Raw genomic sequence first — 144,179 nt, 5'->3', positions numbered from 1 at the left:
TATTTTTTTTCACCCCCTCTGAGGACACTAATTCAAAAATGAAGCCCCAGGCAAAGGGATTCATCAGGCAAGATGGAGCAAGATGCCCCTGGGTGGTGTGCGGGCTGCCTTCTTCACATCCAGCCAAGGTCACTGGGGGGAGCACGGCCCAGTGATCTGCTAAGAGGATGCATCCAGTCCTCAAGGAGTCCAGGGTTGAGGTGAGGACCCTGGGTTTGCATCCAGGACACCCTGGGAGTCTGGGAAGTACTGGCCACCCAGCGTGGGCAGTGTGGTGGCACCTGTCCCCAGAGATGGCAGTGTGGTGGCACCTGTCCCCAGAGATGGCAGTGTGGTGGCACCTGTCCCCAGAGATGGCAGTGTGGTGGCACCATCATGCAGGAGGCACAATGGATTTCTCAGGGCCAGCAGGGGAGTCATCACCAGGGGGCCTCACCTCTGGGCTGGGCTGAAAAGAAATTCAGCAGGCAGAGGAGACAGAAAGAGGCATTACGGTGGAGACCCCAAGATGCAGAAGAATCTAGCGTGTCTGGCAAGGGGGCGAGATGGGAGGGCTTGGAGGAAGGGAAGCTGGGAAGACAATCATTTATTCGCAGCCTCAACCACCAGGTAAAGGAGAAGAAAAACCCTCACCCTCATAAACGTTTCTCACAATTGCATATTTAGTTAATCCTAGTTACATGCTTGGCTAGAATGATAATTTTAGCTGACTGATGTCTTCCGTTGTAGAGAGTAATTATTCTACTCCTGATAGGCTTTTGAGGAAAAAAAAAATCTATGTTCTACAAAACTACACTGTGCAAGATAATTTGTATAGTTTCTAAAAGGATCATCTCTGGGGTACGGTTCACAGCCCTGCCATTCTGCCTCGGGTCACATCTTTCGTCACGCTTGTAAAACATCAAAATGAAATAACCTAGCTATGCCAAGTCTCCATTTTCTCAGAAGAGTGTAGCATGGAAAAGTCTCTTGCACTAAATAGTCTGGAAGATGAATACTAATAAGAATAATAACAGCTATCATTTTTCGAGACTGTGTCAGAAGCCAGGACTGCACTAAGTATGTTTTCTTCTACATATAAACACATCCCTTCACGTAGGAAGCATGCAGGTGACATCTCCCTTTTCACAATTGTCAAAGGGCAAGATATTGACCCTCCCCGAGCTCCAGGATCACAGCTCAGAAGTGGGAAGAATGAGATCCGAACTCACACCTGACCGGCTGCAGAGCTAGGATGCCCGTCTGTGGCTGGTGAGTGCACACTTGCACACCCATGCTGGAAATATATTTGTCAGAGCTTACTGACACTAAACACGCTCTTACCCGAGGCCCCAGGGATTCCAGTCCTAGGTAAACATCCAACAAAAATGAACACGTATTTGCCAAGTGATATCTACCAGAATGTTCATAGCACCTTTATCATAATAACAAAAAGCTGGAAATACCCAAACGTTCAACAGCAGCAGAATGGATAAACAAATCCCAGTACAGTCATCCAGTGGAATTTTGTACAACGGTGAGAAAGAATGAAGTATGCTATATGCAAAATCATGATGAATCTCACACACAAAATGTTGGGCAAAGAAACCAGGCAAAAGAGTCATACTCATGATTCATTTAAATGAAGTCCAAAAATAGGCAAAACTATCCCATAATGGTAGACGTCTAAATCAGGGCTACCAAATATAGCACAAGACTATGGGGAAAGGGCCAAGGAAGGGGAAGGGAGGGGGGAGGTTTTGGTGGAGGGAGGGTAATGGGTGGGGCCACATCTATGGTGCATCTTAGAATGGGTACAGGCGATTGCACTAATGTACACAGCTATGATTTAACAATAAAAAAATAAATAAAATAAAAATAAAAATAAATCAGGGCTACTTGGGGAGGAAATGAGGGTAGTGGGCATGAGTGAAGCTTCTGGAGTGAAGTAAATACTCCCACCTTGATCTTGGCAGGAGTTACACAGGAATATTCACTCTGTAAAAAGTCATCAGACCATACATTCAAGAGTTATACAATTCACTATATGTATGTTTTATCTTAATATAAAAATTTACAAACAAAATAATGCAAAATGTAAGCTAAAACATACACTGAAACATAACACTTTCTAAATACAGAAGGCTCACTGGGCTTCCACAGCATCATCACTGAATACACTGGTCCACACTCATCCTGCACTCAGCACAGGGTTAGCTGGGGCTGTGCTGTATTGGCTTCTACCATCATTGGCATTAACAGCCTAAAGGATGTACGTTAGAAGGCTTAAATCAGTGGTTCTCAACCTTCCTAATGCCGCAACCCTTTAATACAGTTCCTGTGGGTTGCAACACACAGGTTGAGAACCAGTAGCTTAAATGATAATCCTGCTGATTCCAGAACATGCCTGGTATGAATTTACCTACTTATTATGTAAATAATATGTAATTTTAAAATAGTTTCAGCTTAGTTTCAATAACTAAGAATTTATTCTATAGACACAGAAGCTCAATTGAAATACAAAATACACTTCAACACTTAAAAAAGAAATCATTGCCATCATCACCACCATATTGTTACCAGCACCCCTGTCATTATCATCATGTCCACCAATATCATTATCACCATCATCTTTATCATCATCACCACTACCATCGTCATCCTCTTCATTGTCATCATAATTTGCATCACCAATTACCTTCATCACTAACCTCCCCATCACCATCATCACTATCATTATCACCGTCATCATCATAATTACCATCATCATTATCATCACTATCATCATCATCATCACCATTATCACCATCACCACCGTCACCATCATCATCATAATCACATCCTCATTATCATCACTATCATCATCATCATCACCATTATCACCACCACTATTATCACCATCATCATCACCATCATGATTATCACCACTGTCACCATCATCATCATCACCATTATAATCATCATCACCATTATCACCATCATTATCACCATCACCATCATAACTATCATCACTATCATAATCATCATCACCATTACCATTATCATCACCATCATCATTATCACCATCACCATTATCACCATCATCACCATCACCACCACTATTATCACCATCATCATCACCATCATGATTATCACCATCACCATCATGATTATCCTCACCATCACCGTTATCACCATCATCACCATCACCATCATAATCACCATCACCATTATCATCATCCTTATCACCATCATTATCACCATCACCATTATAACCATCATCACCATCATAATCATCACCATTACCATTATTATCACCATCATCATTATCCTCACTATACCATCATCACCATCACCATCACCATTATCATCATCATTATCATCATCACCATTATCACCATCATTATTACCATCACCATCACCATCACCATTATCATCACCATCACTGTTATTGCCATCACCATCATCATATCATCACGATCACTATTATCATCACCACCATCATTATCACCATCACCATCACCATTATCATCACCATCACCATTATCACTATCACCATCATCATATTATCCATTACCATTATCACGATCATCATCACTAACATCACATCCATTATCATTGTCATCTCCATCATTCTCATCATAATTATCACCATTACCTTTATCACTATTCTTACCATCACCATCATCATCCTCACCACCATCATTATCATCTCCATCACACGAAATTAAAAAGTAAACAGGGGCATGTATTTGCACTATTTCTCTGGAGGTTCCCTATGGAATTAAACTCTAGACAACATCATGGCAGCTGGCTTGATAACATACTTTTTATCATACCTCCCTTTCCCTGTCAGTCCTCTATAACTCACCCAAATAAACAATTCACGCTTGAATAGTTACCTCAGGATCTGCTTTTGGAGGCAAGTTAAACAAAGAGAGTGAGTTTTCCTAGAGTTTGGGGCAGGATTAAGTGAGTTAATCTGAGTAAAGTCTGGCACACAGGAGGCATTTGGTAAATCTTAAGTGTCCTTGGTCTCAAGAAGTTGCTGAGTTCTTTACTTTGGGGAAACGAGTTGTTGCAAGCAGTGCTATAATCGATGGGGCCCCCACAAGCAGAGGGCTCAGAAATATTTCCTTATACAATATCTGACCTGTTTTCTCAGTGAATCCATTACTTCCTCAGCCAGGTTACACTCCCCCGGAAGGAGCCTAGATTATTGATTTTGTATCTCTGGAACAAAGAAGCTCATTAAGTGTAAGGAGAAATATTTGCCTTTTCTGCAGCAATTTCAGCATTCCCTTCTCCCAGGCCAGGATGAAAGAAGAGGCTCTAGGTGATTCATCTCTGACCCACCCTCCTGTGGGGCCTTGAGCACATCCCTTGACCTCTTTGCCCCCATCCCATTATTTCTCACCCCTAAAATGACAATAACAATAGCAATGACACCACGTGGCTGCTGTAGGGTAAAATAAGGTAATGCGCTTAACATGCTCAGCATGGCCAGTATGCACTTGCTGGACATTTACTTTTATTAGTTTTTATTCTATGACTTTCATTAATTTTTAGTCTAAGTCCCTTAATTCTGCAACAGCCACATCATTTGAACTTGAGTTTCCTGTCTCTAACCTTTAGACTCCAGGCAAGACCAGTAGGCATTACAGGAATGCAGACAGAGACCTCGTTATAAATGTACCCTGAGAGCAACAGCCACCCCCGACCTACAGGACTTATGTCACTCTGTTCCACGCACCCGTATCAGTGTTCAGAATGTTCCTTTTAATTGAAAATCCAAGTTAACTTTGTCCTGTCAACAATTGGCGTCCACGGTTCAGTAAGTTGCAGATGGATTAAACGTATACTGGTGCCTATTTCCTGAGACTGCTGGATTCCAGGGAATGCTCCAGAACACAGAAGGCCTGGGGTGGGGGCCAGAACAGTGTGAGGGCTGCCTCCCTCCAAAAGAGAGATCTCAGAAGGGAGGAGAGCCCCTCAGGTTGGAAAACCCTTCCGGGAAGGGCCTCTTCCTCATGGGATGTTGCCATAGACTGAGCTCAAGGCATATTTGTTGAATGAATGACCTGATGACTAGATGAGACTCTAGGCAGGAAGGGCCCCTCGTGCAGACCTGTCTACCTTCTTCAGGTCCAGGGCTATGGAGTAAGACGTTCATGCCCAGGGTTGCCACTCCCAATGCTGTGATCTTAGGCTTGTTACGTCACTTCTCTGAATTGTGACTTTCTCATCTGCAAATAGCTAATAATATCCAACCAATAGGGAGACTAGGAAGAATAACTGTGGAAGAATGTGAAAACTGCATTGAGTTTCAAATAACAGGACACCTTCCTACAGTGGCTGTAACTGGTAGGGTGCTTATTTAACTCACACAACAGGGGCGGGCAGTTCTGAGATAGTATGGTCAACCATGACTATCTGAGACCTCAGTTCATCCCCCTTTGCTCCACCACCTTACTATGGCTTTGATATTCATTACCTCCAGAAGGCTTCTGTGACTCTAGCCATCAGCTCCAGTTGTGAAGCAGGAAGAGTAAGGAAGGGTGAAGAGGTAAAGAGCCAAGAGCTTTCTCCAAGCAAGCTTTTGAATTTTTGTTTGAGAAGGGCTGCTGTCTCCAGTAATGTTCATTCAGATCTCATTGTCCAGAACTGAGTTGCATGGCAATCATCAGTCCAGGGGGGTGTCTAGAAGAGCTGCACACAGATTTAATAGTTCTTAATTTTTGTGTATCTCAAAACTTTTGTAATGACCACCATATAACATTCTAAAAATAGAAATGTCCTCCATAATGTGCTTGGACATCTCCTGGGTTGCTGCACCATAATAAGGAATTGTAATATTAGACCATTGTACCCAACACAGATTGTTCCTTTTTCTGAACTCCTATTTCAGTTTTAAGTCAACCAACGAATATTGATGTAACCCTTTGTGCATGAGATATTACACTTGGAGCTGCTGCAGCTCCTAAGAAGGGCAAGACAGAAATCCCAAGCACAAAGGATTTTCAGTCTACTTGAGAAGCTACTTATTAAAGTTAATAGAATCTCTGCAGGGAGTGGGCATCAGAGAAGCATTTCCATGCAGGAATCAAGAAAGCAAAGTTGCTTTGGGGCCATTTGTAAGGCTGGGTACACGAGTTACCTCCCAAAATGCTGTTAATTCTGTTGTTTGCATCTTTTTCTCTCAAGCACACAAAATTTAGACAGGGGAAGGAAAGGGAGAAAAAGAATATAAAAGCAAGAATGAGGAAAGTATGCTCCCTATAAAATACGCACGGCTGGTGAATTTAGCTTCTGAAAGTACAATTATCAACGGCTCGTGAAGGCAGCAGCTGCATGGAGCAAGGTGCTAAAAGCACTAGATTGGTCATTAAAACCATTTGGCTGTGTTTGTCATCCACAGAGCTTTCTGGTGGACCTTGTGCATGATTCCATGGATTCTAGAAGTCTTTCTTCATTGACTAGTCCTTCACATGGAACGTGCTACCTTGGCAAGCTCTCCGTTTTTCTTCTGCAGCTAATTCTGCACTTCCAGTTCCCTCCCTCCTAAGGCCTCATTGTCACAGGACTCAGGGAAGGACCTGGGAGTGGGGAAGTATCAGCCTGTTTTCATAAGTTATTTATGGCCCTAATTTCTTATAAGTAAAAGGAAAGGAAATATTAGGTTGTCACCTGGGAGAGTGGTTTGGAAGTTGAGAATGGTGGGGCTGTGGTCTCCAGTGCTTGGGATCCATGTCAGCATCCACCCTGGGGGTCCAAGAAGCAAACAGGGGACCCAGAAAGACAGAGGTTGTCATATGACAAGGGATAGATAGCAACTTGGCCCAGCCCAGACCAAGAGACAACCCAGAACTGGAGCCCAGCACATGAGCCAGTGATGATAGGCACAAAGCCAGACTCCACAGAGATAGCTGAGGCCAAGAAGAGGGGAGCTCTTCACCACCTGCCCCAACCCTGTACCCATATGCAGTACACACCCATCCCACACCCAACACAAACCCAGGAGTAAACTCAAGGTGGTCAGTGATGCCTGCTCTCCAGTTGGCATCAATGTATGGCTATAACTCAGCTCCTCTTCCAGCTGCCACCTCCCCACCATGGCCAAGCTTAGGGTGGTGGACCCTCAGATCCTTGGACCCCCCCACCCCCCAGCCAGGATGTCTGTGAACCCTTGGAGTATAGTTCTGTTTGTGCAAGACACAGGTTTCTAAGGACTCTCAACTCGACTCACAATACCTATGTGCCTACTCAATAGCACCTCCATAATAAGCCAGGATCCCAGGGTCCAATGACTGGGGCAGCCAGGGGTGCCAAAACCCAAGCTCTGTGCAGGACACAGGAGACATAGGAGCCATCTGAGCAAACACAAGGTATAGGCACGCCACAGAAGGCACTTAGTCATGATAACTACACACAAAAGCTGAGTGACAAGCCTGTGCTTGGGTCCAAATCTTACCCTGGCCACACAGGGTAAACTGGCAAATTGCATGACCTCACAGAAACCTCTTGAGCCCGATGCAGTGCCACTTGTCCATTATTAACATGTGACTTACAGTCATGCTCCATGGACTGCCCAGAAGACAGTGTGAGATGACATGTGTGCTGGGCCTAGGATGCTCACTGAGCACGCTGTCCTTTCCAGATGGTCATGAGCAGCAACATTCAGTTTGAGGTGGGCTTATTTGAGACCTGTGTGCAAGCCTTTGTCACCCTTGACTCCTGTGATGTGCCTACACTCCAGCTACCATGTGTGTCTATCAGCCAAAGAGGTTCTGTTGAGCTCTACTTCTGTAGCCAACAACTAAAGACATGAGAAGAGTTGGGGTTGGACTAACACTCAGTACTTGTCCACGCCAATGAGCAGACTCACCCTATTATTTTTATGATGCATGTTTCATGTGACAGAGCCAATGTGACCTTGCTCACAGGAGCTTTCTGCCTCTTTATTTGCTCACCAGGGACCATAGGATATTACCATGCAGGGGCTCTGGAATCAGTCGTTCTGGGTTTGAATCCTGGCTCAACAGGTTTCTATCTGGGTGACTTTAGACAAGCCATTTAGTCTTTGTGAGGCTGGGTTCACACACCAATAGAAGGAATAATGGAGAACAGCAACATACCAACCTGTGAACAGTTCACAGGGCTTGATAGGAATCAGTGATTATGGCAGGCCTGTCCTAGGGTGACCTCTTGGCTCCTGCTTCCCAATACCTACACCTCAGTGCAATCCCCTCCCCTTAACTGTGGGTGGAAACACGGACTTGCTCCTAACTCTAGAGTATGGCAAAGTGGGGGACTTGATGGACATAATGAAAGTTCCTAATCAGTTGACTTTGAGTTGATCAAAAAAGAGGTCATCCTGGGTAGGCCTAGCCAAATATAATAAGCCTTCTGAGAGAGGGAGAGGGACCCTTGCCAAAGTCAGAGGCTCCAAGGAACAGTAGCTCTCTTTCCTGATGACCATGAGGAAGAAAGTCATCATGCATTCTACAACTGCAAGGAAATAAATTCAGGCAATTTCCTGAAAAAACATATATACTGCCCCAGTTGGATCTCTGATGAGAACGCAGCCCAGCTAACTGACACTTTCATGCAGCCTTGGGAGATCCTGAACAGAGGCCACAGCTGAACCCTGTCTGGAGTCCTGAGCACAGCACCCATGAGATAATAAATGGGCATCATTAGTAACCCACATAGGATGCTGAACATCGTGCCTGCCAATAGTAAGGGTTGAAAATAACTGAGCTATTAAAATTCACCATCCCTTAATCAGGTGAGTAAAACAAGTAACCAACAAGTGTCATGTGACATGTCCACCTGGCCCAGGAGAACAAGCACTGTTTGGAGTGCTGTTTTTCCTCTCTCTCTGCCAGTGTTAGCTCACTCCTACACTAAGGGATAAAATTCTGGCTAAAGGAGTCTCCAAAGCTAAAACCGTAAAAGTTGATCTCTCTCCCACATGGGGTAACTAGCGGTTTTCTCACCTGGCCAGGCCTGAGTTTTCGTGGCAGTCCATCTTCAGTCTGCTCTGCCTCCTTCTCATGCACAGTTTATTTTAAGAAGGAATAATGAGCATTTTCAGCTATTTTATGTGTGTTGCTGGACACAGATGCATCAGCGTTTAATATCAGCCCATCCCTAAAACAGATGCTTGAGTTTTTTGGTCAATACCACAGGCACCTAAGTCTGAATTTCAGCTGCTAAAATATTCAGGACAGACCACCTGATAAAGCAACCTAGAGCTAATGAGCCCCCAACCCCCCCCAAAAAAAATCTGCTGCATATCAACAAAAGACACATTTGCCAACTTTTAAATTGTTTTCACATTAAAATGTCTTTAAAGCTATTAAGATGTGTGTTACAGATGCATGTTGCTCATAGTAATTGAAGAAATCAATGTGACTTCCTTATTCTAAGAGATTTTCGACATCGCTTCAGAAATTATTTTTTGTTCCTTTAGGATTTTACAGCTGCTTTGCTCATTATCTGCCACAAAAACTTTGTTCCAAGGAAGTTGCCTAGAGGAAAATTAGTCCAGGCAGAGTCTCTCCTTGTGTTCCATGATGACATGCAGCTTCAGAGGCAAACACAGAGAAGTCCAGCACAGGCCTGGCTTTGTCACTGTCACTGCAGGGTGGGTTGAGTCAGGTGGAAGAAAGTAGTCTGGGCCCCTCCAGGTGAACTTGTGTGCTCTGACTTCATGGCTATGATTTTGTGCCCTGAAATCTTTTCTCACCTATGGCCACACTAGTATCTCCAATCTCTCCTTGAAGATTTAAAAACCTTCTGTATAACCAGACTTTGAAAGAGTAATATCTATATTTCCACTATCACCATGAATTATTACAAATCATTATATCATTTGGTTGTCATTGCCCAGCAATCCTTTGTTTGGGCGGGAGAAAGGGTCTGAGAGAATCCATCAGAGTATGGACAGGTCTCCATGACCAGGCTGACAAGGGAGAGGCTCCGATGTGGCTGAGGGTAAATTAGCTGAGCAAGATCCTCTACCAACTGTGTCACTCCAGAGCATATGGAAAGGTCTGAGATCAGCTTCTCTCAGAGAAACCAAAGCTGCAGTCTGAGGTATGTGCATAGCCTCCAGGATGGCAAAAGCTGTAAAATTATGAATTTCTTCAGGGCCTAAAGCTGCCCTATAATTAATTCAGCATTCACTGAGCACTTTCTCTGTGCCCAACCCTGAGCCAAGACATGCAGGAGGATAAACAGCTGAGTGTGGCCAGGTCCCCCACCTCACCCACTCATGTAACCATTCAGTCATCCATCAACCACTTACTGAGTACCTGTGACGTCCTAGCCCCAGAGGAGCTCTGAAGCTTTGCAGCCCTTTCTGAGAGCCCCATGTCTCTGAGAGTCTGACTTCTCACCTTCCAGCTGCTTTTCCTTCCTTCTTGCTTCAGGGCCCTTGACTTGCCTCAGGCTCTGAGGACCTACTTGAGCCTCTTCCCTGGACCTCTGACCCCCAGACCCTCCACCGAGGCACAGACACCAGGCCTTGTCTCCGCAGTTGTAACAGTTGGGCATGCCAGTCGCTTTGAAGACGTCAAAAGTAACAAAGGGCCCAGTAAAAACAGATATCCCCACACACAGTCATGCACACACAGTTGCCAGGAGGCCGTGCAGAGCTCTAACTTTGCAAAGAGCACCTACTATCATGTGGTCTGCTCAAGAAACACGGACTGAGCTTGTTTACAACAAACAAATAAGCAAAAATAACTTGTCAAAAACGTTTGCTAATCAGACTATCTACCTCTCTGCTAAGAAGCTGCAGACTCTGGATCTCTGTGGGCAAAGGGGGGTTAACTCAGAGATGCTTGCCCAGGACCACTCTGGTCCCAGGTAACATTATTTTTCCATTACAGTTCACTTAGCAGCTTCTTGAAATCACCTCCTCCTGCCACAGGAGAAGGCCCAACTCGAGTCCCCTAAAAGACCTTGTCTCAGAGGATGGGGCGGGTTCCTCATTTACGACGTTAAGATTCCACGGAAAATAAAACTCATGAATTTGCACACATTCGCTCCCCAGCTTCCCACTGAAAGAAAACATTTGTGGTTCAGTTAATTTGGGTTGTGTCTCAATGACAGAAATAACTGGATCGTGCATCGGCCCGGGGGCTCTCACTACCTCAACAGCGTGATGCACAAGTTGCTTGATTGAAAATAATGAATCAGCCGCCAAAGAGGCAAAGCCACAGCCAATTTCCATGCAATCAATACAGACCTGTGATGGATGGAGCCACGGCCCTGCTCATCCTGAAACGAGCACTTTTAATTGAAGAAAATGTCTAATCAAGCCCACGTCCAGCCACAACTGAGCAAGTCACACCAAATCCCAGGACTGAGGAAGCAGCAGGCTCAAGTCTCAGCCAACAAAACCCTTTGTTTGTGGAGGGAGCAGCCGAGACCTGGGGCTCTTATTTATTTATTCATTGTGTTTGCTGGTGCTACTTCTCTTTTTGTCCCTTTCCCTCTTTTTTGAAGAAATCAGAGGGAAGAGAATTAAAAAGGGAAAGCCAAATCTTAGCTATGTCAGGTGGCACTTTATAAATTAATCTTCAAAGACAGAGGTAAAAAGCGGTTGTCGGCTGGGTATCCCTGGTAGAAAAATGAAGCAGAGATTCACTTAGCAAGAGATCAACCAGATAATAAAGCCGAGAGCCGGGCCGCGCTGCTTTCTCCTGCCCTTCTCAGTGTGGCATTTGGGAAATTATTGCTTCAAAGCTTCCGTGATGAAATTTTGCTACATTAATTCAGTTTTTAAATCTCGTTCTTGAGAAAAGAGCAGCACATAAAATAAACACAGACCCAAGCAAAGGAAGCTGCGATCTTGAGGACGAGCAGGAAAGGGAGGATGCCTCCATGGGAGGGTGCGGTGCAGATGTGGGACCGCAGGGCTGGACGGTGGCCAGGCCAGGGTGAGTTGCTACAACATTCTCTCAGCCTTGGAGAAAGCTCCAAGGCCATTTGGTCCATCGTACCTCTGGGAACTGCCTCACCTCTCCTGGATCCCCAGCCCCAGCATCCCTGCCCTGGCGTTCCCTCCTCCCACCGACCACCCAGAGAGTCTCTGTCCGCTGGGCACTGGCCACATCAGCTCCCTTGCTCTCCAGGCCGACAGAGGCCCTTAAAGACTGCAGCAAGATCTGCACGTCCATTCCTTGCATCCCAGCCATGTGTGCGGTGCCAGACAGACCTCACGAATCACGACACTAGTTCCCCTGCACGCAGTGAGCTGGAACTTCCATTCCCACGGGCTGGCTTCACTACTCGCCCGTGTGATAACCACATGTATCTCAGGCCTGAAGTCCCCACACTATAGAAGGCCCCAACAGGTCATTTTGGGGGTGGGGGTACAGGGGCAAATAGGCCAAAGCCAAACCAGCTGGGGACAGATCCAGAGCAAGCCCCAGCCGGGGACACCCCCAGCAACATTTGCAAATGTCAGTTTTCAGTTGGAGAAGGTGGCTGCACCACTAGGGTGGTTGTTGCACAGGGGAGAAAGCCAGCAACAGGACTTCTGAGGGAAGACGGATGGGCTCACAGCACTCCCTGCTTCTCCAAACCCTGCCTCTCTGCACCCCTCGACCCTCACCTCCCCGAGCTCCCAAGTCAAAAGCAGCATTTCAGAAGACACTGTTTTCCTCTTCACAGCTGAGGGGTGGAAGCAGCAGGTGGTGTCCCTAATTTCTACAGCTGGCCTTGGTTGAGAAGTCCTCTGTGCTGGGCACCTTGCTCCACCTGGTCACTGCAGACACCATGGTGGCAGGTGGAGCCGGCTGTGCCCAGCAGCCTCTAAGCTCATCTCTACCTTCCTGTGTCCTGCAGGCTGTCCCTGAGACCCACCACCCAGGCCGGTGAAAGGTGCCAGGAAGTCACAGAGCCTGGAGAGAAAGGTCAGGCTTTCCAATGCACTCCCCTCCCGGCCTGGCTGTGATTTCTGGGCAGCTGTTGTCCCTCCCCCAGGGTGCCTCTGTCCAGAGTGCCAGGAACACACTTCCCATCACCCCTCCAGCCCTGCCATGGCACCCTCTTCCTGTCCCCTGTGGCCCCTGGGTGCCTCCACCCCCAGCGCCCCTAGCTCACCCACCACTGGCTCACCCCTACTAGGTGGGGCAGTTCACAGGCCCCGGTATCCAGGTCACACCCTACTGGACCCTGGCTGCGAGAGGGGCTGTGATTCCTCCACATCCCTGATGAAAGAACAGGCTCAGAGGGACGGAGCCAGAATACTAACCCAGTGACCCCACTCACACCCACCACCTCCCTAGAAGTTGGTTGGATTCAGTAGCACCTGCTAGCATAATGAACGCCCGGTAACGGCCCACAGGCGCCGGCTCTCTGATCTCACTCATGTTCTCTCTGAAAGCTACAAGAGAAAGTGAGAGAAGCAGCTTCCTGGGAGGAGAACACACCCTGGAGTGAACACGGCAAACATCAAAGTCAAGGGCTGTGGCTGGCCTGGGGCTGGGTCCCCAGGGGGCCAGCCTGCTGGGCAGAGTGGGTCCCCTTGGTCTGTCCTGGCACCCACCATGCTGCCCCTGCCCAACAAGGAACCCCAGAGGCAGAAGGGAGGTGAATTTGTCAAAAATACCAAGTACAGGTTCCCAGACATCCTCCAAGAGGTGCCAGGAAGACGCTGCGGGGCTCTGCACAATTGTCTGAGGAAGATTCAAGCCCTCAGCAGCTGGGCTCAAGGCTCATGGCAAAGAAAAGGACCATTTAATTGTCCCCAGGCTGGGGGCCGTGGACCGGATGGCTTTATTGCTAATTGCCTGGCAGCCTGCTCTGCCCCTGGCTGTCCGGGTAAGTGTTTCCGACATCTTATTTCTAAGCATGTCCCCTTGGCTGGTTAATTATGCAAAAAAATTCTGTTTTTAAGCCTTCCCAGTTTGACAGTTTGTGTCGGATGAAATCCGTAAGCTGTGTACAAATAATTCATATTAAAATATAACTGCCATCTATTCGGTAGTCAACTGCTCAACACGGCTGGGCTCACGCCAGAAGCTGTCATCTTTGCCTGGATGGCAAGGTAATCATTTGATGAGAGTAAACCGTTGTAATTTCTATTAAACCCTGATTACTGTGTTTGCCTTTTGTGACACATGATGATTTGTATAATTGGTGGTGCATCTTGTAATGAGCAGAGACCCAGGAGGGGACAGAGGTCTGGGGTTTCAGGGTGACATCAGTTTACTCCTCTCAGTGTACAAACATGCGTGGGCCATTACAAAAGTTTGGAGACAGGCAAAAATCAAGAAATGTAAAATCCGTGTGGATTGAAACTGATGAAGCCCTCCCAGCAACACCAATAAGCCGGGCAAGCTGAACCTTGCACAGGTAAATTCGAAAGGATGCTGTCGACTGTTTCTTAGAAGTGAAATAATGGACTATAACACAGTCTGTCTCAGAACTTTTGCAGTGGCCCATGTCTAAGGAGTTGACCCAAATCTCTGGTCTTGATCTGTTTCATGCTGCTGTAACAGAACCCCTCAGACTGGGTGATAGACAAGCAACAGAAATAAATTTCCCTACTCTTCTGAAGGCTGGAAATTCCAAGATCAAGGTGACAGCGTTTGGTGGGGGGCTATCTTTCTGGACCATCCTCTGGAAGAAGGGCAAGGGGTGGGAAAGAGAGAGAAAGGGGGTCCGAGCTCATCCCTTCGTAAGGAACTCACTGCTGAGATAACAGCCTTTGTCCACCCTCTCCACCCTCCTGGCTACTCATCTCTTCCTGCTGTTACAAGGACGAGAAAATTGTAACTAGTGAGGGAGGGGACAGACATTCGAACTACAGCCTGTATCCTCAGACCTGTCATTGTGTATACACAGATCTGCAACATTCTCGCCTCTGGTCTACACCAGACTGCTCACCACTAGGAGGGTCCATCGGTCAGTGTCTGGAGACATTTTTGGTGCTGGGTGCTGGCACCTGGTGGGTAAAGTCCAGAGTGCAGCTAACCGCCCTGCAATGCCCAAGGCAGCCCCCAGAACAAAAGACCATCTTGTTCACCACGTCAGTGGTGCTGAGGTTGAGAGCCCTGGTTCAGACGAAGTGAACAAAGAACAAATTTCTGGGGCTCCCTATAAAAAAGGATATTTTTTCAAAGAACATGGGCACAGTCAATGTCCTACAGTGCACCCCAGCCCCTGCACCCCCTCAGAGTTACCCAATTCTGTCCAGAGCCCCAGGCAACGGGGGCAAATTCTCCAAACATTTCCATTGCTTTCTTCCCACACCAGCTTCTTTTAAAGAATAGTAGCTCCAAATGGAATTATAAATCAATACTGTCACTTTGGGGAGCATTTTGGTTGATACCTACCAAAACTGAAAATAAAGCTAAACAATTTGAAATGCTTCTGCCACAGCCCCTGAGAAGTCCTTGGTGAAACGCCCGATCTCAGCATTAAAGGCACAGCTGATCTCTCAAGAACATAACAGGGTCTCCCCGGAGCTGAAAAAAGAGGGGGGCCTTTAATTCAACATTTAGGCAATTCCATGTCTAGTATCCCCTCAACAGAAATGTGTGCCTCTAAGTGTTCGCATGCCCCAGGGCTCAGACCTCTCTGTTTCTGGTCCATTTCCTAGGTTTTCCCATAGCTTTTAACATGAATTTTATACTGTCAAACACCAAATTTATATCACTGGCCCATTTCTGTCTCCTGAACTCTGGGCTCACAAATCCAGCTCCCCACTGGACACTCGCTTGGTGGTCTAATCGGCATCTCTAACTGAATGTTACTAAAATAAAACAAATCTGACTTCCCCCTACTGTGGACTAAGTTACACCTCCCTAAATTCATATGTTGAAGCTTTAAACCACTTGGGGACTCTATTTGGAGATAGAGAGTTTGGAGAGGTAGTTAAGGTTAAATGTGGTCAGAAAGGTAAGGCCCTACTGTGATAGGACCAGCATCCTTACCAGAAGAAGAGGAAGCCCCTCGTTCTCTCTCAACTTGTGATGCCGGCCACTGTCATCTGAAACACCCATTACACACCGGGAGATGCTGGACAGGCCTGGTGGAGCCGGATGAGCCCATGGGCCACCATCTGGAGTTGTTTATTCATGTCCAAGGCCTTCTGTTGTAGATGAAGTTAAGAGACTGGACGCCCCAAGGACCATGGTGTGAGGCAGCCTACCAGGAGGCTGAGAGGCTGGGGCCAGGGCCTGTGACAACAACCCACAAGCCTCCTGTGTTCTGGGAGGATCACAGGGTGTTCTGCCAAGACGCACATCAGCTGCAGGGCGCCCGGCCTGCACGGCGTCTGTGGAGCAAACATACAACAGCTCCTCTGATGGCTCCAACACTGACATCGAGGCCCCAACTCCAGACCCCGAGTACTGACCATAAGTTTAGTTTATAGCAGGAATGCTTTGAAGCTATTACCACTTTCAGATGGGGGGCATCATGTAACCTTGTAACCTATGAGGAAAAATCTGTTTAATAGGATGACTGATAACACTGCGGATGCTGCTTTTCCTGTGAGAGCATAAAAGTAACAAAGGGAAACAGGAGAGTAGGGCAGCTCTTTTGAGGAGATACCCTGGATTTTCTGTAATTAAAAGTGGAATTGTTGATCTCTCATCCACTTCTCCACTGATTGGCTTGGGTGACAGGTGAACGGACACATTGGTTCAGCAACGCTCTTAAAGAAAAAAGGGCCATGTGAAGACACAGCTAGAAGGAGCCGGGAAGAGAGCCCTTGCCAAGAACACAGTCTGCCAGCACCTTGACCTCGGGCGTCCAGTCTGATGACCTAATGCGTGAGAACTGCATTTCTGTTGGGGGGCCCCTGCCCCAGCCGGTGGTATCTGGTCATGGCGGCCACAGCAGACTAACACACCCCTAACCCTACTTCCCACTTCCTTCCCCACCTCATCAAACTGCACCGCCACACTGTCTGGTCCTGCACGCCTCTCACTCTTTTTTTCTCTGAAAGGTATTACTTACGTGTCTGTCTGTCTAGCTGTTCATCTATCTGTTATTAACCCATCCATCATCTATCACCTATGTATCCACCCATCCACTGTGCATCTATTTCTCCATCTATACATTTATGCACTATCTATCCATCCATACATCCCTATCTTACCAACCATCTATGCATCCAGCTGTCCATCTGTCCATCATCCACCCACCCATCCATCTATGCTTCTATCCACCTGTCCATTCATCTGTCCATCATTCACCCATCCGTGTATCTATCCACCCATCCATTCATCTATAAATCTAACTGTTCAACTATCCATCTGTCCATCATCCACCCACCCATCCATTCGTCCATCCTTCTGTTCATCTATCTATCCATCTATCTATCTAACACACATGAACACCCACACCCCTAATCTCTCAGTAAATTCTGATGGCTCCACCTTAAAAATGATCCCAAATTCAATCACTTTTCATCGGCTTCTACTCATCATTTCTGGTCCAGGATGTTGGCATACAAGGTGTGACAATTAAGCTCATGAACTCATCCTCGATTGCTGAATATCAGTGTAGTCACCTTTGAGGCACTGTGTGCACATGTGTATCTGTGCATGTGTCTGTGTGTGTCCGTGTGTGTGTACACAGGTGGCACACGCATGCTGGAGCACATCTTGGTCTCTGTAACCAACACAGAGATAGGAGAGGAGGTCATGGACTCCAAATGAGGTAGGGACTTAGAAGTGAGAGCCCATCTAGAGGGGTCTCAGAAAGCAGGCAGGCTAAATAAAAAACAGCTCTCTAACCCAAGGTGAGGAGAAGCTCGTGTCAGCCCGCCCCGAGCTGGGGAGGAAGAACTTCTCTGCAGAGTCCCTAACCAAAGTCCCCGCAATGACACGGAGGTGGAGCCTGACATAACTCATGCTCCAGCAATGTCCACGCTCAGAAAGCAACACAAAAGACAAACACCTGAAGAAAGCAGAGGCTCAACCACACCATGGGGTACCTCCTCTCTCAGAGCCACACAAGAGTCCTACCGAGAAGTAGGTGCAGAAAATGATAGTGAGTGTACACTCCATCCCTGAGAAGTGACGGTGCCGGTGGTGGTAGTGAGCGTGCATTCCATTCCAAGCATTACTTGAAGAGCCTTCCACAGACACAATGACTCTCCACAACCGCCACCACCATTCTTGTTGTTTAACAGATGAGCTGATTGGGCCAGGGACAGGATAAATACTTAGCCCAGTGTCACACAGCTCAGTGGCAGAGCTCAATCTGAACGCCACACTCTGGCTCCAATACCGTGCTCTATCCCACCTTCCTCACCTGGAGCACATCAAAGAGGAACTCAGGATCTGAGACTGCAAAACGCACAAGGGAATGAGCCACCATGAGAGACATTCCCCGGGGAAAGCAGGCCTAGACTATAAGACCCACAGGGATAGACGCATCATACAGAGATTATAACCTGGGGATGCTTTAATTCAGTCATTCAGGTGCCTCCTTAGACAGTTATTAAATCCTAGAGCTATCACAGTGAGTAAAACAAGTCCCTGGTTTCCCAGAGCATTTGGTCCTAGTGAAGAGAAGCAGGCGATCTATAATCTGTAGGCTGTCTGGTCAATACACCCTGTGATATCAGATGCTGAGAATAAAACAAGGAAGGACAGGAGGGTAGAGGGCTGCTCAGGGAATGGTGCTGATTCAGAAAGCTAAAGCAAGAAAAGCTCCCTGATGGAAAGGCTTTGTCCAGAGACTAAAGTTATTTAGGGAGAGAATCCCAGGGAATAAGGTATCATGACAGTAACGAAAGCATAAAAGAAAGTACGTAAAATATGGGGTCAACGTACCGCGCCACGCCAAAGCAACAGATGTGTTTCCAAATGAACCAAATCCAATCACTGAAATGTCAGGTCAGTGAGTGAGTTAAAAAGCTGAAGGAAGGAAGGAATGAGCAACAGGAAGAGACCCTCCGGGGGAAGAGAGGCGCGCCTGTTTGGGGGACTTGAGAAGGTGTCATTTGGCTGAGCCCCCGAGATACATCTTCTGGGTGAGCCACCAACAGGAATGAAGGGGCTCTCTTGACCTCAATTCTTACGCTGCTTTTATTCCGGAAATTTTTCAGAGCCTGAGTGGGGAAGAAAAATGCTATACATCAGGAGGACCCTTGGAGACCCGTGTAGGGAGAATCTTAGGGGCTTATAAAAATCAGGTCAGGCAAAAGTATTGGGCAACTGCCCCGTGTGAGGCAAGAAGGAATAGCCAGAGAAGGAACCTGGGCACGTCCATGGTGGGCAGAGATTCTGACCAACCCAGACTTTACAAGCCAGTTGCTAAGTACAGTGACGTTTATCCCCTGTCCAAATGTCACCTTCTCGGGGACATTCACCTCTACGCACCATCATAATAGACCATTCCCCCCAGGACTTCCTCCACGCCTTGCTCTATGTTATTCAAAACTTTCTGAACTACCTTCCTCTGCTACATAATTCACTTATTATTATGCCCATCGTTTCTATCCTCTGCTAGAATATAAGCACAACAGAGATGGGATCTTTATTTTGTGCACTAGTGGATCCCATATCCCCAGAACGGGAACTTAACAAACGCAACACATGGTTGTTGGAGAAATGAATGAAGAGAAATGGCATGCTTAAATGCAAACCAATGGGGGGAGGGAGAGAATTCGATACATTTCATTCTATCAAAGCTGTAAAACATCAAAGACAAAGTTCTTAAAAGCAAAACAAAAAAAAAAAAACGACTTATCTAAAAGGAACAACAGACTTCTCGACAGCAAAGGAGGAAACCAAAAGACAGTGGAGAGCTTCAGGCGAGAGAGGAGCCGGCCCCAGAACGTGATGAGAGGAGGACGCTTTCAAACACGCACAAGTGGAGGAGCTGTTTCACAAAAAGACCCTCGGCACAGGAACGTCAAAAGAACGTGCTTCAGGGATCAAGTAAATGATCTCAGAAGGAACGTCTGGAACACAAGTGGCTCTTTTTTTTTTTTTTTTTTTTTTCTTAATTAACAGAATGAGTTCCCATATCCCTAGTACAAAAATTCAGCGGATTCTTTTAACCAACTCCCAGCTCCTCCCAAGACTGGTGCAATTTCTGGCGATCTTACCTTTTTTAAAGCGTCTTTGTCCCCTGGCTCCCACTCTGTTTTTTCTATACCACGACATTTTTAAAACCCATTTTGCTTGCTCAAACAATATTCACTGTGAGAGTGTGATAGGCGTGTGCCATCATGAAAACGACGTGATGGTTATATAAATATAAAAGTGCTGCACACGCTGTAGTCCCTGCACCATTTAATCCTACATCTGTTATAGGAGAAAACAGAGCTTTAAAAAAAAATGAAATCACTTGTTCAAGTCTGCACAGTTCCTAACTGCAGGGACCAGAACATAAAGTCAGTCCTGTGTGGCAACAATGTGGGATTTGACCAGGAAGGTCTGTTACCAACCAATCCATTTCCAGTTGCAAGGAACGCCCCAGGCGGCCTCCCTGACAGCACATTCCCAGCTGTTTAATCTATAATAGGAATCACAGGCATCATCCCAGCAAAGACGATCCAGGCATTTTTCTCTGCTGAAAACAAACTCGGAAGGTCACTGTGAGCTTTATCGAACGCCATCTCACAAACTCTTAGCTGACAAGCTGGAGTTGCCAATGAGAAATCAGTTTGTTTACACACTTACTCACAAAACCTGCTCAGCCCCCCCACCACCACCACCCATCTCACACAATGGCCCCGGCGGCAGTGAGAAGTGACTCCAAGGCACCTGTGGTTCCCTTCACCTGCAGCCCTGCTCTGCAATTCCCAGCCTTCTGGACGCTTTCCTGGCACCACTTAGCTTTCCCTCCAACTTGTGAGTCTAAGAACCTGCTGGGTACAATGTCAAATGTTTGTACTTACCTTGTTCCCTTGGCCTTGACTGCTCCAACACTGGGCCACCCCAGGGAAACCCTCCCAAACACAGCCCCAGTCCCAGGGGCTCATACCGCTGGCCATCTTAGCTGGAAGCCCTGTGGAGTGAGCCTCAGTCCTAACTATGTAACCCCTCTCCTTGAGGCCCCAAGAGCTTATAAAAATTCCTAAAAATATCTGGGCATAGCAGTGCACACTCGCAGTCCCAGCTACTCAGAGGCTGTGGTGGGAAGATCTCTTGAGTCCCAGAGTTCCAGGCTGTTGCACCCTTTGATGACGGCTGTGAATAGCCACTGCACTCCAGCCTAGACAATGTAGCAATACCCTATCTCGAAAAGAAAAATATAGATTTTAGCCATTTTGGCTGTCCCTTGGGTCATTCATTCCCGTTGTTCATCCAATATCATTGTCTCACACCTGCAAGGAAAAGTAACACCCGGTCTCCCCCGCCCACCCCAAGAACCTGACATCTAAATATTAAGATCATGTGCACAGTTATGCCAAACGGCAACCATAGGTAAATGGCAACAAGGAATGAAGCTACTGGGCTCACTCCCCATCTCAGCATCAAAGTCAGCTCATGGTTGACAGGTCAGAATGTCCAGGTCCCTGGAAGGAGGATGGCCAGGAGATCCTCTAGGGGAACGCAGGACCTGAGACGGGCCGGGATGGGAAGAGCAGGTGGGGAAGATTCAAGCAGCAGATGGCAGGTACGGAGGAACTCCAGCAAGAGAGGACTGCGCGACTCTCCCCAGAGGGCAGCTGGAGGCTACCTTAGTTGAGAGTTTTCCAAACTGTGGCCGCAGTATAAACCCTGAGACGTATCTCTGGAGTAAAATGCATTTGGGGGAATCCACGCTGTCCCTCCGCATGGCATGAGGGAGGAGCCTTGTGGCCTCCTGAACAAAGTATCCCAGGCAGAGGGGCCCCAAGAGGGTGGGAGGCAGAAGGGATGGTCCACGCTGGGGGCAGGAGCTGGGGAGAGCATCACGAGGTCAGACCAGGACGCAGCCGGGCCTGGAGTGGCAGAGCCTTTGGCTTTGCTGGGGAGCTCTCATTCACTCCACAGACCCACTGAGCAGACCGTCCCTGTGAAAGCCATCAGGACCTGGCACCAGGGAACCCACTGGGGAGCCTTTGGTGAGCAAAACAAGCAGAAACCCCTGTGCTGCTGGAACCTTCCTGCTGCAGATGGCATGTGCTTGTTCTGGAACCCCAAGGCCCTTCTACTGGGGTTTGCCATGAACTCCCTGTGGCATACTTTCCACCACAGTCACCTCTACTACCCCATAGGGCCTGCCAGGCCGGGGACCTGGGTGGCTGTGACACTCCGTCTGCACCTGCTGCAGGGCCCTTTCCTGCCCCAGGCCCCATTAGAAGCCAGCAGCCCTCCGTGTCACTTGCTAAAAGTCCTGCCTCGGGGGACCATGCTGCCTGTGTCATCCCCGAGGCCCACCCGAACCTTCTCACTGGAGAGAGCCATGAGCTGCAAGCACTCGCCTTTTGTTCTGGAGGGACTAAAGCCACTGGAGCCTGAGGCATCACTGACGTGGGGCCCCCCAAACTCTGCAATATCCTCCCCATCCTCTAGAGCACAAGGCCGCAAACACATTTGCCACTAACTGTTTACCCAGCTCCAGCTGGCAAGACTCCACTGCCGTGTTGGGCTGGTGCAATGTCTGCAGAGAGCACAGATGGCCCAGGGCCCTTTGGGCTGTATCTCGTAGGGGCAGGAGACACAACAGACCTGAAACAAGACCAAAACTGTGCCCAGTGGTCCACTTGCGGGAAGGCAAAGTACTTCTAGTTATCTTCCTGATGAGGAGGGAAAAAGCCATATGCATGTCACGCCCCGTCCACGTGGGGCCATATAACCTCCTCTAGCAGAGATGCCAACCCTGGTACAGCTGCCACCAGGTCCCTGAGGGGTCAAGTGAGTAGTTTCCCATGACACGATCCAGTATCATCTGATTTGGGGACCGCCCCATACCCTTTCCATTTTTAAGGAGGGCCTCCATTCCCACCAGAACTGTTTTGATTCCTTGTCCTGGCCAGAGAGGGCCAGCATTCCAGAAACTTCCACTGGGTCATGGAGCAAAATGAGGGTTTAACCAATCCAAATACATCCATTCCAGTGACAAGCGGCGGGCTCAGGTACATAATTACGAGGAGGCCCTAGATCATCTGTGGGACTATTACTGGAGTGAGAGAAACAGGACCACGCCATGCAGGTGCAACATTAACCAGCCCCCGCCCATGCCTTTCTGATTGAAACGTCCTATTTTTAGCTACTTTAATAAGATAGTTGGGTGGCAGTCAAGACTGGCTGACCTGGAATAATGCCATCACTTAGGTGACCGTGCACATCTCTGCCGTAACGACCTGAGTTGTAATGTGTACGTAGATGACCTCTCAGATAACAGCCTCATTTCCACTCCTTCCAAGTTTTAGGGGTCACCTTACCGGAACTTCACAGTCATCTTTATGTGCTGATACTGGACGAAAAGGAAAGGAAGGGCATTCCAGGAGAGCAAGCCCCATCAATAATGCGGGTGACTGGCATGAACAGCACAGAGACCGGACTCCTTCCCCGCGATTGTCAGACCAAACCCCAGCCCTCCTTCAGAATTTTCCTTGCAGTCCATCTGTTTGTTCTCTGGCATTCTCCAGCTGCCAGCAACTACCTCGGCCAAATTCAAATCAAAGCTATTAGCTGGATAATTGCTCTAATGAGAGCACAGAATGAATCACCAGGACAATTCTCGCCCTGGAAAAATTAAATGGATAAAGTGCCTGTCGACTGCTCTTTGGGACTCTGCCGGCTTTCTTCGTATTCTCCATGGGTCTTCTCGGCAAGATTTGTTCCTCCAACACCAGAAGGACAGAAAATTACAGGGACTGGATGTTATTACATGGTTCTGCGTTTGGGGAGTGGCAATCATCAAGACCACACTGGGAAGTGAATGGAGGTGTGCGGCCTTCGGAGCACAAATCTCAGTGTCACGTGGCCCCAGATAGACTCTCACGTGCACCACTCAATATTGGAAATACGAGCACATGACTAGCCTTTTTGACCAGTAATAGTGTCTATCCCACGATGATGTCTTCAGGATTAAATGAGATTATACAGGAAAAAGAACTTTGAAAAGTTCCTACCACGTGGGTATGTCCAATAAGTGTCACCTTAAATAGACATTAATTTATTCTTTTGTTCATCAATGTAGTGATTCATTTATAAGGTAAACATCTAGCACATGCTTAAAATCAAAAACAATGCTAGGATCTTGGAGATAATTAGCCATGATTTCCCCTGAGGGTGGTTCAGTCTGTGATGAGAACAGACAGCGGCCGGCATCAGTGATCACCTTGGGAATAACGTTTGCAGAGGGAGGCATTGGGTCCGGGAGAGCACAGGAACGGGGAACTGTGCCAGGAAAGGGGCCTGATCTTCATGCCCAGCAGGAAATACCAAAGTCTTAAAAGATTTATAGAAGGGAACTTGCAAGATTAGGTTTATGGCAAAAGCCTCTTATCACATGTCTTTGCTTCAAATCATCTAATCTCACCTCACTCTGCCTAACGCTCTGTCCTCCTCCCGGAAGCCCAGGGATGGCAGCCACTCCCAGTCCACGCTCTTCTTTCCAGGGGCTCATTGCCCTGCACAAGGCCTCTGAGCAGGCCGTGTTCATCCAGAATATGCCAGTGATAAAAATTTATTTATTTCCACCTTGAGCATCTCCCAGTCACGGAAAGGGCACTGTCCATTTTAAAAGAACCAAGATAAAACAGACACAAATTACTACTGTCATAAATGACAGAGAAGATGTAAATCCTAATACCACGGACATTATAAGGATAATAAAGGAATATGATGAATAACTCATTGCTCAGAAATTCAATAACGTAGATGTAATGGATGGATTCCTTCCAAGACGCAACCTACCAAAACCCAGACCAAGAAAAGTAAATAATCTGAATAGGCCCACACCCATTAAAGAAATTGAACTGATACCTAATACCCTTCCAGAAAGAAACCACTGGGCCTAGATGATTTCTATAGCAGTTCTCTACCATCTCCTCCAGAAAATAAAAGCAGAGGGAACACTTCCTAACTCTTTCTTTGAAATTAGCATTATCCCAGTATCAAAACCAGAAAAAGATATTTAAAAAAAAGAAAAACTATAGACCAGTATCTTTCATGAACAGATGCTCCTTGACTTACCATGGGGTTACTTCCACGTTCAACCCATAAGTTGAAAATACAATAAATTGAAAATGGATTTAGTATGTAAAACTACCTAACTTCACAGGTTGGCCTGCCCTACCTTAAATTTACTCAGGACATTTACATTAGCCTACAGTTGGGCAAAATCATCTAACACAAAATCTATTGCATAATAAAACATTGAACATCTCATGTAATTTATTTAAAACTGTACTGAAAGTGGAAAACAGACAGGTTATATGGGTATTCAAAGTATGGTTTCTAGGAAATGCACATTGCTTTTACACCATCGCAAAGTCAAAACATCATAAGTTGAACCATCCTATGTCAAGGACCATCTGTATATGCAGAGATCTTCATCAAAATATTAGCAAATTCAATAACAATGTATGAAAAAGTATAAATCCCACAGCCAAGTGGGATTTATTCCAGGTCTTCAAGGCTAGTTCAGCACTCAAAAATCAATTAATGTAATCTATCAGCTCAACAGCTAAAACTGAAAAACCATATGGTTGTCTCAAAAGATGCAGAAAATAATTTTGACAAAATTTTGTTTTAGAGCATTTGTGATTAAAAAAAAAAAACGCTTAGCAAACAATAAATACAGGGGAACTTTCTCAACAATTGGTAAAGAGTATCTACCACATACCCACAATTAACATCTTACTTAATGAGGAGAAACCAGATGCTTTCCCCCCAAGATGAGAGACAAGGTGAGGGGAGGGGGCTCCCTTTCACCCTCCTACTCAACACTGAGCCACTAGTCCTAGCTAACAAAATAAGACAAGAAAATGCAACAAAAGGCATACAGATTGGGAAGGAAGAAATGAATCTACCTTTGTTTACAGATGGCATGATAGTCTGTGTAGAAAATCCCCCGAGAACTGCCACATACTCACATACACCTGCACAGACATTTTAGGGACTAATAAACAATTATAGCAATGTTTCAGGATACAATGTTAACATGCAAAAGTCAGTTGCTTTCCTAGGTAACATCAATAAGCAATTAAAATGTGAAATTAAAAAGCATACTATTTACAGTAGAACCCGATAAATTAAATATCTAAGTAAAAATCTAATGAAATATGTACAGGATCTATACAAAGAAAACTATAAAACTCTAACAAATCAAAGAAGTTCTGGGTAAACAAAGAGATATTCTATGTTCATGGATAGGAAGACTCGGTGTTATTAAAATGTCAATTCTTTTAAATCCTTTCCAGTTTGATCTATAGATTTAATCGATCCCAATCAAAATCCAAGCAAGTTACTTTATGGATATTGACAAACTGATTCTAAAGTTTATTTGGAAAGGCAAAGATCAGAGTTGCCAGTACAACATTGAAGAATAAGAACAAATTTGGAGGACCAGGACTACCCAACTTCAAGTCCTACCTTAAAGCCACAGTTTTCAGGACAGCACGATATTTTCAAAAGAATATACACATATATCAGTGGAAAAGAATAAAGAGCTTAGAAATATTCCTACACAAATACAGCCATCTGTTCTTTAACCAAGAAGCAACAGTAATTCAAAGTAGAAAAGTAGTCTTTTCAATAAATGGTACTGAAACAACTGGACCTTCACATATCAAAAAAAAAAATCTAGGCACATGGAACTTATGCCTTTCCTAATACTAATTTTAAATGGAATATATGCCTAAATATAAACTAAATTAAAACTATAAACATCTAGAAAATGACATAGGAGAAAATCTAGGTTATCTTGTTGGAGATGAGTTGGTTTTTTTTTTTTTAGATACAACACCAAAAGGACAACCCATGCCAGAAAAAGTTGATATCATTAAAATTACAAATGTCTACTGTGAAAATGACACGCTACAGAATTTAAAAAAAATAAATAACCCACAGGTAGAAGAAAGTATTTGCAAAAAGTTACCTGATAAAGAACTGTTAGTCAAAATACAAAAACAATTTTTATAGTTCAACAAGAAAACGAACAGCCCGATTAAAAAATGAGCCAAATTCTAAACAGACGCATCACCAGAAAAGACCTACAGATGGAAAGTAAACCTATGAAAAGATATTCACCAGATGTTATTAGGGAATTGCAATTAGAGCAATAATGAGGTCTAGGACACCCTGCGTAGGCTTGCTAAAGTCTGAAGAACTGACCATCTCAAATATGGTGTGAATGTGAATTGATATGGTTCCAAAACTCAATGGAAAACAAACTCATAAAACTTTTAGAACATAGGAGAAAATCTTCATTAACTTGGAGTAGGCAAAGATTTCTGATGTAAGATGTAAAAAACATAAACCATAGAAGATAAAAAGTGGTATATGGAACTTATTCCGATTCGAATTTCTGCTCCTCATAAGACATTATTAAGAAAATTAAAATGCAAGAAGTCGTTCGGAGGGAAAACCACAATAATCTATCTGACGAAGGGGTTGAATTGTGTGTGTGTTTATTTCACAACTTAATATGAAAAAACAACCCAATTTTTAAAAACTGGGTAAAAATTTGAGCAGAAACGACTTAGTCCAGTGAGGCTAATATTAAAAAAAAAAATGTATTAACTGGGTAGTTTATAAACAACAGAAATTCATTGCTCTCAATTCTGGAGGCTGGGAAATCTAAGGTCAGGACACAAGCAGATTCTGTGTCTGGTGAAGGCCCAGGCCTTACACAGGATATCTTCCAGCTTTGTCCTTACATGGCAGAGGGTGGGGATAAGTCCTCTGGGACTCTTTCATAAGGACAATCATTCCCTTGTGACCCTAATTACCTCCCACAGGCTATTAATAACATCACATTGGGGATAAGGCTTCAGCATATAAATTTGGGAGAACACAGACATTCAGACCATAGCAACACGCTTCGTGAAACATCTACGGATGTCGCGCAAGTACATAAAATATATCGGTCGTCAGGGAAATGCACGGATTAAAACCACAGCATCAACACGTCCACATATTCACAGCGGCTGAACTGAAAAAGACTTTTAATACCAGGTCTCAGCAAGGATGTAAAGGAGCTCAGATCCTCATCTGTGCTAACAGGATGCTAAGTAATGCAACCTCACTGGAGCGTTGCTCGGCAGGTGCTTAAAAAATTGAACATCTACTTACAAAACGACCCCAAAAATTCACCACAGATATGTAGCCAAGATAAATAAAAATGTATGGCCACCAACGGACTTGGCATCCACATCATAACATTTATGTTCACAATAGCTCAAAGCTGAAAACAACCCAGGTATCTATTGACTGGCAAATGGATCCACAAATAGTGTGATGTTCGCACAGTGGAATACTACTCAACAATAAAACGAAACAAACAACAGGCATACACAACATGGAAGAATCTCAAAATGTGGCCCAGAGTAAAAGCAAACAAAACTGAACAAGAAACACTACAAACTGTTGGAATCCACTCCTAGGCAGGGCCAGAGCAGGTGATGCGAATCTCCATGTTGTAAGCAAGGTCGTGTTGCCCAGGCCCAGAGGCGGTGGGTTGATCTCACAGAGCACAGAGACTTTCAGAAGGATGGAAATGTTCTGTGTCCTCCCTGCAATTGCCTACACATATACATTTGTCAAAACTCATCTCAATATACCCTTAAAATGAGGTGATTATATCGTTTGTAGATGACACTTCAGTGAAGTTAATTTTTACAAAATGAATCCTTTCCACACAGCATATTCAAGCCCCAACAGGATTACTGATAAATAATCACAACACTTAAGTAAGTAGTAATACCCAGAAGAAAAAAATCATTTTACCCCAAGGACAACTGCACCAGACTGTTTATCGCAGCTCAATTCACAATCTCCATGATATGGAAGCAACACGAGTGCCCATCAACACATGAATGGATTAACCAACAGTGGCGTGTGTATACCATGGAGTACTATTAAGCCATAAGAAGATATTTTGTGTTTACTTGGACAAAGTTAGAACACATTCTTCTTGGTAAAGTATGGCAAGAATGTAAAAACAAGTATTCAAGGTACTCAATGTGAATATGAAAACAATATATAAACAACTACACAAAAGAAAAACACAAGTATATTCTAATGAAGAAAGGGGAAGAGGGAGGATGATTGGCGGGATCTCACCTAATGGGCACAATGGGAAGGTATTCAGCACATCCCCTGGGTGAGGGGCTAAACAACAACTTGAACTTTACCTTAGGAATGAAAACAGGCTCGGCACCTGTGGCTCAAGCGGCTAAGGTGCCAGCCACATACACATGAGCTGGTGGGTTCAAATCCAGCCAAGGTCCCCCAAACAACAATGATGGCTGCAAGCAAAAAATCGCCAGACATTGTGGGAGGCGGAGGCAGGAAAATCACTTGAGCCCAGGAGTAGCAGGTTGCTGTGAGCTGTGATGTCATGGCACTCTACCCAGGGCGACAGCTTGAGGCTCTGTCTCAAAAACAAAGACAATAAAAGAAAAAAGGAATGAAAACAATGTAATCTAAAATATTTATACCCTCATATTAACCTGAAATTTAAAAAAAAAATACCAATTTTACTAATGCTCATGGAAAATTTAGGAAAAACGCTTCCCACCTTTTTTTCTTTTAAGGCTGGCATAAAAGTTGCACCTCACATTGAGTGTACAAAAAAGAGAAAATGTTGATCAACTTTCTCATAACCTTAGATGTAAAAATCTTCATCACAGTGTTAGTGAAATAAATCTAGAAACACATAAATAAGATAAAACTCCATGACCAAGCAGGGTCAATCCCAAGGGTGCAAAAAGCACTAAAATTCAAAAACCACTGTGTAATTCTCCACATGAACAGAATAAACCAAACCCACATGATTAAGTCAATAGATACGAAAAAAGTTTAGTAAAATTTAAACTCTTAGAAAATTGGAAATGAAAGGAGTTTCCTTTATCTGATGAATATTGCTCATAATAAAACATGATAGCAAAATCACATTTAATACAAAATACTGAAAGCTTTTCTCTTGATATTGGAAATGAGACTACCAATGCAATGCTCAGGGCCACCATTTGTACTCAGGATTGTACTAAAGGTCTTAGCCATTGCAATCAGTCAAGAAAATTAAATAACAGATAAAAGGATTGGAAAGGAGAAAATAAGACTGTCATTAGTCACGGGTGACATAATTGTCTCTGCAGCAAATCCAGGAGATGACACAAACCAACCATTGGAATTAAAAGTGAGGTTAGCAAGCTCCATACCTGAAACCAATGTTTTAAAACTCAGAAATAGGGCTACATAAAAGCAAGAAAAAAAAAATAAGATAACAAAATTGTAAATTACATGATTTACAATAGGGCCGAAAATATTTTGGGAATTAACCAAACGAAAAAATGTGCAGACATTTTATCATAAGTAAAATTCTACTGAGGGGAAATCAAATTAGTGCCTCCGTCCATTGTGTGCTGCCGTAACAGAGCTGGGTGATTTAGAAAGCGAGGACCTTTCCTTGGCTCATGGTTGTGGTGGCTGGGAAGTCCAAGCTCCGGCAGCTGCATCTGGGAGGGACTCAGGTGCCTTCCCTCATGGAGGAAAGCAGAGGGAATGGTGCAAAGAGGTCACAGGTGAAAGAAAAAAGAGAGAGAAGCTGAGGAAGCCAGACCCTGTCAAGCAATCTGCTGTTACAGGAGCAAACCCGTGTGTGTAAGACTCCCGAGCCCAGGGAGGGCACTGCCCTCCTGACACCTGCCCCCAGGCCCCACCTCCCACCACTACACCGGAGATCAAATCTCAGCAACAAACTACATCCAAACCATACCAGCAGATCTAAATGAATAGATGTATATACCAGATTGATAATTAAGAAGGCTGAATGTTGTACAATGATGTTTAGTCTGTATGTTTGCTACAATCCTAACCAGAATGCCAGATATCTTTGTGGAAATTAATAAGCTCGTTCTAAAACTTATATGAAAGTGAAGATGAGCAAGAATAGCCAAGGTAATCTTGAAGAAAAATAAAATCGGAATACTTCCTTAGCAGATTTTGGGGTTTATTCTAAACCTACAGGAAGTAAAACAACGGGACACAGGGGCAGAGAAAGACAAATGGACCGAGGGGACACACAGACCAGAGAATCCAGAAAATTACCCCAAGCCCTCACCCTCACACTCCAGAGTCATCAGCCCCTCTGATTATAGCTCCAAATAGCAAAGTCAGTGGTAGTGCCTCTGAACGGGAACATGGGACAGATGAAGATTTCTTAAAACAAAACCATAAAAGGCCGGGTGCAGTAGCTGAGACCTGTAAAACCAGCACTTTGGGAGGTCAAGGTGGATGGATTGCTTAAGGTCAGGAGTTTGAGACCAGCCTGGGAAAGAGCAAGACCCCAGCTCTAAAAAAAAAAGTAGCAGGGCATTGTGGCAGGCACCTGTAGTCCCAGAGGCTGAGGCAAGAGGGTCACTGAAGGCCGAGAGTTTGAGGTTGCTGTGAGCCATGACACCACAGCACTCTACACAGGGTGACAAAGTGAGACTGTCGAAAGAAAGAAAAGAAAAGAACTATTAAGAGATTAGAAACCCAGGCCTCAGGGTAGTAGGGGCAGATACTCTGTGCATATCTAACAACAGAATCATTTACCCTACACATGAGAAAAAGGCCCTGCCACAGATAAGTAGACAAAACTTTGAATAGACATTTCGAAATACACATTTGCCAAACAAATACAATAAAGGTGCTCAAATTCGGGCAGTGCCTATGGCTCAGTGGGTAGGGCACCGGCCCCATACACCGAGGGTGGCGGGTTCAAACCCAGCCCCGGCCAAACCGCAACAACAAAAATATAGCTGGGCGTTGTGGCGGGTGCCTGTAGTCCCAGCTACTTGAGAGGCTGAGGCAAGAGAATCGCCTAAGCCCAGGAGTTGGAGGTTGCTGTGAGCTGTGTGATGTCAAGGCACTCTACCAAGGGCGAAAAAAATGAGACTCTGTCTCTACAAAAAAAAAGTGCTCAAATTCATTAGCCATCAGAGAAATATAAAATAAAACCTCACTGAGATCAACTGTCCATCCCTCAGAATGACAAAAATAAAATGAAATCCAACAGAGTATGCCCAACGGGGCCGAGGATGGGGAGTATCTGGACTCACGCAGCTGCAGTGAACAGGGGCAGCATTTGGAAAAGGGGCTTGGTGTCTGCTGCACCAGTGTCAGGAGCCCCTCACTCCTGCCCAGTGTGGTCATCTCCCACGCCTCCCGGCTGCCTTCCCTGGAACTTACGGTCTACAGGGCTCCATGTGGCCAGTTTTGAAAGGCCAGGCCTGAAAGCAGCTTCCCCAGCTCTGCTCGCCTTCCAGCACCCGGCCTCAGTCACTGGCCTACACCCACATTCCCGAGAGAATGTGGTCTGTGGACAATAGGCAGCCCTATGCAAAAAAAAAAAACCCACATATTCACTGAGGTAAATTCAGACAAATCAAAGATGTGTTTTAAAAGTTAGAATGGAAAACAATAACTTTTTATGATTTTACAGCAGAAAAGACTTTATCTTTTATAGAAAGATATTTCACATACCGTATCTGTACATCATAAGGCCCAGAGGCCAGACAGTAAAGATTAACATTTAGTGGTGTAAAAAATAGGGCATAAAAGTCAAAAGACAAATGTCAAACTGCAAATATTGAAAAAAGAAACCAGGCAAAAAAGAGGATGGGAGGGAGGGAGGAAAGCGATGTGACTCGTGCCACAGATAAGGGCTGGATTCTTTAACGCATCTAACATCAGTAACAAAGAAAAGGACATAATGTTTCACAGAAAATGAAGCATAAGTGATCATTAAACAGAGGTCAAGATTTTCGTCTTCATGCAGAGAAATGCAGAATTAAAATTCCAAAGAGATGCACTTCCCCTATCAGATGGCACATGGGGGCAGCTCCGGCCCTGGTGTGCTGGACAGGGCCAGTGCACACACTGTTTTAACCAGAAACTCACTTCTCACTGTCTATGCTTTAGATTTTACTCCTAGAATAAAAATGCTTTGAAGATAGAACCACTTTAAGATAGGAGGATATCGTGTAACTTTGTAATCTGTGAGGAGGAATCTGTTTAACCTATGATGAGTAATAATGTTGCTATTGCCACTTTTACTGTGAGAACAAAAGTAAGGAAGGGAAAAAGGAGGGTAGAGCAGTTCTTTGGAGATGTATCCCCTCTGCTCTCCGGAATTGCCGGCTTTGTTGTAAGTGAAAGTGAAGCTGTTCACCTCTCAGTTGCTTCTCCAGTGACTAGCTGGGGTAACAGGTGGACAGGCTCCTAGGTCCAGCAAAGCAGCACCCACTTATCTGGAAGCAACTGGGCCTGGCAGCCACTACTGGCCCTGTCCTGCCCCGGAGGGATCTGGAAGCCCGAGCACCACTCTTTATTAAATTTCTATGTTACCCTCCCTCCAAAGACCCAAAGGCCCTTCTCCAAGTCCCTCACATTTTTAAATACAGCCAGAGAACTGCTTTTAGTCCCCAGGAGACAGGCCCAGGGGGACGTCGTAATAGGGGGCCAGTCGGTCTGACCTCTGCCCTCGTCGCTCTAACCTCCCCGGTTCCTGGTTCATTTTTTCTGTGCTCTTCCCAGAGAACACAACTGAGGTGGGAAACAGCCTCCTCCTTTCCTGCTGCTGTTTTCAAATAAACAAACAGAAGCTCTGAAACACAAGAAACCCTCTCTGTATTCAAAGAACCCCAGTAAACACAGTCTGGTACTGTGATACCACGACTTGAGATCATGATGTGACTGAAAGCAACAGAGGCGGCGGGCTGGAAGAAGGCTGAGTTTCTAGCGGAAGGGCATTTTTTCACAGGATTGCTCATCTCCACAAGGATCATTTGGAAGCAAGATTGTCTGTTTTTACTCCAAGAGACATTCGAAAATAATATCACAATTCCGTAGCTCTTGGCGACATCTTAGGAGAGCCATAGTACATGACTGCCGTGCTAAGTTTCGATAATAATACACTCAAGTGTTAATATTTTGGAAGCTTCGAGGAAAGTTGTGCAATTACAGCGAAAACAATCACACGATTTCCACAGACAGCACAGCTGTCAGGCGCAGGAGAACATTTCAAAACATCTCCTCCAACACCTGTGTTTGTTTTTAAATGCATATATGTTTTCACCAGGGAAGAGAGGGAAACACGTCTGACTCGCAGGGAATTTGAATCAAACTGTTTGACAGCTGCCCACCATACCGAAAACTGAAAACAAATACCAATTAGAAACGAGTTATTTACCAGACCCAAACCTGATCGTGAACAGAAGCAAGACTGCGGAGCCATACATCACAAGACGTACCCGTGAGGAGCTCACCACGGGTCCAGAGAACGAAGTACAGTGTAATTGGTGCCATGCAGCTGGCCCACCCTGGCACAAGGACGAGAGGACACTGGGCAAACCGTGGCAGATGTGGACCCATCTGGCCGTGGGCGGGATAGTCCAGCAGGGTGGCCGATTTCTTCCTCCTCTCCAGGTCAGCACATGGCCTCTTCCAGACTGTCTCCGGCGTCATCACTGGCATGGTGCACGGCTAGGCTCTGCCTGCAGAGTTTGCCTGACCTTGTCACTGCCCACCCTCCTCATCAGGCGTTACTTTTTAATTTGAGTTAATTAGGGGGAAAATCTATTCTAAAATCCCTTCGGTCAACTTAGGGAGGGCACCAGAGAACACAGGACTGGGCATCTCTACGTCCATCGGAGGGAGAGGCCCCGGGATCCCGCCCAGATCATGGGCATCCCGGGGTCCCCCAGGGGATTCAGAGCAGGAGAGATGGGGCCGTTCCACACATTCTCACATGGGCACCTTCTGCCTTTCCTTTTCTGTCTTAATTTGGGCTCTTTCTTGAGCACAGGCAGTGAAGCCGGCAGACTCAGGCTCAGATCCCAACCCTGCCAGATCTCCAGACTTCACTGAGCTTTTGTTTGCTCGTTTGTTTAAAAAAAAAAAGAGAGAGGGGGAATAATATCTTTGCTTTCATTCTTGGCTTTTATGCCAAACACACAGAGGAGTATCATACAGGGTGGCTGTAAATTCACGTGCAACTTAAAATCGATGCCCTTTATCTATACAGCCTGAACAACAGGAATGAAACAGACTCTGTCCACCAACCACTCTAAGGAAACAGCACCAGGGTTTGTGTGGGTCCCTCCCTGTGGCATCACTCTGCCCCCGCCACAGCCTGCGTCATCCGGCCTTCTGTGCCCTGCGTTCTTCTCCTGACAGTGTAATGCGTTTGGACAAGTGTTTTAATCTTACATTAATGGACTCATATTCCTTCCTATTCCTCTAACTTGTTTTGCTAAACATAATGAGGATTTTTTTTATTTTGAAATTGTCACAAACTTACCAACTAATTGTAAGAATGATACCAATAAATCCGACTGGCCCTTTACCCACATTCACTAATTTTTAACATTTTGCCTCACTTTGTCTCAGGCCCCGTGTGCATATTTTTTTTTTTTTCGAGAACATGTAGCACACAATGCCCCATTACGTGCTTTTCCTGAGGACGCGGAGACCCTCCCACACAACCCCAGCACAGACAGTTTGATGTCAACACGACACTTTCATCGCACTTGCAGCCCGGTCCCAGTTCTGGCATCTCACGGGTGACGTCCTTCATGGCACATCCTCTCCTGGTGCTCAGTCCAGGGCAGGGTCACTGCACGTTGAGCTTCTCTGTCTTCTCAGTTTCCCGTTGTCCGAAGACAGTCCAGTGACTCTAGAGGATGGTCCTCGGCCTGGGCTCATCTGGTGTGTCCATGTCTTCAGACACAGCTGGTGCCTGGGGACACACCTTCTGCTGTGCCTGCAGGGGCACCCAGGGCCCACCTGACTCCCTTGGTGCTGCCACCTGTCCCAGTGTCATCCAGCTGCTCCTCTGGAGACCACATGGTCAACCCTGCCCCTCACCAACCCCACTACCTCCACCATCCCAATTCCACTTTCACTGGTGATTCCTGCCCAACCAACCTTTTTAGTGATGATTACAAAACTGTGATTTCCCCCCAACTCCCTTCTTACTTTTCATTCAGCATTTTACTCTAAGAAAGAGCCATCCCTGCTCCCTCCCTGATCATGAGTCTATTATTTATTTATGTATCTATCACCCTTATGGATTCATTGCCCGCTGCTGATCTTATTTATTCTGACGTCCCCTTGACCTTCATCTGGCCAGTGGGAGCCTCGGCTGTGTCCTTGGAACTCCAGGCCTGGGTGGTATCCTGACATAATTCCTGCCAGTTTATGCTGAAAACCAATTCCCACCAACACCCCTGGGTGTTCTGTGCCCGCCCTCCGCCTGCCTCAAGCGTGTTTGCCTGGAGCCACAGGGAAAACCTGTCTCCCACCAGCCCAGCCCGGCTGCTCATCTGCCCCGTCCTGCAGTGCAAGTGACATGATTTCTAAACCCCTGTACCTGACCTCCCAGAAACCACGCCTCCAGAAACCACGCCCCCCACAAACCACGCCTCCCAGAAGCCACGCCTCCCAGAACCAGGTCGAGGTTGGTTGGCTGTTCTTTCCCTGGAATGCTGGTCCACAGTCCACGCCCTGTCTACTTTTGGGTTTTTTCCCTTCGGTGTGGTTACATTTCCTCTAAAGGCAGGTGGACTCAATTGAAATTTTTTGCATTTAGTTTTAGGGTCTTTTCCCAATTGCTCTTGATTTTTTTTAAATTTTGACTTACTTATTTTTTAGACACAGGGTCTCACCATGTTGCCCAGCCTGGTGTGTTAGTGGCTACTCACAGGCAGGATCATAGCTCACTACGGCCTTGAACGCCTGGCCACAAGCAATCCTTCCACTTCAGCTTCCTGTTTAGCTGGGACTACAGGTGCATGCGTGCCCAGCATGCTGCGTTTTGACTTCTTTTTTAATGCTAATTTCATATCCTTCCACCCTCTTGCTGTGGGCTGAATTATGCTCCACAAACATGCATGCTGGGAGCCCTCACCCTCAGTATCTCCAAAGGTGACCTTATTTTAGAAGTGGGTCATTACAGATGTAATCACTTAAATTGCAGCCCTGCTGGAGTAAGGTAAGCCCCTACCCCAGTGTGACTGGTGTTCCTGAACTCAGGTGAGCCCTGAGGGGAAGGTCCTGTATGAAGAACGCAGAGGTTGGCCTGATGCTTCTACAAGCCAAAGAGGACAATTGCCACTGAGAACCAGGCAGAAGGCAAACTGCCCCTCACCCCTTGATCTTAGGCTCACGGCCCCCAGCGCTGTGAGACAGGACCTTTCTGGGGAGGCCGCCCAGTTCGTGGCGCTTGGTCGTGGCAGCCCCAGGAAACTGATTCACTTCCTGAATTCTTTCATGGGGCTGTTACTTTAATCACCTAATCTCTGAGGTTTGGCAGGGACGGCCTTGTGTCACCTGTAAGTGGAGAGTCTTCCTCCCAACTCTCCCCGTCGTCTCTCTGCCCTCTCTCACCTGGCCCTAACACCCCAGGGAAATGTGAGAGGTGGGGGTGCGAATGCTCCTCCCGAAAGTGGTGCTTTGAAATACGTGTATTTCTATAGCCAGTGGTGCCATCAGTGTGCGGGTGACACCGCTGATTTCCCTTCTCCTGTGGCGGGCGGTGCTGCTGCTGGTGTCCAGGTACGGGACCCTCGACCCCTCTTCTGGCAAGCTGGTGCATGAGCTGGTCTCAGCTCCTTCCTGGGGGAATTTCAGGTCCTGGGATATTAGCAGAGTCCCTTCTCATGGACCAGGAGATGCCAGTTGTCACAGCGGCTCTGAGATGGGCAATGCTTCCCAGTGCCCTTCTCCTTGCTCCACATCCTCATGAACTCACAGCATTGCCAAGTGGAAGGTTCATCTCTCCATTGTTTGAATTTGTGTATTCCTAATTCACTTCAGAAGAGAATGCTGTGCCCGCCCTCCGCCTGCCCCAAACGTGTTGGCCTGGAGCCACAGCCACAGCCATATGTAAAAAAATTTAACATAACTGATAGTAAACCTCGATAAACCAGTGCTAATAAGAAGGATGTACCTGCTGAGCCAGAGAGTGCTGGCTCAGATCTTTGTTTCTGATGGCTTTTTAGGAGCTCTTCGTATATTCTAAATATATTTATCCATTAAGATTTACTTAACTACAAATATCTTCTACGGACACAGACCTCTCAGCCGTGATTTTTCACTTCATGGTGTCTTCTGATAAAGAGACACTCTTAATTTTAATGTAGCCAAATTTATCAATATTCCCCTTTATTACTAACATTAACTTTTATATCTTACTTAAGAAATTCTTCCCTACCCTAAGGTCATAAAGGAATTTTCTCTTGTTTTCTAAAAGTTCCATTGGTTTTCTAATACATTTGGAGAAAAACAGAATTTAATAAAAAAATTTAACATAACTGATAGTAAACCTCGATAAACCAGTGTTAATAAGAATGATGTACCTGCTGGCCTTCAGGCAAGAAAGCCTAATTAACTCACCTTCCCCATACACCATCATCCTGTGTGTGTCTCTCTGTTTGAAGTCCCCCCCACACCCTTCTCGACCTGTCGCCTGCAGCTAGAGCACCAGCCACATACACCGGGGCTGGCGGGTTCGAACCCAGCCCGGGCATGCTGAACAACAATGACAACTACAACAAAAATATAGCCGGGCGTTGTGGCGGGCGCCTGTAGCCCCAGCTACATGGGAGACTGAGGCAAGAGAATCGCTTAAGCCCAAGAGTTTGAGGTTGGTGTGAGCTGTGACACCACGGCACTCTACCAAGGGCAACCTAGACTCTGTCTCAACAAAAAAATAAAATAAAATAAAGTCCCCCCCACTTCTATAAGGACAGGAGTCACATTGTATCAGGCCTCACCTTACTGACCTTTATTTAACTTGATTACCTCTGTAATTGCCTTATTTTCCAACCTGCTACCACTCTGAACTACTGATGGTTAGGACTTGGACCTGTGTTTTATGGGAAAATATTCTACCCATGACAATTTTGATTGGATTCAAGATCCACCCTCATAATCCAGAAAGATTTTATCTCCAGGCTTTTAATTATATCTGCAAAGACACTTTCTCCAAACAAGGTCTCCGTCCTAGGTTCTGGGGGTTGGGAGATGGAGCCTTTGCCCAGGCCCCTCCAGGTCCTCAGGGTCCAGCTTCAGTGTCTCTCCCAGCCCCACCCCAGGCCTTCTGCAGGAGAAGAAGGGGCCCTGAGCGGCAGCACCCTGTCTGCCTGTGGCTGAGGTGTTTGTAGCCACAGTCCCCAGCCTCGGCAGCTCGCTGGAATGCCCTGGGTTCTTCCAAACAACCTTGCTGGCAGTTTCAAGTTTACTGGGTCTGGGCAAGACTTGAAAGTGGGAACATTTCGATGCTCAGAGCTTCTAACATCCACCCGGGATTGAGAATTCTGGCTTAGAGGGTCAGGCGGACCTCTACCATTCTATCTTTAGATTTTCAGAGCAATCCTGAAAGACCAAAGTCACAAGAATCTCTTCCCAAATAAGGAAACTGAGGCAAGAGGAAGCCTCTGTAGCATCACATGCTGGCAAGTGGCAGGTGTGGACATAGGACCCAGCCTCTGAACCTCCCTGGGAAGGAGGTTCCCAGGTTATGGGTAGAATATTTTCCCAGGTCATGGATAGAATATTTTCCCATAACCCCCTCCTGCTGCCTCCTCCCCCACTCCCCACCCTCCTAGGTTTTCACCTTCATCCCAAAGTGGCCCTGGGGGGAGGCACAAAAGACTTTTGCTGTGAGAGGTGGAGGTGGGGCTGAAGCTGGTGCCTAAAAGAACAGCCCAGCCCCAGAGCTGGTCCACAGCTGGTCGCCAGCAGCGTGTCGCCGGGGTGGACCGTCTTCGGGCCTCAGCTCAGGTGTACAGGTGCATGCACACCCCGTGCCCATTTCGACTGAGGGCAGCAGCCTGGTCTCTCTTCAGGGACCCCGCTGCCATGGCTGCCAGCCAGGATAGTGGGGACAGGGCTCTCCACAGAGCCAGGAGAGAGCACAGTGCTGCCGGCTCTGGGCTGTAGACCCACACCCTCCATAGCAGTGAGAAAGGAGCTTCTGCGGTCTGAAGCCACCAGCCTGGGGTAGTGTGTCACAGGGTCTGCAGGGCACACATGTGAGCAGAGCAGGGCTCTGGCTCGTTTGTCCCCAGGGCATGTCACGCTGTCTTCTCAAGCTGCTGGGCCCTGGGCTGCTCGGCTCTGAGCACCGTCTCCTGGTCTCCATGGAGAGGACAGTTCTGGAACCGTGAGGCCATCCTGCTGCTGTTTCCAACTCTTGATTCTTCTAAGGCTGATTTTCCAGATTGGTCATCTAGTCCCTGAGATTCTTCCTCCCTCGTTAACAAAAGCAAAAGCTATTTTCCAGCCATGAAGGAGCTACCGTGTGAGTTTTCTGTGGTCTTGTCAGGTCCCAGTGGAGCAGCCCAGGACCAGGTTACCCTTGACATGTCTGACGAGTCCAGGCTCCAGCTGGCCATACCTGTCCATAAGTCTGACCGTCCACAAGATGGACCTGGAAGGAGAATTTAGAACTTGAAAGAAATCCAAGGGCCATTTTCCTTGAGTGGCACTCAAAGGGCAGCCTCCACACCAAACAAGCAAGCAGTCACCAGTGAGAGGTGTGTCCAGCATGGTCTAACCAGATCCAGAGAAATACCCGAGGGGGTGCAGACGGTGGGAACCTGGGGTATCCGAGCCAGGGCTGCCCAGGCCTTTTCTGTGAAGTTGACCAGAACGCAAAGTAATTTCTGTGGACACTGAATTCTGCCCTGACCCCCACACCCACAAGTCCCTTTACCATTTTAAGCCTCATGGAGTGACAGAAACGGGCGTGAACTTTAGATGGCATTCATCGGCAACCAGCTCTCCTGAATTACATTATCGCATCCCAAGAAATATGCAAATGATGTTATTTTCTCTGCCGAACGTTCTCATTATGCTCTCTGAGCACTCTTAACCCAGCGACGTGTCTAGAAAATCCTCCCTACACAGGCTGTAGGCAAACATGCTGGGTCACAGCCAGCATGAGGACGCGGCCCTGCAGTTTCTTGCCTTTGACGGGGCGTTTCCAAACCACGGCTAGGAGGAAAACGCCCAGCACTGGCTGACAGGATTAAGCCCCTCACCTCTGGAAGGCGACCAGCTGGGCAGCTCAGAGGGTGGTGAGGCATGGATGGTCTCCGACTGGACACCTGCCCTGGCCCGTCCCAAATAGCAGGTCCAGACTCAGCTGGAATCTGTGAGAAGAACAGCCGTCAGAGGCATCACTGTCCGAGATGCTAAATCAGGAGCCAACACAGGACAGTCGAGGTGCCCTGGAACGAGCTCTGCGGTGCAGCCCACCTGCTGGGGACACTGGAGATGCTTCCAGACACACAGGATGAAGACACCGTGTCCCCTCACTGAGCACAACAAGACAGACAGGGCTGGGAGGAGTTAAACAGCATAAGTGAACATTCCCATAGTTCTGGGAACCAAAAACCCGAAATCAAGGTGCCAGCCGGGCAACCCCCACCCCCCTGCAAGTCCTGGGGACACCCAGGCTCCAGGCCTGTCCTAACCACTGGCGGCTGTCACTCCAGTTTTCACGCAGTTGGGATTAGGGCCTTTACTCCAGCAGGGCCTGAACGAATCAAACCTACAGCAACCTCAGGTCTGAGATCATATGTGAACTTACGGGGCAGGAGGAACACAACTCAATCCAAACCCCTGGGGAGTGGATAAATCGCACCCTCTATCCTACACAGTCCCCCAGGGGAAAGCTCCTTCTCCCCACCGGCCCCCAGTCATGTGATGTTCCAAGGGTCAGGGTTGGGCTGGATTAGCCAGTTAGTCAAACTCCTTTATCCATCCCAAAGCTCCCACCTGCAATTGTTTGGCCCAAAGGCCTGGCCTATTGTCAATTCAGCCAGAGGAACTGGGGACAGGACAGGAGGAGGGCCGGTGAGGGGCCCGTCACTCTTAGGAGGCTCCATCTATCTCAGGGCTATGTGAGCAGGGGGTTAGCGCTGGCTCAGGCTGAGCGTGGATGCCTCCCTAAATCTGCCCCCCTGCAAGCTGCACCTGCCTCTCCCCAGTCCTGTCTGACCGGTCATTCCCCAAACCGGAGCTGTCTCAGGCCCTTTCCCAGATCCGCCCTGGACCCAAACCTGAATCTCAGTCAGCAATAAACAGATGAAGCCTGTGATTCTCTTCTGAAAGGTAACTCAAACGGCCCTGCAATATGGGAATATGAAAACATAATTATTAATGCGGAAGACGAAATAAAGGCATGCGAACATGGTAAGACTATCTCATTTCTTTCTAATTTGTTGCAAGCCACCCTCAGCAAGAAGATCACACAGCTTTTGTTCTCTCTTGTTCAGCCTTTGATTTAAACCAGCCCTAAAAAGACCTGAGGCGGAGAAGAAAACGATGGAGCGAGCGGAAGTTGCTTTCCATGTATAATTGGAGAAAATTGAATGGGTCTTGTTCTTCCGGACCTTTATTAAAAAGTTTTCCCCAGAAACTTCTTGCAAATAAGTTTGCTAGATGCATGTGTCCCTGGAGGTCAGCTTAACGTGACCAATAAAAATGTTTGCAAGGCCGTTATGTTTTTCCTCCTTCGGTTTTATATAAAGCAGCAACATTGATCTAGAGAGAGAACAATAAAGCTTCCTTTACTTTCCAGCAAACTCTCCTTTTAATCATGGCTAAGAAAACAAGAAGGAGCGCCCTGCCTGGCCTTAACGAGGAATAATCAGCTGCAGATTTGTGCTTTAGATGCTTTGTCTGTGACCAGCCCTAATGGCAACCTCACTGTGCTTGCGAGGTGGCTCCAAGGCAATTACTGGTGCCCTGGGGACGCTTGTGGACAGCCACCTCCGCCAAAAAGGCCCAGCAGAAGTCAGGGCCAGGCAGAAAACTGAAATCATGGCCAGCTCAATGGCATGATGTGCCCAGATGTAAACGCCTCCACCCCAGCCCCTGTGAGGCCTGGTCACACAAATAGTCAGTGGGGTACCAAGCCCATGTGCAAGCTAAGGTCATTCGCTAACTGAACAGCACCCCCAAAACTGCAAGGGCCCCTGCAGAGTCTCAAAAATCACAGAGCAGGGAGGGGCCCAGAGACCTGTGAGTCCAGCCATGCCTTGGACAGCAGAGCAGAGACAGTGGTGCTGGGGGAAACAGCAGGTGGCCGAGGTTGCAGAACAAGGACCAGCAGAGCCTGGTGGGGGGCGTGGTGGGGGTACCATGCTCGCCTGAGCCCCGTGGCCTCTCCCAGCGCAGCTGTCCTGTCCAGCACCAGGCTGCACATGTCACAACATAAGGAAGTGGAGGACCTTGTCCCTACCCGTGAAGAATTTTCAGTTAAGGAGGAGAAATCCCTGCACGTGATTATCTACAATGACAGACAAATCTGTGACATTTGAAAATACCTCAGAAAACAGTGTAGGGAAGAAGGGGTTTGTGGCAGCTTCAGAAAAGACAGAAAGGCAGAGAGTTCTGGGGAGGCAGGGCCACGGTTTGCAGAGGATGGGGCCTCCATTCCTGCCCCTGGAGTTCATAGAGAAACTATTGTAGCTGGGAGAGCATAGAGGTAAAGTGCCCCGAGCCCTGAATCCCAGCGCTGCTGGGGGACACAGTCAAATAAGCCCTCACCTGAACCCCAGTGTCTGAGACAGGGGACTCATGTCCATGGGGCTCTGAGTACTTATGGAATGACAGACAGTCCCGTGACGAGGCCTCTGAGAACTGCTGAGGGCACAGCAGATTCGGGCTCTGCCTTGACAAACAAGTGGAATTTCATTGGGCAGAACCTGCTCTGTGGCCAGATAGTGAACATTGTGGATTCGAAGGGAGGAGGGGCCTGGCAGCCACCTGGTCGGGGTCAGCAAGTGCTTGATGGAGGCAAATGGACGGGCGGAGGGAGGCAGAAAGAGGCAGGGAGATCCCTGAAACCGTGCAGGGCCTGGAGAGAAAGCAGGAAGCCTGTTAGGTAGAAGCAGAGAGCCTCTAACCAGGTCCCAAGGTGGGACGTTCCCTCAGGAAGTTCCGATTTCAGAAAGTGGTGCGCCTAGGCCAGCTGGCCCCAGCTAAAGTCTGTGTTTCCCCCACCTCCCTGGGGAACGTTTTTTGGTTCTCACGGGGTGGGGGAGGGGAGGGCCGAGGAATGCTACTCACCCCACCACAGTGATGCGCCCCGTGCTGGGAGGCCCGCTCGGAATCACACGTGTGGCCCTGGCAGCTCCCAAGGCCACACCCACCCAACCCCGAGTCCCCAGTCCAGATACGTCCCCAGCAGCAGGAAAGGTTCCCACCTGGCTGGTTCCTTTACTCTCCAGATGTAATCCCTGCCCTGCCCACAAAATAGGGCCACCACTTGTCACCACAAAGCCACCTCCCACAGCCCCTGCCAGCTCACTCCACTCACACACTGCATTGGTCCTGTCTGCCCAGTGTGTGGTGGTACATGTTCAATCATCTCCAAATATTTAGGCATGTCTCCTCCATCCACGTGACGGGCGGGGCGGAGAAGGGGGCAGGGCACTCTCCCCCAAAACAAACTGCCCGCAATAGACCAGGCACGAGTTATCAGAGGGTCTGTCGGCTGACCATCTCCCTCCCAGCCTTGTCCTCTAGCTCTGACACCTCTTCACTATTTTATTTATTTATTTGAGTTGTTCTCCCCTGGGTCTCTTTAAAAAATGTAAATTTCTGGGAAGTATGAACAGTTAAGTAGAAGCTTGCCTTCTGAGAGAAGGGGCTGTGTCACTGAGGACCCCCGACATGTGCTGGTGTTGGGGAGGTGTGTCAGCGATGCCTGGGTGTGAGTGGTACTGAAGTCATCCACAGTCAGGGCTGCTGGTGACAGCCCACCGTGGACCCTAAAGGACAAGTGTGCCCCTCCTGTGCACCCTGTGCCCCTGAGGATGGGCAGCTGATGGTTCAGGACACAGAGCCCAGCACAGTGGACTCATCCCTGGACTGGCCCCCTCCCTGGCTGGGGGCCAATTCTCACCGTACAAGATGACCCAGGGTCCCTCCTGACTCTGACACTGTTACCAGTTGCTGCACTTTGCTCAGACTTTCAGTGACTCAAAAAGGTGTCATCCACAGCCTGCAAAGTGGCAATAACAAAGTTCCCAATAGCAAAGCACAGCTAATTAAAGCCCGGCAATGTCAAGATGTTTTGCAAACCGCAGTCACGTGTACATGCACGCGTGCACACACACACACAGAGAAGTTTAAAGATTCCATCTCTTGTGACTCCAGGAAGCTCCCCTCCAGCATGTCACAACCACGCACCCTGAAGCTGCACAGCAGGCAAGGCCCCCCCACATCGCCCATTTGTCCCTCCCAGCCACGTCCCAGGAGTGAGCAAGCTTCAGAGACAGAGGCACCTCCCCACACAAGAGGTGGCATCTCACACTCCGAGACTCACGGGCGTGTCCATGACCCTCCATAGCTCGGCGATATTTCCTTCTGATTTCACAGTGGCCACTCCAAGAGCCACAGGAGCACCTTGGGGACCAGGCAGGGAGACTGAGGCAGGGCACACCCGCTGCCTGTGGGTATTTCAGTGAAGGCTTCGATTGTCACAAATGAAAAAAAAATCAAAGCCACTTTCATGTCATCATGGTGCACGGAAAGGGACTTTCCATCAGCTGCATCTGTCTGCTTGTTTCATTTATATTCCACAGGTGCCACCCAATGGAAGAATCACGCCGGTCAGCTGACTCTCTTCACAGGGCCGCAGAACTGACCCTGCTCTCATTTGTCATGAAATAAAGTCTTTGACTGGGACTATTTGTTGCATCCGGGATCACTCCATTTCATAGTGGCAACCTTCATTGATTATGCCTCCATCCTCCCCACTGTTCCATCAGACGGTACCATAGGCTCACAGCTCACCCCACCAGAGACCACAAAGTCCACAGGTCCCAGATCCCCAGGGGGTGACACTCTGAGAGCATTGTGTGACATCAGCTTCCACCTCAGCAGAATCCGAGACACCAGTGAGCACACACAGCCTATGAACGGACATGTGCTGCCCATTCCACTCTGAATGGGGCCCAAAGTGACGGGGATTGTATGTCAGAGGCCACACGGAGGCCATGGCTCATCACACCTGGGGACCTGCGGGCCATACCCTGACAAATGTCCAGGGTCCACTAGGCCGGGGCACAGCCTTGTCCCAGACAAAGGAGGAGAGATTTTCCCCTCAGAGCCAGATCCTGGGGGACCAGAGCCACCAGTGCTCAACAAAATAGGCTCAGTCACCATGGCGTCCTGGGAAGGTGGTATCAGGGCCCCAGTTGACCTCATTTTGTGTTATTTTTAATGGTTGTGTGACAGCTGCACATGGTCACAGGTGTAATGCATGTAATAATCGAATGCGTATAACTGGCTTGCCGAGTACCAGGCCCCTCTTCTGGATGCTGAGACTCAGCGGTGCACAGCCAAGAGGTGACCTTGGGGGAGCCACCTGGCTGGGACCCCAGCTCAACCTTTCATCTGTGTTTTCAACACAGTTATAGAGTTTTTTGTGTGGCTGGAGACCGACCAGCTGCCACAGATCCAGCAGCTTTGCCACCCAGCCCTGGCGTCCAAGGGCCTTAGCTGGACAATGGGCTACTCAGGGCTGAAAAGAGAAGGGATTAGGGAGGATTTCCCAGCTCACCAGGGTTACGATGAAGAGCACATGTGTTTATCCGTATAAACACTCACCGTGCAAACTCACACACACTAAGGCCCCTCAAATGTTAGCTGGCATTGCCATCGTGACGACCATGATTTCCCACCTGGGGAGACCCCAACATAAACGTGATCTGTGATCAAATATTTCCAGCATCTCCTTTTTGGAAGTTCCTAGCACATATTTGCACATTAAAGGTTCTGAGAAGTCCTGCAGTGAAGAAAGTTACTAAAATCCAGAGTCTCGAAAACAAGCTTTTTTTAGTTCAAGTGCAACTGGAGCCTTTGATGTACTAATGTCTATTGCAAATCTCCAAGAAGAGCAGGCACAGAGAGCTACCTTGGGTAGCTTGCCCCAGGTCACACCGTGGCAAGTCTCAGTGAGCTGGGGAGTCAGGCCGTCTCGAGCCTACGCTTTGCTGCAGCTATGGTGACAGAAACCATTACAAGTAAGCGTGCCTCCTGGGAAGGACCCCACTCTCCTGAGTGGGGCAGGGCAAAGCCATGCAGCGGGCAGTGCTGACGGAGTATCCCATCCAATCTCATTCCCCTGGGCTCTGTTCCTCCGTGACTAACAAGTGACCCCATCTCTGGTACAATGAAGGAGATGTTATTTTTGGCTTAGGGGGACACTGGCCACTAAGCAGCCACTCTGGGATTGCAGGAGTCACATTCTGCCCTGTGTCCCTGGATGCTCCCCTAAGTGTGAGTGCTCTCGCTCGCTTGCTCTCTGAACTTCCCTGTGCACTCACACCTGCTGGAAGCAGTGCTGGGTGCTGTGGGAGGGACAGAGGCCAGAACAAAATCCTGCTGCAAAGTCCTTGCCAAGCAGCGAGGGCCTTGTGGCGGGTGGAGACAGGACGAGGTTGGACTCAGAGAGTGGCCACAGCCGCAGCCCTGCCTGGTGGGAGGCACCAAGGCTCTGCCTCCCAGTGAGTGGGGGTTTGTCAAGCAAGGATAGAGTGGGGACCTGGGTCCAGGTGGAGGGGGCATTGTGGAGAAGAACCCAGTGGGCTGATAGCTCCATGGAGAGGAGCCCCAGCTCTGGAGGCCCTTGGGGGTCGGTCCTAGTGGGGCGGGTGAAGCCAGGAGGTTGACAAGGCTGATCCCAGCCAGTCATGGGACTTCCAGGTGGCACATCCCTACGGGACTGCAGAAGCTGTTCGGAGAAGAAGATCCCTTGTGATTTATCTGACAGGGAGGACCTCGTGTGTGCAAGCCTGGGCCAGAACAGACACCGAGGAGCCATGTGACAGGTGACCTGAAGCAAAGGCTTCACTTCCAGAGGGGTCCACGCTTGCTCTCTGTGGAGTGAGTGCCACCACACTGACCCCCCCCAGAGTTGTCACGATTTTAAAAGGTAGAGGTTGAGCTCAGGGCCTCACACCTGTAATCCCAGTGCTCTGGAGTGCTGAAGTTTGAGGCCAGGAGTTTGAGAGCAGCCTGAGCAACACAGTGAGACCCCGTCTCTAAGAAAAATTAGCCAGGCACAGTGGGGAAGGTGCCTGGTCCAGCAGGGGTTAGAGAGAGTGATGACCATGCCAGCAGCAGCAGCAACCTGGCTATTTACACCCTAGAAAGGTGAGGTGGAAACTGGAGAGACTAGCACCTTCTTCATCCATCCCCCCACCAGCTGCTCCAGTGTAATGTGGGCCAGTGCCAGGTGCTGAGACCCATGCAGGGGAAACAGTGACAAACACTAACAGTGACAAACACCTGTAGCCCTGACTGCTGCCACAGAGCTTACGGCCTGGGGGTGGGGGGAGATGTTAACCCAGCCCACATGCCAACAGCCTGTGAAGGGTGAAGTCCCACGTGGGCAGCAAAGGCAGGAGGCTCCCGCAGTGAGGCAGTGGTGCTGGACAAGGGCAGGGGGCTGGGGACAGTGGGAGGGCCTGGAAACCTCCCACTGGGGAGGGACACGGGGAAGAGGGTGTGCATGAGTGTGTGTCTAAGAGCACTTGGGCAGCAGGGGTGGGGACAGCGGGGAAGTAGGTGCAGAGAGGACGTAACTAGCACTGTGGACAGACTGAGTTCACGGGGCCCCGGGGGGTCCGTAGAAAGACACACGCCACTTGAGGAAGAGAAAACCCTCTCCACCACTGTGCTGTCAGCCCTGCAGCAGATCCACCTGTGCGCACACGGTGGCAGGTGCTGGGCAGCACTTACGAATGTCGGGCTGTTGCTCTGAGCCAATTTCTCCGTGGAGTCCAAGGATATGAGAGTAAGGGTTGCAATTCCTGAGAACACAGGGGTTGGGGTGAAGGCACCAGCCGTGCCGCTGACATCTCTCTCGAGGAACCTGCTACCAGCTTAGAAGCCTCATGGTGAGTAGAAACGGTTGCTCAGAGCAGCTTGAAGCCTCTGTTTCTGTCCACAGCTAGGAAACTTCCAGCAGATAAGTTATCGATAAAAGACAAGGCAGGGGAGGGAGAGAGGGACAGGCAGGGGTAAGGCAGCTGGGCTTCCCTCCCAGTGCTGTTCTCAGCTTTGGTGGCATGCGAGGTGGACCATCAGAGTGCGCAACTCCTCTCTGCAGGAGAACAGGCCTGGGCTGCTGGAGCATCACTAACCATTCACTTGTGGGTCACCCAGCAATTCACCCCAAACCCAAGTCCTCATGCTACTGCTCCTGGGGCCCCCGACTCTTGGGGCTCAATACCATCAGCACCCCCTGCCCCAAATCAAGCCCTCTGCCTCTCAGCTTTGCAGGCAGCCTCCCTGTGTCCCGACCTCTGCTGTCTATGACCCTGCCCACTGTAGCTCCCCACGGGCACATGACGAAAAATTGGGCCAAATTATCACCGATATTATGTGCATCAAGAAAACAAATTAAGTCTAACATTTGTGCAGTGACAGCTGACCTTTGCATGATTAAAATGAATGGCTGCGAAATGAGCCAGATTAAAGATGTTTAACTTAATGGAGCAATTTTGGAAGCCCAAGACGGTTCTGGGCAAGCCCAAAGGAGAGAAAAACGGTGCCTGCGGCCTACTCGCCACCTGCTGGTGTGAAGAGGGGCTGCTGTCCCCTTCCAGGAACAAGGGCCAGGGCGTGGCCTTCCAGACCAGCCCCTCCCAGGCTGTGCCCTGAACCCAGTTCAGCCACACGGCCTCCTCCTCCTGCCCCAGCGGGTCCAGTCGCCGCTATCGCCTCTTCGCCCTCCCGTTGGCTAGAGCCTCATTTGTCGCTGGGGCTGGCAGGGTGGAGGCTCCATAAATGTGGAAGGAGTGAGCTGCTGCTCCTCACAGGACCTAGCCCGCGCTGCACAAAGGCGACCCCTGAGCTCTGCAGAATCTGTCCCTCACTCTCCTGTATGTCTGGCGGCAGGTGGGTAGATGTTTGCTCCTTCGGAAGAACGTGGGCCTTTTGGACACAGAGACCGAGTCTAAGTAATCTATCATTTTTCTTTCCTGTAATGCACCGCCCAGCGTCAAGCCTCTGGTTTTGTTATGTGGGTGGATATAATCGACATCGGTGTCTTCCTTCTCTGATTCTGGCTCAGTGAATTGGACACTTGCAGGACGGTGAGGAAGGCACAGACCGGGCCCTGGGAACAGAGGCCTTGTGAGGCCTCCGGAGCTGGGCTGCACAGAGCTTGGCGGCCCCTCCACAGCAGCACCTCCCCAGGGTCCCTCCCAGCAAAGTCTTCTTTGCTTCTCGCATCTGCAGAAATTCCTCAATGATTCGGATAATAGTAACAACGATGGATTATCGGCAGTGATGGCTGACGCGTGTAGACAGTACTGAGACCCACGCAGGTCCCCTGACACGCCCCCAGCACCCCAGGAACCAGGGCTTGTGAGGGCAGAATTGTGTACCCCAAAAAAGATATGTATCATCCCCAGTAAGGGTGACCTATGAATGTGTGGAGCTTGGGTCTTTGCAGATGACACCAAGTTAGGATAAGTTTGGGGCAGGCCTTAAGACTGGTGTCCTTATGCGAAGGGGAGACAGACCCAGGGGGAAGATAGACGTGGGACCGCAGAGGCAGAGACAGGGATGATGCCAGCACACACCGAGGAACACCTGGAGCCCCTACAATCTGGACGAAGGGAGGAAGGATCCCCTTCTTGAAGCTGCTTGGTGATCACAGCCCTGAGTACACCTTGGTTTCTGCGTTCTGTGAGAGCAAAAATTCCTGCTATTTTAAGCCACCCAGTTTGTGGAGCTTCACTACAATGGCCCAGGGAACTAACAGGGGGCTGTAAGTATCTCAAGTTTACTGAAGAAGAAATCTGGGCCCAGAGAGGTTAAGCAAGTTACCCGGGACCACAGAGCCTTAGGTTAAAGGGGAGCGGCGGAGGCCAGCAGTACGTACACACCCTACAAGGTAATCAGCCAAACATCGTCAGTCCTGTGTGGACAAAAACCATTCTGAAACAGGGGACCGGCTTCCCTGCCTCTCCAACCCCAGGAAATCATGAGCCTGTTGAGAAGTGAGGGTGTCCTCTCTGCACATAGCTGGGGGCTGCTATTACATCATTTCTGTCTTCTGCAGAGTCAGGCTGTCAGCTGTCATGTCTCACAGCCTCCATCACAGACAGGCTCTTTAATGTCAAGTTTTCTCAGGACTGAAAAGCAGCTCATGGAGCTTTCTGGTAATAGAGTGTTTATAAAAACATTGTAAAAGAAGTAACTGCAGCTAACATTTGTATGACACGTACTGCCTCGGTTAATCCTCTGATGCCTGCACAGTACACATCTTTGCCCATGGTTTGACAGGGATGAGATGATGAGATTCTGGAAAGTGGTTTTCCCAAATCCAGTGGGTGGTAGGGCAGGGCTCTAATCCCAAAGACCTCAAAGTTTTCTCACCAAAAGGACAGGGCCAGTGTGGCCACTGCACGCAGCAGTCCCTGAAAATCTCAGGAGGGGCCAGAATGATGGCTTTGTGCACTGCAAGGATATGACAGAAACAAGATCTCCAAAAAGAGACCTGGGTGGGGTCCAGGAGATGTCACCAGGCCCCTGGCTCAGTCCCCAGCAGGCTCCTGCCCCTGAGCCCCTCCAAGTCTGGTTTCTCCATCTCAATGGTGGGAAGTGTTGCTGCCCCCCGCCATTGTTCACCCTGCTGTACTGAATCTTGACTACAAACCCCAATGAGTGCAGCCCGGACACCAGAAGCTCCTTGAATACTCTTCATGTGACAGCTTCAGTCCACAGGCTGGCAGCCTGGGTACAACTTGTTTAATTTTCAGGCTGTGATTTACATGCAGAAAGTAGTGGTTTCTGGGGACTCAGGGGTAAGGAGAGGGGGGTGAGGCAAAAGCCAGCAGGGCAGCCTTCCATGAGGGCTCCCAGGTAGAATGGAAGGAAGAGCCCAGGGAGGTGGAACCTCGGGAAGAGGGAGGGAGCCCAGAGGGATCACCAGGATGGGGCAGGGAGCAGGGAGTCTTATAGAGAACGGGAACCCAAGTAGGAAGGAGAAAATGCAGCCAGGCCCAGACCACAGGGGCAGAGAATGACCACCAAGAGAGCTGCAAAGACAAACGCCTGGGCAGAGGAGCAGAGCTGGCGGGAGCTTCACACCAGCCACCACCCAGCTGGGCACCTTGGGTGGTGTGGGCGGGGTACTAGTGGGCAGTCCATAGGGTGCCTCTGTACCACTTAGAAAAGAGCCGGCAGATGAGCAAGGGCAGTGGGGCTAGAATCAGCCAGGCAACGTGGTGCGGTGCCTAAGCAACCTATGCAACCGTCCTGAGCTGGGAACACTCACCGGGCACAGACAAGGTCTTTAAAGGACCAGGAGGAGAAGGAAAGAGTCCGGTACAAGGGTAGACAGCACCGGCTAGGCCTTCCTGTGCAGCTGCTCTGCTCTCAGAAAGAGGTCTTGGCCAATGAATCGTTCAACCAAATTATCCCAGAGTAAAGACAGGCTTTCGTTGGTTCTTCCTTGACTAGTGCCGATCTGTCTTGAAATGCATTAAAGATAAAAAGCAGGAACATGGAGGGTTCCTGATGTTGTGACTGGGAAGTGACTGGGGGTATGGCACCCGGGGCAGTGTCTCCCACCTCCGAGAGATCTCTCCTCTGGGACAGTGCAATGAGGAAGCAAGGCCCGTTTGACCTCACTAAAGAGCCAGTTAGTCAGGAATATGGGACTTAACCATGAGTAATCTGCCGGGAAGACCTCCTAATCCAGGCATGAGAAGAGGGAAGTGCTGTGTCTGTCCCCATGACATCTGGAAGGGTTGGGTTTGTTTGTTTTCAAGGAACTGGACTTACAGAATCAGCCTGGGTTGAATCTGGTGCACAAACTTTTAGATCAAGTTTCTAGACTGTGGAGATTTATGTAAAGGAATCTCTGATTCAGGGAGGGCAGCCTGGGAGCTGCCACAGGTCTTAGGTGCCATTTCCAGCAGGGTGGGCTGTGCTCACAAAGCCCAGTGCCCCCCACCAGGATGACCCATAGACACAAGGACACCGTGGCCAGAGGATACAGAGGCAGCCTGCTAGGGGCAGGAGCCTGAGGGAGCAGTCAGGGCAGGAAAGCCATTCTGCCCACAGAGCTCGCAGGATGGCATCTTCTGAAACTTGGGGGTAAGGGAGGAGACCCAACGGGGTCACAGACAGAAGCAGGGTCTGCAGACTTGGGTTTGGGGGACAGGGAGGAGAGGGTATTCCACAGTGAGCCGGCCTATACAAACCCACCCAAGGGCCCAGGGAGCTGAGAGGCTGATGAAAGAGGCTGACCAAGCCAGTCTGTCACAAAGGAACATTCAGCAGGGGAACAGAAGCCATGTCTCAGGCAGTGGCAAGACAGTGGGTCCCCACAGTTACCCGCAGGCACAGGGGTTACATACCACAGAAAAAGGGCTCCAGCTTCAGCGAATGACACGGAGGCTGCCTTGGCCTAAGGGCAGGACTATGGCAAAAGCAGATAAAGTGGAAACCCCAGAGGTGTCCCAGGACTGGGGCTAACCAGAAATCAGTGTGCTGGACTGGCATCCAGGACAGGGATGCCTTAGCCTCACAGGGGAGCAAAAGGCAACCGAGGTGCAGACCCCGAGGAGGAGGGAAGTACAGTATTTGCAGAACTGGGCTCAGGGCTGGAGGCCTGTGGGTGTGGTCTAAAGTCCTGTGGGTGTGGTCTAAAGGCCTGTGGGGCGGGGCCTGGAGGCCTGCACTGCACTGCGCTATAGGCTTGGCACACTGCCCTGTGGAGGGCAGCGCTGTGAAGGGTTGGGCAGCATGGGCAGGGCCATAAAGGGGGTGGGGCAGTGTGGCCACGGTCCTGAAGAGTGGGGTGATGGGCTGAGTGTGAAGGAGTGTGAGGGTGTGGGCGGGGCCATGGGGGGTGTGGCAGTGTGGGCGGGGCCATGGGAGGTGTAGCGGTGTGGGTGGGGCCATGGAGGAGTGGCAGTGTGGGCAGGGGCATAGGAGGAGTAGCAGTGTGGGCGGGACCATGGGAGGTGTGGCAGTGTGGGCGGGGCCATGGGAGGTGTAGCGTAGCGGTGTGGGCGGGGCCATGGAGGAGTGGCAGTGTGGGCAGGGCCATGGGAGGTGTAGCGGTGTGGGCGGGGCCATGAGAGGTGTAGCCGTGTGGGCGGGGTCATGAAGGAGTGGCAGTGTGGGCAGGGGCATAGGAGGTGTGGCAGTGTGGGCGGGGCCATGGAAGTGTGGCGGTGTGGGCGGGGCCATGGGAGGTGTGGTGGTGTGGGTAGGGCTGTGAGGGGTGGAGCAGCATGGGCAGGTGTGGTGGGGAGGGCCCGCAGGAGATCCTGGCTTTGCACGGTGGATTTTGACCATTGCCTACAATCAACGGGGTTCACTAAAAGGGAGTTAAGGGGGGGAGGTGACATAATAAAATGTGTCCTTTTGAAAGATGTCTATGGCTTCAAAGTAAAGGGTGGCTTGGAGGGGAAGCAGGGGCAGCAGAGCCAGGATCTCACTTCAGCAGTGCAGAGGTGGTGAGTGGGTGTGTAGTGAGGACAGTGGGGTGGAGGTGAAAAGAAGGGAATGCCCTTAATGCACTGGAAATGTGTTGAAGAAGCAGACTTGCCCAATCCACAGTGAAGGGCTGGACTCAAGGGAGCCTCAATGTGAAGCTTAATTAAACTCATGGGGTCAGTGAGCCCCGTCCCAAGCTGGCCAACCACAAAGAGGCACAGGTGCAGGAGGGAAAACGCTGTCTGACTAGGGCCACCTGCTAGGGAAGTCTGAGCAGAGGTGACCGGCAGATGAGCACCTGGCTTCCAAACCTCAGCAGTGGGCAGAGAAAGCAGGCAAGTGGCAATGCTAGGGGAGGGCCCTCTTTCCTCTGTTGTTTCTGAGAAGCAGCCAGCAGGTAGAGGCAGGATGCCAGAGCTCTAACACTGGTGTCCGCCTTCTTAGACACACCAGGAAGCCCGGGAAGATGCTCTCTGCACACAGGGCAAGGAAAGTCAGGCAAGACTTCGACATGCCAGAGGCCAGCAGGATGCTGAAGGCCATTTATTTTCCTAGAGAAGCTAGTGACTGCCCTACATGTGTGAGTGTTCTCTGTAGAAATTTCGGAACGTGTCTGTACACTCCAGGCATGCACACTCTCTGCCTATCTGAAGCTGCCAGGAGAAAACAGTGAAAATAGAAAGACAGGCCACGGTTATCTGTCTCTCTCACTTCCAAACAGGCGACAGGCGGAGCACTGCTCAGTTACACTCAGTTACACAGCTGTTCCCATTTCCACCTGCAGCACCCGCAGACACCGCCACCACTCCAAGGGAGACCTTTTGGTCTTGTCTTTTTGTATGTGATGCATTTTCTTCATAATTTAGCCCCTCCCCACCCCACAACCAGGACCACAGAGCAGGTCCCACAACTCTTAGGGAGAACCTTGCAAGGAGGTCATCCCCACAGGCTGCTCTGGAGCCCAGTCCCATTCCACAGGTTAAGGCCCTGATACCTTTGGACACCAGGGCCTGGGGGACAAGAATGCTGGGTCAGGCTGGGAATTTCTGACATCACTGCCATGTGTAAAAAGACCACATTCTCGTCAGGGATGGTCTGGGCCCTGAGACTGCAGCAGCCCACATGGAGAGGAGGCTGAGACTTCAGAGCACCCACCACTGGCCAGGCCCCATGGGGACCCTCCAGCACAGCAACTCGACTGCACTTGTGAACTATGCAGCATATCCCTGGCATTCAGTGGTGAGCCCCATCCTTCAATCCTCAGGAAAATCTCTGTGCAGAGTTAGGTGCCAGGTCCCCTTTCATGCTGAGCCCACAGAGCTAGCCATGAGTTCAGGCCCCCACGTGCCCCTGCTCCCTGGGCAGTCTCTGCCTCAGAGCTCCCAGCCAGACTTTCAGTAGAATGCATGGGGCTGGGTCTGAGGGTCTGACCAGGTGCTGCTAGGAATTGGAGCCAGGGCCATCAGGCCTCAGTGAAGGTGTTTCTGAAACCAAGTATTATAAAGGGATGTGTAAACAGAACCCAGTCTTCTCTGTTTTTTAAAGGAGAGTCCAGGCCTTAAAGTGTTAAGGAATGAATGAGTCCAGGGTCTCTTCTGGGTGATGAAAGGTTGAAACTAAAGAGATCTGACAGCTGCACAGCAGCACAAATGAACTAAATGCCACTGAGCAGTGATGGGTGTGTTAACACATGTGGCTTAGGAGTCCCAGTGTGGGCAGATACTGACATTGAACATTATAAATATGTACAAGTTTTATTTTTCAATGAATAATAATTAGAAAATGAAACTTTTAAATAATATGGTTAATTATATGCTATATGAATTTTACTTCCATTTTAAAAAAAAAAGAAAAGAAGAGTTAAGGAGAAAAATGTTGAGGGCCTGCCCCAACCCTCTGGAGATTAACTGTGGTGATCTCCACAGAGAGGACCTCATGCTCCCAAGCACCAGACACCTGGCTTGGTGCAAACACCCATGAATGGTCCAGGTGAGCATGGGTGGTCCCTGCTGCTCCAGGCTGGTCTCTGAGCTCCCGCTCCTGGTGCCTGGAAGGGGGAAGGTACATGCTGAGTAGCTTATCGGGGACCACAGCCAATAGCAAGAGGTCCAGGTGAGAGGAGGCCAGCCACCACCCTTCATCCCTAGGCCCAAACCCCTCCCAGGGCCTCCTCCCTGCTCATACTTCAGAAAAACAGGTAAGGGACAGTCAGAGCCAAGAATCTGGGGATATGGAGGGGACAATTTGCTGAAAAGAGCCTCTCCACTCAGGGTGCCAGAATGTCACCTGGCCCCAGCTGTGAGGACAGAGGATGTGTGGGGGTTCCTCTGCTGGTGGGGTTTCAGAGGAGACACCCCTCTGCCCATGGGGTGTCAGCAGAGGTTCCTCTGCCTGTGGAGTGTCAGGAGAGATGCTGCCTCTTGCCATCTCTGCAGGCTGAGCTCTGCTCTGACATCCCTCTCAGGCCACGACCATGTCTAAGGGTTCACTTCTCTCCCCAGGGAGTATAATTATGAAATTAAAAAAGGAGATTCAAAACAAAACACCTGTGATTATGCCCAGTTGACCTTTCTGGGCAGCCAGTGGCCCAGAAGCTCCTCTCTATCCTCTTCTCTGTCAGCTCCACACATCTGCGGGTGAAGTTCTGTCCCGTCAGCCCCTTGTGAAATACCTGATCCCTCGGAGCTGGTGTCTGCGGACGGCAGCTCAGACCTGTGTGCAGCTTTCAGGATAAACGCACACATCTCATACACACAGAGACCCACAGAAATGCACATCCCACACTCACACACACGTTCCTATGGTCACACACATCACACAGGAATCACACACCACAGCCTCAAACAGGCATCACATACATGATCACACATCACACAGGCATCACATACATGATCACACAGAGCACACAGGCATCACACACCACAGTCTCACACAGGCATCACATACATGATCACACACCACAGTCTCACACAGGCATCACATACATGATCATACACATCACATAGGCATCACATACACGATCACACAGAGCACACAGGCATCACACACCACAGCCTCACACAGGCATCACATACATGATCACACATCACACAGGCATCACATACATGATCACACAGAGCACACAGGCATCACACACCACAGCCTCACACAGGCATCACATACATGATCACACACCACAGTCTCACACAGGCATCACATACATGATCACAGGCATCACATACATGGTCGCACACACCACCCACTCACATATCACAAATACCACATGCAACTCACACTCATCATGCACACGCACCACCCATACTCCTACACATATCACGCACATGCTCCCACATGCATTTTCTGATCCTTCAAAGGCCACTTCCTGCTACTGCTGTGGCTGTCACCCCATAATATTTCATGAAAAGCAAACAAATTGCATCTCCTTGATTACATTTCCTGATTTCTTAGAAAGCAAAATTGTAGTAATTGGTTTACATTAAGCATCGTGCTATTTGGGAGAGGGAAATTAAATGGAATACCGTTAGATTTGATTCGTAGGCAAACACAGCTAAATAAAAACCCTCCCAAACAACAATCTTTGCCGTTGAAGTCACTGCTGCAGCAAAGAGCTGTCACAGTGTCTTAGCGTTGAGAATGGTGCTGGGGGTCTGGGTCCCAGCGATCTCTGAGGCCCTCCCACCCACCCTGTGAAGCCTCTGGCTGGGCAAGGCCAGCACACCCACGGCTTCATGAGGGTTCTATCAGAGGATGCGGGGCCTGGCTGGACACATGCTCTGGAATGTGGGTCATGCTGGATTATCTGATGTTCCTTGGCACCTACCACCAGCACCGGGACCCAGGCTCAGGGGCTGCACCCCTGGGACCACTGAGGAGACCCCCAATGAAAGGGGCAACCCCAATTCTGATCTTCACCCAGTGGCCCCACACCATCCCTTCCCACCACCGCGCCTGCAGGCCAGAGCAACAGGGAGCCATCTCCTGTGCATGGCAGCTGCTCCCTCCACACCCCGCTCCAGTGCCCTGTGCAAATTGGGAGCTAATGAGGTTTGAGAAAACAAGCATCCATGTGGGACAGACAGGCCCCCTGAGAGGGCATCTGACAGGGAGGCTCCTTGGCTGTCCAGGCCTCCACCTGCAGCTGCCCTGGGCTGGTCAGCTCTGGTGATAAGGGAAACATGAGGACAGGCATGGGCGAGGCAGGAAGTGGTGCTCCTCCCACACACCTGGAAGGTCGCTGCTCTTGGAACCTCACCGGACATGCAGGCAGGCGCCCTCCCAGGTAGGAGGGGCTCGGTGTCGCCCATCTAGGCCTTCACAAACGACTCTCCACATGGGTACCTCACACGATTCTCCCAGCCTAGGCTGCTTCCAAGACAGGTGGCCACTTCTATCCCTCAGAGCCGGGGACAGCAGATGCCGGCTCTGCCCCTTCTAGGTGATGACCTTGAGCACAGCCCCAGTCCTCTCTCAGGATCTACATGGGGCACCTGATTTCCAGATTTGCTGATGTCTGGTGTAGTCTCGATCTTTTCAAGTTCAAGTTGAGTGGGCAGAGATCACTGAGTGCTCACCTGGGCCAAGAGGGGCCATGCTGCCTCCAAGGTGGACAGGTCAGTGCAGCCGGGAAAGATGGAAGCAAAGGTCGTAACAGATCCCGTCCTGGGCAGCTTTGTGTGTTAGAGGTCATCTGGTGCCCACTGGCAGGCTTCTATGGTGCTGGGACACTTCTCTGAGTGCAGACACAGCTTCTAGGTGACACGAGGCTGTGTAAGATTGAACTGGCCCCAGTACGAGGCTCTGTAAATGCTAGTATCTCCCTAGCACCTGCCCTCATCACCATACTGGTCTCACATGACCCATGTGACCCCCATGTGGCCCCGCGTAACCCCAGACTGTTCACTGCAGTCACTGCTACAGTGACCAGCTCATCTCAGAGTGCCCAGGATTTTCCCAGTTTTAACACAAAAAGCTTGTGTCCCTGTTTGGGGCTCTGTTCCCCACCTGGTAGAGGCAGCAGAACCATACCAGGACAGGGCTGAGGTCCTTTCAGAGATGTCAGGTGGAGGGCAGAGCCAGTCGGTAGTTTGCACCTGAGCATGAGTCTCTGTCCTGCCTGGTGGGGTGCTCACTCCACTGGCCAACAGGTCTTTGCTTGTCTCTTCTCTCTGGAGCACCCTGGTCTCTATCAGATTTGGTACATAGCCACCTGAGTCCCTGGACATGGAAAATAAGAAGGGGATTAAGAGGGGACCGTTGGGGTGCATTCCAAGGCCCAGGCAGTGAGTGTCTCCTCACACTCACTGTGGCCAGCACAAAGCTGCAGACAGAGCTCTGTCCCATCCTGCCATTTGGTAGCAGTGAGGCCTGGGGCGAGCAGCCAGACACCCCTGGGCACCTGGGTTTTCTTACTCTCTGCACTAGTCAGATGAGGAATGTTGGCTGTGCCTGACACCTGGTGTCCAGAGGAGTGAGGGAGAATGCTACTCAGCAGAATAAACCACTTTCTAGGAAAAGGATAGGCAGTGGTGGAGATTCCACACTGGCTGCTCCCCACCCGTCCTCCCTGGCTGCTGTGCAGTGGCAGGTGAGGGTCAGGCAGGGCGGCTCCCCGTGGAGACCGTGTGACACTCTGGAGGCCAAACCCACCCCCTCTCTCCTCCTCCTCTCCCTCCTTCCTCTCAAGTCTTGCTCTATTATCTTCTTGCCCATGGTTCTAATTATCTCTTTGTATCTCATGTGAAACTAGAGCTTTAGAAACCCGGAACCACCTCTCTTTCCCTGTGGTGGGGCTGACAGTTGGAACAGAAGCCCTTGGAATGATGAATCTTCTTTATTAAGAGTGCTTTGTTTAAGAGCAACAGCCCCACCTCCCATGTCAGGACGTGGCAGACACAGAGGAGGAGGAGGAGGCAGGTGCCTGGTACGCGGGGAAAATGTCTTCAAACAGCTATTAATGTTTTCTAAAAAAAATTGCAAGGGATGAAAGGTGTTCTCGGCTGCGTTTCTTTTCTCAAGTTGTTTTAATTCGCTGAAAGGGAGTTTCTGTTTAAACCTTGGGACAGAATCCCAGGAGTGAGATCAGGGGCTCACAGAACCACAGAGATTCCATGACTCAGCAGCTGCCACCCGACACCTGGTTCGGGGATGCGAGACGGCCCCGCCCTCACAGGAAGCTGAATTTACTGGGGGTGGGGGGGGGGCGGGGGGGTGTGGTGTGAAGGGAGGACCCTTGAAGGCAGCCAGTAAATCTCAAGCTAAGACACGGGTCCCAAGTGAGTGATACTCCTCAACTCCAGACAGAACCAGATGCTCTGAAAAAAGAACAAAAAACAAAACTCTACAGGAAAACTTCCATAATTTGGAGTTCATGAGATTCACATGGAATATAGGGTTTCTGCTATAGATACATTTATAATTTTTTTTAAAAATGAAGGCTCACTTTGGCAGTATAAATTTGGACTTCAAATTCACAAGGGAAACAAGTTTTGGGTACCTCACTCCACCCCCCAATTCCCACACCAGCTGGGCCCAGGCCTCACCCTAGTCTATGGATAAGCATCACAACCCCAAGCCTGGCTTCTGAGCCCGCCTTCCCAAACACGTCCTGTCCCTTGTTAATTTCTGGTCCTAGAGCATCCTTTTGGGTGTGCGTGCATGCACACACACACGCATGTGCCACTGTATGTTTTCCGAAGTGTTACAGTTCACCTGGCGCCTCTGTGCATTTTTGGTTAAGACACTCCATGTCACCTCAGTCCAGACACTTGGCTGTCTAATTCCAAATGTCTTTACAAAATGGGTGCATTTTTTCAATTATAAAAATAATGTTTTTATCATGTTTGGAGAATGTAAAACTCTAAAATGAAGGGAAGAGGGGTGACTAGAAATGAAGCTTTAGACACAGAATGCATGGCTGTCCCTGGGAACAAGGTTTCTGGCATAGTGATAAGGATTTGGTGAGAAAATCACCACAGTGGGTCAGAGGACATGAAAGAAGCTGCACCCTTCCAGCTGCGGGATGAGCATGGAGTGCCAGTCGTTGGGGGGGGGGGGCATGGGGGCGGGGGCAGAGCTGTAGCTGATCACACTCCCAAGGGCAAAGGGCAGACAAGCTACAAAGTCCTCAACCAGTTCCTTGGTCCCCACCACAGGCTTTAAAATCACCTGTGTGTGCCTTTGTGTGCACTGACTTGAGATCTAGACCAGACAGAAAAGAAAATCCACCTGTCAAAAATATCTCTGAAGCTTTACCCAAGTGATAACTTCAAAACATTCCCTTCTGTCTTCCCTAGAAAAGGACATCTGAATGTCAGAGCAAGATTTGTTATCTGAAGACGTCTCTGATCTGTGAAGACCTCAGTCCCTGGTGAAGGGACCAAAGATTATGATACATGGTGGTTTTGAGCTACAAAATTATTATTAGCAAGATGGTTGGCTTCCGTTGAAATAGGAGTTTTTACTTTAATTTATATTGTAATGAAAGCTTGTAACAGTTCTGTACCATAAACACAAACGGCACCACCTTATAAAAACTTCATCTTTATCTATTTTGAGGAAAAATAGTCCTGTCTGCCTAATTGAAGCATCTGTCATTCTGACATTAAATAGTGCAGCCTTGGTCCTTTTATTGTATTGTGGCGAGTTTCTCATATGCTGCTAAATTGAAATAACGCTGCTTACTCGGAGATAAAGGGAGATAATAGATATTTTCTAATGAGAGGGAGGAAGATTCATCTGGAATTGGGGCTGAGAAGTGCTTTATCTTTTTCCTGGGGTTTGCTGCCCTAAAGGGAGCTTCAGCTCGTCACCGCTCTCAATGCTCCAATAAGAGAAGGATCAAATGAGAAACATTTAGACGAGCGCTGGAAATGTGATTGCCCGCAGTCAGTCATCTGTGTGCTCTGGGGACCACTTTGCGGTTGGCTCAGATGGGCGGAGTGTTGGCCCAGCCACCCACAGCATCTCAGTGTTGAAAATTAAATACCATTTACTATTTTTTAATAGTCAAATTTCTCTGCCACAGCATACTAGCCTTTGTTTGCTAATCTACAAATGTGTTTCAAAAATATTTGACCCAACTCACTCTCTATTTTGGAAGCAGTTTCCTGAACAAGCAGCATCGATGTGGAAGTGATGTAAAGTCACTTACCTGAGGGATCACAGGAGGTTTGAGACCTCTGTTCTGGCCCTACAAAGCCATCCTCCTTCTGGGAATTAAACATCTCCAGGGTTTGTAGCTTGATTAGATTTCCAAACTTTGACTCTTCTGTGTGATGCTGGACAGGTGATACTGCCTCTCTGTGCTTCAGCTTCTTCACTGTCTATAAAATCAGGATGGTCATAGCATTGAGTAACAATATCTTCCTTATTATTTCCCAGAACATCCATTCTGTCTTTCATTTCTGGTAATCATAGTTCATCAAACCTCCATATGCTACCACCAAGCCTTGTGGTAACAAAAATTATGATGATGATAGTGGTGGTGATGATGATGATGGTGATGATGGTGAGAATAGAGGTGATACCTAGTGATGATGATGATGATACCTGGTGGTGATGATGGAGACGATGGTGAGAATGGTGGTGATACCTGGTGATGAAGATGATGGAGATGATGGTGAGAATGGTGGTGATACCTGGTGATGATAATGATTGTTAGAATGGTGGTGATACCTGGTGATGAAGATGAAGATGATGGTGAGAATGGTGGTGATGAAGATGATGGAGATGATGGTGAGAATGGTGGTGATACCTGGTGATGAAGATGAAGATGATGGTGAGAATGGTGGTGACGATGATGATGGAGACAATAGTGAGAATGGTGGTGATACCTGGTGACGATGATGATGGAGATGATGGTGACAATGGTGGTGATACCTGGTGATGGTGATGATTGTTAGAATGGTGGTGATACCTTGTGATGATGATGATGGTGGTGGTGGTAATAATGAGATAACAGCAAACCAACATTTACAGGGCATTTGCTAAGTGTCTGCACTGTTTTTATTACTTTAAATGTATTTACTCATTTTATTCCAATGACAATCCTATGACACAGGGACATTTACTGGGATTGAGACATAGGCAGCTGCTCTCCAAATGAGCCACACATGTCTTCTCCATGGAATGCTGAGACTGACAAGCCCCCTCCTCTCCTCGGTGCCTGGGGGCAGAGGCTGGAGTCTCTTCTGGGACCCCATGGAGCAGAGACCAGGCAGCTCTAACTCAGTAAACTCAAGTCCAAGGACAGCATGACTGCCAACTCTCTCTCTCAACATGAGTTAGAGAGTACCAAAACCAGTGACCATGAATTCCCGACCTATGCCCAACAGAAAAAGGTTTGTTTTGAAGGGAATGCACCCATAAAAGGTGAATTTTATTATACTATTGATACTGAATCCTGAGTGAATGGTGCCTCATCTCAAGTTAACCACAGACACTTGAGAAAAGGAATTGTTCACATAGCCACTTATTTGCAGAGTATTAACTGCCAGCTCACAGATGGGCCCTTCTGTTGACAGGTTCTACTATGCCGTTTCCAACATTTCTGTCCAACCCCGTCTACTGGCCTGTGAGTCTGCAGTTAGATGCTATAAGCCCTAAGTATTCTGTTTAAGTCTTAAAGTTATAGTTCTAAATGTTTAAATTACATGAACATTTATTTTACCCTACACCCTGTTAGTAATAGCTGCTTTTATGTTCTTTAAAAGGAATCAAGTGTAAACTTCTCTGAACCATGAACCATGAGCACAGCATCGATGCCTCTCAGGTCTGATGGACATCGGAAGATGGATTTGGCTTATTTTTCCAGTAACCTGTGGGTCGCAGGGATCTTCTGAAGATAAGTCATCCACTCAGGGTTTCAGAATAATCTCATTAAGTATCTGACCCTGAAGATTCTTTGGCTGGGGGTAAGGACTCTGAAATAGAGTAACAGTGACAGCTTTCACCCTGTGCCATGGCCAATAGAAACCAGGCCCAGATGATATACCCAGGAGGTCTGAACATCCAGAGAGCAAAATTCCACCTTGGAACGGTCTGTGAAGGCCAGAAGCCAATGACAGTTTTCCCACCTCCCCACCCCCAAAACATCAAACACACACACGCATGCACTCGCACTCCCTCCCCTGCACACATGTGCACACACTTGTCAATGTATACATATACACACGTGCACACATGCACAGATAGTATTGGTGTACACGCACACATACATGTCACACGTGCGCACACGGGCACAGCTCTCCTGCTCTGCTGTCTGCACCAGCCCTCAGCCCCAGGAGGTGTGGCTGCCTTTTCCTTCTCGTTTAAACCTGAGCCAGAAGATCTGTTGTCCCAGGGACACAAAGTCCTGTTGGAAAATGCAAGGGCAAGGGTGCTCTTTGTGAAGACCCACACTGTCCTTATGTCTCATCACACCAGAGCATCTCGAAAACATGCTGGGAAGATCAGTGTGCAGAGGGGTCACTGAATCCAGTCACTCATGGGAAATGGGAAGGATTCTGTCGGGCAGAGCTGAGGGCCACCAGGAAGGTGGGAAGTGCTCACTGTCCCCTGCTAGGGGACCTGGAGGCCCCGGGAAAGTGGATGCCCCACCCAGAACTCCCTCCCCGAGGAAGGGAGGGTCTGGCAGCCCAGTTTCCCCACCCCCTGCCCAGGGCCCAGAGCCCAGAATCAACTCAGAGGGACAGCAGGAAGCCAGCCTTCTGGAGCTTCTTCCTGAATTTCTGATCTCAGCTGTACTCATCACCAGTGGCTGCTATGACCAATCACTATGATGCTGGTGACTTAAAACAACACAAATGTGCCCTCTGCAGCTCTGCCTGTCTGCAGTGAGCTACTCGAGGCTGCCCAGTATGGGCGGGCAGCCTCCTTACCTTGCTCTGGAGAGCCTGCTTCTTTGTCCACACTTGGTCACCAGTGGCCCTTCCCTTCGCCTCCAGGGTGTGTGGCCCCAGCCTCTGATCTGCCTCTCTCCCCCTTTTCACAAGGGGCCTACCAGGTGGGACAGGATAATCTCTCATCTTGAATCCCTAATTTAGTCACATCTCCAAAATCACCTTAGCCAAGAAAGTAACCTATCTTCAGGCTCTGGGGACTAGTATGTAGACGCCTTTGTGGTCCACTGCTCTGCTGGCTACACTGGCCTTGAGAGTGTCTCCAGGGTGCAGGGTGGGCCTGAGGGATGGGGGGCTAACCAGGAAGACTTTGGTGGTGAGGATGCCGCAGCCCAGCCACACAGATGGAGCTGAGGCCAAGTGACCCCAGAGCAGTTCTTAAGGACTCCCTCCTCAAGCCTCTCAACCCACAAGGCTGTGGCAGCCCCCTTCTCCAAGAAGACAGCTTTCTGCCAAGGGGTCATCCAGCTGCTGACCGGGGCACTGGGGTCCTGTGCCCTACCCAGACCCTGGGTCCTATCTTCCTAGGATGGGAGATCCCTTCTCCCAAAAAGAAGCCTATAAAAAAGGTCTTAGACAGCCCAGTTAGGGGCAGTGAGTCCCATGCAGGGGTAGAGCCCAGCTCAGAAGGCATAGCCAGGGACCTCAGGGACTGAGCTGCCCCTGACTCCTTGGCCCTACTCCGTTGAGCCACAGGCACCGCCCTCAGACTACAGTAATTTTTAACCAGCCTAGTTTGTTTTCAGGGCATGGGGTATATATAAGAGGGTGGTGAGGCTGGCCAAGCCCCCAGGAGCCCTCTGGGAGGCTTCCTGGGAGAAAGTTACATTCGGGATGAATCTGACACCTCTACAAAGCTGTCGAGGCACTGATGAGAAAAATTTCTTCCAAATATAAACTCCTGGCTGCCTCAAAGAGTGGGACCTTCTGAATTTCTCAAATGGGAGTGGGAGGAATGGTGAGGAAGGGTTTGGTGGGGGACAGGGATTTTCAAGAAAGAAAAAGCCACCGACCAAACCAGAGCATGATGGATTGAAAGTCGCATCAGGAGGTGGCGTCACATCTGCCCTGCAGGGAGAACCGGGAGGTTAGTCCAGGTTAGTAACTGGCAGCTTTCTGAATTTTTATTCTCACCTCCAGCTCAGGACCAAGCAGAGAATCAGATAGGCCCCACCCAGTCCCCCGGGACACCAAATGCAGGTGACAGTCTGACTCCTTGCTACAGTGAGTCCTGAATACACAGCCTCCGCCCTCCTCATTAGGGGGGTGGTTTCCTTTCTGTCCACACACTGAACACATCAGCTGAGTCCCAGAGGCAGCAGCTGCCCCTTAGCGCTCCCTTCTGCAAAGTGGACCAACTGGTGGGAGCAGGAAGACCATGGGTGGAACCTTCCAGAGCAGACAAAGGAGCTCCCTGCTGGCTCTCGAGTTCCCCCTCTGACTCCCAGAACCACCAGGTCTGCTGAAAGCAGAGAGGCCCAAGCGCCGTGTTCACCAGCACTTCAGCCGTGAGTTTACTCACTTGAAGCGTTAATTTGTTATTCAAACCGCAGTCTGGTTCATCATCTCTGCAGAGTTCCTTGTGAGCAGAATTCCCACTCCCCACATCGCTGGCCAGAGTCAGCCCCCAAGGGGATCTCTGGGTGCAGAAGATTCCAAGGCTCAGTAACAAGGGGAGGCTCAGCATGGAGATGAGGGGTGCCTGGCTGCTCTGTGGTCATTTCTCAGGGAGGAGCTCCCAGACAGCAGGAAGGAGAGGTGTGGGGGGTGCTGGCCAATGTGGGGGTGTAACTCTAGGGTCAGAACCTCTGGGACTGGGGGAGTCTGGAACGGGGTGTGACCCACAGCCAGCCTGGAGCTGAGTCAGGGCTGGGCTCAGGAGACCTGTTCAGGAGCTTTGGGAAATGCCAGTGGGAAAGAGACAGCTGAGCATGGGACACTGCGTGGGCAATGGGGCAGCCAGCAAGCAGGACAGGTCACAGAGTCCAGAGCCATGGTCAGCAGCCATATGTGAGAGGCTGGAGGAGGCCACCACTGGAGCTGGCAGGTGCAGGAAGGTTTCTGGAAGGAGTGTTAGCAGAGCCAGGGCGGGAAGGAGGGCAGGGTGTGGGGCGGCTGCAGCGGGTCAGGACCAGGAGGAGCTGAGGGGCCCTCTGGGAGCTGGGGCTCCTCAGGTTCTTCTTGCTTCTGTAAGACAGAAAGCCGGTTACCCCATCTTCTCCACAGTGACCCGCAGACACAGCCTGCTTTGCTCTGCACCACCGTGACCCGCAGACACACCCTGCTTCGCTCTGCACCACCCCATCCTCTCCCTGCAGACACAGCCTGCTTCACTCTGCACTGGGCTCTGACGTGAGAACCGAGCTAGGGCCTGGCTCAGCACGCGGCTGCCCACTTAGCAACCAACTCCACTCACAGCAGCAGAGAGATCTCCGGGAGTCAGGATTGTTTAGGTCATCTCCCAGGATGCAAAACCAGGCAGCGAAGTTAAAGTTAAATTGAGTCAGAAGAAAGGTCTCAAACTCAAACTGCAGTCAGCCCCCAGCTGAGCAGACAGCATCCACAGCACCCTGATAAAACATGCTGATCGCACAGAACAGGCTGGGCACCCACTGCACCCACGCACACTGCGCAGGTACATTCAGGGGCCCCTCAAGTGGGAGTTAAGTTACAGCCTCTCACTGCCTCAGCCCATTTGGGGCCGCTACCACAGACTACCTGATGCTGGGTAATTTATAAGGAGCATGGAGTTATTTCTTACAGTTCTGGAGGAAGCTCAGTGTCAGGGAGCCACATCTTATGAGGCCACTCTTCTGTGTCATACCAGGGCAGGAGGTGGGAGGGGGAGAGAAGGGACCCAACTCATCTTCTAACCAGGAGCCCCCTCCCAGACACCCCACCATCTATCCCCTAAAGGGTGCAGACCCCCATGACCTGCTCACCTCTTAAAGTTCCCAGCCCTCAACACTGTCACATCGGGGGTAAGCTTCTAACCCATGAACTCTGGGGGACCAACTCAAACTATAACATGACCCACTTTGATGTTATAAGACTTGGCTGCAAATAAATGTCCGTGGACCCAAGTCAAACCCCCGCAGAGGACACTGGGTCTTCGGCCACTCACTTGCTGTCTGTAGGAAGGACAGGCAGGAAGGTAGCCGCCACCTTGGTACTTTGGGGATGAAAGAGCTTGTTTATTCACTTTTCATCCCTTCACAGTACTTACAGAATGACCACTGTGTCCTGGAGGACGCCTGGTGGACCCTGAGACTTAGGGGCACAAGGCGGGTCTCATGGAGGACCAGAGCTGGCAACAGCACCGTGGCCCTGATGTGAAGTGGCCACAGGAAAGGAGCTCGCTGGCAAGGACCAAGCAGATATTGGCCACAGTGGTCACCTGGCCGCAGTGTCCCTTCTTGGTACTACAAGGCTGAGGAGGCAGAGAAGGGGCAGGGGAAGCCGAGTGTCCAGAGTTCAACAGACCCCGAGCTTCTAGGCTGCACCTGTCCCACGTGTCCACGCTGTGAGGAGAAGTTCTCAGAAGGTCACCTGCTACTGCAGTTGCTGCATGTACAGCTCTGAGGAGCACTCTGGATAAACAGGAACCATGGTCAGCAGCTTGGGGAGCTGCAGCTCCTCACAGGTGATGGATTTCACACGACAGATGTGTGTGTGACAATGGTGGCCATAGATCTCAGATTTTCAGGGACAAGTCCTGACTGCCAGTCTCTTTGTTCTTTAAAATTGATGTATCACATGGATGCCTCAAACGTGGACCCTTGTAAGACCATCTGTATAAACTCATTTAAACGTCAAGGAACATGTCGCTGAACACCGTCTTTGATACTTCACTTGAAAGGGATCATTTCTGCATTACCCGAACAGACACCACTTGCCTGGGAAATAAACACGGTTTGGATAATTTCACAGTCTCTGGACATGCCTGGAGACTTCCAGTGGTGGCAAACAGGCGCAGAGTCCCTGCTCTGAAGAACAGCAAGCTTCCCAGTGATCTCAACTGAGCCTTGGTGGAGAGTGAGCGACCTTGTCCGTGGGGTGCTTCATCTCAAGGCACACGCAAAGAGGAAATGTTCCGAAAACGGGCGAAATAGGCCTCTCCATCTCATGCTCACAACAAAACCTGATGGATGTTTCCCTTCAGAATCAACGGGAAAGTTTATTTAGAGATTTGGGATGGAGTTCAGGGGGTGAGGGGGCCGTGCGAACAAATATTCCCCCAGCTGGTTCCCTTACATCGAGATCTGTAAATAATATTCTGCAATAACAAAAGTTATGAACCAACAGTTCTTACGGAGAGGAGAAAATATTGGCAAATAAAAACGCTCGTGCCCAGAATATAAACCACCGTCCCCCAAAGACTGACAAATGGAAACACTTCCACCGTCCACCAAGGAGAGCAGCAAGTGGCCAGCGGGGCTGCAGCAGGACCCTGGGAGCCCACTCTGCCCTGCCGGGTTGTCAATCCTTTGTCAGCCCAGCCCACCGGGTACACACACTGCAGGGCACCTAATTGCTCATAAAAATGATTTGCTAGCTGTTTAGTTTTTTTAATAAACTATGGGGGTGGAGGGAAACATCAAGTTCCAAGAGCGCTGGCTGTTTACCTTTCAAATTAATAAAGAGAAGCTGGTGGGAAGGAGTGGGAAGGGAGGTTGAACTGGACAAGGACAGCGGAGCCTGTTTTATGAGAGTATTTTTCTCCAGGTGGGAGACAAGAAGGCCCTGCTGGGGTTCTCCAGGACCGCCCACCCCAGATGACCGAGCTTCTGTTTCCTTTTGTTCTGAAATCCACCTCACCCCCGTGCCCACCTCTGGGCTACTTATCCCTAGATGAAGCCTGTCCATGTGGGCCCCTTCCAGGTTTATGATAAGGAGATCACCCAAGGGCCCTGATGAGAGGGTGGGCTGGGAGCTGCAGATGTCTCTGGGGCCCTCTCTCCTGTAACCTGCCCTCGACACACCCAGAGGCCACAAGACACAGGCTCAGGTGGGGGGAGGATTCTACAGGCTGGAGCCCCACCTGGTTTTCACATGATTTCCTTCCCCAGGACACAGGCACAACCCTAGCACACAGCACGTGCTCAATAAATAATGTCCCTGGGCGATGGACACCCATGAAGCAGCCTATCCCCTTCAAGGGAAATCACACTGAGAATTTAATAAACTGCAGAATTCTGGACATCCCCCAGCCTTTGGGTAGGGGTGCAGCTGATCCACCCTCTCCCCTCAACATGCACCAAGCCCCCCCAGGCCCCTCGTGCCTCCCCGGATGCAGGAAAGACCAGCCGCCCAGCACGACCATCACAAATTGGCACCTCCCTGCCCTGCCCCCTCTCAGGCTGCAGAGCCCACGCTGAGCAACTACTGGGCAGAAATGTCAGCTCCTAAATCAAAGACATACATCACTGGCTGCCCAAATTAACACATTTTATGGAGCCGTAAATGATTTTATGATAAATAGGCATGGAGGGTTATGAATCTGGTTATGCAACTGCGCCTCTCCCCTTGGCCCGATCCCCGTGGCTTCCAATTGAGCAGCAATACGTGGGGGGGTGTGGAATGATATTTAGTCACATTAAGCCATGAGCGCACCTTTCTCCCTCACTGTTTCTTCACATAAAATGAGGATTAATGCCCCTGCGGCAGCTCCGAGGCCTTGCTCAGCCAAGGTAAAGGACTCGACGCCCCAGGTCGTGTGAGTTAATTCGTGGGGCTCTGGCCGTGGCAGAGCCGTGAAGGCAGTGTCGGGACTGGGATGGGCTCCGCGGGCTGCTCGGCAGCCAAACCACAACAGCAAAAGGGGAAAATGGTGCCCAGGAAACGTGGGCACCTAAGGTGGGCTGAGAGCGCTGGGAGGGTCCATCAGCTCTGCGGAGAGTATCTCCTCTCAAGACCAGGCTCCATTACAGGCACCGTTTTCTCAGAAGGCACCGTCAGCTCAAGGATAGAGCTTCCTTCATTCCAGAGGCAGGGCAGGACAGGTGGCAGCCACACGGGGGAACAGACTCTACAAAGGACATTTGTCCTGGAAAGAGAGAGAAGGGGGAAACTGAGGAGACCGGAGACCCCTGCCTAGCACCATCAGCCCTTCCCCTCTAAAAGGGGTCTCTCTGGAGACACCCAGAAAACCCAGGCGCACCAGACACTCCACTGGCCCTGAGACCTGAGAGCACTCTCACCTCCCCCAGCTAGAGTATGAACTTGTAATTCAGGGAGTGAGGGAAGGAACACTTTTTAAAGATTTATAAAAATTAAATGAAATTTAAGGCTTTTAATGATTGTCTGAGATGCTGAGGACGGAGGAGGTGGGAAGAGAAGTTATGCTGCTAAAATGAAAAGGAGAGAAAACGCCTCCCCCATCCGTGAATTTTCCTATTAAATAAAAATACGGTTTCCACCTGTGCAAAGAACTCAGGAAAGGGCCGGTCTTTTCCTATCCTGCTGCTTCCAGAAGAGTAAACCAAGTCCGATGTCTTCCCTCGCTCTCCCTGGTTCTTGTCTTCCCCCCCAAACGTGCCTGAAAACATATCTGCTTGGCGGAGCAACCTTAAGGAACAATCAGTTCTTTTGCTGAAAGTCTAATCTTTGCTAATGAAACCCACATGCGTTGGCCATGGGTGAGGGCGCACATTAGCAGGGAAGAGGCCCATGCGGCAGGAAAGGGCTGGCCGATGAGAACCAGGAGGAGAGGGTGAGGCCAGGGTGATCCCAGGACACCCAGCACTCAGGTGACAAGCACCCGGTTTAGCCTCCCAAAGTCCACAGAGTATTTCAGAAACACACATGATAAATGGAGACTGTGAAAATAACAGAGCAGCCCTTAGGCTCAAAAACAAAAATAAATCCACCTTTTTGGAAATGAACTAAGACCTGGGGTCTCCACTCGAAAGTTGTTCCTGGCCTTGAGCCCTGAATAGCAGAAAAAACCCAGGCTTGGCTTCACACAGCTCAGAAATAAATTAAAGGGACAACAGTGATAAATGTGGGCAGTACTAGATCAAGCTGATGTTGGTGATAAGGGACCCGACGGAGAGGCCCTCGCAGCCTTGCGCTCCCTCATCACCACTGGCCCCTTGTGGATGTCCAGCACCTGTGTAGCAAGGTGCGTAACTGAAGGTGTGGGCAGTTTCTTCATCACCCACAATGTTCACTTCACGGTTATGACGCGCTCACCTTCTCAGTGACAGAGGAGAGAGAGACAAGGTGCGAGAGATCTGAACTTTGAGGTCCCCTGGAGGCCCCGGTCAGGTGCAGGCACCTGCTCTCACTGATGGCCCTTGGCAGAGGAAACTTGAGGCAAATCAATACACCCGTATTCAAGAGAACCCTCCACTCCGTTTCTGCCTTGCTCTAGCACAGCAGGAAAAAATAAAAACAAAACATCAAAAAGAGTTCATTGCCACAGCACATTCTCCAGCTCCTCAACCACAAAGCAGGCCACAGGAAGTCAGAAGGTGCAGGAAACTGGGAGAGTCACCACTGCCCGGGCCGGCCTTTGCCCAGCATGGCCCAACTCACCTGCTTCTGAGCCAGCTGGACCACCCATCAAAACAGAAACTCTCCTGGACTTCATCCAGCCCTCAGGAACCAGGATCACTACAGATGGGTCCTAGAAACGAGTGATTCCAGGTTCCCAAATGAAGCTCCTGCACACTCGAGTGTGACAAACCATCTCTCATTGCTGTGGCTTCCGTAGAATCCACATTGCAGTAAATACAAATGCCCTGCACCAAGAGAATCCACACCTCCTCTGCTCACGTCGCCTGGGCGTCCTGGAAAATTGGATCTGGGAAGGGAGGATGGGGGACCTTTGGCTACTGGCCTCCCTGTAGTACTTGGCACAGGTGGCTCCCTGGCACTCTGGCCTCCCGTTCTTGTCATCCATCCCCATGTCACTCACCTGGGGCTGTTGCCCCATCTGATGGAGAGCTCCGTGCAGGCAGGGCCCTTTTACACACCACCAAGTGGTCTGTGTCTGGGAAAGTGCCTGGCAGCCAATAAGATAAATAAGACGGGTGGAAGGTCAGTTGAATGAATGGAAGCCCAACAATCTCATAAAATTCACCATCTTCTGCCCCTAGTACTTGGCCTACAGTAATAATAAGTGTGTCTCGACATCTGTGACGGGCTTTGCAGGTGATGAACGTCCCCGGTGAATGTGTCCTCACAGCCTGCAACAGCAGAGGGCAACCATCCATGAGAACTCGAGGAAAGGGGGCTGAGAGCACCCTGGCCCTGGGGTAGCGGGGCTCAGGTGGCCCAGTGAACACAGGGGCCTTGACTCAGTCCTCTCAACACCATCAAACACTCAGACTCCACAAGGACCGAAACGTCCAGACACTGATTCCTGAGCAACTTCCCACTCCTGGTACCCACTATCTCTCAGTCTGTTTGTGTTGCTATAAGGGAACACCTGGGGCCAGGTAATTTATGAAGTAAAGAGGGGTATTTGGCTCACAGCTCTGCAGCTATCTAAGAAGGATGGTGGTGTCATCTGCTTCTGGGGAGGGCCTCAGGCTGCTCCCACCACAGTGGAAGGTGAAAGGTTTGTAGAGGGAGGCAAGAGGGAGGGGGAGGGAGGAGAGAGGGGCCAGACTCTTTCTAACACCCAGCTGTCATGGGAACTAACAGAGTGAGAACCCCTCCCCCAAGGAGGGCATTTCTCATTATCCATGCAGAGTCCACCCCCATGGCCCAAACACCTCCTGTTAGACCCCACTTCCAACATCAGAGATCAAATCTCAACATGAGGGTTGGAGGGACAAACACCCGAATTACAGCACCTCCCTAGCCTGAACTCTCTCCCCTGGGAGTTCAGGCTTAGAAAGGAAAAGTTGGAGGAAGAAAGGCTGATGGTGTACAGCTGGGCTGGAGCCCTCCATGAGCACTGGGAAGACGGCACAGCCAGGGCTAGCGCAAGCCTGTCCTCAGCAGAATAAAGTGTGTCTTATTTTGAATCGCCACAGGAAGCATCTTTAAGACACTCAAAGGATGCGCCTCCCTCTCTGGGTATGCAGTCCAGGTCTGCAGGCACCCCTTCTCTGAGAGACAGTGCAACCCCATTACAGCCTCACAGCAGGACAGGAGGAGAAGGGTGCAGAAGGGTCTGCTCCCGTGGCCTCCAAGGAGAATGATGACCAAGTCCAGACATGGTACCCTGCTGCAAGGCTGACCCGTCCAGACACGGTACACTGCTGTGAGGCTGACCCATCCAGACATAGTACCCTACTGCGAGGCTGACCCGTCCAGACATGGTACCCTGCTGTGAGGCTGACCCGTCCAGACATGGTACCCTGCTGTGAGGCTGACCCATCCAGACATGGTACCCTGCTGTGAGGCTGACCCGTCCAGACATGGTACCCTGCTGTGAGGCTGACCCATCCAGACACGGTACTCCGCTGTGAGGCTGACCTGTCCAGACATGGTACCCCACTGCGAGGCTGACCCATCCAGACATGGTACCCTGCTGTGAGGCTGACCCGTCCAGACATGGTACCCTACTGCAAGGCTGACCCATCCAGACTCGGTACCCTGCTACGAGGCTGACCCATCACGGTTCTCACAGAACTTGTGCCTCACAGAAAGGAGGTGGAGGAGGGACACAAGTCCTGACTCGGACCTCTGACAAGCCCCTGAAAGGACCCCACAGGGCACAGTGGGCTGGTCACTCTGGACACTGCTAAACAACCGGCCTCTGGCCTTGGTGCTGAACCAGCCCAGTGGGGCCTGGCAGAAAGGATGCCAGGCAAGACACAGATGCCCAGGCCAGGAGCACCTGGACAAAGTCACCCCAGATACCAGGACACAGGGTCAGAGAAGGGAGGGGACAGGCTCTGGCTCCATGCCACCACTGCAGATGGGTTCACAGAGCTTCATTCTAATTATAGGCCTTGCAACACAGTAGCCCAGTGCCACCAGCATTCAGGTGGAAGAGCATCTGCAGAGCGTAATGATAAATAAATAAATGTATATACAAAGAGAGAGAGAGAATCAGAGAGGGACAGAGACAGAGAGGGACAGAGATGCCTCCCAGAGCCAGGTCACGAGGCTATTTTGGTGGAAACTCATGCACTACACCAAATGCAAAATCCTGGTGTGTGGCTGACCAGACAGATCTGGTCCAGACAGCTTCACGGGGAGGGGAGTGCCGCACCCACGGCATATAGCCGTAGTGAGGCAGTGCTGTCCGCGTTACAGAACGACGGGAAGGTGGTTTGTGCTCCCCGGAGCTTTGCCCCCAGCTGCCCCCAGTATGCACAGCATCAGAAATGTTGCCTAGCATACTCAGTTACCCGCTTAAGTTTAAAGATTGTGGCGTCTACTCATGTGTTTGTCATCCTGTACCAGAAGTTTGTTTGTTCTAATAAATTGTCAATATGTGCTTTCCTAAGAATGAGCACAATACACTACTAATCCAGATAGAGCACAGCCTTGTGAGCTGCTAAACTCAGTGGCACCAACAATGAGCACATAAAGATGTTTTCCCACCAGTAAGCTAAGACGATAAGCTCAAGGACATGAAATACAAATTATCTACATAAGTTACAAAGTCACTGAAACACATCCACCCACCATAAAGTCCTGTTCAGAACATCTTGTTTCACCAATTGTCACGCATAATAAAAATCAATAGGAAAAATAATACTTGTCAAGGAATTTACTCTAAATCAAAATTATAATTATCAATAACAATAAGATCAAATAGTAAATGTAGAATTAGTCAAGCATTAACGTAAAGAAGATGTCAAGCTGTTCTAAAAAGATAATAAGAAACTGAGATAGGAGGAAGCGGGCAGAGTTGACTAATAACCGCCACCCTCCGGAAGCGGAACGTTAAAACATAACAATGCATGATAAATCACACTTGTAAACGCAAAGATAACCCGCACACGTAAGCAAAAAGATTGCATTATGTAAGCTCTGTAAAAATGTATAAATACCAACATGTGTACCCAATAAATTCACAGCTGCTTCCTTCATCACATGCTGTGTGGCAGTCTGTCATTTTTCCTGCGCCGACCTCTCAACTTTCCTCGTTCCTTCTCCCTGCACCCCCTCGGACTGAAGACCACCGACAGGGCCAACCCATTGCAGGTGGCGCCTCGAACAGGGACCTGAAGGACAGGCCACCGACTGAGCGGTCCGTTGCAGGTGGCGCCCGAACAGGGACCTGAAGGACAGTTATTCCAGGAGTAGTTAACTCAGATTCAGAAAAAACAACGCAGAAGGAGACGCCAGCGGCTGCTGCAAGATCTCACCCACCGCTTGAAGAAAATGAAAGTACACTCGCCGATAGCGAACAAAACCACCGGACGCATTTCCACTGGCTCCAAGACGGCTAAAAAGACCCAGCGGGGAAGGAAGCTGAGGGCCCCCCTGCCCTTCGTGGGGCGGGCCTGCCTCCCAAGTGTTACAGCCCCCAGACAGCAGCACTGGCAGAATCCCAAGGGTGAGATTTAGAACCTTTATTATTGGCCCTTTGCCACTAGTAATTTGTATAAATAAGAAAAATATTTTTACAAACTGAATCTTTGTCAACGGATAAAATTCTTGCCTTTTAAACCTTCTAATTATCAGTTTAGCTGAGTGAATAAGTGACTTCATAGTAAACTAGGATCCTGTTTGGTGGAAAGTGAGTTTTTGAGAGTAAGAGAAATTAAACAGAAAGGAGAATGACATTGTGTAAAGAAAGAATCTTGTGTGATAAATTTTGTCCTGAAACAGAATAGTTATGTAAAAAAGTAAAAGGCAGGGCAAAAGTTCAAGAAAGTTTAGAATGTTTGTAGATGGTCTGTGCAGGTTAAATGAAACTCATAAAAGAGAATTTATGAAAGAATTTACATGTGATCCAGTTAACTATGTATTTCCTTTAAAATCTTTTAACTTGTAAAAATAACTAATTGTATTGCGTCCTTTAATATGCAACATGATAAACAAGTAAATGTTATGTTAACTATAAAAAAACCTTCTTATGTGATATTACCTGTAAATCTACAAAGCAATCCATAGTATGATAATACAGCATTACAAGTGTTAGAAACACTTAATGAATTAATTAGACCTAAGAAATTTGTAACAGCTTTAATTTTAGACATTGCAGCTTTAATTTCTATAATCACTACTTTTGCTATAACTACTACAGCTTTAGTGCAACAAATACATACAACATACTATGTCAATACTCTTGGCAATAATATAACTTTAACATTAATGACACAAGCTAATATGGATAATAAGCTTAAAACTAAATTAAATGTGTTAAAAAGGGTAGTCTTAACTTTAGGTCAAAACATTAAGTACATACAACAAAAACTACAAACAAAATGTCACTCAGCATTTCAAGCCATTTACATTACACCTTTACCATATAATGTATCTAACTCATGGAACAAAGTACAAGCACATCTTCAAGGTGTCTAGAGAGACAATAATATAACACATAATTTACACAGCTTACAACAAGATATTACAGCCATGAGTCAAGCTCATTTACCAATAACTTCTCTTAACACGTTGGCTCAATCTTTAACTAATGGGTTTAAAGCACTCAATCCTCTTAACTGGATCCAGTATATTGTACTCATAACCATTATTGGTTATTTGTCATTTTGTGTTGTGTTGTTGTTACCATGTCTCATACAGTGTCTGTTTTCCTCTATTATCTCTATACGCCAAGAAGTCTTTAAACTGCGGTTTAAAAACAAAAAAGGGGGAAATGCCGCACCCACGGCATATAGCCGTAGTGAGGCAGTGCTGTCCGCGTTACAGAACGACGGGAAGGTGGTTTGTGCTCCCCGGAGCTTTGCCCCCAGCTGCCCCCAGTATGCACAGCATCAGAAATGTTGCCTAGCATACTCAGTTACCCGCTTAAGTTTAAAGATTGTGGCGTCTACTCATGTGTTTGTCATCCTGTACCAGAAGTCTGTTTGTTCTAATAAATTGTCAATATGTGCTTTCCTAAGAATGAGCACAATACACTACTAATCCAGATAGAGCACAGCCTTGTGAGCTGCTAAACTCAGTGGCACCAACAATGAGCACATAAAGATGTTTTCCCACCAGTAAGCTAAGACGATAAGCTCAAGGACATGAAATACAAATTATCTACATAAGTTACAAAGTCACTGAAACACATCCACCCACCATAAAGTCCTGTTCAGAACATCTTGTTTCACCAATTGTCACGCATAATAAAAATCAATAGGAAAAATAATACTTGTCAAGGAATTTACTCTAAATCAAAATTATAATTATCAATAACAATAAGATCAAATAGTAAATGTAGAATTAGTCAAGCATTAACGTAAAGAAGATGTCAAGCTGTTCTAAAAAGATAATAAGAAACTGAGATAGGAGGAAGCGGGCAGAGTTGACTAATAACCGCCACCCTCCGGAAGCGGAACGTTAAAACATAACAATGCATGATAAATCACACTTGTAAACGCAAAGATAACCCGCACACGTAAGCAAAAAGATTGCATTATGTAAGCTCTGTAAAAATGTATAAATACCAACATGTGTACCCAATAAATTCACAGCTGCTTCCTTCATCACATGCTGTGTGGCAGTCTGTCATTTTTCCTGCGCCGACCTCTCAACTTTCCTCGTTCCTTCTCCCTGCACCCCCTCGGACTGAAGACCACCGACAGGGCCAACCCATTGCAGGTGGCGCCTCGAACAGGGACCTGAAGGACAGGCCACCGACTGAGCGGTCCGTTGCAGGGGAGGGGTCCAGAAGACAAGCCAGCCCCTCCCTCACAAAGGGGGTAAACTGAGGCCCAGGGAGGAGGGGTCACCACAGCCCGCTCTCTGTGGTGGAGCCAGGGCTGCGAGGCAGGTCCCATCACTCACTCATCTCACCCCACACCCACGTTAGATCAGCTGGAGCCATTCCTGGGGAAGCCCCCATTGTGGTTGCAGCATGTCGTATCCCCAGGGGGGAGCCCAGGAGGAGCCAGAATGGGGCTAAACACAGGAGGATCCAGGCGTCAGGAACCCAAACCTGCCTGTATGTTCCCACATCTGCCCATGAGCATGGAAAGCTTGGGAAGGAGCAGCTCCCCACACGGAGATGAAAGGATTGAAGACAGTTGGTCACAGGCAGGTTATAGGCAGTGAGACTCGGGGGCAGGTGCAGAGTTACAGAGAGTCCAGCCACAGTGGGCAGGTGACTCAAACTGGGAGCAGGCAGGCAGGTGGGCAGGTGGATGGGTGTGGCAGACTGGCCATGCTCTCACTAACGCCTCTCTTCCCAGGTGCCTGCGCAGTCCTCACACCTAGGCAGGCCAGCAGCTCACTCTGGCCGGCAGGCTGTGAGCAGAAGTGACATGTGCCTCTTCTGGAAGGAGAGTCTAATTCCTATATGAAACCCTTCAGCACTCTCTTCCCAGGCCAACTGCCAAGAAGGCCACTTGTCCCGGGGAGGAAACCCAGAGCTGGAGGAGCTACCGTGGGCCTGGATCCTGAGTGACCCGGGAAGCAGAGCCCCTGCAACCTACTATGTGCACATGGGGATAGCAGTGAGCTCGCCGTGCAGTGACTGAGAGGGACTGGGCCCTGGTGGTGCAGCCTGGCCCTGAGGGAGCAGTGAAACTTACTATTCTTATTAGAACTGAATCCCGAGGTTACATATGTAACGTTCCACCTGATCCAGGGGGAAGCTCTCCTAAATCCTGGAGCAAACCGAAATAAACAACCGCTGGACTTGATAGCTGAATGATCCACTTTTTTATGAAACACCACTTTTGCTTGGAAAAGAATATTTAGACTTGGGTATTTGGTAGACATTTTCTCAAAATATATAAAAGGAGCCTGTCACCTCGCGGAAAACAACTCACAATATTTGTTGCCAATAATAGAGTTCTGCCTTTCAAGCAAAAATTAGAATTTGGGAAAACTTGTATCCACCACCATAAGCTTGACAGCTTCCCAATATTTAAAGACTTTTCTGATGAAGAGGGTGGTGATTTGAACAAATGCAATTTCCCCATACGGAATAAAGAAAAATTGTGTTGACATTCGGGAGACCTGCAAAACGCAGCAAAATGCTATTTTCCAAACCACCAATGTGTGATGTCCATGGGTTTAAAATCCATTCAAAGAATGGATTTTTATGTCACAGAAAAAGGAAAGGCTAGTGATATGGACTTTGATTCCACATCGCAGCAACCCTTTATAAAACCACCACTCACTGACTTAGACCACAGGAAGTGTGACACTGGGTGTCTTGGCTACATCACACACTGGGCTGCACCGGGGGACAGAGCCTCTGCTTCCTACACCCTGGCATCTGTGGGTGGCCAGAGCCAGGGTCAGGGTCAGGACTGTGGCAGGTGCCACACCAGTGAACAAATGAACAGGGAAATGGAGGCCTTCCTTCTCCCAGGTCTTCCCTTTGTGTGGACAGTCCCAGATCCTCAAGTCACAGCAGCTGAGAGGCAGTTGGGGACTCTGCAATTTTCCTTCTGAACCGAGCTGGAGAAGAAGCTGCCCCCTCACAGCTCTGGCACACCTGGGGATACCCCGAGGGTCTCCCACAAACGGTTGGAAGACAGATGACCTAGTGGCCCATCTGCCTCTCCAAATCCGGGCATCTCATGGAGATTTAATCAGAAATCGTCAATGTGCCTTTTTAATTTTTAAACAGTAATTAAAGAGTATTGGACTAAATGGCTCCACTAAAGTACAGGCGACATTTAATTGGTCTGGAATAAGCACTGTGGTTGTGGCTGACAGAACCCTAAGTAGCAGACGACAGATTTCCCAGCCTGGGCTGGTACAGATACAGCAGTCCTGAGTCCTGGGGATGGAGGCCCCCAACCCATGCCTGGAGTTCCAGGAGCTGACACTGGACCCAGCACTCGGGAGGTTGGTTATGGCCCATGAAACCAGTGGGCCCTCACTGGGCCCCTCAGCTCTCCATCCACAAACTGCTACTTTCCTAAAGGAATTGGGGGCCTTTATAAAGGATTTGGGGGCTCTTTATATTTTCCTCTTTGCATTTTTCTATTAATTTCTTTTAGACTAACTCAATAAACAAGAGAGATATCCCATTCCTTTACTTGAGGAAACTGAGGCTCAGAGAAGCTGTGACCTGTTTAAAATATTCAAGAACCACAGCTGACCCCAGTCCCTCCCCAGCCCATGAGCACCATGTTGCCAGGGCCTCCCAGCCACTCGGGGTGCTGAGACTGGACATGCATCATCTTGGACGCCTTGTTTCTGATAGCTGGGGTATGGGGAGCTGCCTCCATCAGGGTGACACACACCAGCTGCTGTAACCAGCACAGTCACAGTCATTTCCTGGCCACTGGAGTGCACCTGAGAACGGGCGATGACCGGACAGCCGTCCCCGAGAGCAATGCCTGCAGCTGGGCTCTGAGACCTGGGCCTCTGCCAGCTCAGAATCTCCCTCTTCCACACCTACCCACCTTGGCCTCCCCATGGCCACACCCAGCCACGTGGTCCCACACTTACTACAGGTGAGGCTGGGAAACGTGTCCTGCTGTAGAGACGGTGGCCCTCAGTCCCTGGCCTTCATCTGGTTCTTATCCCAGAGACCACACTGAGCACTGCCCTTGGCTCAAGCCCAGGCTCTCTGGGAGGTCTGGATGGTGACCTGTGGAAGACAAGGACACATCACCTAACATGTCCCATGAGGAACAGGGTCGAGGCTGAATGTGGAGGAGACAGCCATGTGGAACACAGCAGAGCCTCTGCCCGCAGGCCCCTGAGCAGCCCACATCACCCCCATGCCACGTCAGGGCCTGTGTCTTCATCTGTCGCCTCCATCGAAAGAGGACAGGAGGCACGTCCTTTACACCCATGTCCCTAGAACACAACTGATCCCGATGGATCCTCCCTGGCTGTTTGTTGAATGAATAAATGAAAAACCAAAGGGAGCTCCACTGGACTAGCCCTTTCCAGACCTGTCGGACATCTCGGCATCTCCAAAAGTAGATTCTGCAGTCTCGCAGGTAGAGGGAACACTGCAGCTGGGTCCGGCCGGTAGGAAAACTCTGGAAACTTCTGCAGGAAGGAAAAGGGCTTATCTTTCTACTATCCTGTGTTTCCAAGTTTATTTGAGCATGCCACGTTTTTAATTTTGTGGCTATTTAACACATGCAGTCCATTCTGGGGACACAAAACAAGCTCACAAACAGTGAGCTTCCTTCACCGTTAACCTCTCCTGAGTGCCAGGCAGGGTGTGAAACTGCGTGGTGGACCCCGCCCTGCCTCCTCTTTGGGGTCCACAGACTGAAGGACACACTCTTAGCCAGGAATCCCATTATCCCTAGCAGAGTGCAGGGCCTGTATTTTCGATTTTGTGGAGGCTTGGAGAGAGTCACACAAGATATTCTTGTTCCCCCACTGTTACCATGGAGTGGGCACCCACAGCCTGCACCAAGCCTGGTCCTGTTGCTGTGGGCCATGGCCACCACACAGACACAGCAGGGACAGGCACACACAGGGTCCTCCTCCAAAATCATCTTCACAGGGTACCCAGCCACAGCTCAAGCAATAGCCGCACAGCAAGGACCTGCTGGGCCACAGCTGACCCGCAGTATCAGAACAAGCTGGGCAGAGCCGCCTCAGACCCTGTTTCAGCCCCTACAGCAGCTGCCCCTTCTCCCACCTCCCCAGGTGGCCCATGGCTGCAGCAGCAGCTTCAATTGCCTATTCAGCCCAGACGGCCAGCACCCAGGGCCGGAGGTTGTCCGTGGCCACAGCCAAAGCAGCAGCCTTGGGCTTTCCTCTTCCTACACAGCCTGTAAGCTTCTCAGCTCAGGGGGGCTCCAGCTCACACCAACCCCACCCTTCTTGCTTATCACAGGAGGGCGGCCTCCTCCCAGGCCCCTTCTGCAAGTGCAAATATGATCCTTCAGCACCTTGGTTCCAACCAGGGGTAACTGACACTCTCCCCTCTGACTAAAACGAGGACAGCTGAGTGGTACTACTTGGGCACTAAAGCCCAAAGGGGGTCACTCTGCTGGGCACAAAGTAAGCCCCTTACCCACGTGCACAGTCCAGCCCAGCAGGTCAGGCCTTCCGAGATGCCCCATCATGCCCACCCGCCCACCCCTCCTGGCACCTTCAGCAAACCAAGGCCCAGGCTGGGGCTGCCTACACTCCCCGCATGCCGCCTTCCTGCAGCCCAGCCTTCGCTGTCATCTGCAGCTCCTATGCTCGCCCCCATCATCACGGAACAACTGATGTTTCCTCTGCCACATGGGCCATTTGTCAGGAAGGAGACGCAGAAACCAGAGAGCACGCACCTGAGGCCTCACGATCCGCCAGCTGCTCTGACCCAGCTCCCCATTTGCAGGGCTGTGGGACCCCCTGAGGGGAGAGCAACTGGCGTCACAGTGCCGTTTTACAGATGTTGAAGGAAAGTTAGTGGCTTTCTCAAGGTCACCAGCGAATTAGGGAGGGCACAGCTGGGTCCTGGGGCCGGGTCCTCGCACCCGGTTCTTTCTCATCCCCCCTCCTGGGGCTCCTAGGAGGTTGATTCCAAGTTCTCTGAGTCATTCTCAGCATGAGAAGCCAGAGTCATCTTCCAAAACATTCCTGGGGAAGCGGGGGGTCACCAGCTCCGAGAACATAATTTACTCGCTCAGACTTGGAACAGTATGGAAGGGCTGCCTCTCACACAGGGGCCAAGGGGACTCAAAATGCTGAGGGGGCTGAGGGTGGCTGCTCTGCGTGGTGCACAGCCCACCCATTTCCACTTTCCCAGCCCTTCCACACTCCTGCCACCCATGATTGTACAAGGCAGTGCTGGGCTCCCTCTCCCATGAGCCTGACACCTGGCCTGTGCTCCTCCCTGCCCACAGCTCTAGACGACCTCCCTGCCATCACTGACACCAAAGCAAGCCCAGCTGCTGCCTTCGAGTCATTAAGGAGCATTGTAAGGTTTCAGCCTCACAGCCAGCTCCTCCGCTCTGTCCTGAAAAATCAGCCTCCTGGGACCATGGCAGGTCTGAGCCTCCAGGAGAAGCACCTTCTCCTGCTAAATGGGAAGAGGGCAGCTGCGGGGCAGGTGGGCTGGTACTTTCTCAATTACAAGTTGAACACAGCTTTGCTCTCTCTGAGTCTGCTGTCGGCCTGTCAGTCTACCTCCTGATTTTCCATCGAAACTATGTGAAGTGTCTCAAACAGTGAGTATCACTTGAAAGACTGCTTGGCTGAGATCCCCTCCAGCACTGTGCTCTTCTGAAACATATTGATTTGTATTCCAAAGTTCAAGAAATCTAATCTGGATCACAAAAGCCAGAGTGGAGAAGCATAAAGCTGGAAGTGCGGCTTTTCAGCAAGGGCCTCTTGCGTGTGAGAATTAGTCATTGATCCTCCCTGAGACGTTCCTAAGAAGAGCCTTCCAGGAGGTGATCCAAATGCATCCTGACGTGGTGAGCAGCTCGGCACAGCGCGGTGCCATCTCAGTGGGAAGAAAAGAAACTTCTTTTCCATCCACCTGAGCAGCCTCGAGGCCTTCAGGCTTGGCTGGGGCTTAGGGAATGGGTCCCCATCGGGGAGAGATGGGGAGAAGCCCCCAAAGGACATTGCTGATTCCAGCACCCAAACATGAGACCAGGGAGCCGGCAGGGAGGGGCAGTGCTGCTGCTGGCTGCCTGTACTGGAGTTCACAGTGGCCCCCAAGCCTCACGCCCCCCAGAACTTCGGAGTGCTCTATGGGAACGACCCCACTGGGGATTAGAGTGTCTGCGGATGAGACCCTACTGGGCTAGGGTGGGCCCTGATCCAAAGTGACCAGCGTCCTTGTTAAGACAAGAGAAGAGAGACAAGGGGACGAACAGGGAGCAGGCCCTGTGAGGACAGAGGCAGCCAGAGCCCTGTGATCACCAGCCAGGGGTAGCTCCAGGAACTGTACAGAGAGGTTTGGAACACATTGTCCCTCAAGCCACAGAGGACTCAGCTTGGCACAGCCTCATCTCAGACCTCTGCCCTCCAGACAGCAAGAGGGAAGGTCTCTGCCCTTCTCGGCCCTTGAGTGTCCCTCCAAATGGAGCAGGGGGCACACCAGGGGGCCTTCCTCCCAGGACCCCTGCCTGGGCCCACCCTTCATGGGCAGTCCCAGCCTGTGAGCTCAGGACGCAGTGTTTGGCCGTCACACAAACAGCCTTTCAGAAGTGTTTGTGGACATCACATGTGCAATACCATGCTCAGCACTGAGGAAGCCTCATGAATAAAACGTTTTCCATGAAACTCCTTGGGGCGCCCAGACGCAGGAGGCACATCACCTCTGCAGAGGTCACTACTTTTTTCTGAATTGCAGGGGCTGAACTTGACTTCAAGCAGTTCACTCTCTGCAACCCTCTAGGCAGCAGGCAGGGCTCTGTGTGCCAGCAGGTCAAAGGTCCCTGGCCGGGTCCCTCGGGTCAGCACTTGTCCCTCCTGGATGGACGGACAAGGGGTCATTCCTTGTCCCCTCATCTGCCCTTCTGGTGGGCAGAGAGCTGCCCAGGACAGGGACAGAGGCTGGGCCAGGGATCACAGACACCATTCACTCCATTGACACCTCTGGAACCTGAGCCAAGAAGACTTGCTTCCTGCACCCTGAGAACAGCACCACAAAAGCTCGAGGGTCAGGATGCGGAGAGAACTGACCCTCCCTTGCAAGGACCAAGGATCCCTGACAGGGGCCATTGTTACTCTAACCCCTCCAGGCCTGGTCAGCTGAAGCTCCAGAAGCCTGGTTCTTCCGTTTCATTAACTCACCACCACCCCCAACACTAGCCCCTAACCTGATAGTTTTGATCAGCAATTTCAAGACCATCTGGATACCCAGGCACTAGAAACTTCTGCCAGCTCTTGAAATGATTCCACCTGGCTTCATTCACAAGCGAGCACAGCTGCCCCAGAGGGCCTGGTGGGCTACAGGGGAGTGAGGCAGTAGAGCCAACAGGGATGCAGCCGAGTGTCAGCCCCACCCCACGTGGGGAGGGGTCAGTATCCAGACAGCACCTGGGTCTGACCACCTACCTCAACCCCCTCCCTCAGACACAAGGTCTCTCCAAAACCCTCAGAACAGCTCATGGGTTTCCAGCTAACCTTTGCACCCAGCTTCTCTCCTTCCCTGGCACAGAGGTTTTGCTCTTCACAGCCTAAGAGTCTCCACCTCCCTCCCCCCCTCAGCCCACCTGCTCCATTCTGGGGCCAGTCTCCTGCTCTGCCACCCTATAAGAAGCCTCCGGTCCTTCTGCTTCCTGGGGACACAGAGCCCCATAGCAGGACTCTGCTACTCCAGAGGGGCAGACGTCACCCCAGACCACCATATTCTCCCCAGACAAGACCTCGCGGCTTTCCCCAGCCTCTGAGGCCAGTAAACACCTCACTGCATCAACACATCCTTCTGACATGCCAACAGAGAGCGAAGCTAGAGTGTGAGGCTGGAGTCAGCGCGTCCAGCCCAGAAGTGACCAGTGTGCAAATCGGAGGTGCCGTGTCACCCAGTTCCTGTGTCTGCTCTGAGGTGGGGATCCCAGCGCCAGACTCACAGGGCTAACAGTTTATGAACTACCGAGCCACCCTGTGTCCCCTGCATACCTGAGAGCACCCACAGATGTGAGAGGGCTTTCCTGCATCCTGAGGCCCTCCTTAAGAGCCCATGCAGTGTGCTAGGGGAGACTCAGCCCCCGCAGTGAGGGTCCCCACCTGCACATCACTCCTGTCCAAATAGAGACTCTCTGGCCGGTGCTCTCCAGTGTGAGTGGAAGGCCCGGCTTCCTGGTGAGGTCCTGGAGGCAGAGCTGGAAGTTGAACCCTGTGCAGACCATAATCACTGCAGAGCAAAATTGCTCTGGCACTTGGGAAAAACAACTTCCAAAGGGATGGCAGTGGTGACAGGGCCCCTGGGACGTGTGAAGACAAGGGCAGGGTCTGCCTATGTCCCCTGTCCCTTTCCAGACCCCAGCTGGGACCTTTACTCTTCTGGAGTCCCGGCAGCTCAAGCCCGTGCTGAGGCACATTGCAGAACGCGCTATCCCTACCACTTGCGCTTTGCAGCAGAAACGTCTCTGAATAATTTGCAGGCATTTTTAGTCATGTCTTGCACGCCTAAATCCACGTGGGTCTCCCATCAAATTACAGTGAAGGCCATGCTGTTAAGCTCTTATTAGCAATAATAGTATTTAAAAATAAGAGAATATTTTCAAGGTGTGTGATGGAGTTTTTAAGTAGGTTTGTCATGTTAGCTTCCAGTGAACATTCGTACTTCCCTCCGGCCATTAGTTAGGCAGAAAATTAGTGTAATGGTCAGTGTCAGCACAGGACAAACAATCCTGCTATCTCAGGAGTTGACAACAAGCTCTCTTCCTCACGCTTACAGGGCTGTGGATTAGCCATGCTCTGAGCTCTCAGGCTGGGCTCTGCTGGGCTCTGCTGGGCTCTGAGCTCTCAAGCTGGGCTCAGCTGGGCTCTGCTGGGCTCTGAGCTCTCAGGCTGGGCTCTGCTGGGCTCTGCTGGGTTCTGCTGGGCTCCGAGCTCTCAAGCTGGGCTCTGCTGGGCTCTGCTGGGCTCTGAGCTCTCAGGCTGGGCTCTGCTGGGCTCTGCTGGGCTTTGTGTGTCTGTCTCTCTTGTGAAACCCAGGCTAAAGGAGGGTCCAGGAGCCTGGCACATACTGCTGTTGGGGTGCAAAATGGAGCCAAGACAGGTGGGCCAGACCACATATACAGAGTTAAACCTCCTGCTGGGAGTGGGCTATGTCACGGCCATTCACATTCTGGGACAAAGCAAGTGCCATGGCCAAGCCCAGCATGAAATGTGGCCTGAAAGTCCAGTCCACCTGCAGGTGAGTGTGGCAAGAAGGCTGAGGTGCTGAGGGTTGAATTGTGTCCCCCCTTCCCTGACAGAAACAATACATTGACGTCCCAACTCCCAGTATATCACAAGGTGACCTTAGGTAGAAATAGGGTCCTTGCAGAAGGGCTTAGTGAAGATGAGTTCACACTGGAGTAAAATGGGCCCCTGACCCATTATGACAAGTGTCCTTATCAAAAGGGGAGATTTAGACCCAAACACATGTGCACAGGGAGAACGCCCCGGGGGGATGAGGGCAGAGGGCAGGGTGGGACTTCCAGAAGCCAAGTAGCCCCAAGAAATGTCATGTCCACAGAAGCTAGAAGAGGCACATGACAGATCCCCCTCACAGTCCTCAGAAAGAATCCACCTGCCTTGACCTTGGACTTTGGCCTCTAGAACTTTGAGAGAATACATTTCTGTTGGCCAAGCCACCAGTTTGTGGTTGTTTGCTATGGAAGCCCCAGGAAACTAGTAAAGAAGGGAATAGGGAGTCAGGAGAAAATAATACAGCAGACCACAGTCGAGTAGCAGGGAGAGTTTCAGACAGGGGAAGGGCAAACCTCCACGCTGTGGGGCTGCTAAGGGCCTCGTGTGCCTCAGGATTTGGCATTTTCTGCATTTTTGTCTCCTAAGAGTATAACTATGCTGGCTTTACCCGGTAGCTTCTGATCTCCTGACAGTGAGCTTGAGAAGTAGGGACTATATTTTCAACCTAATCTCATGACTAGCAGGTAGTGGCGCCAGCCTTTTGATGTTGCTGGTGTTTTGGTGGCTGCCCTTGACACCCCACACAATTCTGTAGGGGGATGCCTCCCTCCCTCTATGGAGAAGCTCCGTCTCAGGAGTGCCCTGGACTGTCAAAGAGGCAACGGGCCCTAGAGGAACAAGTGGGCTCTGAAGTCACCGAGCTCTCTATCCAAACCAAGCTCTGAGGGTGAAAAAGAGAAAGCAGATTGCCCACATGTCCCCACTGAGTGCACCCAACAAGCCCTGAGCAGAGGACAGGGGGCAGCTCTGTCTGCACATAGCCGACAGATGGGGGAAGAAGACAGGATCTCAGAGTTACACGGAGCCAACAATGGTTTTACCATTTTATTATCTTCCAGTATTCCAAAGTCTGGACCCAACACAGGCCCATGACCCAGACATGGGCACTTATGTGGACAGAGGGAGCTCCTGGAGAAACCATCTGGTTCTGCTTTGAGGAGAGCATCTCTAACACTCAGAAAGTGCAGGAGACATCTCTCAACTTCTTCTGTCCTCCAGTCCCAAGCACGGCCACTGTGGCACAACATTACTGTCCACAGCAAGAGCCCACAGGAGCCTAAAACCCCAAGGCAGGAGATGAGGAGATGCTTCCTCTCTGGTTAAAGACACTGTGTCCTCAGAGAGCAGGGTAAACCCCACGGCTTTTGTTCTTACGTTGCCCTCCCACCATTCAGCCCCAGGCAGGATTAGTGTGGGAAGTGCATGGCAGAGCAGGGTTAAATAAAGCCAAAGAAGAACCCTAACAAGTCAGAAAATTCCGGGAGATTGCAGACAGAGAGAGCTTGGGAAGCGTCAGGGCTTATGCCTAAGTTGCGGATATACAGATCAGATCCAAAACAGCGTGAAGAAAGACGCTGGAACTAGGAGACACACTATCTCCCGGGTCCCAGGCTGGCCACCAGCGGTGCACAGACAGGCCAAATCTAACTAGCAGTGCAAAGACTTTGAAAATGAAACTGGCATTGAAACCATAGTCCTTGGTAGGCTTGAGGCTTAAACATAGCTGGGTTGATAGCCTGCTAAATTATCAAAAATATCAACATTCCAGCGCGGCGCCCATAGCACAGTGGTTATGGTGCCAGCCACACGCACCAGGACTGGTGGGTTTGAACCCTGCCAGGGCCTGCTAAACAATGACAACAATAACAGAAAAATAGCCAGGCACTGTGGTGAGTGCCTGTAGTCCCAGCTACTTGGGAGGCTGAGGCAAGAGAATCACTTAAGCCCGAGAGTGTGAGGTTGCTATGAGCTGTGACGTCACAGCACTCTACCAAGGGTGACATAATGAGACTCTGTCTCAAAAAAAAAAAAATCCTAAATAACATTTAATTGAGGCCAAGAGGCCCATAACACAACGTTCAACATATCCACAATTCAACCCCAAAATTACTCAGCATATGAACAACCAGGAAAATCTCGACACCCACAAGAAAAGACAATTTAACAGACACTGGTGTCAAGGTGACAGAGACAGTCACCTTAGACACAAGGACTTTATGATAGACTTTATGACTTTATGATAGACTTTAAACCCTGTACTACAGAAATTCTCCAGTGAGTATGGGGAACAATCTTGAAACTAATGGAAAGATAAAGAGTTTCAGGAAATAGTAGCAGACAAAAACTGGAGAAAAATATAATACTGTAATAAGAAAAAAAAGTGATTGGGATGAGTAGAAGGGGGGTGATGGAGAAAATAGTCAGTGAATGCAATGATATCTCAGTAGGAATTATCCAATCTGCATTATAGGGAGGAACCAAAAAGATGGAGGGAAAATCCACCATAGCCCAGGGACCTGTGAAATCAAACCAATCTGACCCTTTACCCGCCGAGCATCCTCAGAAAAGTTACCAAATTTCTCTGAACTCTACAGTAGGGATTCATTTTTTTGTTTCGGGTAAGTATCAACAAACATTGTCTCATTAAGCCCTCATAACAGCCAGCTTATGTAGGCATAGACACTGGTACCAGCATTAGGAAACTGAGGCTGGGAGAGGTTAAAAAGCTTCATCTAGCTCAGCGACAGGACAGAGCTGCAGGACCCACCTGCACCCTCAGTAGCACCTGCTCCCTTCTGTGAACCTTCCTGCAGGTGGCTGGGGGTTCAGTTTGGCACAATGAGACGGGAGATTCATGGAAATCTTAGGGGCCTAAATTCAAGTCCCTTTGTTTTGAGACAGGGTCTCACTCTGTCACCCAGGATAGAGTGCTGTGGCATCAGGAGCTCACAGCAGCCTCAAACTCCTTGGCTTAAGCAATCCTCCTGCCTCAGCCTCCTGAGGAGCTGGGACGATAGACGTGAGCCACTACATGTGGCCTCTAGTCCTTGTTTTAACTCCAACTTAGAAACATGACTCAGAGCAAGGCATCTCCCCCACCTCAGCTAAGCTTCCTCTGTCAAACTGAAGAGCTGAATTACATGATCATTAAGGTCATTACCAACCCTGGCAGTTAAGGAGGACTCCAATCATCTTCCTCCAGTGACATACAACTATTTTCTGTCTGTAGAATAAGTTCTGACCAGTCACAATGGTGACGGCGCTGTCCTGGGTGCTGAAGAAGAGGTTTCTGGGCGCCTCAGGAGCCGGCAAGTTTCTGGGTAATGTCTTTCCCTGGGGCTTGCTACGACCTTTCTGCCTGAGCTCTGCGGAGAGCTGACTGTTCATGAGCTGAGTTCCTGCTGGAGGCGCTTGTTCAGGTTAATCCATTTTGTCTCCCAGACTCCTGCCTCTTGCAAGTGTACTTAAGACTTTTCCACCCACCTTTGAAATGCTTCCTCCCAGGCAGTTTGTACACAGGTTTACAACCATATCTTCACCTGCCTCTGTTCACTACCATTCTCTAAGTCCTTCCCCACAAGTCACCTGTCACTGGAAGACTTACTTGCTTCTCTGTAGTCTGCCAAGTCTGGCAGGTTGAGGGTCTCTCGGGTTTGTTTGTGGCAAGAGGAACTCGCTGGTACTCTGTCCCTTCTTTGACAGCTTTTCTGGGCCCTGGATTTGCGAGGAAGGTCAAGGAGGCTACAGACCCAGCTGTAAATGCCAGAAGGGCAGCAACCCCTCTCCCAGAGCACCAGCTTTCTGAGATTCCCAAGCCCAGCGACTGGACTGAGTTTGAGAACCAAAGAGAAATTGTGCACGGAGCCAAGAAGCTGCCATGCTGGGCAGGAGAGCGGGAGATGGTGCTGCAAGGCTGCTGGGGCCCTGCAGGCCCCAGAAAGCTCCAGCCCCTCACCCAGCCCTTCCCTTCTGCAGTGGTCCCTGAGAGGAACCCAACTCCAGCCCACTGCAGGTAAAAGAGAGGGTTTTGAAGGGGAATCTTTTGGAATCTCATCAAATTCGAGGAAAAATTAGTGAGAAGAGCAGGGATTGACCTGATGCAGGGTGCTTCGGCCATACCTTGAGATGCCGCTGCTTCTCTGAGCACATCTTTTGTATTCTCCTCTCCTACCAGTGCTTATTTTTTCTCCCCAGGCCTCATGGAAGAAAACCATGAATTGTAATATCCCTGGATCTTCAGCCACCCTGTCAGACAGAGAATGCTTCAAGTTTCTGCATCCTTCCCAAATCCAGAGCTCCCCATGAAGGAATTTAGTGGCCCAGCTTGGATCAGGCAGCCTCCCTGGACCCATCGACTACCACCGAGGGGCAGCATCATTCTTGGGTCCCCTCAGTACCACTGGAAGGCAGGGCAAGGTCGGGGTGGGAAAGAAAGGAGCAGAGCCTCAGGGCTTGTGTGTGTGGCACCTCTAAGCACCACAACATGCCCTTCCTGGCTGTGTTCCTGGCTGTCAGGATGACTGTGCAGCAGAGAGTTCACAGTGCACTGTTCCCTGGTCTGCCCCAGAAATCCCTGACACTGAGCAGCTCTCCTTGGTCCCTAGAGTCCTCCTCCCTGGCTCTGCAGCTTCCTAGTCACCTTCACACCCAGAATCCCCCACACCACACGGGAGAGTGGGGCAGGTCTCTGCCTGGTAGGCACACCCTGCAGCCTCTTCATTCTCCCAGCTGCAGAACTACTCCTGGGGCTCCAAGCTAGAGCAGAAGTCATTTTTTACCCTCCTTGCCAGCCAGCCACCCTCACTGGATGCCACCCTGGCCATAAATCCACTCTTCCCATGCAGGGACAATTTCCTAGGACTCTTCCTCCAGGCAGGATTTATCAAGGCTCCCAACCATCTTTCTCTCTGATGCATTTGGACTTTAATTTACACAGTAGCCACATTGGCTGTTTCACACTTTTTCATCTACTTCTTTTCTGCTTTTATTGAATTTCGTTTTCCCCTTTGGCTTAGTTTTGAAGAATCTTTCTCTTCTCTTCAGCTTGATCTTTAGCTGAATGTTTCCTAAAATTTCTGCTGTAACGTTCTCAGCCTGCCTGCGCCATCGCCAGGCAGATGACACGCCTTTGACCAGAGGGTTCACAGTGCACAGGACAGAGTCTCCGGGGAGAGAGATGATCGTGGACCAGGATGGATTTTGGCCTATGCTGTAGTCATGGGCTTTGAAAGTTTCCATGTGTTAATGGCAGGTTTCACCCTTCCTGAACACCAAGTCATGTCAACAAGATGACTAGTCTGAAGCTCATTGAATCTTGGAGGAAGATGCATTGTGTCCATCAAGTCTCTGGGGTGGAGGCTCCATGTGCCTCCAATTTTGTTGTTTTTCTCCCAATAGTCCCTGCTGGCTGGGATGTGCTGAAAGCCTGTTCTGAGCCCAGCACTGCAGCCATGGACACAATGAGGTTCTGGATGGCCAGAGCCAGGTCCCACATCCAGTTCTGGAGCTATAAGGAGCAGCAACTCTCTCTGAAGTGTAGGCACTGAGTTGGGGGAGCTATGCAGAGAGACGTGGGGGTCCTGCCACCAGGGTCCAGTGCATGGTGGGGAGCACACCCAAGAAGGTCCCTGCAGGCCTCGCCACATGCTGCTCTGCCCACCTCGGCTCCCAGCCAGTTACTCACTCTCCCGCTAGCTCTGCAGGGATTTCTAGGTTCCCATCCAAGAGCCCTGCAGCAGCTGAAGGCTCTGTCCATGCAAGACCCCTCTCCTGAGGTTCGGCTGGTCAGCTGGGAGCTGCCCTCCTTCCTCTGCACCTGCTGTGCCACCCAGGCCCCTCGACTGAAACCCTATTTTTAACTCCAGCCCATGTGTTGGCCTTGATTTTCTGTGAAGTCCATGCTCTTTATGCTTTATTAATGTTTACTTAGTCTGTTTAAAGTAAACGCACACGCGGAGAGATTCATATATTTCTCTGTAGGGTTCAACTCCCTGAACAACCAAGGAAGCCACAGAGGCTGAACCAGGGCTCCAAGGCTGAGCCCACTACTGTCCAGTGACCCAGTGATGAGCCTCAAAGCTTTTAAACTGGCGACCCCCACACTAAAGGCACCAAGCATCCTTGTTACTGCCATGGGGGACATGTCCTCCTCTGTCTTCCTGTCCTCACCCTGAGGGAGGCCCAGACCCAGGGACAGTTTGCAGGGATGGCAGGCCAGTAGCCAATGAAGGGGGATGCCCACACTCCCGGCCCAGCTCTGTGAACTGACCTGTCTCCTTGTTCTAAAGCCAGGATGGGGCTAGCAGGCAGCTGTGTATGAGCAGGGACCCCGTCACACAGCCCTCCCCACCAACTGCCCACCCCATCCCTCGCTCTCAAAGCAGCCCCCAGGGGAGTCAAGTGCAGAGGGAAGGCCGGCGGTATAGACACTGATGGCTCTGCCTTCTGGGCTCTGCATAAGCCCCTCGAGAGTCTTGCAGGAAATTTTTCGGACAGAAGGGCACTGGTTAGGGGGTGGTGCATTGTGAAGAGCACTACCAGGTATTTTGGGAGTGGAAAGGTCTGGAGACCACAGAGACTTAGTTTCGAGTTGCCACACTCCTCCTAACCTGGGGAGAACAGCCCCCAGCCCGGTGCCTGGCTCAGGACCTGGGAGCTGCTGGCTCTGTGCCCGGTTCTCCACGTTGTTGCTAACCAAGCACCTTCTGCACTTCTGCAAATCCAGAAGGCTTGACGGCCATGGTTTCTATAGATGTGATGGTGTGTTTGTCATGTCATGGAGTGACCATGTGTCATGTTCATGGATGTGACTGTGTACGTCATGTTCACAGATGTGACCATGTGTGTGTCTGGTGCTGGGTTTGCTGGCTCTGTGTCCTCCCCCCTATCCCAGAGGGGTCGATGCTGCCTGCCCTGGAGTGCAGGGGCGGGCTGGACACTGGGTATGCATCTTTGGAATGGTCCTCCCACTAGGAGTTGGGCTCTGTTATTCCTAATAGCCTGCCCCTCCCTCTCCCATGAATTCACAGCAAAGGAAAAGGTCAACATATTAACAGCACCACTGTGAACACAGCCCCTCTGCCTGTCTGAAGGAAGAGAATGATTCATTCCCGACCTCGGCAGACCCAGCGCCGGGCTGGTGAAGACAGTAATTCCAGCATGGTTTTGCTTCCTTTCATCAGTTTGTTCCTGTTTCTGACCTTTGACCCTGCCCAAACTTCAATCGGATCTTCAGATTCTTCTCCTCTGCACATCAAAAGCACAGACAAGGCGTGGGAGCTCAGGGAGCTCAGTGTACAGGAGAAACCTCCTGGCTGTGGTCTCCCATCATTTGCAAAGCCAGTGGTGGCACAAGGCTGTCAGATCGTGGAGCTGGAGCTGCGTGCTGCAGGGAAGTGGGCAGGAGCCGCTGGGAGTTGTCAGGCAAATGGAAAAATGAATCTGGGGACTTTGAAAGACTGGCACCAGCTCTCATACTTCTGAGATGCCATCAGCCTTTCTGGAAGCATCTGTGAGGAATTTTTGCCGGACCAATGCATCCATCCACCTGTCACCCAAGCCAGTCAATGAGAAGCGGATGAAAGATCAACAGTTCCACTTTTATTTATAGAAAATCCAGGGATTCTGGAGAACAGAGAGGATACCTCCTGAAGAGATGCTCTGCCCTCCATTTCCCTGGTTGCTTTTATATTCTCACAGTAAAAGTAAACACCAGCAATGTGTCATCCTAGTATATATTATGGCGATTCCTCCTCACAGGTTATATGAGGTTACACAATATCCCCTGTCCTAAAGTGGTTGTATCTTCAAAGCATGCCTACTCTAGACTAAATTCATAGTCCCCACCCTTACCAAATGCCCTTCATACACAGGGTCCTTTACTGGCACATGGGCCTTGGAGCGTTTGGTTTCCTAACTGTGTCTGTAACAGAAGGCCTTGTCCATGAATACACAGCTCCAGATGGTGGGGCCACAGGCTCGTCCAGCCCCACCAGAGCCTGCCCAGTAGCTCCCTGCATGTAATAGGTATTTACAATGACAGTGGCCACCATCAGAATCAGCTCAGTAGGAAGCACTGACCAAGCACAGTGAGTGGGAGGGAGCTGGAGAGAAGTGCAGGGTCACGGGACAGGGTTCACAGTGGACAGTATTGTCCAGTAGGAACTGAGATGCTGGACAATGTTAGAGGCATTTTTGCTTCTAGCCAAGATAGAGTAACAGAGCCCAGACCACACGGTAGCTGAACAACCAGACAGAATATACAAGGCAGTGGTTCTCAAGACACTGGCCGTGAGGCAGTAAAGGACAGTGATCCCTGAGAGATGATCCCACATTGTCCAAGCCCACTACTGGATGGCAGGCCAGTAGCCAATGAAGGGGATGCCCACACTCCCGGCCCAGCTCTGTGAACTGACCTGTCTCCTTGTTCTAAAGCCAGGACGGGGCTGGCAGGCAGCTGTGTATGAGCAGGGACCCCGTCACACAGCCCTCCCCACCAGCTGCCCACTCCATCCCTCGCTCTCAAAGCAGCCCCCGTGGGACTCAAGTGCAGAGGGAAGGCTGGCGGTATAGACACTGCTGGCTCTGCCTTCTGGGCTCTGCATCAGCCCCTCGAGAGTCTTGCAGGAAATTTTTCGGACAGAAGGGCACTGGTTAGGGGGTGGTGCCCTTCTGTCCGAAAAGGGCACTCCCTGGACAGAGTTTTCCAGCAGCAGCATGCAGAGGGAGACTACAGGCTCCCCAAGTTGGGGGGACACAACTAAAAGGAAGATGGAGGCGGCTGTTCCAGAGAAGCCCAGAGATCTGCAAAGGGTCCCCCAGTCTCCAGCCGAGTGCAGGGGAGAGATGATCTGATACCAGGGAAGACCACCTGAAGGGACCAGGGGGCGACAACGCCTGGGTTTCACCCACGCCAAGAACAGTGCCTATTCCACAAGCCAGCTAGGAAAAACTCATGGTTCATGGAACGAAGGGGAGAACACTGAGCAGGCTGTGCCTAGGTAGTGTGGTAAAATTAGTCCCAGATTAAGCAATACCCTGGGCCTAAAAACCAGAGATTAAAGTCCAGACCAAGTAGACCAAACTATTCCCAGGTAACACAAATATATCCTTTCAAAAAGCACAGAGTATTTATAGGAACACAAAAATATACAGCACTCAATAAGGCAAAATTCACCATGTGCGGCACCCAACCAAAAATCACTAGACATGCAAAAAAGCAGGAAAATATTACCCAAAATAACACAGAGTATAAAATTAGTAGATATGGACATTAAAACAGTTACTATAACTGTATCCCATACACTCAAGAAGCTGGGCCAGGTATGGTGGCTCACACCTGTAATCCCAGCACTCAGGGAGGCCAAGGTGGGAGGATACCTCGAGCTCAGGAGTTCAAGACCATCCTCAGCAAGAGCAAGACCCCATCTAGCCTGACGCTGGGCACTGTGGCAACACCTACATTCCCAGCTGTGCGGGAGGCTGAGGCAGGAGGATCACATGGAGCCAGGAGTCTGAGGTTGCTGTGAGCCAGGCTGACACTCTAGCCTGGGCACAGAGCGAGACTCTGTCTTCTTCTATATAGAAGCTGGAGAAAAGATGGAGGACAATGACTAGAGATACAGGAGAAAAAATACTAAGTCAAATGTATAGAGATGGAAACCACAACATTAAGTATAAAAAAATATACTGGATGGGATCAATAGCATATAATGTATTGCCCCCCCCAAATTGTAAATCTATGAATTTGAAAGCACAGGAACGTCAGCTCCCCATAATGACAGGGAAGGGAGCCTAAAAATAGTATGTAGAGTGTCAGTGAGCCGTGAGATGGTCTTGAGCAGCCTAATGTAGACAGGATTTCAGATCTTATTTTTTTAAAAGATGGAGGTGCATAGAAAATAGGCGAAGAACTACTGGCCTAAAATTATTAGAAGTTTGTGAAAGCTAGAAACTCACAGACCCAAGAAGCTCCATGAACTCCAAGCACAACAGACATGAAGAAAGTGACAGCAAGGAAAGACCTTAAAATCAACCAGGGAAAATTACAAAGTATGGGCAGAAATCATACACTTTTTTCGTTGATTTTTATTCAAAAGGTATACCAATCTTTCATACAAATTTTGTGTGTGTATTATGCACAAATGAAAGTTTACAATATCAAACCTACCAGAAACCCACTTTAAATATAAAGACACAAACAGGTTAAAAGTAAATGGATGGAAAAAGATATGTGATAATGAGCCATCCGGGTAGATATATGAAGATCAGGGAAGTGGATTTCAGAGCAAAGAACATTAGTAAGATAAATAAGGTCATTTCATCATGATAAAGGGGTCAATTCCTCAAGATGACGTATCAACCTTAAACATTCCCATACCTAACAAACGAGCTTCAAAATCCATGAAGCAAAAACTGATGGAGCTGCAAGAAGAGACCAATGATCATTAAAGCATTCCTCTCTCATTCCTCTCTCAATAATTCATAGAACAAGGAGACAGAAAATCAGTGAGGAGACAGGATGCCATCACTGGGTTGGTCGACTTCACATTTAAAAGACACTCTACCCAACAACAGCCTAATGCTTGTTCTTTCAAGTGCACACAGGAAAATTTACCAACATAGACTATGTTATGATGCATAAAACAAGTTTCAATAATTTTAAGAGGATACAAGTCATATCAAGTGCATTCTCCAACTACAGTGGAATTTAGCTAGAAGTCAATAAGGGAAAAATATCTCTAAAACCTTCCAAATACTTGGAGATCATATAAAATACTTCTAAATAACCAATATGTTGAAGAAAAATCAAAAGGGGAAATTGGAAAGAAATTGGAAGTACAAATTAAACACAACCTATCAGAATTGTGGGATGCAGCTAAACCTGTAGTCAGAAGGAAATGTGTAGTATTAAAATGCCTATATTGGGAAAGAATGTAGACCCTTAGTCATTGATCTCAGCTTCCACCTCAAGAAGCTAGAAAAAGGCTCGGCGCCTGTGGCTCAAGTGGCTAAGGCACCAGCCACATACACCTGAGCTGGCAGGTTCAAATCCAGCCTAGGCCCACCAAACAATAATGACAGCTGCAACCAAAAAAATAGTCAGGCGTTGTGGGGGGCACCTGTAGTTCCAGCTGCTTGGGAGGCAGAGGCATAAGAATCACTTGAGCCCAGGAGTTGGAGGTTGCTGTGAGCTGTGATGCTACGGCACTCTACCCAGGGTAACAGATTGAGGCTTTGTCTCAAAAGAAAAAAAAAAGAAGAAGAAGAAGAAGCTAGAAAAGGATCATCAATTTAAACCCTAAGTAACTGAAATAAATAAAATAATGAGTGGAAACAGTGAAAAAGAAAACAGAAGAACAATAAAAAACATGAATGAGACTTTATAAGATGGGATCTTGAAATAGACCAATAAAATTTGAAACTGATCACATAAAATATAGATAAGATACAAATTACCAATATTAGAAATGAGAGGGTGAGAGGTGACATCACTACAGATCCCACAGACGGCTATGTAAATGCAAAAGCTAGTACTGCCCTTTGGGCTCTTGTCAGAGAGCCCAGAGTCCAGTTATGAGGGACTGTGTCCAGTGCATCTCCATTCCTGCCTAGCCTGGACCTGGACCATCAATCCATGGACAGCAAAAGTCAGCCATCTCTGCAAGAAGAATGCATGAACGGCCCCTCCCTGGACCCTGGATGCCACACTGAGGGCTACAGAGGAACGAAAAACATTTGGAAATATTCTTGTGCCTAGTTGTATTAGTTTTTCTAGGCTGTGTGACAAATTACCACAAATTTAGCAGCTTGAAACACCATACATTTATTATCTCACAGTCTCCACGTGTCAGAATTCTGAGCAGGATCCTGTGTTCGGGGCATCACAAGGCTGAAATCAAGGTGCTTCTGGGCTGTGTTCTCATCTGGAGGCTGGACCGAGGAAGACTCTGCCTCCAGGTTTACCCAGGTCATTGGCAGAATTCATCTCCTCACTATGTAGTAGAACTTTGGTCCACCCTCTCTTGCTGACTGTCAGCCAAAGGCTGCTCTTTCTCCTAGAAGCCACCTAATACACATGGCACTTACTTCTTTAAACCCAGCAGGAGGGCCTCTCCGTCCAGGAGGGCCGCCTTGAAAGGGTCCAGCTGATTAAATCTGCCCCCCCACAAAACAACCTCCCTTTGGATTAACTCAAAATCAGCTGATTAGGGACCTCCCTGCACACACAAAATCCCTTCCACTTTGACATAGAAGGTAACCTAATCATGGGAGTGATTTCCATCACCCTCACGTAGTCCCTCCCACACTGGAGGTGGTGTCCTGTGGGGAATGGCCATCAGAGGCAAGGATCTCAGAGTACGTGTCTGAATTCTCTCTACCACTTACTGAAAAGACCAGAAATGTAATAAGGAGGAGAAGAGCAGGAGGAAGAGGTCTAAATCGACCTCATCATTAAGGACACTTCCTGCAACCTGCAGCCTCAGCTGAAGACCTTGGGTCCCACTATCATGACATTTGTGGGCACCTTCAGTATTTGCACAGCCACAGTCCAACATCATTATCGTAAACTACAACCATTAATGTGCACCATGGGATCCATGACCTAACAAATGGGAAAGGTCCCTTGTGTCCGGGGCCATATTTGTTGTTATACCTAGCAAATGAGATGTGTCTTTTGAGGGTTCACGGGAAGTCAGGCAGGTGCCCTGGGCATAGACCTTGAGGGCAGGTCCCCCAAAGATCTTGGGAAGGAGATTTATACAGCCAGAAAGCTAGTATGGGGTGCCTGGGGGTGGGGAGGACTCCAAGCCACTGGGTGAAGACATTTGAGGCCCACCTCTGGCAGAAAGCTGAGATGCCCAGGGCCAAACCCCAGCAGAAAACCCCAGAGAGGAAAGCAATCCCAGATGCCAGAGGTGGGCACCCCAATTGGCCTTTGTGAACACCCTCCTGTCCTCCTGTTCCCCAAAGCAGATGGCTTCGTGTATAGGGAGCTGCATGCAAGTTCCACTTTGTCATCTATTTCTGTAACCTCAGGGTGGTCGCTTCACCTCTGCAGCCTCGGTTTCCTCACTGGTAAAGTGGGAGGATAGTAATGGCCACTCCCACATGCTGCATGAGGAGTGAATGAGAAACTCAGGGGTGTGCCCTGCAAACTATCAAGTCCAAGCAGTCCCCCAAGGAAGGTGTCCCTTCTCCAGCTCATACAGCATCAGGTGGAGGTGGCTGCTCACAGCACATCTGGGGCAGGACCAACAGGACCAACTACCCACCTGCTGAGGTCTGTACACAGCAAGTACCAGGCAATGTTGCCTGGGGAAATGGGAAGGGCTTGGCAGGAAAGAGTGTCCCTCGCCCCATTTTTGATGAGTCCACTGACTGTTCCCTGAGGCACTCACAGGGCTGGATGGTCCAGATGGGGCTAGGGTGGCTGTGGGAAGAAGTGCAATAGTTAGAGAAGGCCCCTGGCCCAGCCCACGCCCAGCCTGGGCATTTGGACGAGCAGAGGGGAGTGAGAACAGCAGGGCAGAGGCTCACCTGGGCCCGTTCCCCTCTCTGGGGTCCTTCATCCGCAGCCCCCTCAGGTGCATGCAGAGAGGGCTGGGGACACTGGGAGAGGAATGAGACCTAATGCCTCTGGGGGACTTGGGGAACCCCTGGAAGGCGTGAGAGCCTCCTGTGCCCAGTTTCCCACTGCCCAGAAAAGGGGTGACTCTGGCCTTCCCATTCCCCCAGGCAGCTCCTCTCCCAAGCTCTGCCCTTGCTCTTCCCAAAGTGGCAGGACCGGGAGGCAGCTAAACAGAGAGACGAAACAACAGAAATCACTCTCCTGGTTCCAGAGGACAGAAGTTCAAACTCGAATGTAGGCAGGCTGGAAGGGAAAGTCTGTCCCAGCCCCCAGCCCCGGCTTGGCGTGTGCACCCCCTGCCCTGGTGCCACAGGGTTCCTCCCTGGCATCCATCTCTGTCCAGCAGGCTCTTTCTCTGAGAGCCACCAGGTAAAATGTTTGGGCCCCTCGAGCACGGGGCCAGCTGCCCTGAGGCTCCACCCCCTTCTCAGTGAGAAACTCACAAGGACACCCATCTTCATTTCAGGGGCTGCCCACAGGCTGAGAGCCTTTGCGGCTGAGACGCCCACAAAGCACTGGACACGGCCGCAACTCATTTCAGAGGGCTTGATTCCCTGCAGCTGCCTCACTCCTGGGGGGCAGGGTGGGGGGTGCAGTTCAGGAGGACGTGTCTGTTGTTGTCTTTTCACCACTTAGTTCCCAGTGCAGGGCAGCTTCTCAAGAAACATTTGCCAAATAAATAGATGATGTCCTTCCCAGTAAGAGGCCAGACCTGGATCCACCTTGGTGCCCCCCCATGTCTCAGCTCCCACCCATAGACAGTTCTTGGGCATCCTGCCAGCCGTATCAGTCCAAGGCCCCCCATCCCTGCATCTCTCTGCATCCAGCACCTGCCATTTCACCTGTGCACTGCTGATCATGCAGAGATGGAAGGCTCCAGAAACGGAAAAGTCGGGAAGGCAGCCTGGGATGCTGACAGTGGAGTATGGACTCCCCACCCTGGCAGAGCACGGAGAGCCTGCAGGAAAGGCAGTGAGGCGCATCTTCTCTGATCAAATCCCACGTCTGGAGGACCCATCAGTATCTTACTTGTTCCACGACAACCACAGAAAGTTGGGGCTCAATCATCACCATTTTACAGATGAAGAAACTGAGACTCAGCTGTTTTCCAAAGGCCAAGAGCTAATGAGTAGCTGCCTCTGGACCTGCACCCCAAGTCCACCCTCGGAGACACTGCCCAGAGAGAGGGACGCAGGCTGCGTCAGAAGAGGGCCCAGAGACTGGATGGGACCAACAGTGGGAACAGCCATCTGAGTTCTCAAAACAGGAGCCCTGCTGGCTCAGTCCAGGTGGGGCCCGGCCCACAGCAGACGAGTAATAACGGATGGGCGAACTGTGGGATTTCGCAGAAAGAAGAGGAAAAAGAGAGAAAAATAGAGGGAGAGAGAAAGAGGGAGGAGGGAGATGCGGTCTTGTTCTGTTTGTGCAATTGCTCAATGGTAGACAGCAAGTCTCAGGATCCATCTGCCTCCCTGGTCATTACACATTTCCTCTGGACCTCTCTCTCCAGGAGCAAAAGGGCAGAACAGCCCTGGAGGCAACAGAGTGTCAATTAGTGGCAAATTATAACTTCTGAGCTCTGGGTATGTGCTTCTGAGGTTGGGAATATCTGGCTGGCTTCCCTCAACTGAAAGAGTCTATTGTGCTCTGTTTCTTAATATAGATTTATGGATGTGTTTCCAATGCTAAGAAAAGAATCTTTCAAGTTTGGAGTTTTTATTAAAGAATGCTAAAGTTTATTACTAAAGAAGTAAAGCAGAGCGAGTCAGCCTGGCTGGGCCCCTGCGTGGAGCACTGCTGGCTGACCACCTGCGGACACCAGGACAGAGGGGTCAGGGGCCTGCTGTGTTCTCGGGTGCTTCCCACAGCCCCCGCCGGGACTGCAGGGCTGGGCCACTGCTGTTTGCAGCCAGGGGAAACCTCTAATGCCCGAGGAGGAAGGAAGATGAGCATTAGGAGCCCGCCCAAGGCCCCACAGCCGTGTATCGAAGCAGCAAGGTCACCCCCAACTCACTCCACCTCCCCCAGTGGCTGAATCTGCCCCGACCTCTACCCAGTGGGAAGGTTAGGAGGGGCTTCCTTCCTGCTCCATTCCCTTCTGGGGCTGAAGCTGGAGGGAAGTGCCTCCCTCCTTGCTGGAGACCCTGATGGAGACTAGGAGCCCTCTGGATCCAGGACGGGCCCCTTGGAGGATGACAGGCAGTGGTGCAGGTGAAGCTGCAGGTGGACCCCAGATCCCTGCAGGGTCCCACCACCCCTGCCCACCTGCTCGGGGACCCCTACATTCCTCCCCACCCATGCTGCTCTCTGCAACGCCCCTCACCCTGCAGGTGGTACAGACAGCTGCTGCAGCCACAGAGCTTCCCATGGTCCCACGTGAGTTCAGGTGAGGAGGGGGGCCCAAACCCCATGGGCTGCTCACAGAACCGGTGGGTGCAAAGCACCATGACCTCGTCTACCTGCCCCTCTCTCTCTGCCTCTCTCTCTATGTCTCTCTATGTCTCCCCTGTGTCCCCTCTCTCTGTCTCTCTATGTCCCCCCTGTGTCCCCTCTCTCTATGTCCCCCCTGTGTCCCCTCTCTCTGTCTCTGTCTGTGTCCCCCTCTATCTGCCCTCTCTGTCTCTCTCTCTCTCTCTCTGTCTCTCTCTCTCTGTCTCTCTCTATCCCTCTCTCCCTCTCACTCTATCGCCCTCTCACCTGCCCCCTCTGATAACACAGCACTGTGCTGTCATGGTGCCATGGAGAAGCCCATGGGCCAGGCCCCGAGGGTCCCTGGCCAGCAGCTGGGCAGAGCTGGTGCTGGTCCAGCACAGACCCTCCCCCGTGGGGACATCAGGTGAGATCTCTACTGTCACCTCGATTGAGGAGGAACAAGCTATGCTCTGCCAGACTCCTGGCCCCCTGCAGCACCCAAGGCAGGCCTAGCTCTGCACAAACTGCTGCAGATAAGGACTTCAGTTGTCACAGGGACCCCAGCCCAGAACCCAATCTGCATACACAGGCCAGAGACTGTCTATCCCCATCTGTGCCAGAGCAAACAGCAAATCCACACCAATGGCCCTTTGAGGGGACTAAGGTTGGTCCCAGAAGCACCCTCTCAGGGCCATAGCCGCACCTGCTCTTGTGCTGCCAGCACTGATGCCCCAGGAGGGAGCAGACCCCGGGCCAGCTCAGAGACAGGGAGGGGAGGAGACCTGCTGCTTCTGTTTTTCCAAGAATCAAACTTCCTTGATAATCGGCAGGTGCTGACCTCAGGCCATCTGGCCAGTCATCTGTTCAGCTGGCCATTCATTCGTTCGCACATTCACTTCACAGATCAGCCTGCAAAGGAACCTACAATCCCAAGCTGGGGTGCTGGTGTGCACCCCAATGTGAGGTACTAACAGGTGGACTCTGAGAGGTGATGTGTCCTGGGGCTTTGCTCCCCCGCCCCGAGTGGGGCAATGGGTTGACAGATCAGTGAGTTATCGTGGGAGTGACACTGGTGCCTCCAGAAAAAGCCACAGAAGACAGGAGTGAGCATGTGTGCACCCTGAGCCCTCGGCTCAGCACACCACCTCAGGACCCTGCAGGAAGGCCCTACCAGCAAGGCCCTCACCGGTTAAGGCCCCTCAACCTCCATAACTGTAAAACCTTTTCTTTATAAACGACCTGGTTTCAGCAACAAAAAAGGGATAAAGACAGCGTGTCAGACCAGAGAGACACTTCACCACAGTGACAGAGCAGCCATTCCTGGGCTGTGGGCCAGGCGCAGGGCTGAGCACCTTCCTGGTTGATCCCCCCCCGTGCCCCCTCCTGTCCAACATGGGTCACCATTAACCCACTTCACAAGCAGAGGGACCTGAGGCATAGGGGTGCAGGACCCTGGGAGAGGCCATAGAACTGCCAGGCAGTAGAGTTGTGGGGTCAAGGCTCACGAGAGCAGGCAGAGGGTACAGAGCCCCACGACCACCTCTCCATGGGCACAGGCCCGGCCACCAGGCTGCCCTTCCAGGCCCCTCCTGCAGACTCAGGGAGCAGCTCAGACTGACCCTGGACTGACCCTGCACGAGCCACCAGTGATCCAGCCATGGGCTCAAGGTCAGGGATGTGGCTACAGAGCCCCGCTGGAGGGGTGGGGGATGTGACCAGGAGGGAGGGGCCTTCTGAGCTGAGACAGCCCCCGTGCCCAGCCAGGGTGGAGGACACACACTCTCAGCCTCCCCAACCCTGCCTCTTCCCATATCACTTTCTTGCAAAGTGGCACCATGATGTCGTCTCTTTTACATTTTGTTTACACGTTTATATCTTCATATACGGGTCCCCAGCGAGCAGGGCAGGAGCCGGGCTCAGCTGTAGCTACTCTAAAATGTTATTAATATAAATTGAGGCTAATTACACAGTCCCCTTCCACAATCCCTGGCTGAAACAAGGAAGAACCCTTCCTCCAGGCGGGCCGAGGCTCCCTGATACTCCCACATCCCACAGCCATCCCAGAACAAGTTGCTTTGAGGTCTTCTGGCCCAGGGGCAGCAGCACAGGATATGTGCTAGGGATATGGGAGGCCCATGAAAGAGAACCATTCTGGCTTCACAGGGGCAGGACAGCCACGTGACAGCACCAAGCACCTGAGTCCCCGCCCTCTTCCCCCACCGTGGCTATGGCTTCTCAGAACATCCTCTCCCCTCCAGAGCCTCCCAAGATCACATAGCAGTCATATTGGGTCAGAAGTGACATCGGCTCTGGGCAGGTGCTCAGCACAGACGCCCCCTCTCTCCCCAGCTCTATCGAGCTCAGATCACCTGGCACCTCAGCAGGAGCCTGGGGGCTCCTCCCCAGGTGCAGGAACCCAACACTGGCTGCTGGTACACAGCAGGCACCAAATAAATGCCCTCTCTGCCCATCATGACATCAAATCCCACAGATGCCGCCACAAGCCATCAGAGCACAAACGCCCGGCCTTCAAACAAGGATGCTGTCATGGGCACTGGCCTGTGTGCCAGCCAGTGGCGCTCAGTAAACTCTTCAAAGAAAAGCAAAACAGTGTTTACACAAGAAAGGCTGATGGTGAGATGCCAGGACATCGTGTCTGTGAATCCCCCCAGGCCTGGCCGAGTGAAGGTGGCTTGAGCCCCACGATAACTTGACACTTTCTGCCTCTCTTCTGGCCCTAACAGGAGGTCCCAGCCCATTGGCCCACGGTGTGGAGACAGAAGTCTAGAGGGGCGTGCCCCTGTGGGAGCCCTGGCAGCAGAGTTCCCCACCAAGGCCACCGTGTGGCGGCAGGTGGCTCCGGGCTGGGAACTTGGGGAAAGCAGAGGGAGCTGCCTGCTGTGCTAGCCTTGGGGACCCTTCCCACTTAGACCCAGCCTTGGATGGAGTTCTCAAACACTTCCAAAACAATCATTAGTTTTCTGCTCCAACCAGTGAGGAAAATCATCCTGTGTTGAGAAAGAGTCAAGTCGGGGACACGCCTCCATTTCACAGGGAAAAGTCTTAGACAATTCCGCCACAAACCGTGCTGGCGGTGGGATGAGCAACCCGCCTGGGCCAAGGAGGGTGCTGGAGAGCTACCTTCCACCACCTCCCACTGCAAATGCTTGTCTGAGCACAGCCCCCGTTCACCCCCATGGAGAGTGGAACGCTGCTTTCTCTGGCCCCTTGCTCACAGGGCATCCTGCAAAGACAAAGGCCTCCACCTCCACATCCCGGTGAAGAGAGCCTGTTGGCACTCAGGGCCCTACCTCATTGGGGCTGCCCGCAGGTGGCCCTTTAAGTCTTGGTCACAGGTCATAAGAGCATCGTGGGGCACCATGGGCACAAATTCTTCACCAGCCAGGGGTCACCAGCCTCCCCATTCCTGTGAAGTAGGCAACGAGCAGCGTCATCCAGCCTCCAGGTGAGAGGCCAGCTGGGGTGCATAGGTCGGGAACGGCTTCACTCGGCTGTGTGTCCGACAGGGTCAAGGGATAAGAAAAGGCTGCCCACCACCGCCCTACCCCTCTGTTCACAGTGATAAATGTACCACTTATCCATTTTGTCTCGGGAAGTGTAATATGGCCTTTGTCAAGAACAACTCGCTCCAGCCACCACTCTGCTCTTCTGAAAATGATCTGAAACTTCCACAGTGGTGCACCAGAGATCGCAGCGTGGGCCCCAGGGGCACCCGAGTCACCGTCCCAGCAAGTCCCAGCTTCCAGATACTCCCTGCTGTGCTCTTTAGACTGCAGCCACCCCTCCCAGGCTCACCCTGCAACGGATGCAGGCTGCACATTCAGGCCTGCACCAGTGCTGGAGTCAGACGCCCCCTGTTCACATGGTTAGGGCTAGTCTCACCTGTGCTGTTTATGTTTCCATCTGTATCACGATTATTGTGTTTTAATGAACTACTTTTGAACCACGGGCCCATCTTTGTGAACTGGGAGCAGATTACGCCACCCAAGAAAGGTAAGGAAAAGCACAAAGGTTTATGATCATGAACCAATTTTTAGATGTGATAACCCAAACATTTTGTTCCTTTCTGCTCAAGGGAGCCAGCCAGCCCAGACTTGTGGTTCATGCCCAATCTTTAAGAGAATAACAATTAGAAACATAATGTGATTTCTGTGGAACATATGTAAACAAAATTGTTTCACTGCTTTTTTTTTTCTCTGAAAGAACCAACCCCCAGGACTGAGAGTAGTTGCCAGGGTTCTCAGCAGATCACCCACAGAGAAACACAGCCAGGGTTGCTGGTGGCTTCAGAGCTTGGGCACCCACGTGGGGAGGTATAAAGGCATCATTGGACCAGGCTGGTGGGGCATGACAGGTACCTGAGCTCAAGTCCAGCTCCCCAAGAGCCCCCCAACCCCCAGGTAACGTCTCTGAGCTTCCCGCTTCTACACTGCAAATCAAGGTGACACCTGCCTTGTGCTTGAAAGGATGTCATGTGATCACCCATTCAAAATTCAAGACACACAGTAGACATTTGGCTGTTGGCACTTATTATTTTATAACAACCAATTGGTAATGATGTCAATCACGCAGAAATTCATCTTGGGGAAATATATCTGCCCGGCAAAATGCTGCACTCCTACAGAATACCCATTACTTTGCTGCCACGAGCCAGCTGCATCTGTAAAGTCAGGACATGGAGCTTGGTGGCATCGGCCCCCGTGAGGAACAGCAAGCTTCCAATTGAACAGCCTTTCCTGGGTCTGCCTAGAAATCTGGAAGTCAAGGATTAAAGTTGCCACCTGCAGCAGGTAAAACCATTCCCTGACAGTTTACTTTGGGCTTGGAGCGTGTTTCTTTCTGCTTAAATATTTATTGTGCATTTTTATTTATTATTTACTGGGCACAGGGGAACTCTGAGTCTGATTTCGATTCTGTGTCTGGGGTCAGCTGCATGAATTTTCCCTCCACTCTGGGAGGCTGGCTCCCAGCACAGACTGCAGTGACAAATGAGCCTGGACCGTGGGCCTCCAGTGCCTCCCTTCTACCTGCTTTCACACAAGTCCCCTTCTCTGCTGTCAGCTGCAGCTGCCACCTCCTGGGAAGTGAGGACACAGCTCTCCCCATGCCAGCAGAGCAGCCTGGTCCCCAGAGCCAAGGTGGCCTCACCCCACCTCCACCTGCCACTGCCCCCATTTACCGCTCCCAGGTCAGAAGGAAAAGCAAACCCGAATCCCCAGAACATCTCAGTAATGTCACCTTTGTCCCAGGAGTGTTTGGATCCCCATCCTTCACCCTTTCATTTAAATTGATTAATTGACCTTTAAAAATGTACCCAGAAAATAAATTGCCTAATAAAATCAATTATCTTGTGCCCTACGATGCCTGAGATCCACTGAAACCTGAGAAGGAGCTAATGAAGCCGCAAAGAAATGACTAGTGAAGGAAACACCCTTAATAAGGATAATGGATTAGATCACAGGTCAGGGCATCCCAGGGGAGGGAGCCGAGATGCACCCTGCTCCAGCACAAGTCCTGGGGCAGTGGGGAGGCCGCAGGGCAGGGCTTGCGAGCCACCGTCCATCTATCCTACCGTCCTTCCACCCGTTTACTCTTCCATTCATCCTTCCTTCTTTCCATCCTTTCATATTTTCATCCCTTTTTGTTCACCAAGCGTCAGCTGGTGGGATCCTGACTCTGTCCTCGTCTCTGGCATGCGAGCTTCACGTCACACTGAACCCCAAAGCCTGACGCTAAACCATAGCCCCCATCGCGTTCTAGTCAGTGGCTCGCGTCACTCTGGCCACTGCGTGTCTCCGACTTTCCCTTGGTTCCATTGAGCCTTGGGATGAAGAGATGCCCACCGACCACCATGGCCCTCTGAACTCTCCCTTCCAATTGGCCTTTTGTTATCAGGAGTTGGCCCTCAGCTGTGACAGGGCAGGGGCGGAGGGCCGACACGACCTGGGCTGAGGCGGGATTCCTCACTGGTCACGGAGAGGACAGTCTGGGCTGTAGGTGGGGACATCGTCCTGACTCAGGATCCACTCAGTGTCTCTTTGGGAACTTGAGGGGCACCTTTGTATGTATTCTCACCTCAGCCCTGAGGCCACCACCAAAAGGCAGTAAAGAATTTAAATTTTCCCAAAGACAGGACTAGTCTTTTTCCCTGCCCCCAGGTGTCTCCAGGTCCTTGGAATGTCCTGCCCTATAAGAGTGTCTTTCCTGCTTGGCACCCATAGGATAGTGGTTATGGCACTGGCCACATATACCAAGGCTGGCAGGTTTGAACCCTGTCCGGGCCAGCTAAGCAACAATGACAACTGCAACAAAAAATAGCCGGGTGTTGTGGTGGGTGCCTGTAGTCCCAGCTACTTGGGAGGCTGAAGCAAGAGAATCACTTAAGCCCAGGAGTTTGAGGTTGCTGTGAGCTGTGATGCCACAGCACTCTACCGAGAGTGACATAGTGAGACTCTGTCTCAAAAAAAGAAAAAGAGTGCCTTTGTCTACCTGGGGCCTTGGTCTACCCTGGACAGTCTCACGGCGTGATTTCAGGTAGGGGCTTTGGGCCATGAGGTTGCTGGACCCTGGGGTCAGCCAGACGAGTAGTCAGCTACCTCTGTGTGAAAGGGCCCAGCAAGGCCAGGCACCAAGGCCAGTGAGGTCTCTGGCTGACAGTGCCCCATCCGTGCACATTGTCACACATTGTCACCTGGAGAGGTCACCATCTCTGACTCTACAGGGAGAGACTAGAAGCTCCGCATCTAGAACCTTCCTAGATGCCACCCCACAGTGTCTTCCTGAGCTGCATCCTTTCACAGAAACGTACCGTGACCGTGACCACTCGTATACGACACGTGGAGAGTTCTGAGCACCCTTCGTGGGTTTTCAAACCTGAGGGCGGCTGCTGTCAGAAATGGGGACACTTGAGGAAGTGTCCTAACCACATGGGCAGATTCCCATCGCGTGTCCTGGGGACTGTGTGCTGGGTGCTCCTGGGCCCCTTGCAGGTGACCATTAGGAGAGGCCCTGTCTGTGCAGTAGCTGTGATAAGTCTACCCACTGCCCACTCCTCCTGGCCATGGTGATGGTCAGGGTTCAGTTGGAGTGAGCGAGAAGCGGTTCAGCTTGAATTCCACTAAAGGAATAATGAGAAGTCCACATGTGAGACCGAGGCATGAGGACAGAGATGGCCAAGACCAAGGCCGCGCCACACCAAGCCTCGGGATCGGGGAGCCCTCAATTCACCACTGGGAGGTTTCTGGGTCTGTCAGACTGCAGGGTCTGCCATCAGGCTCACCAAGAAAATTCCAGTGTCCTGAGACATAGTGATGGGCTTCACCCTGGGGCTCCACCACTGCACTGTTGGTCTCAGACAGACACCAGCCTCCTGAGATAGAACCCCCTTCCCCTAGGCTGTCCCCTCCTCTCCCCATTCCCACAGGGGTGGGTCCTTCCCCAGACCATCACAGCTTAAAACATGCCCCCCATCCACTCCCTAATTTGCTTTTCCAGGGGAAGGGATTCCACTTTAGAGAGGGAGACGCAGAGGCTGAGTAAGACAGCTGGCACGGTCAGGACCTGGTGCCTTTCTGTTGTCCGTGCGGCTGCACTCAGGGAGACACAGGATGCCTCCCCCACACTCTTCTCTTAAGCACACAGGGCGGGCTGGAGAGGAGAGAGGCTCAGACCCAAAGGTCAGGCCCCAGAGGCCTGGGCAAGGGACAGGCGTCCAGAGCTGGCAGAACGGGGACAGGAGGCTTGGAGCTCTCTCCTCTGCCTGTCCTAGGAACTGGGCTCTTATCTGATCCCCCAGACCTTGCTTTCAGCCTCCCACCTCAAGCTAAATTTTCTCCCCCCCGATGCAGCCTTATCACCACTTGGGAACTGAAGAAGCTCTGAATTATTCCCAGGCAACCTCAAAAGGCATTTCTGGAGGGAGCGAGAGCAGGCAGAATCCGAGTGTGGGACTCCCATGCTTTGACTATTAACGTCTCTTCAGAGGCTGGTTCTTCCCCTGGCAGCTCTGCAACTGGTCCCCTCCAGGGGTGGGGACACTGGGGCTTTCACTCACCTCTTCTGTGCCTTAGTTTCCTTACTCTAAAGCATGGAGTGTGGTTAGACCAGCGGTTCTCAACCTATGGGTCACGACCCCTCTGTAACAATGAAAATCCATCCTGCATATCAGATATTTACATCACGATTCATAACAGTAGCAAAATCACAGTTATGAAGTAGTAACGAAAATAATTTTATGGTTGGGGATCACCAAAACATGCGAACTGTATTAAAGACTCACGGCATTAGGAGGCATTAGGAAGGTTGAGAACCACTGGGTTAGACCAAAGCCTTGGCTGGCTCTGGGATGGGGGTGGCTTGTATCACGTTCCCCCCTGGAAAGGTATTTTGAAGTCTGAACCCCCAGTGCCTGCGAATTTGGCCTTATTTGGAAATAGGGTCTCTGGAGATGTGATCAGTGGATATTTCTTCTACTGACACAATGCCTGGCCCTTCAAGGTGCTCAGCAGATGATGGAAGCAGGTGACCACAGACGAGGGCACACGCCAGGCATGGGTAAACCTCACTGTTAAAAACTAGGGTGCTAATGGAAACAGCCCACCCTTCCCAAAAGCCCAGTACACGTGGGCCATGTAGTGTTCAGCCCCTTCATTCATTTACTTCTTTCACTCATTTAAAAAATACTTCTGGGCCCCTATTATGTACCTATTATGAGGCTGACTATGAGTGTTATCTGGCTAATTGGAGAGCAGATGTAAAATTGAACAGTCCCTGACTCAGGTGGCCCTCCCAACCATCCCGTCTCCAAGCTGGGGAGCTGATCATCCAAAGGAGGTGTCTCCCTCACAGACGCCCCTGGGCGTTCCCTCGCGCCTCAGAGCAACGGCTCAGCAGCCCCGAACCTCTGCTCAGCATACAGTGGCCTCTCCCTGAAAGGGGCCTGGGGATTTGTGTAGGAAAATGTCAGCTCTGAGCCCATAACTCATGTTCAGAAGGCAAATTATTTTCCTTTGGAGGCATTAAGGGTGAATAAAGGCTTAATGAATCAAGCCATCTGAATTGGTATTGCTCCTTTAATTTGTAGTTTACAAGGTTCTTGTAGATTAAAAATGGGAAAAGAAATCCCTTCCCATCCTGCATGTGCCTCCTCCGGCAGGAACAATTTGGTTGTTTTGATTTCCATGTCCCTAAAGCCCTTATCTCTTTGAAAAATTATTCCTTAATTTTTATGAGGTTGCTGGAGAGCGGGAGAAGTTGAACAATTGTTCCGTATCTCTTTCTCCTTCCCCTCCGCGTTCGCTGCGAGGGGTTATTGTTCCCCGGGTGGGGAATAAAGGTGCAAGTGCTCACTTGTAATTTACTGTTTGCAATAAGCAGGGCTTTATCAACATTCCCCTAATAAATTATTTTTATTGCCAGCCTTCTACTTGCAGGAGCGGTGACCATGAGAACATGGGTGGGGGAAAGTGTCCTCCTGAGGACTCCGGGGCCGCAGAGCTGGGACCCGCCAGGCGGGTGCAGAGGGAGGCGCTGGGTGGGGGTGAGGAGGGTGGGGCCCGGGGTTTCAGGGCCTGGGAAAGGGAGCAGCCGCCCCACGAGCAGGGCTCACACAAGCCCCAGGGCAACCTCCTTCCAGTTGGTTTCGGTGTGGGGTAGGTGTAAACTCACAGATACCCATCAGGACCCTCCTGGCCAAGGACCTTCTACGTCTTGTAACCTGGCTGCTGACTGCACCGCCCATCTCCAAGCCAGGGAGGCCACGTGGTGTCTAGCAGGGGTCCCTCCCTCCTGCCTTTTTCTCTTCTTTTTCTTTCTCTCTGTCCTTCTCTCTATCTCTTCGTCTCCCTTCCCCCTGCCCCTCTACTCCCTCTCATGCCCTGAGAGTGACATATGAAGCCTCCGATGTGAGAATCTGGTGTGAACTCAGGCGGTGAGAAGACATCCCACCTCTGAGCCTCAGAGGCTGTGGGACAGCCCCTCGCAGCGCAGAGGCAGGACACCTGCTCTCACGGGGGGCAGGAGGGACTCGACTCCGTCCAGCTGTCCTCTGGGTTTCTGAGTCTTAGGGGAGTTTTTCTGCTCCTTTCAGACTCTGCAGGGCCCTCTCTGGCTGGGAACTGCTGCCCTCACCTCTGACAGCACGGCCACCGATGCATCAGGACCCGAGCTTTCCCGGGAGTCACCACGCTGCACCTGCCGCTGTCCCAATGACCCTAATCAGTGCTTCAGTCCCAGGAGGGAAGAGCTAAATGAAGCACAATATTTCTTCGAATGTTTATTACTTTGGCATTTTCCTGTGTTCAACCACAGTATTCACTCTGAGAGCAAATCCACTGGGAGCTCACGCTCCTTCGCAGGGAAGGTGAGGCTTTCACGTACTAGCAGGAGTCCACGGGGCTGTCTGACGTTGGTCGCCCTACAGGTCCTGCTGCATGGGCATCACTGCCTCTCTCCAGGGCAGGGGTCAGCCACGGTGGGGAAACGAGCTTGGGAAATGTCTGGCTCTGAGCGGGACCTCGCGGGCGTCTTCAGGCAGTGCCACAGCCCAAGGCTGTGTTCCAACATGCCTGGCTGAATTTTATTACAGAAACAGACACCCACCCCTGACCAAATGCACCCTGGACACACCAATAGGGTGTGCTGGTCCCCATCTAGATCCCAGATCCCAGGTTTCTCAAAGGCAGGGGACAGGTCAGCCCCACGGAAAGGCCAGGTGTGGCCACCCCGCTCACAGGACTCTCTGGACAGCAGCTGCCCCCTCTTCTTGGAGACTCAGTCTCCAACCGGAGAGGAGGCTGAGAAGTGGCTCCTACCTGTGGGACTGTGGTGAGCAGCCGTGGGGATGCCAGGTGCCTGAACTACTAATATTACCAATTAGATCTATGCCAAGAAGAAACACCTCCTGTGTTCTAAAGTAGAAAAAATATTACAACAATCTCATATTTGGGGGAATGCTGCCACCCCCTAATGGTCCCACCCTTCCATGTGGATACCTGGCATCCTTGCAGGGGACTAGCCTGTTTGTCCAGTCTGGAAACTGCACACTGGAAGCAAACGGGGCCTCCCTGCAGACCCCCTGGAGGGTCCGAGGGAGTGTTCCTGCCCTCCTTGCAATGACAGTATTTGCTGGCTCAGCTGATTGTCCTTGTGGTGGCCAGATGGTTGGAACATCAGCGTTCAGCGTGAGCCTGGAGGCAGGTGGAATAAACCCAGGTAAGCCCTGCAATCAGCAGGAGCGATGCCTCCCAGGCGGAGGTGCCATGTTGGGGCAATGACGCTGACATTAGCCATGTCCAGAGGCTAATATAAAAAACAAAGAACAGGATGAGGACCAGAGGAAACGGTAAGGAGGAAAGCAAAGGCCAGCCAAGGAAGATGAGTCTGAACTAACCAGCTATAAAGCAGCAGGTCACAGAAGTGCCAGAGGAGACAAATCCAGGTCCTGCTGCTTCCAGACTGTCCCCGGCCCAGCGAACGCTGCCAAACGGAGCCGTTTCCAGCTGAAAGCATAATCTAGACAACTGTACAGAAGAAATGACGGATAAACAAGGGGACAGCGTCTGACCGCAGGGCACCTTCTCTGTGCCAAGGGACCAAGGTCAACTCCAACAGGAGGGGTGTTGAGAATAAGTGTCCTGCGCATGGCCTCTGTGCTCCTACTTCCAAAGACACGGAACCCCAGGCTAATCCTGAGAAAACACTCCAGACAGATGCCAACTGAGGGACACTCTGCAAAACATCTTGCCAGCACCCCCAGAACTATCAAGCTCATCAAAATCCGGAGAAGTCTGAGAAATTGTCACAGCCAAGAAGAACCCAAGGTGACGTGATGACTCACGCAGTAACCTGGAAGGGGTCTTGGAGTGGGAAAAACTAATGCAATCGGGAAAGAAAAAATGTTTGGGCTTTAGCTAAAAATAATGTCAATGTCGTTCATTCAGCGTGACGAACAGACCCGTGCTAATGTCACCAACAGGGGAACTGGAGGAGGGGGACCCATCGGCTCCCAGTTCTATCATCACAACTTTTTCATAAAACTAAAACTTTTTAAAATTAAAAGTTTGTGAGTAAAAAAGAAAAGTTACTTGAAGATGTTAGTCCTCTCCATGAAAAAAAAAAAGGTAAGAAATCAGTAGACCCAGCTCGGGGAGACACAGGACAGGCTGGACACTGGCTGACTGAGCAACCACCCTGGTGAGACGGGATAAAATCCTGTCCCTCTCCCACCTGTTTTGCCTTCCCTATTTCTTGCTTCACTCCCTTCTTCCCCTTAATTCTTGCTAAACTGGCTTGCTAGATCAGCAAAACACACTCAATAGAAAGGCGGGAGGGAGAAGGCATAAAACACTTTAGGGAAGTTACTGATACTTAACAATAGTTTAAGAGTAGGTAAAATAGATAACAAAAGATTAATAATAAATGATAAACAGTAGAAAGCATTACACATTAGGTATGATTTTAAGGTAAGCGCGTATGAAATTATAATAAACTGTTTATTGTTTAATGAAATGTTAAGAAAGGCAGAAGGGAAAAGGGAAGTGGAGGAAGAGGTGCCAAGAAATCTGGGCTGCAGAAGCAGACCCCCATTTCTTTATTTTTATTTTTTTAGTAAATCACAGCTGTGTACATTGATATGATCATGGGGCATCATTCACTAGCTTCACAGACTGTTTGACACACTTTCATCACTCTGGTGAACAGAGCCTTCCTGGCCTTCTCTCAGTTACTGCGGACCCCCATTTCTTTTTTTTTTTATTTTTTTATTTTTTTAGTAAATCACAGCTGTGTACATTGATATGATCATGGGGCATCATTCACTAGCTTCACAGACCATTTGACACACTTTCATCACCCTGGTGAACAGAGCCTTCCTGGCCTTCTCTCAGTTACTGCGGACCCCCATTTCTCCTATTCACTCTCCACAACCTCACCATACTGAGGGGCCCAACAAGCCCAACCAGACCTGATGGTTATAAAGTTATTATTAGAAGAAACGACTAAGAACAATGTGACTGAATGTCCATCTGTGATTATTTTTACTGTACACCCTGTAAACGTTTAAACAATACCAGCAATTTTCTGATCACGCAATCTCACCTCAATATTGCATCAGCCTACCTTATATAAACTGACCCGTACCGGTGGTCTGGGCTGCTCCCCATGCTAAGGGGTCAGCCGGCTGATCTGTCTTTTTAATAAAGCCTCCCTATTGGCATTATATTGCTTGGCTTTGATTCTTGATATCTCGCGTCCGTCCTATAACACTGGGAGGCAGCAGCTGCTTTGGAGCTGGCGGGAGAAGCTCCTCAGACAGAGGTGCTCAGTTATTTGGGGGGAGGGGAGAAGGGTTGTTGAACAGAATTTCAGAGACTTCTTACTCTAACAGGGAATCTGGAGGAACTTAACAGACCATGCAAGAAAAAGAAAGAGAACAAGCTTCTCCGGGGGGTGGGGAGGGAATCAGTACAAAAGAGCAATCACAGCACACTGCCCAGCTGCGCGGAGGACGGTGTCTACACACCTGCAAATGTGCAGACACAACCCACCGATACTGCTCAGCCTTTAGAATCAACCAACAGGGGCAGCGCCCGTAGCTCAGTGGGTATGATACGGCCACATACACCAAGGCTGTGCGGTTCGAACCCGGCCTGGGCCTGCTAAAACAATAATGACAACTTCAACAACAACAAAAAAATAGCTGGGCATTGTGGCAGGTGCCTGTAGTCCCAGCGACTTGGGAGGCTGAGGCAAGAGGATCGCTTGAGCCCAAGAGTTTAAGGTTGCTGTGAACTATGATGCCAGAGCACTCTACCGAGGGCGACAAAATGAGACAAAAAAAAAAAAAAGAATCGACCAATGGGAAACAGCTGGAAGACTTAATTATGGTGGCAGCACAGGATCCCTGCTGTGCAGGTAAGGTTACCTGAGGGGCAGAAGAGGGCCTTGTTATTTTTGTGCACTGCCTACCTGGTAGGTGTTTTGCTGCTCTGCAGGTGGCAAAATGGAAGAGTCAGGAGCTGAACTTTGAGGTCTGAGGGTCCCACCCCACTGCCACTGGTGCTCAGAAGCTTTGGGGAATGAACAAATAAATTGCTCAGCCTCGCCCTGCCTGAATTTGCTCCTTTGTGTGGACGAGCTGGTAAACACTCAGCCTTGTGAGCTGCCATGATTACCTCGTACATAAAGGGAGACAATTTAGTCCTGCTTTGTCTAGAGGCTCAAGGAAAGAAACACTCCTGGGAGTACAACAACTCATCCAGGCCTTCAAGACCAACACTCTGACTTCAGCCATACTCAAGAGGTGGCAGGTGGAGAGAGTGCCCTCTTCAGCTGAAGTGCCCTGGAGGACCCTGACCTCATGTATCCTAGGACGCCGCTGGCCTGGCCTGCTCTCCTTAGCCAGGGCCCACAGCAAACCCAGAGGCTGTGCTTCTGGGCCGAGCACCACCATCAGACACTCTAAGGGTCCAGGAAATCCTCCAGGGTCCCCCAGCCCTGCCACAGGTACCAAACCCCCAAGGCACACTCTCATGACCCATGGATACTGAATCACAAATGAAGGGATTATTTGTACCAAGAGAAATATCATAAGACCAGGTTTCATTAATGATTCTAATGAGCAGGCTGGGCCCCGTCTGAGGAGACAGGAGACGTCTCAGCACTCCTGTAATTAGCTCATCCATAATTGAACACTTCTGCTCCAGTAAAGTTCACACTCATTAGTCAAAATCACATCTCTCATAATTCCACAGGTTGTTTTAAACAAATTGGTTCTTTGCTCAAAGCCCTGTTTTCATTTAAAAATGTCTCCTTACACCACACATCAAGAACGGGGACTCTTCCCGTGAGATGAATAGACGGTGGCCACGTGCTTTCATGGTTTTGTGACACTCTCTGCCCCATGGCACTTGGGAACAACACCGAGCTTAGATCACACAGCAAAGCCACGGCAGCGGCAGTCACCTCCTCAGCAGAGACCAAGCAAAGATCCCCCCAACCCCGTGGAGTGCCTTGTCTCCGCTCCTCCCCAGACAGGGAAGTTCTGGAGGCTCCTATGAGGCACAAGGAGCCCCACACCCATCCAGGGCACCCCCTGCCATTCTGCAAGCCCTGGCCTAGACACATGGTGTCCTTAAAGGCTCAGAAGAGGCTGGGCATGGTGGCTCACATGTGTAATCCTAGCACTCTGGGAGGCCAAGGCAGGTGAATTGCTTGAACTCAGGAGTTCAGCCCGAACAAGAGTGAGAGTCTATCTCTACTAGAAAAAAATAGGAAAAATTTAGCTGGGTGTTGTGACAGGCGCTTGTAGTCCCAGCTACTTGGGAGGCTGAGGCAAGAGGAACACTTGAGCCCTGGAATTTGAGGTTGCTATGAGCTGTGACGCCACAGCACACTACTGAGTAAGACTCTGTCTCAAAAAAAAAAAAAGATGGAGGAACAGTTAAAGTATTTATTCACAGTTTAGAGAAAATTTATACTGTCTTGTGTTAATAAATCCATATTATAAAGGTAACCATTAAAAACCCATAAGTTGGGCTGGGAGTGGTGGGTCACACCTGTAATCCCAGCACTCTGGGAGGCCAAGGTAGATCACTTCAGTTCAGGAGCTCAAGAACAGCCTGAGCAAGAGCGAGACTTCGTCTCTAAAAAATAGCTGGTCAGCTCGGTGCCTATAGCTCAGCAGCTAGGGCACCAGCCACATATACTAGAGCTGGCAGGTTCAAACCCAGCCTGGGCCCGCCAAACTATAATGACAACCACAACCAAAAAATAGCCAGGCATTGTGGTGGGCACCTGTAGTCCCAGCTACTTGGGAGGCTAAGGCAAGAGAATTGCTTAAGCCCACGAGTTGGAGGTTGCTGTGAGCTGTGATGCCACAGCACTCTACCCAGGGATACAGCATGAGACTCTGTCTCTAAATAAATAAATAAATGTTCAGAAGGGGTGTTTCATAGCCCTACGCCCATGACATAGCTTGCACTAGGGAAGCCAGGAAGCCTCCCTGGGGTCTTTTCAGAGGCCCCATTAGAGCAGTGTGACCTCGTTTTCTGGCCCAGCTGCCACCATGCTTTATGCTGGGACATGGTGGACTCAGCTGACCCCATGCCCGGACTCCTGCCCCTGACATGTGGGTGTCAGCCGAGGGGGTGTGTGTCACCCTTCCTGAATCCCTGGGTCCTGTGTTAGGCCCCATGTATGCAGAGGGGGCCACACATCACTCACCACCGCTCTGTCTGTTCCTGCCAGGAGGCGGGAGGAGGTGGGAACGGGGGGGGGCCCCCTGCCCGGTGCACCTGTTCTGGCAACAGGTAAGGGCAGCCCCACAGGAGTCCGATGGGCACCCTAACTTCCCAGCATGCTGGGCGTGGTGAGGAGGGACCGAGAAGATGGCAGGAACACAGCCCTGGGCCCAGAGCCTGCAGTCCGCCCTGGAGGAACGGTAGTGCCGGTGCAAGGTGCATCCACCAGGTTTACCACGACAGCACATCATCGCCACGTCCTCACCATGTCACTGCCACTGTTATGAAATGTTATAACTTGCTCGTGAGCACTGCTGTTGTTACACCTGGGAGTAGTGAAATTCAAATGATGTGAGGGAGGTGAAATTACTTGCTGTGCACTAATTTACGTATGCAAATCACCCTGGGCTTCTTCTGCACTGCCAGGTGATAACCTAGAGTGCTTCTGACAGACACAGCCCTGAGCTTCGTGTTTGCCCTGCAGGGTGCAGGAGGTGCCTCTGCCTTCCAGGGACAGGGGTCTCCCCCTCCTGAAGACATATCTGTCCCCCCAGTGCACCAGCGCCCTCAGGCCTGCAGGTCAGAAATGGGGACGAGAGAGATGTCCAGGCTGCCTGAGCCTCGGGACAATCTTGGCCTGTCCTGGGGATAAAAATGAGCCCTAGCCACCCCCGTGTCTCAGCCATTCAGTCAGCTGTAGTGAAACACCACAGACTGGGCTGCTCACTGTGCTGGGGGCCGGGAAGTCCAAATGAATCAGACGGCAACTTCGGTTCCTGGTGAGGGCCCTCGCTGGCCTGCAGATGGCCCCTTCTCACCGTGTCCTCACCTGGTGGGAGGGGCCAGGAAGCTCCCTGGGGTGCATTTTATTAGTATAAGGGTACCAATCCCACCCCAGAGGCTCCACCCTCCTGACCTCATCACCTCCCAAAGGCCCCACCTCCTAATACATCACCTCGGGGTGAAGATCCCAACATATGAATCAGGGGGAGACACAGACGTTCAGGTCAGAGCATGTGCCTGGGTCAAATGGGGCAGGTGGGGCTGACTGCTGGCTCCACCATGCTCTGGATCAGAGACCTGGCACGTCTCCCCACCATGATCCATGGCCTCCAAGGGAGTCACCTATAGAAGCTGGTGTCCAGCCATTGGCTGATCTGGCCTAGCTGGGAACAGGGCAGTGGCTGGCAGCTGTGTCTGAGAACCCCACTGACATCCCCACTCTGTGAGCCGTGGGGCAGACTCAAGCCAGGCCTCACGCCTCACGGCACCATCATCCTGTGTCTCATGAACATAGCACCACTTCCCTCCCTGAACTACCCAACCGCCATCTGAGTCCCCAGTGAGGACACAGTCTGGGGAGGCAGGTAGCAAGTGAGCAGTGGAACTGGGGTTGGACACCCATCTGCCACCAAGGCCAAAGTCTGAGCCATGACTTTGGACACCCTGCCTCTTAAGTGTGCTGCCAGTGGGTCACCTGCAAACCAAATTCTGCCTCTGCTAAACAGAGTCCCTGGGGTTGTTTGGCGTCTGGGTGTGTCTGGGCAGATGTCCAGCATCACTGAGGCACAACAACACAAAAAAGACATCAGTGGGGAAGGGAGTGGGCTGAGGAGGCATTGAGGCCATCGACTCTGCCCTCTGTCTTGTGAGCCACCCAGAGCCGGCAGCGAGGAGGCGGAGTAGGCTCCTGGGGAAGCTCTGGAGGCCTCGACCCCCAGGAAAGCCTCGCCTCACTCTCAGACCCTCAGCTAGAAGCCGTGGCCGAGGACGTGAGCTCCATCCGCCAGCACACATCCTGCCTCCATGAAACCACATCCATCTGAGGGTAACTGGCAGTTTGGGGAGGCTGCGCGGGACCCCGGGAAAACCTTTGTTCTGACACGTTCAGTCTGAGCAGCAGAATGGGCTCTTTGGTAAGTGCCTTACGTCTGACAGGTTAATTATTTATTAAGGGTAATGGAGTTTAATCTAAACAATTACTTCCAGCTGGATTCACCTCTAAGTCATCTGAGTCAGTGAAGAAACAGCTTGCAGTCCAGGCCGCACTCTAAACCTGCTAAGCACACAGCCCTGCAGAGCTGGCCAGCCCAGCCTTTCCTCAAGCTGGAGTCAGAGTGGCCAGTGTGTCCTCAGAAGGAGAAACACACAGAAAGTGCCACCTTCAGCCATGGTCCTGAGGCTAAGATGATGGTCACTCTGCCAGAGGCCACAGAACAAAGTCAGCTGGCCTGTAAGCCCCCAGCTCCTAGGCAGACACTTGCAGAGGGTACGGCTGGGAGTTTCTGGGGTCTTTCAGCTCTTCCCATGTGCACACTCAAGAGCATCCTCAAGCCTTGAGTCTCCTGGTCTTACTGGAAAGAAGTCCTTTTGCAAATGAGGAAAGCGTATCAGCTCCAGCTGCAGATAAGCTTTCAGGCAGGGAGGCTCAGGGAAACCTGTGTCCCTCGGAGCTGGGGCTGCCCCGGCCTCCTAACAGGCCTTGTGTCCACCACGGACTGCATCTCAGAACCACTGGCCCATCGCCTGCAGCCCCCAGGATGCTCCTTCCCTCTGCTCTCGGTCCCCCTCCTGTGCTTGGGTCTAGGGAGCCAGGGTATGTGTGGCCCTAGCTCTGGGCAGCCTTCCTCTCCTCCAATCTTTGTTCAGCTGCCACCCCTGGAGGACAGGTGCCAGGATGCCAGGTTGGTTTCAAGGGGGAATGGTGGCCTATTTCATTTTCTGGATTTTTCTGGATAAGGGCAAATAAGGCAGGTGCCTGCCCTTGGGGCCTCTCCATCTGGGAGAGAGAGAATGGTCAGCACCTCCTCGGAGGTTATGGAGACATCAGGGCAGCCAATTCAAAGGCCTCTTGTGTGCTCACAGGTAGCTTGAGCCACATGGAACAATCAACCTTGTCCTCACTGTCATTATCTAGGGACAGCCCCACCCTCAGAGCTCACCTGGACTCTGGTATGGTCAGAAAACCTGGTCCCGCGTGGCGAGCACAGGCAGGGAGGCAGGGTCATTCCAGGCGAGAGCTTTCTTCCCGACCTGCAGCCAATGCCTTCTGCTGTCTTCACATGCAGCTCTCTGGGGCCCCTATTAGGAGAGCACTGACCCTGTGCACCAGGGCTCATCACCTCGTCATCTTCCAAAGACCCCACCTCCTAACACCATTGCTGCAGGGGTGAGAAACCAACATGTGAACTTTGGGAGCCAGGGGAGGCTTGCGGGGGAAGGATACCTAGACTGAAACTGGAGCGAAGATTAGGAGTCAGTCAGGTGAGAAGGCACCTGGGGATCCCAGGGGGTGGGGCAAGAGGAAGTCTCCAGAGGAGAGCAGCCTGCAAGTGAGCAAGGGCCTGGCATGACCAGCCATCACCAGAGAAGGTCAGCACGCCGCACAGAGCTGGATAAAGTAAGGGTGGGGCAGCAAGCAGGAGCCTCGCTAAGGAATTGGCACTATATCCTGAGAACACTGGGCTTAAAACCAGAAGGTGAGTGGCATTCAGAAAAGGTTTTGAAGGGTGAGTAGGAGTTCCCAAGGACATTATGAGACTTAACACTCCAGGAAGAAGAGGCAGAATGAATAAAAGGGAGGTGTGTAAGAGAGCATGAGATCTCTAGAGAGGCCGAGGGCCTGGATCAGAGAGAACCTGCAGAAAACAGCTGGAAGGAAAGCAGGTCAGTGCAGGACGGGGCAGGTCAGCAGAGGACAGGGAAGGCCAGCGCAGGACGGGGCAGGTCAGCAGAGGACAGGGAAGGCCAGCGCGGGACGGGGCAGGTCAGCGGAGGACAGGGAAGGCCAGCGCAGGACGGGGCAGGTCAGCGGAGGACAGGGAAGGCCAGCGCAGGACGGGGCAGGTCAGCGGAGGACGGGGAAGGCCAGCGCAGGACGGGGCAGGTCAGCGGAGGACGGGGAAGGCCAGCGCAGGACGGGGCAGGTCAGCGGAGGACGGGGAAGGCCAGCGCAGGACGGGGCAGGTCAGCGGAGGACAGGGAAGGCCAGTGCAGGACGGGGCAGGTCAGCGGAGGACGGGGAAGGCCAGCGCAGGACGGGGCAGGTCAGCGGAGGACGGGGAAGGCCAGCGCAGGACGGGGCAGGTCAGCGGAGGACGGGGAAGGCCAGCGCAGGACGGGGCAGGTCAGCGGAGGACGGGGAAGGCCAGCGCAGGACGGGGCAGGTCAGCGGAGGACGGGGAAGGCCAGCGCAGGACGGGGCAGGTCAGCGGAGGACGGGGAAGGCCAGCGCAGGACGGGGCAGGTCAGCGGAGGACGGGGAAGGCCAGCGCAGGACGGGGCAGGTCAGCGGAGGACGGGGAAGGCCAGCGCAGGACGGGACAGGTCAGCGGAAGACAGGGAAGGCCACTGCAGGACGGGGCAGGTCAGCGGAGGACAGGGAAGGCCACTGCAGGACGGGGCAGGTCAGCGGAGGACAGGGAAGGCCACTGCAGGACGGGGCAGGTCAGCGGAGGACAGGGAAGGCCAGTGCAGGACGGGGCAGGTCAGCGGAGGACAGGGAAGGCCAGTGCAGGACGGGGCAGGTCAGCGGAGGACAGGGAAGGCCAGCGCAGGACGGGGCAGGTCAGCGGAGGACAGGGAAGGCCAGTGCAGGACGGGGCTGGTCAGCGGAGGACAGGGAAGGCCAGCGCAGGACGGGGCAGGTCAGCGGAGGACAGGGAAGGCCACTGCAGGACGGGGCAGGTCAGTGGAGGACAGGGAAGGCCAGTGCAGGACGGGGCAGGTCAGTGGAGGACAGGGAAGGCCAGTGCAGGACGGGGCAGGTCAGCGGAGGACAGGGAAGGCCAGTGCAGGACGGGGCAGGTCAGCGGAGAACAGGGAAGGCCACTGCAGGACGGGGCAGGTCAGTGGAGGACAGGGAAGGCCAGCGCAGGACGGGGCAGGTGAGTGGAGGACAGGGAAGGCCAGCGCAGGACGGGGCAGGTGAGTGGAGGACGGGGAAGGCCAGCGCAGGACGGGGCAGGTCAGTGGAGGACAGGGAGTGTCGGCTTCTGCAGCACAGCTTCCAAACAGTGGACAGTGAGCAGAGGTTTCTGTAGTGTGGGGCGTTCTCAACCCAAGTCACATTATCCATGTTAAAAAGATGAGGCTGGTGACCACGTGGGAAATGAACTTGAGAAATTTTGAGATTGGATGGGGGATGGGGATGGAACACTATACAATGGTCTGGAAGAAATTAAAAAGATCAAAAAGATCATACAAACATTCATTTTAATGTGTGCCTTTATGTTTATTGATTTTTTTTTATTTTACTTTATTTATATTTTTAGAGACACGGTCTTGATATTATATGCTGCCCAGGCTGGTCCTGACTCCTGGACTCAAGTGATCCTCCTGCTTCAGCCTCCTGAGTAGCTCCTGGGGGCAGGCCAGAGTCACCTGAAAGCCACCTGCACACAGCGGCCATCTCTGTGTGACCACAACAGGAACCAGCCAGCAGAAAATTCTTTTCCAGTCACCTGGCTGCATATGAAGTCCTAGCCTGGCACCCAGGGGACAATTTGGCCGAGCTAGGCAGAACAGGGTGGTGGGGCACCTCACCTCTGTCCTTAGAGACACAGCCCAGACACCAGAGCCTGACTGGGAAATCAGACAATGTGTTAAATTGTCACCACTCAGACCAGTGCCATTTGGCCACCAGCTTCTGACAGCCACAAGAGACGCTGTGTTCCCAGCCTTGGTTACAGGCCTAGTGGAGCCAGCAAACACTCAGAGGCCACCCTGCCTGATCCCTGCCTGGGTCAGGATATTTTCCTTCCCCTTCCCCGGAAGACTCAGACATGCACACTCAGGCGAGGAGCCTGCAAACAGCCGTTCTGGACATTCGGGTGAAGGGAAGGTATGAGCTGGAATCCAGCCTGTCCCACTGGACAGGAGGTGGTGCTGTGTCACCTTCCCTACTGAGCTGGGAGCCCCAGGGCATCGCTCTGGCCCTGACCAACAGACATCTTTTCGTGATGTCTGTGGACTGACCAGCGCTCGTTCGAGAGAGAGTGGCACTGCCTGTCCTGCTGACCTCAGCTGCCCTCTGCAGACGCCTGTCTTGCAGCCTGCATGGAGGGAAGACAGGTGCCATTTCCCAAGCAGAAGCCACACGTGGGCAGGGCCCCACTGAGGCACGTGCCTGCCTCCACTGAGAGCCTTCCAAGTGGGTAGCTGTGCTGCCTTTGCCCCTACAGGCTCAGGAGGGCCCCAGGGGACGGCACTTCATTTGCAGCTAGCAAATGTAATTTCCTGGTTTGGAGCCCAGAACTGAACATTGTCCTGAGCACCTTGTAAGGCTTCAAATGGCTGCCCTGGGCTGACAGCCTGGTGGGCCGGAGGGAGCTGGAGAAGGCATTTCACCTCAGAGGAGAAAGAACACAGCCGGGCCCTTCCACTCAGGCAGAGGGAGGCCACGGCTGCAGGTGGCCAGACGGAGGGTGCCCTGCAAAGCCACCAGCCATTTGGCTCTGTCAACTGGGAAGAATTCTCACGTCTGCTATCACCTGCTGGGCCTCAGGAGGGCAAACTAAGCTCAGCATTAGCTTAATTAGCAATAATTATGAGGTCAGAGCTTCTGCAGATAATCATGGGACTTATTTCAAATCCAAGTGTAATTGACTTTAGGACTACCCGCTGCTGGGATTCTGCAAGGTATTGCTTTTCTCCCTCCCCATAGACGGCTCAGAGCCCAGAGTGAGGCCCCACCTCCCCTGCAGGGCTGCTCACCTCTCCATGCCTCTCTCCTCTCCTTCCTTCCTCCCGCTCCTCTTCCTCTCCCTGGCACACTCTCTAGTGCCCATCAGATTCCAGATCTTGGCTCAAGAAATACACCCAATACCCAGGCCCAGCTTGCTCCAGCCCCATCCAGAACCCAGGCTCTGAGCCAGAACCTGGAGGGTCACTGAGCCTCTGAGCCTGGAATTGTGGGCCTGGCAGGGTTGCAGTGGCAGTTCAGGAGGCGTGGCCATGGGAAGAGGGTAACAAAGAAGCACAGCTGGCAGAGAAGGGCCTCTCATCCTGTCCTGTATGCAGAGAGCCTCACCGGGGACAGCGCTGGGAGTGAGAATGGGAACACCCAGTCCTGGGCTGGGGGGAAGCCGCCCCATGTGGTCCCAAACACATGGTCCCAGAGTCAGTGGGGAACTCCCACGGGTGCCCTCAGCATAACTCCCAGGTCAGCCGAGTCTTCTTGCCCTTTTCTGTGTAGACAACATGTCATGCATGTGAGAAAGTTTGTTGCCCACCCCGTGTTTCTGTGGGTCCCAAGGGGCTGCATCCACTTGGACCTTGGAGCCACCATAAGGCCTAGACCTGAGTCCCTCCACCCCTGTGAAGGCCTGACTGCTGGCCTCCCTGGTGCTCTCTCCCTCCTGTCCTTCATCAGTAGTCAGACAAGGAGCAGTCCTCACCAGCCGCCCCAGAGGAAGCGTGTACAAGGGTCTCTGTGAATAGAAAACTTGCTTAAGTCTGGGGGAGATGAGCCGCCCAAGGGGGCTTCCACTGCAGAACACGGATAACTCAGTTGGATTAGACCCCCAACCTGCCTTCTCCTTCCTCTTCCTCTCCTCACCCCATCCTAAATTCCTGACTCCTCAGGCTGGGCCTTCAGAAACCCACTTGCCACCCTTCAGCAGCTCATCCAGGTAGACAGCCCCCTCCCAGAGAGGAATTCTGCTTCCAGCTACAAACACATCTTCATTTATGACCACGTCGCATTCCCATAAACCCACCATAGGGTGAAAATACCATAAGCCGAAAACGCACATAATAAGCCCAGCCTGCCTTAAACATGCGATGTTAGGTGACATGGCGCAGAGTCAGTGCCACAAAAACTGTTTTGTACATAATGAGGGTCGGCTACCTTTTGTTATTCACCAAACCCTGTGGCACAGGTGAACAGCGGAATGTTTGTGTGGGGCCTGGCCAGAAACGCACACAGCTGAACACACCATCTTAAGGTCAAAATCAGGAACCATCTGTAGAGAGAGATTCCTCATAAAGAGGAAGCAGTGGGATTAAGACACTGCCAAACCCATGGTCTGTGGGGTGGGCCCACACACCACGGCACCTGTCACTGCCCCAAGCTGGTCCAGTTGGGGTCTCTCTCCCAAAAACCAGGACTGTGAGAGCAGGGAGCTAGTGTCTGGTGCATAGACCCAGAGCTCAGAAAAGCCCAGAGAAAAGACGGGGCTGCCACAGCATGTCTTGCCTTCTCCCAGCCACCCCTTACCACAAACACGCCTGGCCCAAGGTTCACGGGAGGCACTGATGCTCACATTCTGTGCCTGTCTTCCAGGGCCTATGACCCTCTACTGTGGCCTCCTGCCTTAGGCAGATTTCCCAGAGGGGCCATTTTTGTGTTTATTTCAGCAAGTAGATTTTATACCAGGCAGGGCACACATGCACGCACATGTGTACACATATACACCCGTGCACACACACCCTGGGCCACTCAGATGGTCCCCCCAGTCCGAGCTCCCCTAACATCTCCAATAAACTCTCCCAGGAAGCCAGGACCTCCCAGGAGTGGAGCAGAGGGATACCCTGGCATCCAGGGCTGCCAACTGCACCTCCTGCCTCATCCCCTCACCTCCATCCTATACACACAGTCCTGGGGCCCAGCCTCCGCTCACAGGTGTAATCCCAGACCTGGGGCTAAAGCCAGAGCCCCAGAGCCCAAGCCAGGCGGAATCAGGGATGGCTCCACGTGGGGGGCCTCTGGAGGCCAGGAACCAGGTTCAAGCCATGGGAAGTCACACTTCTCCCAGACCCTAAAGCCCCGGGCCAGAGCCATACGGTCCCGGGCCAGGGCCTCGCCCACCAGCGGCCTTCAGGAACGATACATCCGCCACATTGCTCAGGGTTCTGGTGTCAGCCAAACTGCCCAGCCCAGGCCACTGGCAATGACAGTAGCCAGCTGGAATGTGGTACCCCAAGGGGTGGTGACCTGGCTAGGCTCAGCAAGAATGAAAGACTGTCACTCCCGGCCACCCCCAGAGGCACCAGGTGTCAGAGGGCACAGGCAAGAAGGAGCCCTCTGAGTGCTGCGATCACACAAACTCCCTGCGCTTATGCATGAGCTGTGGCCCATGGTTTCTCAGCCACCCTCCCCAGCAGCTCTAGGGTGCAGATGAGGACACAGCATGTGGAGACTGTGGCCCAAGGAGGTTCCCCATCCGAGCTGTGTGCTGACTCAGGTCCTAATGTCTGACTCTGGACTGCTGCATTAAACCAGGGTCTGGAAGGAATTTCGTGCCCTGACCTCTGATGGGAGTCAGGACAGAGCTACCAGCAGGCAGGAGCGCAGCCCGATGGTGGAGGAGGGTGCTATGGCCTCGGGGCTGACCTGGAACACTTGACAAACTCAGGACCAAGGCCCAACAGCTGTCAGTACTATAAACATAAAATGCCAGAACCCGACCCGTGACCTGTGACAGAACAAGAATCAGCCCCAAAGAGCTGCTGACCCTGGGGACTCCCTGCATGACAGAGTGTCTTTTGTTCTAAATGAAGTCACTCTTGGTGGTTCCGGGATGAGGAAACCAGCAGAAAGATCAAGCCCTTATGAGAAACCTGGAGCTTTTGGCTCCCACCCGGCATCCCCCAGGAAAGGGGAGGGGCTGGCAACTCAGTTACTACTAGGCCACACCCACCTGATGGAGCCTCCATGAGGATCCCTGAGCTGCGGGTTCTGAGAACTTCTTTTTTTTTATTTATTTATTTTTTTATTATTAAATCATAGCTGTGTACATTAATGTGATCATGGGGCACCATACACTGGTTTTATAGACCGTTTGACACATTTTCATCACACTGGTTAACATAGCCTTCCTGGCATTTTCTTAGTTATTGTGTTAAGACATTTACATTCTACATTTACTAAGTTTCACATATACCCTTGTAAGATGCACCACAGGTGTAATTCCACCGAGCACCCTCCCTCCGCCCACCTCCCCCCTCCTTCCCCTCCCTTTCCCCCTTCCCCCTATTCTTAGGTTATAACTGGGTTATAGCTTTCACGTGAAAGCCATAAATTAGTTTCATAGTAGGGCTGAGTACATTGGATAATTTTTCTTCCATTCTTGAGATACTTTACCAAGAAGAATATGTTCCAGCTCCATCCATGTAAACATGAAAGAGGTAAAGTCTCTGTCTTTCTTTAAGGCTGCATAATATTCCATGGTGTACATATACCACAATTTATTAATCCATTCGTGGATTGATGGGCACTTGGGCTTTTTCCATGACTTAGCAATTATGAATTGGGCTGCAATAAACATTCTGGTACAAATATCTTTGTTATGATGTGATTTTTGGTCTTCTGGGTATATGCCTAGTAGAGGAATTACAGGATTGAACGGCAGATCTATTTTTAGATCTCTAAGTCTTCTCCAAACATCTTTCCAAAAGGAATGTATTAATTTGCATTCCCACCAGCAGTGTAGAAGTGTTCCCTTTTCTCCACATCCATGCCAACATCTCTGGTCTTGGAATTTTGTGATATGGGCTAATTTTACTGGAGTTAGATGATATCTCAAAGTAGTTTTGATCTGCATTTCTCTGATGATTAAAGATGAGCATTTTTTCATATGTCTGTAGGCCATGCACCTGTCTTCTTCAGAGAAGTTTCTCTTCAAGTCCCTTGCCCAGCCTGCAATGGGATCCCTTGTTCTATTCTTGCTAATGCGTTTGAGTTCTCTGTGGATTCTGGTTATTAAACCTTTGTCAGAGACATAACCTGCAAATATCTTCTCCCATTCTGAGGGCTGTCTGCTTGCTTTACTTACTGTGTTCTTGGCTGTGCAGAAGCTTTTTAGTTTGATCAGGTCCCAGTAGTGTATTTTTGAAGCTGCTTCAATTGCCCGGGGGGTCCTCCTCATAAAATACTCGCCCAGACTGATTTCTTCAAGGGTTGGGTTCTGAGAATTTCTAGATGGATGAACTCGTGGGGCGTCCAGAGGGTGGAGCACCCAGGGAGGCACGAAGCTCCGCGCTGGCCCCTCTCCTTGCCCTGATGTCTCTTCATCTGACTGCTCACCTGCATCTTGGTAACACCCTTCATAAAAAATCACACGTGTGAGTGAAGAGTTTCCCTGAGTTCTGGGAGCCGTCGGAGCAAAGGAGCAAAGCCGAGGAGGTTTGCAAACATTCACAGCTAGCAGGTTGGAAGGGCAGGAAGTACAGACTGGGGGGCAGTCTCATGGGAGCCCTTCACCTGCAGGGGCTGATGCTAACTCTGAGTAGATGGCATCAGAATTTAATCGGATTGGAAGATGCCCAATCAGTGTCTGCCTGAGACCTGAATGATGTTCAGGGGTAAAATCCACATGTCTGGAGTGAGGAGTATCCGTGTTGAGTGATGATTTGAGATGGGAGAAAAGGTTGTTCTGTTCGTTTTCCTGCTATACACCCCCAAGCCCTCCCAGGATTGTTCCCAGAGAAGGTCCCAGCCACTGTCCTGAGCTGAGTCACAGGAAATGCTGTGGCCCTGCTGAGAAGTAGCTGGTCTAGCTCAGAACAAGTCTGTCCCCTGGCAGCCCCAGCCCCATCCAACATGGACAGTGGAAACTGGAGGGACACCAGCCAGTGTCCCTGTAGGGCCAGCTGCTCCGTGCCAGAGCTGGAGTGACTCAGACACTCCAGGGTTGGCATGGGCTTCCTGGCCCTTGTCCATGCTTCTCCTGTTCTGGACAGAGGACACCTAACCTGAACCTCTGCCTGCTCTGCCCTTTCTTCTCTGGCTGCGGACAGGCCCCTCCTGTCATAGAGCCCCACCGTCCCCTGCAGTGGTGTCCTGGGGATGCTGATCAAAGCCTCTCAGTGTCTTAAGCAACAGGAATCCGTTCTCTGACTGTTCTAAGGGCCTGAGTCCAAGATCAAGATGTTGACTGCCCTCCCTCCGAAGCTCTAGGGAAGAATCCTTCTTCCCTCTTCTGGCCTCTGATAAACGCTAACAATCCTTGGTGTTCCCTGGATTGCGGCTGCATCACTCCCACCTCTGGCTCTGTCATCATACGCCCTCCTCCTCTCTCCAGATCTGCTTCTTCTTACAAGAGCATCCATCACTGGATTTAGGGCCCAACCTGATATCTTCACCTTAAATATAGCTGCAAAAAACTGTATTTCCAATAAGGTCACATTTGTCCGTACCAAGGGTTAAGACTTCGTATCTTTCTCACAATTCCACTCACAATACTGTGTTGGTGACACCAACAAGTATGAAGCTCGGTCCTGCCCTTTGGTGTGTCTGTGAAGGAAAACAGCACAGCCAGCCTGGCCCTCAGTGAGAACAAGATCTGGGGAGGGTGGGAAAGGGTGCTAGGGGCTGTAACAGGCCACATGCTCGGCTGCCACTGACATGAAGCAAGCTTCTCACAGGCTCAGTTCATAATTGCCAAGTTGTGAAAGCAACTTAAGTGCCCATAAACCTATGAACTGATCAACAAACTGTGGTGTATATATACCATGGAGTATCATGTAGCCATTAAAAAAGATGGAGACTTCACATCTCTTACATTTACCTGGATGGAGTTAAAACACACTCTTCTTAGTAAAGTATCACAAGAATGGAAAAATAAATATCCAATGTACTCCATACTAATATGAAATCAATACATAAACAATTAGATGCTCATAAGAACAATAAAACACTAATATAGTCCAGTTTGGGGGTAGAGGGAAGCAGGAGGGGGCGGGGGGAGAACGTGTGGCCAAGGAGGGAGGGCAGGAGGCGGGGTCTCACCTAACATGCACATTGTGAGGGTGGATAGCATGCCCCCTGGGTGAGGGGCTCTTCTACAAATGGAACTTTACCTTGGAAGTGAGAACAAGGTAACATAAAAATAATACCCTCATATTAATTTGATTTAATTTAAAATTTTTTTGAAAAATAATAATAATTTTCTCTTTCTCTTTCTTTCTCCCCCAAGAAAACTCCTGCCCCCAACCTTTAGAAGCACACTTTTTCTCCCCTCCTCATTCATCAGTTTCTTCTTTGGGTATCCTTGACCCATCCAAAGGAGGACGCCCCACAACTCCTACACCACCAGGGGTTCCATGGAGGCAAGTCTCCTTCAGCAGTTTCACAGGCTGCGACTCAAGGTGAGAGGAGCTCGCCTAATTAGAACTTCTCATGGAAACCAGGGCTACCTTCCCGGGCTGCTGCAGAGACTGGATAGTTGGGCCTTAGAGCCCAGATCTGTTCTCACACCCAACATGGGAGAGGAGATATGGCCTAGGAGAAATCAGGCCAGGTCACAGGGACCTGGCCCCAGAATAACTCACCAGGCCCTGCAGACATCTTGTGCATCTGAGACTTTAGCAACATGAACATTGTCATCAAACCAAGTTGCTGGGAGGAACCTGTGGAGGGATCCTGTGGCCAGGACCCAGCCTGGCTCAGTCAGGATCCTGAGACATCAGTTCTCCCAACTTAATTTTGCCACACCCTGGGGCCCTCCTCAGCATGAATGTGGGGGGGTGCAGGGGGGTGGGTGCCCAGCTAAGCTACCACCAAGCAGCCCTACACCCTCTGTCAGAGCCCTGGGGGCCAGAACATAGGGACAGAAGCCTTCACTGTACTTTGACAGTACCATTTGTCACCAAGCTTGAAATCACCCACCCCCTCCGGCCTGCGACTGTGCCCTCCAGAAGGCAGGCTGGAGGCAGCGGCACGTTCCCGAGAAACACATTCTCCAGCAGCTGTTTTCTAATGCTAACTTTTCAGATATTCCCAAGGCCAAGCTGGAGTTTGATTAAACTCTTTTCTTTCACCCTCTTCTCTGCCCGAGCCCATCTTGCTGAGGCAACATAATAAACTACAACAAACAGCTTCCATCGCTCACAGGAAAATGATTTTCTCTATCAGGGCTGAGGGCGATTTCGTTTCACCAGGTCCCTGAACCCATTTGCTGTACTTGAGAGGGTTTTTGGAGATCAAAGTATATTAAAGTATTTTTTGAGGCGAACGTATTTCCTTCTCTCCCCAGACTTGAAATTTGTGGAATTTCAAACACGCATGTTATCACGATAAACACGGCATCCCATTTTTCTGTCTCTGTGGGGAATTCAGTCCTGCAGACATAAACACGTCACGGGCCACCAGAGAAACAAGGGTCTCCATCAAGAATGACAGACTGGAGACTGTTAATTTATTTCAGACACTAATGCCCCTGTCCCCAAGATGGAGACAGCATCACAGATGAGCATCACAGGTTCCGGGCCACTTGCTGCTCCGGCCTGGAATCCGGCACCCTGACCTGCAGAATTATCTCCTGCCAGTCTGCCCTCTATAGACCCCAGACGCACTCTGTAAAACAAAGACATGTTTTAGACCAGTCAACCTGTGGGTCGCGACCCCTTTGGAGGTCTAACGACCCTTTCACAGGGGTCGCCTAAGACCATCCTGCATATCAGATATTTACAGATTCATAACAATAGCCAAATTACAGTTATGAAGTCGCAATGAAAATAATTTTATGGTTGGGGGTCACCACAACATGAGGAACTGTATTAAAGGGTCACAGCATTAGGAAGGTTGAGAACCACTGTTTTAGACTCAGCGGGTACCATGGCCCTAAAAGAGAAGTCCAAGCCCCACAGCCAGCCATGGACAGCCTGTCCTTGCCCACACTGGCCCCCTCTGCTCTCTGCTCTGCGCCCTAGCCCTGCCCAACACTCCCAGCCCCCCCCCCACAGATGGCTGCACCTCCACCAAGCCTTCCACCAGGGAGTTTTTTCTGCCAAGAAAGACGCCTCGCCCACCTCTTCCCCAAACTTCTCTGCCACAGACAACTTTGTCCATGGTCTGTTTTATCACGGCCACGTGACACTGTAAATACACTAGGAGCTCTCTGGGGACCCAAACCACATCTCCCTATCCCAGGACTTTATTAGTGCCTCCCGAAAGACGTAGGAAAAGAGAAAATGGAGAAAACAGAGATTTTAACAATATAATATCACCTGCGGTCCTACCCAGCAGGATTGGCAGCTGTTACTATTTGGTTCTGCTTTCAGATTATTTCCCCCCGCCCATTCTTCTCTGCCAAATGGCTATCCTGTTTTCTATTCTCCCGTGTAACATTTTTCTCATGGAACAATGCGGCACTCAAGTCATTTATGGAACCAGTACCCCGTTTTGGACAGTAGAGACCCTGCTACGACCAGCATTCAGGATCAAATCCCAGGCCTGTCCTGGAGTGCCCCTCCGGGTGAACAAATTCCCAGAGCAGGAATTTCTGGGCCAAAGATACATACATTTCAAGACTTTGAAATAGATGGAAAGGTAGGTAGGTAGATACACATAGAGACATAACAGAGGGATGAGAGAGAAGACAGACAATAGGATGGAGACATAGACAGCTCCATGCATAGCTATGTAGAGAACTGGGGTGAACAGATAGATATAAATGGAGATAGAGCTCAGGAGAGCTGAAGGACAACCAGACACCCGTGCTGACCTCCACAAAGCTGACCTCACTGTCTTAGCCAGCTCTTGCTGCCATAACCAAGTATCACAGACAGGGGGTCTTCAACAATACACATTCCTGGCTCGGCATCTGTAGTTCAGCGGTTAGGGCACCAGAGCTGGCAGGTTCAAATCATGCCCGGGGCCTGCCAAACAACAATGACAACTATAACCAAAAAAAAAAATAGCTGGATGTTGTGGTGGGCACCTGTAGTCCCAGCTACTTGGAAGGCTAAGGCAAGAGAATTGCTTAAGCCCAAGAGTTTGAGGTTGCTGTGAGCTATGATGCCACAGCACTATAGCCAGGGTGACAGCTTGAAGCTCTGTCTCAAAAAAAAAATGCACATTTCTTTCTCACAGTTCTGGAGCATGGGCTGTCTAAGATAAAGATGCTGGCAGGTTCTGCTCCTGGGGAGGGCTCTCTTCCTGACTGGCAAATAGTGGGGTGGGCCCGGGAGGGGGGACTAACACTTCTCTAGCATCTCTTATAAGGGCACTAATCCCATCATGGGGCCCCACCCTCATGACCTCACCTAACCCTAATTACCTCCCAAAGGTCCCCACCTAATTACCATCATCCTGGGGGGCAGGGCTCCAGCATATGACTGGGGGGGGGCGGCACAAACATCCCGTCCACACCACCCCTGCCAGCTGGGAAGGGGTCTCCCTCCACAGCAGCCCCAGCACTGGGGATCTTCCAAACATGGTGGTGTTTCATCCTCACCCGACAGAGATGCTCAGCACCTGCCATTATAACCTCTGTCCAGGCTGATAGAATTTTAATGGGTTGAATGATGGCCCTGAAAAAGATATGTCCAAGCCCCAGTCCTTGGTACCTATGAATGTGATCTGATTCGGAAGATATGACCTTATTTTGCAGATGTGGCTAAGATAAGGACTTCAAGGTAAAATCATCCTAGATTCTCCACCTAGGCCCTAAATCCAAAGACAAGCATCCTTGTTAAGTGACGTACAGAGAGGAGATGACCCAGGGCTGACGGAGACAGAGATTGACCTGATGTGGCCATGAGCCCCCCGAAGCTGAAAGAGGCAAAGAAGAAGCGTCCCCCGGAGCCCTCTGAGGGAACAGGGCCCTGAGAATGCCTGGATTTGGGACCTCTGCCCTCTGAAACTGTGAGAACACATTTCTGTTGTCTTAAGCCACCCAGTTTGTGGCAATTTATCACAGAGATCCAAGGAAACCAACACGGGGTCAGGCACCGGGCCAGCAACAGCCCAGGATGAAACTCACGTCCCTCCAGAGAGCCGGAGGCTGTGCCATGTTCCTGCCAGACAAAGAGAAGCCCCACTGTGGGACCCGCAGTTATGCTGCAAGGAAACCTTGTTTTCAAGAGTTTAATACTTTTTTCTGTCCCTTTGGGGAAAAAAAAAAAAAGAAAGGAGAGATTTCCACACCCTGGGCAGCAACACATACAGCAGTGTGAATGACTGAGGCTTAATTTGTCCCGGCCCCGTCCCATTCCATCATCCCAGACTATTAAAATTTTTAATCAAAGGTTTGGTTATTAAACTGCCTGAGGTTGGCAAAGGTTTGCTGTTATCTTATGTTAAAATCCATCATGATCCAAATAAAATGAAATTAATCTGAGATGCCAAAAGAAACTCGGGTCAACAGAGCATTAATATTTCACCGTGCTGCAGCTGGTGCATGGCAGGTGCGTGGAGCGGGCAGCCCACCCCACTGTGCCAGCTCCTGGGTCAGGGGGTAGCAAGGAACAGCCTCCATGGGACCCCGAAGGCAGGAGCCAGGGACAGTGAACTTGCGGGGCCAGCACAGGCGGGGCTGTCAGAGAAAGTTCTCAGCAAGGCCGGCTTCCCCTCAAACGCTGCATGTGCCCTCTCCAAAGTGACTTTCCTTACCCTCTCTTCCCTGATGGGTCCTGTGGGTGTCTTTCCATTTCCTACCATTTCCTTCTTGGTCTCTCAGCAGCCTAAGAGCCAGATTCTCCTCTGCTTCCTTCTGACAGTTTCCCTGGGGCACCGCCCCAGCACCCCAGGTTCCCATTGTCTCCATGCTGCAGATGGGGGGGCGTCAGAGCACAGCTGTCCTGGATCCCAGCAGCACAGAGTGCGGCTGTGTTTTCGAGGCCCGCCCAGCCCAGAGCCGTCCACTTTATCCCCCAGCACACATGGAAAGCAGAACCAAAAAGAAGCCTCCGGATCAGACTCCTTAAACCCACATTTGGGCATTTGGGGCTGAGATGTCCTTGTTGTCCTGTGCACCACAGGCACCCTGGCCCTACCCACACAATGCTGTGGTGTGTTCCCTTGAGAGGGGAAACTGAGGCCCAGGAAGGGGCCACATCCCTGGGAGGCCATGCTGGGTGCTGTGTTCCTGTCCCCCGTTCCCAGAGTGCAGTGCTTCTCCCCCCATCACCCGATACCCACCCTGGCCTCGAAGACCCGCCCTCAAGCAGATGCCACCATAGTGAATGAGCCTCCAGACAGGAGGAGGAAGGCGCTTTCCTCTCGGGATCACATGGGATCACGTGTCTGGCTATCTGCACCAGCCCCTCTACTCACCTGCCCACATTATTCAAGGCAAACGCCTGGCCCAGCACAGTGTCTGGCTCAGAAACCCGTCATTTACAAGGACAACTTTTTGATATTTCGTGTGTGTCAAAGAGCCTGTGACTTCCTGAGATCTCAAACCTTGGTGGGAAGCTGAGATGAGACATAGTGCAAAGAACGGGTACCCACTGAAAGAAAATAATAACTAGTGGCCCCTCCATGCTTAATTTCTGGCAGTGCCCCAAGCTGGATGCAGTCCGACTGCGTAATAATAGCCCTGAAGGCTGGCAGGGGCAGGTCAACCTCCATCTGCCCAAGTTTGCTGCCCTTAATCAAAGACATTAAATTTAATAAAGAATCTGTCAAGGCTATCTCACCTCAGTACCAAAAAGAAAAGAGTGAGATCCCTGAATTCTGCTCATCCCCGTCTCCAAGCTAAGTGATGTGTGTGCTTGTGGGTATGCAGATGCAGCCTCCTGTGGGGACGTGTGTGGGAATACATGGGTTTCAGCCGGGTGCCTTTGGACTATCAGAGAAAAATCGTGTCAATGCACCCATCTCAAAGGAGTTCACTAAGCACATGCGCCTTCCGCTATGGCTCTAAAGCCTGGCGGGTCCTTTTCCTCTCTGAGGTACAGGGCTGCCGTGCTTACCCATGTGAGAACCTGCCTCCACCTCCCTTAACTGCGTGGAAGAGACGATAACCATGGCGTTGACCTTGTGGGCCTGGACAATATAATCCACACAAAGGCAAGCCCCAGTGCCATCACCACTGGTCTTTTCAGGCGCCCACCCCGGGTCCAGAATACCTACAACAAAGCACCGTTTCAGTCCCCAGGACTCTGCTGGGCAGCCTGCACCATTCCCAATAGTTCTTCAAACCACCTAAGGCCGTCGGGGCTGCCGTCTCGAGATGCCCAGGTTGAAGCCCGGCCTGTGGGGTCTCCAGGTTGAAAGACACGGGTGGACACAGAGGGCTCCACGTGGTCCTGGCCTCACATTCACAAAGTCTCCAGAATTAAAACTACTGACATTGTCTCCAAGTACATATAGTCACAGAGATACTTTGTCAGAATTTAAAGAGGTGAAATCCTGGTCTACTTGTCAGACCACACTCCCATGGTGGTCTCAGAATTACAACTTTTAAATAAACCTTATGGAAATATAAACCATGAAATACAAAAATTACATAAAATTATTTTTTCATTAAAAACACGTATTTGCTTGATGGAATTAAAACCACTGCCGTCTTGATCACTCTGTTTTAGATCCTTTCTTTTGGTTTTTGTTTTTTATCTACGTGTTTTTGAGACCCCAGGTGCAGAGGATGGAGTTAATCACATTTTTATAACACGGTAGCAGGTTTTCATCACTGCTCTGCATTAGGTGTGCAGGTCCTGGTGCGGCCTAAGGGTTTATTCCTGCACCCTGCTCTCATCCCCATGCCCCCAATGACGCCCCTGTTCTGACCGCAGCGGCGTCTCATCGGGGGTCTTACGGACAGGGACGTGGTCTTGTGTGACTTCTGTAAACTGTCCTGTGCCTTATGTCTCCTGCTGTTCCCTGCTGGTTTCTCTAACAACTAGGTTTTGAAGTCCTACCCATGTGGCACATACGTATCTAATCTCGGTTTCTATTTCCTGCACATGGGGCTGCTGATTTCACCTGTGCAGAACCCCCCTCACCATGGCCATCAGCCAGCCAGCCGCCAGAACACTCCCATATCCTTGTCCTACACTGACAGCCTCAGACTCTCCTGTGTATCCCACGGGAACGTCCCTGGGCTGTGCACCCAGAGCACATCCACTAGGTCCTAGATGCGCACATGTGAAGTTTTCCTCCGCACCCCCGGTCCCCCAGGAAGGCTGCAGCAGCCACACACCTGCAGCCACTTATGTTTCCCTGCTTTGTGGATCCTGCCCAGGCCAACTCACTTCATCAGCGTTCTAATTTTTGCTGGCCCGAGAGACACGTAAAATGGGATTGGGTTCCTCTTTCTATCCTATGATCACTAATGACTTTGAGCTTCTCTTTACATGCACGGCAGCTTTCTGAGTTTCCTCTCTGCCAACTGTCTGTCCATGCCCCTCGCTCCTTTTTTTATCTTTTTGATTTGCAGGAGTCCCTTGTATGTTCTAGGTATTAATCCCTTGTTGGTTTTTAACATTCCAAGTGCCTTTTCTGGTTTGCTCAGCTGCGCATTAACTGTGTCTTTCATTGAACAAAAGCCTCTAAGGCTGACCTAATAAAATGTATCGATTTGTTGCCCTGTGGTTTGTACTTTTGAATGCTTATTTAAGACATCTCTGCTTATAATTCAGAAAGACCTTTTTTCTGCTACATTGTTAACATTTGGACTTTACCTAAAATCCAGCTGTGTATACGGTGTCAGATAGGATTCAGGGTTTGGGGGTTTTTTATATTTTATCATAAATAGGTACTGCTATGTAATATTCAGAGGTCCACCTCCAGCTCCTGACTTTCCACTGAGGACCAAGGGACCCTCCACCCCCTGCAGCCACTCTGGGTTTCTTCGTGCCCCACAGGCAAAGAACAAGGCTGGTCAGAGCCAACCGCAGGCGAAGGTGGCCTGGGCAGGCTGGGTTCTTCCCCCAAGCCAGAGGAGGGCAGCCACCCAGGGAGCTGCAAATGTGAGGCAGGTGTTTATCTCTGCAGCATTGGCTCAGGGACGAGTGAGGAGGGGGCTGCACCCACTGCCCCAGGACTCCGCTGCTGGGCTTATTAGCCGAGGCTCAGAGGTGGGAGTTTTCACCCAGAGTCCTGTAGAGGCTGGACAGCAGAACTGCCATCCACCCCGAACATGGGTTTAGGGCAGAAGCTCACCTGCTAGCCACCTGCTTCCGGTGGCCTGGGTTCTGCTCCGGGGTAGCCTACCCGTCCACACCCTGTGGTGTGGGAACTGTTGGTACCAGCACAGCCTGAGAAAGAAGGATGGAGACCCAAGCCCTGGGCACTGGGCACAGTAGGCATCTCCGCAGGCACCAGGCATGGAACACATCCTTCTCCAGCCCTCCATGGTCCCTGAAAGCCTCTCCTCACTCAGTCCAGCCGGCCCCCAGCTCTTGCAAGGGCTTTTGTCACAAACCCATCCCCTGTCTAGCACCCCAGATGACAGCTCCTGCCTCTGCAGCCACTCGCTCCCATCTGACCACCTGCACATCCCTGCCAGAACCTCCAGGGCAGCACCACAGAAACACCTGAGCACAGGAGCCCACGTTCGCCAAGCATCCTGTGAAAATCTGTGCAAATATTAGACAGAGGCATCGCCCAGGTTCAGGTGAGCCGGCCTCCACCGGCTCTGCCTACACCATGCCCCAAACTCGAGCTTTGTGCCTCATTCTGGACAATTTTAGGGCTCTGTGGGAGGGTGGCATCAGCGAATGGGTAGAGTTTATCTCATCTGATGCCCCACACTGTGACGTTTTGTTATCTGGGCCACTGAGACTGGAACTGCTGCCAGCGGAAGTCAGGGCAGGTCTCCTGCCAACAGCAAGCCAGGAGCCCCAGCTCCAGCCCCTGCTTCTCCCTGTACACACAGTTCACAGCTGTTCAAAGCTCGCTCTGCTCACCAACATCCAGCGCACTGAGGAAGGGGGGACCGACAGAGGGGAAGGGATCAGAACCAGAACTCCTGAGAGCCCCTGACCTGCTGCATAGGACTCCGTTTCCCTGGAAATGGCCTTGGTCATTTAATCCCTGAGGCAGCCTGGAAAGGGTCTGGCCCCTCCACACAGGAAACAACCAGCCAGGGCTTTGGCTGCATTGGGACCCTGCCCTGCAGAGTCAGGAGCAGAACGGGGTTCTCCATCCCTAAGTGCGTCCCCAGAGAGGGAAGAGGGAAGTGGCCCAAGAAGGGGGACCTTCTGCTCCACCGGGAGGGCCTGGGTGGCAGGTGGATATTGTGGACCTGTGCCTCCCCAGGAAGGGGGGGTGGGCCTAATATGAACTGAACATCTATTCCCCCCCAAATTCACAGGCTGACCTTTAAGGTGATGGGATGAAGAGATGGGGCCCTTTGGAGGTGATGCGGTCATGCGGTAGAGCCCCATGTGAAGGATCCCCCCATCTCCTGCCCTGCTTCCCTGAGGACACAAGAAGGCAGCATCTGCTACCAGAAGGAGGCCAGCACAAGGACCACCGTCCTGGCGCCTGACCTCGGGTTCCAGCCTCCAGAGCTGTGAGGGATAAGTGTCCTTTGTTACAGCAGCCCACGCTGGCCAGGACAGCGCCCAGAGGAGGCCAGAGGGTCAGGGTGGAGTGAGCAGAGTGCAGGAAACCTGAACCCTTCTCCTTCCCTCCCCTTCCTTCCCTTTCATCTGGAAACTGCAAAGGTCTTCAAGATAGAAGAGAAAAGCCCCTGCCTGGGGCATGGTTTCATGGCACCCCATGGGCAGTGGGGCCCCTGCTCCTCTCTGGGATGTGTCCTTCTGGGCAGCACTGGGTTCCCACCGGACCACAGAGCAATGCACGCTCAGGGTAGCTGGGCTGACTCGTGCTGGTCACAGCTGCTTCCGCACCCCAGTGACTAGGGCCCTGCACCAGGCATCCCCTGAGAACCACAGGGACCCTCCTCTCCAGATCCAGCACAGCACCCTCCCCTCTGCACTCTGGCCCAAACCGCTCACAGAGCCCCTAACTCCTCCCTCTCTCGCCAGCCCCACGAGCATGGGCCCGGCTCCTCCCCGTACCTGCTTCCCTGTGAGAATTAAGTGAGCGAATACTCACCTCATGCAAGTACCAAGCCTGGCCTGGCAAACGGCAACCTCCAAGTGCTGTATTTTACTTAGAATATTTCACTGAATTTAAGATACCATTGATGGCAAAGCGCTGTTATTTTATGCACCACTAAGAAAGAAAAAAAGCTGCCAATTAAACTGACACGGTGCTTTCTGGCCAGTTGTAATTTTTATTTTATACTTATTGAAGGAGCTCTTCTGGACTTAATTAGACATGGTTTTGTATTGGCTATCACTCCAGCACACACATAAAAAGAAAGATATAAGCAAAATAAATTTGTTAAGGTATTTCTAAAACTTGCAGACATTGAAGTCCAAATCCTGCAGTTTCATTTCTGCGCTGAGCCCTCGAGGTCCGTGCTTTTCCTCATGCTGGTGTCATCTGAGCTGTCAGGACCCTGGAGCCTGTATTTTGTCCTCAAAGAGCGGGGCAGCTCTCAACCCTGGGAGCCGGCCGGGTGGATAGAGTAGGCTTCCCAACTTATGAGTCTTTACTGAACACCTGATTCTCAACCTCCCAGCCTCTTCCCCATAACCTGTTGTCACATTGGTCCACTGCTGTTTCTAGAACTTGCTTCCAGCCCACACCCATCTGCAGGCTTTGAGGCTGAAGATGTCTCACTCAGGTCCAGGCAGGCAGGAGGACTTCTCCCCAGTGGCCGCATGGCCAGCCATCACAATGAGATGCCTTTGATCCTGAGACACGTCCTGATCCCAGAGATGTTAGAGCATTAAGTCTGCATGCCCTGGTTCGGTGCCTGTA

The 144,179-nt window shown here is 50.7% G+C and overlaps 2 long non-coding RNA genes across 3 annotated transcripts; both read right to left on the bottom strand.

Annotated features, from left to right (window-relative positions):
• Nucleotides 1-9,083: 9,083 nt before the first annotated feature.
• On the bottom strand, nucleotides 9,084-20,337 carry LOC128575527 (uncharacterized). 2 transcript variants are annotated; one of them, XR_008377020.1, is made up of 4 exons: nucleotides 20,051-20,337; nucleotides 15,915-16,258; nucleotides 15,315-15,446; nucleotides 9,084-10,089 (listed from the first exon to the last, which is right to left on the bottom strand). It is a non-coding gene; the product is annotated as an uncharacterized LOC128575527 (long non-coding RNA). The 2 variants fall into 2 exon arrangements; XR_008377019.1 differs by lacking the exon at nucleotides 9,084-10,089 and having other exon boundaries at nucleotides 13,889-15,446.
• Nucleotides 20,338-62,871: 42,534 nt separating this feature from the next.
• LOC128575348 (uncharacterized) lies at nucleotides 62,872-123,761 on the bottom strand. Its single transcript, XR_008376979.1, has 3 exons — nucleotides 123,616-123,761; nucleotides 81,983-82,124; nucleotides 62,872-62,908 (listed from the first exon to the last, which is right to left on the bottom strand). It is a non-coding gene; the product is annotated as an uncharacterized LOC128575348 (long non-coding RNA).
• Nucleotides 123,762-144,179: the final 20,418 nt, after the last annotated feature.

This window comes from Nycticebus coucang, chromosome 22 (assembly GCF_027406575.1).
Source record: "Nycticebus coucang isolate mNycCou1 chromosome 22, mNycCou1.pri, whole genome shotgun sequence".
In the NCBI taxonomy this organism is placed as follows: domain Eukaryota; kingdom Metazoa; phylum Chordata; class Mammalia; order Primates; family Lorisidae; genus Nycticebus; species Nycticebus coucang.
This window is presented reverse-complemented; position numbering and strand designations above follow the sequence as displayed.